The sequence below is a fragment of the Pristiophorus japonicus genome, chromosome 12, assembly GCF_044704955.1.
Source record: "Pristiophorus japonicus isolate sPriJap1 chromosome 12, sPriJap1.hap1, whole genome shotgun sequence".
Taxonomy (NCBI): Eukaryota; Metazoa; Chordata; class Chondrichthyes; family Pristiophoridae; genus Pristiophorus; species Pristiophorus japonicus.
In genome coordinates, this window is record NC_091988.1 from 42,201,085 (window position 1) to 42,345,263 (window position 144,179).

General features: G+C 44.9%; 1 protein-coding gene across 1 annotated transcript; it reads left to right on the forward strand.

The window, feature by feature from the left end:
- The first annotated feature begins 17,483 nt into the window (after window positions 1–17,483).
- On the forward strand, window positions 17,484–115,835 carry efcc1 (EF-hand and coiled-coil domain containing 1). Its single transcript, XM_070894710.1, has 7 exons — window positions 17,484–18,794; window positions 85,742–85,887; window positions 88,897–89,032; window positions 91,259–91,424; window positions 102,195–102,353; window positions 102,631–102,700; window positions 115,414–115,835. Exons 1-7 carry the CDS (start codon window positions 17,680–17,682, stop codon window positions 115,545–115,547), a joined length of 1,926 nt encoding a protein of 641 aa, XP_070750811.1. The 5' UTR covers window positions 17,484–17,679; the 3' UTR covers window positions 115,548–115,835.
- The last annotated feature ends 28,344 nt before the right edge of the window (window positions 115,836–144,179 follow it).

The window sequence follows — 144,179 nt, forward strand, 5'->3', positions numbered from 1 at the left end:
CCCATCATCAGCCCCAGACATCATAGCTGAGCCCTCTACTTCAAGCACAACCTCCAGCCAATTGTAACTGTACCTGTTTATTTTCACTCTGTTTAACAAATTTAAAGCCTTCATTTACTATTTTATACTGTATTTCATAACTTAGCTGTTTACAAATAAAAACCGTTATTAAATTTCATGCTTTGAGTACTGTACATTCCTTTTCAAATTTGAAGAAGGTAGCAAAAGATACAGGCCGGGAAACTCACATTAAGTACAGTTACAGAATACAGGCGTACTGTGTTGCAAAAACAAGAGAGGGAGGCTTACCATGCGTTGCGAAGAAGCGAGGACTACAAGGTCTGCGAGGAGAAGAACTACAAGATGATGTCCAAAAACCGGAAATATCGCAACCTAGGCCCAGGCATTTCCGGACTCGGGATGTGCTTCTGACGTTCCGAAATCCGGAAATACCCAAACCTGGGCTCGGGCATTTCCGGACTTCGGAATGTCACAAACACGTTCTGAAGTCCGGAAAAACCCCAAAACCAGCTCGGCCTTGGTCCCAAAGTTGTCGGATTCTGGAGGTCGAACCTGTATAATATTGGAAAGTGTGAGGTTATGCACTTTAGAAGAAAAAATTGAAGAGCAAGTTATTATTTAAATGGAAAAAAATTGCAAAGTGCTGCAGTATAGCGGGAGCTAGAGGTCCTGGTGCATGAAAACCAAAAGGTTAGTATGCAGGTACAACAAGTGATCAGGAAGACCAATGGAATCTTGGCATTTATTGCAAAGAGGATGGAGTATAAAAGCAGGGAAGTCTTGATACAGTTATACAGGGTATTGGCGTATGAGGAAAGGTTGAGTAGGTTGGGCTTCTACTCATTGGAATTCAGAAGAATGAGAGGTGATCTTATTGAAACGTATAGAATTATGAGGGGGCTTGACAAGGTGGATGCAGAGAGGCTGTTTCCACTGATAGGGGAGACTAGAACTAGGGTGCATAATCTTAGAATAAGGGGCCGCCCATTTAAAACTGAGATGAGGAGAAATTTCTTCTCTCAGAGGGTTGTGAATCTGTGGAATCCGCTGCCTCAGAGAGCTGTGGAAGCTGGATCATTGAATAAATTTATGACGGAGATAGACAGTTTCTTAACTGATAAGGAAATAAGGAGTGATGGGGAGCGGGCAGGGAAGTGGACCTGAGTCCATGATCGGATCAGCCATGATCGTATTAAATGGCGGAGCAGGCTCGAAGGGCCATATGGCCTACTCCTGCTCCTATTTCTTGTGTTCTTATGTTTTTATGGTCTTCCCTTAACAAATCCGTGCTGACTGTCCCTAATTAATCCTTGCCTTTCCAAATGTAGATTTATTCTGTCTTTCAGGATTTTTTCCAATAATTTTCCTACCACTGAGGTTAGGCTGACAGGCCTGTAATTGCTTGGCCTATTCCTTTCTCCCTTCTTAAACAAGGGTACACCGTTAGCAGTCCTCCAGTCCTCCGGCACCATGCCCAAATCCAAAGAGAACTGGAAAATGATAGTCGAGGCCTCTTCTATTTCCTCTTTTACTTCGCTCAACAGCCTGGGATGCATTTCATCCGAGCTTGGGGTCTTATCTACTTTCATAGCTGCTAAAACCCTTAATACCTCCTCTCTCACTATGTTTATTTCATCCAGAATTTCACACTCCTCCTCGATAGCAGTATTTGCATTGTCTCTTTCCTTTGTGAAAACAGATGCAAAGTATTAATTAAGAACCATACCAGCATCTTCCGCCGCCACACAAAGATTACCCTCATGGTCTCTAATAGGCCCTACCCTTTCTTTAGTTACCCTCTTGCTCTTAATATATTTATAGAACATCTTTGGGTTTTCCTTAATTTTACGAGCCAAGAATTTTTCATGCTCTCTCTTAGCATTCCTAATATCGTTTTTAATTTTACCTCTTAACTTTCCATATTTTTCCAAAGATTCTTTAGTATTTAACTGTCGGTATATGACATAAGCTTCCCTTTTTTCTTTATCCTCCCCTGTAAGTCCCTAGATATCCAGGGGGCTCTAGAATTGTTATTCCCGCCTTTTTTCTTTAAGGGCACATGTTTGACCTGAGTCTTCCGGATCTCCTCCTTGAATGCCTCCCACTGTTCCGACACTGATTAATCCTAAAGTAGCTGTTTCCAGTCCACTGTGGTCAAATCACTCCTCAACTTAGCAAAGTTAGCTTTTCCCCAATTTGGGACTTTTATTCCAGGTCTATCCTTGTCCTTATCCATAACTAACTTGAATTTTACTGAATTATGGTAACTGGCACCCAAATGTTCCCCCACGAATACTCCTTCAACCTGCCCAGCTTCATTCCCCAAAACTAAATCCAAAACCGCCCCCTCTCGCATTAGGTTTGTTACATACTGACTAAAAAAGTTCTCGTGAATGCATTTTAAGAATTCTGCGCCCTCTATATTCTTCGCACTATATTTGTCCCAATCAATATTGGGAGAGTTAAAATCCTCTATTATTACTACCCTATGGTTTTTGAACTTCACAGCAATTTGCCTACATATTTGCTCCTCTATCTCCCTCCCATTGTTTGTGGGTCTATAATACACGCCCAGCAGTGTGATCACCCCTTTTTTATTTTTCAATTCGACTCATATGGTCTCATTTGATGATCCCTCTAACATATCATCCCTCCTCACCGCTGTAATAATTTCTTTAATCAATACCGTGACCCCGCCCCCCTTTTTACACCCTTCTCAGTCTTGTCTAGATATCCTGCAATCGGGAATATTGATGTGCCAAACCAGCCCCTCATTCAGCCATGTCTCTGCAATGGCTATAATGTCATACTCCCAAGTATCCCCGCGAGGATATTGGATCGGCTCTGCTGAGGTGCAACCTGTCCGGTTTATACAGGTCCCATGTCCCCCAGAAGCGGTCCCAATGCCTCAAGAATTTAAAACCCTCCCTCCTACACCAACTCTCCAACCACATGTCCATCCTCTCTATCCTTCTATTCTTGTATTCATTAGCACGTGGCACCGGTAGTAACATGGAGATTACTACCTTTGAGGTCCTACCCTTTCATTTTCTTCCAGCTGCCTAAATTCTGCCTGTAGGACCTCATCCCTCTTTCCACCTATGTCGTTGGTCCCGATATGGACCATGACCTCTAGCTGTTTACCCTCTCCCCCAGAATGCCCTGCATCCGCTCTGTGACATCCTTCACCCTGGCACCAGGGAGGCACCATACCATTCTGAAGTCACGTCTGCGGCCGCAGAAATGTCTCTCTGTTCCACAACTATAGAATCTCCTCATCACTAGAGCTCTTTTATTCTTCATCCCTCCCCTCCTGTGCAGCTGAGCCACCCGTGGTGCCTTGGAATTGGCTCTGGCTGCATTCCCCAGAGGCACCATCGCCCCCACCGATACTCAGAAGTGAATATCGGTTTGAAAGCGAGATGGACTCATGGGGGGACTCCTGCACTACCTGCCGAGCGTTCTTACTTCATCTGGTGGTCACCCACGCTTTTAAGCTGTGGGGTGATCACCTCCTGAAACATGCTATCCATGGAGCTCTCAGCCTCGCGGATGCATTGTATTGACTCCAGCTGCCGCTCAAGCTCCAAAATGCAGAGCTCAAGTAGTTGAAGCTGGAGACACCTCCTACACACCTGATTGTCTAGGCTGCACGAAGCATCCAGGATTTCCCACATGCTGCAGGATGTGAACTCCACATGACTGAGCACCCTTGTCATCTGTCTAATTAGACTTATCTAATTAAAATCTAATTAAAAAGAAAAAGAGAAAAAGAGAGATACTTACCAATCAAACAGCCAACCACTTACCTGCCCGGATGAAGGGCTGTGAGATCCTTGTCAGAAGTGAGTTCCTTGCCTACCTCTAGCCCTCCTGCTCCTCGGATTCCTGGCCTCCCGAACTCACGGATCTCCCGCTCTCGGACTCTCCCGAACTCAGACTCTCCCACTCTCGGATTCTCCCGAGCTCTCGGACCCTCCCGCTCTCGGACTCTCCAGATCTCACAGACTCTCACGGATATCCCGAATTCATGGACTTCCCGCTCTAGGACTCTCCAGATCTCACAGACTCTCCTGAACTCACGGACCTCCCGAACTCGGACTTTCCCGCTCTCAGACTCTCCCGCTCTCGGACTCTCAGGAACTCACGGACTCTCACGAACTCACTGTTAGATCTCTTAATTTCCAATGAAATACGAACTCCAATTGTAGTTTTAATGTAACTTTATTCTGGCAGCAGCAACAAGCTTCTGGCTTTAAGCTAGGCCTTTGTCCTTCTGAGACCACATGGCCAAAATGGCTGTTTATATACCTGATCAGTTTACAGAAAATAACTCGCCTTCTTTGATCTTATTGGCTCAATTGATAGTCTTTTAACCTTCAATTGGCTCGCTAACCAAGGTCCTAAAATGTCAAGTTGATTGATGATTTAATGCAACATGCTGAGTTGCACGTAGCAGCTTTGACTTGGGGTCTGTGAATTTTCACAGCCTGTCTGAATGCAGCCTGTTTGAATTCTCTATCAATCGCCCCTTTGATTCTTTGACAAACTGAATCATAAAACATCAGCTATCACTGGTTAAACATTCTACAAAATAATTTCATTCATGTTAATAGAGTTTCCTTCTAAAATTTGTTGATGTGTTTCGCCACATGTCCGGACTAGTAACTTCCACACAAATTTACACCAACCCGAGTTCCATCGTGGCCACAATGGAAGTCTGGTTTTAGTAGGTTACTTAACCTTATTTCAATTTAATCCAAATCAATATCTTAGTTCAACCAATAAGCAACCTTCCCGTAAGCATAACATACCCCTGTGCCACTTAAAGATGGTCTACTGGGACCTGCTAGGCGTCTCACCTGCGGGACAGCAGCTACAGCCGCCTGGTTGCAACAACATTTAATCAACATGAACAAACAATATAAAAGTAAAATAATTACAACGAATAGAATTAAACCTTCCACCAATGAAGTTCTTATTGAACCTAGCCATTCAGTGGCTCCGCTCCACAAAGTGAATGATGGGGGTTGCTTAAGTTTTTCTACCTCCTTTTGGATATGCTCCGCTAAGTGGGTAATTTCTTCGGAGCTATCTGGGATATATGTGCAACACTCAGTTCCGAGTAGGGCGCAAGTACCTCCCTTTTCAGAATTCCGGGAGCAGTTACTATAATTCCCTTGTTACCCTACTATTTCCCTTTGGTGCAGAGGGTCGGCTAGTAAGAAATAGGCCTATGCCTAGAATACCTACAGTCAGTAATACAGTAAATTTATACATTTTTGCAAAAAGTAATTGTCCTTATTAGATTTCAGCTTCAGTTATGGGTGCTCATTTAACGTGTGAAGCATGGATCCAGGCTTTCTTTCCTTGGACTTTAACAGCTGCCTGGGTGGTCAATAACACTTGATAAGGTCCCTCCCACTTGGCACCCAAAGGTTCTTTATGCAACTTTTTCACATACACCCAGACTCCCGGGATGATGTTGTGTCCTCCTTTGGGTGGATTACCCCAAGCTGCCGATACCTGTCGGGAAACAGAACTAATAGCATTGGTTAGGTTCTGACAGTATGATAACAAAGTGTCACTCATTAAATGAACATCAGCTTTCCTTAAATCAATAGTTCCTCGCAGCGACATGGGTCTTCCTGTAATAATTTCAAATGGGCTTAGACCTGTAGTTCTGTTCGGGGTTGCCCTAATGCTACATAGCACTATTGGTAGTGCCTGGGGCCATGGTGTTGCTTCTTGGTGATATTTGGCAAGCCATTGTTTTAGAGTTCGATTCATTCTCTCTACTTGTCCTGATGATTGTGGATGATAAGGACAGTGTAAATCCCATGTAATGTTCAGTAACCTACAGACTTCTTGGCAGACAGCATCTGTGAAGTGTGTTCCCTGATCTGAGTCAATGCTACTCGGGACTCCCCATCGGGGAATGTAATCCTTACACAAGACCTTTGCAGTGTGATTGGCTGTGGCTCTTTTAGTTGGGACAGCTTCTATCCATCTAGAGAATCTGTTGACCATGACAAGAATGTTAGTGTATCCTTGGCATGAAGAAAGAGATATATAATCAACCTGCAGATGATGGAATGGTCCGACAGGGGCAGGGGGCCTCAGTTGGGGCATTACCGTGATGGGTCCAGAATTATTTTTCTGGCCGACCACACAGCGGTCTGCTACCAGCTGGGCATGTTTTTTAAATCCCCGACCCCACCAGCTTTTCTGGAACCGTGCCATCATCTGTTGTGAGGCCAAGTGTCCCCACGAGTGGATCTGTTGGGCTAAAAAAGGCATAAGCATTTTTGGCGCGACTGGCTTGTTGCTAACTCTTTGTCTCCAGACACCATCTTCACATAGCTTAATTCCTGCCTCAATCCATGTCCATTTTTCCTCTCGGGAGCACTCGCCTTGCATTGTTTGAAGGTCTCGTGTCAGAGTCCTGAGTGCTTTCAATCTGCACACCTGTGTTGGTTCTTCTGGGGGAATGCCCTATGAGGTGGCATCTTTTGCTAGCTGGTCGGCTAGGGAATTTCCCTGTGCTTCCGTGGTATTTTCCTTGGTATGGCCTTACACTTCAGGATGGACACTTCCTGAGGTAATTGTATGGCCTCTAGTAAATCTCGGACTTCTTTTCCATTTCAGATAGGTGTACCAGCAGCAGTGAAGAATCCCCTTTTCCGCCATAACAGACCAAAGTCGTGAGCGACTCCAAAAGCATAACGTGAATCAGTGTAGACATTAGCTGTCCATCCTTCTGCTATTCGACATGCTTCTGACAATGCCCGTAACTCGGCCTGTTGTGCTGATGTTCCTGAGGGTAAACATCCTTTTGCCACGACCTCATATAAGGTTGTAATTGCCCATCCTGCTTTTCTGGTACCATTGTCAACAAAGGAGGAACCATCTGTAAACAGGATGAGGTCTGGGTTGTGCAGAGGCTCTTCTGCTGCTAAGGCTGCTTCTTCTGTTTCTTTTAAAATCTCCACGCAGTCATGCTCTTCACATTCTTCCCTTTCTTGCTCCCTTGATTCTGACATCGGGAGCATAGTTGCGGGATTAACCGGGCTGGCCCGGACGATATGGAGATTAGGAGCTTCCAAAACTGCTGTCCAGCGGGTCTATCTAGCTGCCGTCACCTGAGACATTCTATTCATAGACAGCAAAGCATGTACGGTGTGGGGACACTTGACAATCAGCTTTTGGTCGAGGACTAGACCCACAGTGATCATTACCGCTTGACATGTAGCTTCCATTGCTCTTAGGCAACTTCCCCATCCGAGGGCTACCGCACCCAGTTGTGCCGAATAATAGCCAATAGGTCTTTGCCGATCCCCATGTTCTTGTGTCAGTATAGCTGTCATATATCCTTCTTTCTCATGGACAAACAGGGTAAATGGCTTACCACTGTCGGGGATTCCCAGAGCCGGTGCCGAACACAAAGCCTTTTTCAAACTCAGGAAGGCCTCTTGCTGTTCCTTAGTGAGGGTGATGGCTTCTTTAGAGGCACGTTTCCCCTTTAAGATGTCATTCAGTGGCTGAGCAAGCTGTATGAAGGAGTCAATCCAATTTCTGTTAAAGTTACACAATCCCAAAAAAGACCTTAGTTCCTGAATAGTGGTGGGTTTTTTAGCAGCCCGAATGGCTGCAGTTCTATCCTGGGTAAGTTCTCTCTTTCCTTGTGAAATCTTTTGTCCCAGGTATACAACCTCTTCTTGGGATATTTGTGCTTTGTTGATGCTGGCTATATGTCCTTTCAGCCAAAGGTGGTCCAGCAAAGTTCGTAAATCTTGTTCATGTTGTTCTTCCGTGTTTGAAGCTAGCAGGATATCGTCTACATATTGGATGACTGGATGACAGGGGAGGTAATTCTCGCAAATGGCTTTGTAAAGCCATGTGGAATACCGTAGGGCTGTTGTGGAAATCCTGCGGTAACCGGGTCCAAGTATACTGTTGTCCTTGGACAGTGAAAGCAAACCACTATCGAACCTCCGGTGCCAGAGGCACCGACCAAAATCCGTTGGCCATATCTATAACCGAGAAATATTTATGTTCCGGTTTGAGGGCATTAAAAATGGTGGAGGGATCTGCGACCAAAGGAGCTTTTTGATCAATACACTGGTTAGCTTTCCTATAATCGACAGTCTAACACCAAGTCTCATTAGATTTCTGTACCGGCCACACGGGGCTATTGGAGGAGCTATGCGTTTTAATAAGCACCCCTTGTTTCTCCAATTACTGAATAACCGGTAAGATTCCCGCGATGGTAGTTGGACTGATGGGATACTGTTTAGTGATGGAGGCTTGGTCCCGGTAAATGACGCAGGCTCCATCTGGAGTAGGCCACAATTGTTCTTATCTTTAGCCCATACCGGGTGTTCCTTCAATTTTTCTTTCTTCAAAGTTCTAATTGACCATGTCACCCGACCATCCTCGAAATGCAATGATAAATCTACTTGGATTAGAACGTCCATTCCCAAAAGGGGTTGATCTACTGGGCCTATCCAGACCGGCGTGGTTAGTTCATGTGGACCCAGCCCTATAAGTACTGGTGTTGTCCTTTTAGTTTCCATTTTATGGCCCCCAACTCCATAGGCTGTACGTGCCCTACCATTCAACAGCAAAAAGTCTCCATATTGTAGGGGTAAGCATGTTAATTCCACCCCTGTGTCTAAAAGACAGTCCACATCCTTATCGCCCACCCTCACAGTTATATATAGCCCAACTCCCCTTTGTTGTATTAGTGCGAGGAGGTGGACCAGGGTGGGCTCTAATCGTTTTTTGCTATCCCAAGTAACTCCTTCTGTTGTTATATTGTCAATCGCTTAAATGCTTCTATGAGGTCATTATCTTGTGACAAGCTTGGTTTGTTGGCTGAATTGTATCCCTGGCTGTGTCCTCTTCCCCGGCCGCGACCTTGCTGTTTTGCCCTGCACGTATTGGCCCAGTGACCTTCTTTCCCACAATAATGACATTTTCCGGGTAATTTTCCTAATAACTGTTTATCAGAATCCTGGGATTTCCATCCCATAGCCTGTACAGCTCGGACTTTAGCTCCCATATCCCGATCTAATTGGTTACATCGATCCACCAATGCTGCAAAGGTAGTTCCTCTACCTTCCCAGTCCAGTAACACTAACTTAAGCATTTTGGACAGTTCTGGCTTTAGACCTGCCACGAAAGCTGCTTTCAGTGGTTCAAACACTTGTTCATCCATTTCCTCATCCATATTATTCATACCCGAATGTTCTAGCCAAGTGCATCTAAACCACTCGTCATACTCCAGGACCTCCTCTGTTCCTTTCTGTTGGCAGGCTGCAATTTTTCCCCAGTCTGTCTTAGCTGGACTGAAGGCTTGCAGCCAGTGTTTAATCGCCTCCCACCCTGCGTTTCATTCTTGCTCATCCTGCCCCAAAGCTTCTTCTACCTTGTCGTGCAATTTTCTTCCCTGTGTTTTTGGCACCATTATGGTCAAAATTTGCACTCCGTCCCAGGGATGAAGTTGATATATATTTCTTAAGCGGTCGAATTGTTCCCACGTTCTTACTCCCACTTTCTTTGGATTGGGCAATTCCTTGGACCATTTATCAATTTTCTCTGGGTCTGCCGGATCATGAACTAAATATTTTGCATACACCATTTTCCTCGTGTTTTTGGTTCCGCCCTCATCCGCAGTCTCTTCTGATTTGACTACAACTCGTCTTTTTTTAAATGGGGCAAATCGCTCCCCTAATTCTTCATCCTCCGACCCTGTATTGTCAGAGGATTCAGAATCCGTATTTATTCCTCGACCGTGTCTTCGAGTTTGCGCTTTTAATTTATTCAAACATGGGTACCCTGGGAATTGACCGATACATTTTCCTTTTCCTATTACTTTCTCTTGACCTAATGATTTTTTCCATTCTTTAAGTTCATCTTTAAGATCTTTAACTTCCGCTTCCGACTTTTCAAGTTCAAATCTTTTCTGTCGCAGCTGTGCAAAAACAGCTTGCAGTTGGTCCTTTGTACTGGTCAGTTCTCGATCATGTTGGGAAAACATTATCATTTCATTCCGCTTTTGGATCTGTCCCATAACGGCTAGGGACCATCTAGTTCGCTCTTTATTTTTCATACAGGTCGTTTTTCCCCAGACCCTTTTAATCTCGTCCAAGGACCATTGTCCTTTGGAGTTTCCATACTTTTGTTCAATCTTAATACAGGTTTTAGATAAGTTGAATTGTTGCTCTATGTATTCTTTCAACTGTTCAAGGATTTCATCTATCGAAACCTCAGGTGATGCCTGCCCGCTTTTAACAGTTGTAAGCAATTCTTTGCTCTTATCTCCTGCTGCCATAATACTGATTTCTTTACTGGGGTCTCGAGTCGTAGGCTTTCCAGCCGATCAGTGGGTCGGTGATTAATTAACTAACACACCGCCGAAATTAGACGTCTATGGGACCTCGAGCCGACTACCAACCGGAGGGTTCACAAACCGGAGGCTTTCGGAATCGCATAGAAGGAGAGGCGAATTTAGACTTTTGACCCAAGACTTTTATAAAGAGGAGTCCTTACCTCAGTATGTAGGTCCGATGTCCAAAATTCAGTTTCTTCCCTCAGTGATCGTGTTCGTGACGCCAAAATTGTTAGATCTCTTAATTTCCAATGAAATACGAACTCCGATGGTAGTTTTAATGTAACTTTATTCTGGCAGCAGCAACAAGCTTCTGGCTTTAAGCCAGGCCTTTGTCCTTCTGAGACCACATGGCCAAAATGGCTGTACTTATACCTGGTTCAATTTACAGAAAAGAACTCGCCTTCTTTGACCTTATTGGCTCAATTGATATTATTTTAACCTTTAATTGGCTCGCTACACAAGGTCCTAAAATGTCAAGTTGATTGATGACTTAATGTAACATGCTGAGTTGCACGTAGCAGCTTTGACTTGGGGTCTGTGAATTTTCACAGCCTGTCTGAATGCAGCCTGTTTTAATTCTCTATCACTCACGGACCTCCTGAGCTCACGGACTTCCCGCTCTCAGACTCTCCCGAGCTCTCCGACTCTCCCGCTCTTGGACTCTCCCGTTCTCGGACTCTCCTGAACTCACGGACCTCCCGAACTCACGGACTCTCCCGAGCTCTCGGACTCTCCTGCTCTCAGACTCTGCTGAGCTCTCGGAATCTCCTGCTCTCAGACCCTCCCGAGCTCTCGGACTCTCCAGAACTCACGGACTCTCATGAACTCACGGACCTCCCGAACTCACGGACTTCCCGCGCTCAGACTCTCCCGAGCTCTCGGACTCTCACAAACTCACCGACTCTCCAGCTCTCGGACTCTCCCGAACTCACGGAACTCACGAACTCACGGAACTCACGAACTCACGGACTTCCCGCTCTCAGACTCACCTGCTCTCGGATTCTCCCGAGCTCTCGGACTCTCCCGCTCTTGGATTCTCCCAAGCTCTCGGACTCTCCCGCTCTTGGACTCTCCCGAACTCACGGAACTCCAGAACTCACGGACTCTCCCGAACTCACGGACCTCCCACTCTCAGAATCTCCTGAACTCACGGACTCTCTTGAACTCTCAGACTCTCCCGAACTCACAGATCTCCTGAGCTCTCGGACTCTCCCATTTTCAGACTCTCCCGAATCACGGACCTCCCAAGACATGAGTTCAAATCCCACCATGGCAGCTGGGTAAATTAAATTGAGTTAATTAAATAAATCTGGAATAACATTAACAGAAAATTTACATAAACATTGGATAAAACACCCAAGTGGCTATCCTTGTGTGTTGTTAGTTGGTATGATTGCACTAGCATGAGGGTGAGTGTGAGGGGTGGCTGGTGACATGAGGATGTGATAATGTAGAGAGGGATGGTTGGAGGTGCAAGATATGTTGGTGTGAGTAAGGATGTGCAGTAGGGTAGAGAAGGCAGGGTGATGTGATGAGTGGCACAGCAGGATGAGTGTGGCTTTGTACTAATGTTTCCTGATCTACTGAGATAATTGAAACATTTACGGCACTGAACCCAGGTCCTCCTCACCCCATCCCTGCTTGTGCCCTCCTCTGTAATCTGCACCCATGCTGTCTTGGTCTCCTGGGGAGGTCTCTTCCACGCATCGGAAGGGAAGAGAACCTTGCTGGAAACACGCAGCCTATAGAATAAGCATAGCCTATGGAGGGAGTTATGGGAGAACCTGGGTGCAGCCCTCTGTGCTCTCATTGTCAGTGTTTGCAGCATTCTAATGTTGTTCTGCACTGTGTTAGATTAAACTTCAAATGTAATGTGGCCAATGTCCCTTTAAAGATCCCAGCTGGAAACGCGCATGAATGACATCACCAGACCTGCTCCATCTCAATGGGCCAGGTTACGCACTGGGTGGGCTTAATTGGCCTGATTAAGATAAGTTCACTTTCAACAGTGGGATGGAGCCAGCTGCAGGGTCATGACCCAATATGTCCAGTCCCGCCCAGGTAGGCAAAATTCTGGCCAATGTCTCAGGTTGATGACCTTTCTTCAGAACTGAAAAAAGCTAGAGATATAAAAGGTTTTAAGCAGGTGCAGAGGCAGGGAAAGGGGGGAAGGGAGAAAAGAACAAAAGGAAAGGTCTGTGATAGGGTGGAAGGCAGGTTAGATTAATTGACAAAAGGGATGATGATGTGAGACAAAATGAGGTGGTAATGGAGCAAGTAATGGAACAAAAGATGGGTCTCGAAGAGGTGTAAATGGGAAGAATAGAATAATAAACAGCTGCCATTTGAAAAAATGGGGGCAGGGGATATGATCTGAAATTGTTGAGTCCAGAAGGCTGTAAAGTGCCTCATCAAAAGATGAGGTGCCATTCCTCGAGCTTATGTTGAGTTTCATTGGAACAGTGTAGGAGACCAAAGACAAAGTGGTAAAAGTGGGAATGGAATGGACAATTAAAGTGACAGGCAACCGGAAGCTCGAGGTCAAGCTTGTCGACTGAATGGAGGTGTTCCGCACAGCGGTCACCCAATCTGCATTTGGTTTCTCCAATATAAACTGCTGTTTCACCTGAAAAGATTGTTTGGGATCTTGGATGGTGGGAAGGGAGGAAGTAAAAGGGCAGGTATTTCATCTCCTGTGTTTGCACAGGAAGGTGCTATGGGAAGGGTAAGATGTGTTGGGGCTGATTGAGGAATGGACCATGGTGTCGCAGAGGGAACGGTCCCTTTGGAATGCAGAAAGGAGGGGAAGATGTGTTTGGTGGTGGGCTCACCCATGAGATGTCGGAAATGGCAGAGGATGATCCGTTGAATGTGGCCACTGGTGGGGTGGATGGTGAGGACAAGAGGAACCCTATTGTGGTTGTGGGAAGATGGGGAAGGGATGAGGGCAGAAGTACAGGAAATGGAACAGACATGGTCGAGGGCCCTGTCAACCACGGAGGAGGAAGAAGGAAAGCATATCGGAAGCACTGGTGTGGAAGGTGGCATCGTCAGAACAGATGTGACGGAGATGGAGAAACTGGGAGAATGGAGTAGAGTCCTTACAGGAAGCAGGCTGGGAGGAAGTGTTGTCAAGGTAGCTGTAGGAGTCAGTGGGCTTATTGTGAATATTGATCGAGCAGTGCAATATCAGTGGCCCAGAGGCCTTCGGGCAGGCAGCAGAATAATTCAGGAGAGAATTTGTGATAGCGGAGTAGGGAAGCCCAGGTGTCAGTAAACCAGACTATTTTTGTGGGGCCCGGGCCTAGCCCCACTAAAATAATTGAAAACCACCTTTCGGGAGCCTCTTGGCTCAATTGCTAGTAATACTGGTCGAAGAGCGTGTGTGGACCAGTTCTGTGCTAAAATGGCAATAAAGTCCAATGTACGTTATAGAGTCCTATTTGCATATTAAAAGGGGCCTGCCGCCCTAAACAGGCAGGCGCTTCGCCCGCCCAGAGCTCCAGTAAAAGTGACAGCAGGCGGAGTGTCATCGTGAACGGAATGGTAAGTCTACTAAGGCTCATGTTAACACCGATGTCAGCAAGTTAGAATCGACCCCTAGAGGCCGCAACCAATTTCTCCCCTCAAGTCGCCACTTAGTGCAGTATGTGCACAAAATTGGCTTTAGGTCTTCCCGTGGTCCGTGCTGATGGATATATTGCACCATTTATTTAACTTAACAATGTTTAGAAAAAAAAACAGATGGCCAATGAAGCAGCTCTACAAAGGGCCAAATGTTCTCTAAAATTTCTTGCTGCTTTATTGCAATGCAGCTCAAGTGGAAATTGCAGGTGCTACTGAGAAATGTATGCTGACGTGCTTATTGCCACTGCACTGCACCCTGCTCTGTTCTGTGTGTGTGTGTGTGTATGTGTGTGTGTGGGGTGGGGGACTCTCCCAGTATTGCAGCTCACTGTTCCAGCTGCTCCACTGACTAACTTTTTTTTCATCGTAAAATTAAAAATATTTTCTTTGTTGATCGGAATGAATTACAAAAAATAAATCTCTACTAGAATCCCTTTGATAGTCTTACAAATTTCTAGATATTGTAAGATATATTTTTAAAAGTTTAAACGCTGCTGGGCCTACCGAACAATGTATGTGGGTATAAGAGTTTCATGGGAGTACTTTAATACGAGCTTATTAATGAAAGCTGCAATGTTGGCCAACCGTGAAAGGGGGTTAGCGTGCAGGCTACATTTAGTCACAAAGCACATCCACGGCTTTCAACTAATGCTAGAAAAATCGTCAATTACTGAGCTTGAAAGCAGTTGATCACATTGATCTTCACCGCTCGTGTCCGGTCTTTACTTGTAGCTTTTAGACCTTATTTGTTTACTATTTGGTATATTGTCTGTTTTCAACATATGCCTTAGAAATGAATTACAGAAATGGATCTATCAAGCTGAGAGCTGTGCCCGACCTGCGGGAGGGTAGTCTGCTAGTCACAATATGCCCGTAAAGCGGCAGGTGCAGGACTTTCTTTCAGATGATTTTAATTGAAATCGAAAAATTGACAAATCTGTAGCCACTGAGGAACAGATGTTGGGTTTACCAGTGTTATTGCTATTCATATGCGGTACGTTAGGGATTTTAATCAGATTAAACTGTTAGTTTGTTCATATTAATTTAATTCTAAAGTATTACATTATCATCCATCCTTTGTTTCCACTGGAGCAAGTCTGGGTATTCTGCAGCCTTTGGCTCACCTCTTCATTTCCCAGAGCCTCTCTACCACCTACAAGGCACAAGCCTCCTTCTTAGGAGGTCCCTTGTATCGAGGATGACTTGCTTCCACACCAAAATGGATGAGTTCACAGATGTTTCGATAAAGTACCTGATATTCTCCACTGAACTGCATGTTGAAGGGGGAAGATGCCTGTGTGTGGATTTTTTTAACGTGTGGTGGCCGTTGCACACCAGCCACCACACGGGCTTGACAGAGCTAGGTCTTGGTCCAGTGGCAAGGATTAATCAAGACGACTGGAGATCAGCTCTGCTGTACAGACCTAGTGCGCGCACATATCGCAGTGTAGGCTAGTCCATACTACCCCTGGGCCCTCGCCTCTTCACACTCCACAAGCCAGGAGTGTGCTGGAATACTTACCACTTGAGTGGATGGATGCAGCTCCAGCAACACTCAAGAAGCTCAACGCTATCCAGGACAAAGCAGTCCATTTGATGGGCACCCCATCCACCATGGCTGCAGTGTGTACTATCTACAGGATGCACTCTAGCAACTCGGCAAGGTTTCTTCGGCATCACCTTCCAAACTCCACTAAAAAAAACTTGTATTTATATAGCGCCTTTCACGACCTCAGGAAGTACCAAAGGACTGTGCTGCCAATGAAGTGTAGTCACTGTTGTAATGTAGGAAACGCAACAGCAAATTTGCGCACAGCGAGCTCCCAAAAACAGTAATGTGATAATGACCAGATAATCTGTTTTTGTTATGTTGATTGAGGGATAAATATTGTCTAGGCACCGGAGATAACTCCCCTGATCTTCTTCAAAATAGTGCCATGGGATCTTTTACGCCCGCCTGTGAGTGCAGACGGAGGCCTGGATTAATGTCTCATCCAAAAGACTGCACCTTCAACAGTGTCAGCCTATATTTCTGTGCTCAGTCTCTGGAGTGGGACTTGAATCCATAATCTTCTGTCTCAGAAACAAAAGTGGCACCAACTGAGCCACAGCTGACACTACCTAGAAGGACAATGGCAAGGTGTGTGAGAACACCAACACCTCAAAGTTCTCCTTCAAGTCACACTCCATTCTAACTTCGTCATATATTACCATTTTTCCATCCTCCCTGGGTCAAAATCCTGGAACTCCCAAACTGGGGTTTGTAGAACAAGAATGAAATATAATAACTAGAGTACACTGACATTATTACTATAATTCTTATTTGTGTAGCACATTACTATAGCTGATGTCCTTTTTGATGTGATTTACAGTAGATTTTGGCACCACAATCCTCCACCATGTAAGTGCTGGAACCCCTTCCTCCATTCCCGACAAGTATACAGTAAAGACTTCTAAACTCACTGACATAATAATTAAATAGAGGAATAATATTGGGCTGGGAAGGAACATAAAACCACTTTAAATATTTCAGACGTGCTTTGTTTACGAACTGAGTTTTAGGGAGATTATCAAACCGGCTGCACCGAACCGCCCGCTCCTTACCCCGGAACTTCCCCTGTATGTTAACAGTTAAAATCGGTCTGGGATAATTATAGCCGAATTTCACTCCCCTTTTATAATTATCATGAACATAAGGCTACAGATCCAATCCCCACATATGGCACATTTTGTACATTTAATAAAGTGTGATATTTTGGGCATCTTAAATCATATTATGAGAACAGCTATACATATCAAGACTCGTCAAAAATCGATTCGAATCGTGAAAAAAAATCGATTAGACGCATTCTGTCTATCAGAGTAGTTTTATTCAAAATGAAGGCTAAAATTGGCAGGCGACCACTTGCGACGGACTCTCTTTCTATGTAAAAAGATAATTCCCGTCATCTGTATTCGAAGTACAGTAAAATGAGCAGGTAGTTCCACTGAAAGCTTAGACTAAGTCTATGCTGTATCTTGGAGCGGGTCTGTTTCTGATAACTGTCTATCCCCCCCCCCCCCCCCCCAATACTTCATTCAAACTGTAACATTTCTTCAACCATGTTCAGGCAGAGAATAAGAGACGGGTTATCTGCAAGCCCACTTGAAAAGAATTTGGAATGAAACGATTGCAGGTAAATCTAGAGACGAGTCTGTGCTCCGAGGGCATAGGTTTGAACATTGAGACACAAATGTTAGGTAGGGTTCTGGCAAAAGAAGTGCAAAGTGCTGTTTTGTTTTCTGTGTGTGAACGAGAAACTGACATCTTGAATCGTTTTGTGAAGTATTGAGACATCCCACCCTCTCCCTCGCCCCCTCCCCCGGTGGCGTCACGTACGCGTGTACTTTTATTTTGATAATCGCTTCCCAATTGCGGCAGTGACTGTTGCAAATTCTCAGCATCGGGCAAAGTGACAGCCCCGGGAGAGTTGCGCTCTCAGTCTCAGCCCCCCCGCCCCCCCCTGCACCGTGCGCGATGGAAGCGGATTTAAGGTGCAGCGGGGTCCCGGCTGCGGGCAACGATCAGGGCTTGTGATTTTTTTTTTGCGGGGTGGTGAGGTGGTGAGGAGGGTGCCACTGAGAGAGAGAGAGCGATGGAGCGATCAGCAGATCCTTGCGATCCCTACAGGTGTCCCGCTCGCCGGACCCAGTGGATCGTCAGCGCCTTGGCTTATCACTACGGGCTGGACCGGGGGGTGGAGAACGAGATCATTGTCCTGGCCACGGGCCTGGACCAGTACCTGCAGGAAATCTTCCACCACTTGGACTGCGAGGGCCAGGGCAGGATCCCGGGGGAGGACTTCCGCACGCTGTGCGAGATCCTGGGGCTGGGCAGCGGCGCCGACGAGGCGGACGAGTGCGCCGGAGTGTTGGAGCAAGTGCCCGAGGAGCTGAGCTTCAGGCAGTTCCACGCCAAGTTGTGCGGCCACTTCAGCACCAGGGCCGGCTGCCCGTACGAGACGGGCCGGTTGCTGGTCGGCAAGGAGAGCCAGCACATCGAGACGCAGATCCGACTGAGGAGCCCGCTGAGACGCAGGAAGAAAGCCGCCGGCCAGCCCGCTGCGCCCCTGCCTCCGGCGGACGGGTCTCGGCCGGAGAGACAGCGCCGGGGGCTGCCCTGGAAGCAGCACGATGCCTGCGGACAGGAGTGCTACGAGGACATCGTGGCGCTGGAAGAAGCGGAGGATAAGATCGCGAAGCTGGAGCTGGAGAACGAAAGCCTGCGGGAGCTGGTGGAGGACATGCGGGCTGCCCTGCAGAGCAGCGATGCCCGCTCCCTCGCTCTCCAAGTGGGGCTGTGGAAGAGCCACGCCAAGCACGGGTCCCAGAGCTGCTTCCTCGCCTGGGCCAGGTCAGCCACTTTCCGAAACCTGCAGAGCGCTGCCAACCACAGCGCCGGCCTGCACAGCGTGCTGAAGGAGATCCAGCTGATCCGCAGCTCCCGGGACGGGCAGATCCAAGAGGCCATCAGGTTCAACCAGGAGATGGAGCGGGAGCTGAGCAGGTCGCAGGACGCTCTGCTCAAGCTGGAAGAGTGCAACAGGAGTCTGAAGATGGAGCAGTTGCAGATGAGGAAACGAGTGGAAGATGCGCGCCGAGCGTTGTTGGGAAGCCTGGAGAAAGTGAAAGAGCTGGAAACTCGAGCCAAACAAGTTCCATTCTTACAGAGGAATGTGGTACAACTAGAATCAGAGCTGCAATATTACAGGTAGGACACTCAGTACACAGTAACGCACAATGGCCATTTGAATTCATCCGGTGAGGATTGTTGACACAAAGCAAGCACCCAAGTATAAGTTGGCCTAAAACTCATTAGTGACCGATTTGATCCAATCTGTATTTGAAGGGCAAGTTGCCGACAACGGGTTATATATATTATGTTAAATGATTTCGTAAAAAATAAATAAAAATCGGTTCATTACAACAGTGACTTCGCTTCAAAAGTACTTCAGTGGCTGGTGGTCGTGAAAGACACTATATAAATCCAAGTGTTTCTTTCTGAAATGTTCTAATTTGTGTTTTAAGTTGAAAGACGTTGAAACTTTTGGAGACATTGAAAAAAATGGAACCAATTCTGCAATCTCCCTCAGGCAAATACACTTCCTACTTTTTAAAGATCTTAAGCAATACTACAGGTTGTGTTGTTTGCAAACTTCAATGTAAACATCTTGTCTCCATTACCAACCATCTCCATCAATGCCACTACCCTCCCCCTCCACCATTACCTCCAATAACAAGTATGAGGAGCTCATGGACGTTTTTGTCACTAAGATTTAAACCATCTGTTCAGCTGCTCTGCTCCATCCCTCACATCCCGTTGCCCACCAAGCCAAGGCTTCCCCTACCTTAACGCTGAATTTGTGTCTTTCTCTAGATTCTCTCCTATCTTTCCTCATGTCCTCTCCGAACTCCTCTTATCCATGAGACCCACCTCCACCCTCCTCATAAACCCCCTTGACCGTTTTGTCTTTGCAAACTACCAATCCACCTCCAGCCTCCCTTTCCTCTCCAAAGTTCTTGAACGTCTTGTCGCCTTCCAAATCCATGCCTCTTTCCTGCAACTCCATGTTTGAACCTCTGCAATCAGGTTTTTGCCCTGCCACAACACTGAAATGGCCCTAATCAAAGTCCTCTATAACTGTGATCGTGGTGTGCTATCCCTCCTGATCCTTCTCAACCTCTCTGCAGCCTTTGATACAATTGACTACACTATTTTCCTCCAATGCCTCTCCTCCATTGTACATTTAAATGGGACTGCCCTTGCCTGGTCCCAGTCTTACCTATCCAGTCACAGCCAGTGAATCTCCTGCAGTGGCTTCTCTTCCCACTCTGCCCTGTTACCTCTGGAGTCGCCCAAGATCTATCATTGGCCCACTCCTATTTCTCATTTATGTGCTATAGGTAGAACTTCTGTGGGGATTCTACTGATCTTTTTCCATACCTTTGACTGAAGACCAGCGAAAACCCAGGCAAAATAACATTAATAGCCATTTATACTATTTTGCCGGGATTTAACAAAATACAGTAGGAGATCAGTAGAACTCCTGTGGAAATTCCACATAGTGAGGTGTTGGCAATAAGCATTGATGTTTAATTGGATTTTGTTCCTTCCATTAGTTTCTGTTGCTGTGAGGGTACCATTTGTACATATGACCATTTTGTCCCAGCATGTTAATGATTGTTGCAATTGATGTGGCAGGAAGCAAAATGCTGAGGATTTGTGGGGTTCCCCCGGTTTGCCATGACTTACAACAACAATAACAACAATTTGGATTTATATAGCACCTTCAACACAGTAAAATATCCCAAGGCTCTTCACAGGAGCATTATCAAACAAAATTTGACACTGAGCCACATAAGGAGATATTAGGGCAGATGATCAAAAACTTGGTCAAAGAGGTAGATGTTAAGGAGCGTCTTAAAGAAGGAAAGAGAGGTGGGGAGGTTTTGGGAGGGAATTTGAGAGCTTAGGGCCTGGGAAGCTGAAGGCAAGTGGAAAAATTAAAATTGGAGATGTTCAAGAGGCCAGAATTGGGAGGAGCGCGGATATCTCGGGGGGTTCTGGGGCTGGACAAGGTTACAGATATAGAGAGAGGCGAGGCCAGGGAGGGATTTGAAAACAAGAATGAGAATTTTAAGATTGAGGCATTGCTTAACCAGGAGCCATTGTGGGTCAGCAAGCACAGGGATGGTAGGTGAATGGGACTTGGTGCGAGTTAGGACATGGGCAGGAGAGTTTTAGAAATGGAATTCAAGTTTTTGAGTTGAAATTAAATGCAGACATGGCAACACCTAATGCATTATTTTGACATCTGTCAGTCACTTATAAGCCCTGGCATGTTAGAGGACACCTATCTTCACTGCCTCTACTTCAGTATGGAGAGGCTATCATCCTCTCCAGCAGGCCTGCTGACAACATCTACCACAGTGCTAGATCTTCCCCTAGGTATGAAGGTTACTCAGCATTAACCTTTAATACCTCTGGATCCTTACAGGCCACTGCAGGGGTCATCTACTAAATCAGCCATTCTGTAGTCCATAGATGCACCAAGCAGCTGACAGGTGTGATATTTACAATGCTTGCCACCTTAATTATTTCCTCTGTGGAACAGAGATATCTGCTGAACTGAGGCAGAACTTTTACTGGGTGCAGGGTTACCAAGAGCTCAGGCTATAGTAGAATACACTTACATCATCATTGGGGCTCCTCACATCAACCCCATTGCCTACATGAAAAGAAACATCTTGCAACATTCTGCGCCTGCGCTACGGGTGCCACCATATTGGTAAAGATGGCTTTTCAGGTATCCAGGGTGACAGAGTTAAATAGCCATTAGGCCTCTTGAACATGCTAATGAGGGGTTAGGGGTCAATGGAAAATAAAATGAGTCGAGGTGTAAAACGGGATGCTGATTTGCTAATACCCATTTTTCGCCGACCTAGTGACACGAACAAATATTTTCCCCTAACGGTCTACAAAACCCACTATAGAAATGACTTGAGAATCCCTTAAACCAAAGAGAAATTTGTTTCATTTTAAGCCAGTGATCATTTGCTTCTTGCTCCTTTTTCTCCCCACGTCACGTCAACTGCTGCTGTTAGTGAGCCAAGCCAGTGCTGATAGCCCCAAACAGATGTGTCAAGCTATAATTTGCAGCTGTTTTTATAAATTGTCCTAATTGAGATTTGAAACTTGAAGTATCAATTTAGTTGATCCTTTTACCTGGTTCACTCATGTGAAGAAACACCTGTGGATACAACAAATATATTTAATATCACAACAAAGTGACATCGCCAGGCAATTTCCTCTTCTGTGTAAGAAAACCGACAAAAATACTAATTTAAACATTTTCCGTGTACAGTGTTATAAATAATCCACGTCATCCGTACCAGTGAAATATGAGGAAAAACAGCCTTACACAGACTTACAATTGTAAAGACTGATCTATTAAAATTCTGCTGCTGCCATGTATCCTCTCCAAGTCATCTTTCCATAATGGTAGCCAGGAAAACCTTGAGGTCTTCAGTGATTCAGACTGCCCAGTGAGGGTTGGGAGAACATACAGCATCATTCAACACCATAGGAAATATTATGGTGTACCTTGGAAAGCAGGATAAAGTGACATCATTAACTTAAAAAAAATGTATGGTTATAGATAGAAAATGCCAATGAGGATCAGAAAAACACCTAATCTAGTTACGAGAAGTAACACAATAACTCATTTCTCAAGCATGTTGTAAATTGGCAGTCCACTGTGCCCTATGTACAATATTAAGAAAACTGAGGATACACAATAGATGAAAAATAATTATTCTGACAAAGTTTAATTATTCCTTCTTTGTACAGGATATTTAATTTTTCTTCAAGTCCAGTGTTTGTGGTGTTTGGAAGGCTTAAGATAATATCTTATTAAATGACGGTCTTTCTCCTGCCTGGATCCATTCACTGTGTTCAGGGTAATTCACAGGAACACAATAGCTGTGACACATTGCAGGATCTTTCCATTCAGTGCAGAGGACCAGATTCTATACTGAATGTGAAATACCATCAATCACCAGACACTTTCTTTATCTGTAATTATACGGTGCATCCACTAGATAAGAACTTTTCTGCTGTCTCATGGCAACCTGCATCCAAAATAAGTCATTGTATATTTCCATTTACTTTACATCACTAAAAGCTAGCTAGTTGAATAATTCTCAACCTAACATTAATATATTGCTTAATGTGCTTCAAAATATTAGATTTTCTATGCTGGTTATCTTTGAACATTGCTTCTTATACTGTTAGTTCCTGATAACACTTGACAATTTTGCTAAAACATGCCTCAAGTTACATCTGCTTTATATCAACTGGATTCACAGAAAGTCATCAAAGTGTTATTGTGTAAAACCCAAAGCAATGTTCACAGTACAAAGGGACTTGTTGGAATCTAGAATGCAGTTCCTTCAAACTTAAGTCAGCTAAAAGAGTAAACAAACCAGCGAAGGGTTAGAAGAACAGGACAATTGGAAACACTGGACTTCCTCATCCATAACTTCTGCAGACCAATTGCAGAGTAGAAAGAATGGTGGTTATGGTGGGGGGTGACCAAAATCCAGACAGCTCAACATTGGTCTAGGATCCTAATGAGGAAATCCTAAAATATAAACATAAAATCATGTCATTATTAAATGACATGATTGAGAACCATGAGTTATGTGGAGAATAACTAGTACTAGAAATAATAGTGTCGGTGTTCTCATAAACTGTGAACATTATAATCATCATCTGAGCTCAAGATTAGATTACAAATTTAAGATTATTCCTTACTCTCTCATTTTTATAACTTAAAAATTTATTTTATTTGGGGGCTTTAGTCACATTTAGGTATGATTTTTACTGACAGGAGCCATGAGTGCAGGTGGTGAATCCAGCACCCTCTGTGCCTTTGAGGCATGAGGGTCTTTAAACTAAGTATAACAGTAAATTACATTATTACTGTAAACTTATTGAGAAGTAACTTATAGTTGAATACTAGGAAATTCTGTTGCTTGTATATATTTTACTTGTACTAATGAATCCTTTTTAAAGTTATTTTTCTCCATACTGCGGTCCTTTGGTACATTTTCTTTCCCAAATGACACCAGTGGGAAACTTTTTAGACCCAAGTTTTACTTTGTGCATTAATAATGTTGGTTACTTGTTGCTTTCATGTTTTTTGTGGTGCTTAGTTACTTGTGGCCCTACATGGGCTCAGACTGATAGATTTTTGTTAACCAAAGGTATTGATGACTATGGGTCAAAGGCGGGGATATGGAGTTAGGTCACAGATCAGACATTATCTGATTGGTTCGAGTGGCTCCTGTTCCTATGGGCCCAAGTTTCGGGACGCGCCTAGAACGGCGCAGCCCGGACCTGGACGCCTGTTTTTCGTGCCAGAAAGTGCGCCTAAAAAAAAGCTGGGCGCAGCGCAGCACGAGCTGTTGGGGGCGGAGCCAGGTCCCTGCGCCGAAAACAGTGCCGAGACCTCTGCACATGCGCGCATGTGCAGTAGCTCCAGGCGCCCAAAACTGTGTGGGATGGGCCCGAAGCACACAGCTCCTAGCCCTGGCCCAATGGCCTCACTGGGGCTGCGTGAATAAGGCTGCCTCCCACGCCCAGCTCCTGCTTCCTCCCGACCCGACTCGACTCCCGCTCCCCCCACCCCGGCGACCCGACCTCGGCGACTCTCTCTCACCCCCCCCCCGGACCTCCGCGACTCCCCCCCCCCCCCTAACCCGGACCTCCGCGACTCTCTCTCACCCCCCCTCCTCGGACCTCCGCGACTCTCTCTCTCCCCCCTCCCCCCCCCCCCACGAACCTCCGCGACCCCCCCCCCCCCATGAGACCCGACGCCACCTACCTGTAAATCTAGCCCGAGGTTTTGGGCCCGGCCGTTCAGCCTCCTTCTCTCCCTCCCCCCCCCTCTCCCTCCCCCCTCTCCTTCCTCCCTCTCTCCTTCCCTCCCTCTCTCCTTCCCTCCCTCCTCTCTCCTTCCCTCCCTCCTTCCCTCTCTCCTCTCTCCTTCCCTCCCTCCTCTCTCCCTCCCTCCCTCCTCTCTCCTTCCCTCCCTCCCTCCTCTCTCCTTCCCTCCCTCCCTACATCCTCTCTCCTTCTCCCCCTCTCCCCCCCTTCCCCCCCCCCACCTCCCTTCTCCTCCCGCCCACCTCCCTTCTCCCCCTCCCCCCCCTCCCCCTTCCCCTCCCCTTGCTGTCAGAAACACAGACATCGACAGACAGAGAGTGAGAGACAGATAGAGACACTGACAGAGACACACTGGGGGGATCGTCCCAGCACGCTGTTGAAGGACTCCCGGTGCTGTAGTCGGTAAGTAGAAAATGTTTTGTTTTATTGATTTTTTAAATTTTTTTTATTTTTTATTAATTTTTTTGATTGATTTATTGGTTGATTTATTGATGTATTTATCATTTATTATTGATGATGGCTCTTTATTTGTAAAACTGAAGTGTTTAATATTTGTAAACTTCCCTTTAACCCCCCCCCATTCCCTACGCCTGATTTGTAACCTACGCCTGATTTTCTAAAGTGTAGACAAGGTTTTTTCGAACGTACAAAAATCTTCACTTACTCCATTCTAAGTTAGTATGGAGTAAGTTTTCACTGCCGAAACTTTGAAAACAGGCGTAAGTGGCCGGACACGCCCCCTTTTGAAAAAAAAGTTCTGTTCCAAAGTGAAACTGTTTTAACTGACGAGAACTGGAGCAAACTAAATGCCGAGAATTTGAATTTCTAAGATACTCCGTTCTACACCAGTTGCTCCAAAAAATCAGGAGCAACTGAGGCCGAAACTTGGGCCCAATGTTCCTATGTTTATGTACTGGCATGAGGCTTCAGTCATTTACTGTCAGCAATGCTTTAAGAGTTTCCTTAACATATTTACACTTGAATGATTAATTTCGACAAACTTTTCAAATGCCATATTTTTACAACTGAACCAGTAGACTCAGACACTGCTCAATTCACCAGCCCCACTTCATTCACCTCCCAACAATCTCTATCAATCACGACTCATAACTCACTTCATGGCTTCACCTCATGCTCACACATTTAGCAATGCTGCAAGTCTCACTCCCACATCTTACAGCTTGCACACATTGCCAGCTATTCAGCCTTGACAGGCACATCACCCAAACACATTGCACCAACTCACTGACATACTTCCTTGCTGGACAAGATGGCTTATAAACAGAGGCAGCAGGGGCTACCCGCAGGGAGACAGGTGCCCTTGCATGACCTGACCCCCATGGAGGAGAAGGCACTGGAGATTATTGAAATGGCCACTGCTGAGCCCGTGGCCAGTGGTGGGGCTGAAACAGTTAAAGGTGACAGTACCTCATACCTAATCCTCCTTCTCACATTCCACTTCCCCCTCATCGCACAATCTCTTCAGATTTATAAGCTACAGATGGTGTAAGCATGCACCTCGTTTTCCTACCCTTCCCCTCACCGCGCCCCTGCCCTTGTGCCTTTTTCCCTTCAAATAGCTAAGAACTGCATCCTGGCCAGGCAGTGGTGGAGGAGCAAGAAGTGGCAGAGGAAGAAGGCAGTGAAGCTGAAGATACAGCAACAGCACTCGATTTCACACTCGCAGCCACCACCGCATATTTTAGAGGATAGGTTAGACGCGGGATTTGCATGTCGTGAGACTCCGGGAACGAGTGGCCTTCAGCCAAGGCAGGGGGCAAAGATCGCATAGGTGCCAGCTCTCCGGAGGGCAAGGTCACACAGGAGTTCTGCTGCAGAGGACTCAGATGAGGACTTCGATGGGGCGGCCTACAGAAGAAAACTGATGGATATACACAATGAAATGCTTGGTGCATTGGCAGGTCTGCCAGAAAGCCTGCGTGCAATGTCAAGGGGCATGGAGGAGTCCAGCACCAAGCTTGCACAGGGCCCACCCTTGATGCAGCGTCTGATGGCCGATGTCACAGCTTCTATTGCAGCAAAAGTGGCAGCCACCCAACGTCTGAGTGTTGCAGTGGAAGCTCAGACTTCTGTCATGCAATCTCAGACTGCTGCCATTGTGGCTGTGATGATGATGATGATGATGATGTGGTTACCCGTATTAAAAGGGACTTGAAGGATGGCACAGCAATCTGTCCTCCGACTGTTCTCCAACTTATTACTAGGTTTACCCCGGGGGAGTGGCAGTCAATCCGTGAAGTATGAACCTCCTGTCCTCTCTCAGGGAGAGCATTCGTCCTCCCACTACTGACACTCCGCCACTGCCCTTGCTTTTGCCTGTCAGTAAGTCAGCCCAGGCTGCTGTCACCCATGCCGAGGTGATGCAGTCTACAGCCGAGCGTTCTAGGGCCAGAACTGCTTGAGGTCATCCTTCAAGACCATTTGCAGTTTCCCCCGCTAAAAGTCAGTAGCCTTCCACCAGCCATGCTGCAGCCACTGGGGTAGCTCTTCGTAGAAGCACTAGGACAAGCAAATGCACATGGAAGACTGGCACTAAGGGAATGCACATGGGTGATTAGTTGACTTTGGTAAGTAATATTGGATGGTGTGATTTATAAATTTGCCTGCAACAGGTGGCAGATTTCAGTGAGCACCTCCTTAGTGAAGCAGAAACATCGCATACACATCGTTGAGGTTGAGGTCGGAGAATTGCTCCCTGAAGTCCCTGGGTGGATATGGCCTCCTGCTGAGAGCCCTTCTCCCCCTCTCTCTTCGAGCCACTTGTCCTGCTCTGCGGCCCCTCTGTTTATTCTCCCTGTCAGTCTGCAGGCCAAGGGGGATACAAACTACTCCATCTATGTCTGGGAGCAACTGGTCTGAGCAGAAGCCTTGAAGTAACCTACCACACCACTCCCTGGATTTTCAGTAACTTCAAATAAGATAACAAAGCATCAAATGCATCTACAAACTCACCACGAGCCAGTAGAAATAAATCAGCAACTAACCTGAAAGCAGTTGATGAGCCCTTTAAATAGCACAGATTATGGGGTCCTTGCTGCTGCTGAACTCATGCTCAGTTGTACGTGTTTAAGAGAGAGTGTTAGCTGGAGCATTGAGATTGAAAATGGCAGCGCAAGCTTTAAATCATCATCATCATAGGCAGTCCCTTGGAATCGAGGAAGACTTGCTTCCACTCCTGAAGTGAGTTCTTTGGTGGCTGAACAGTCCAATACGAGAGTCACAGACTCTGTCACAGGTGGGACAGATAATCATTGAGGGAGGAGGTGGGTGGGGCTGGTTTGCCACCCGCTCTTTCCGCCGCCTGCGCTTGATTTCTGCATGCTCTCGGCATTGAGACTCGAATTGCTCAGCGTCCTCCCGGATGCACTTTCTCCACTTAGGGCGGTCATTGGCTAGGGACTCCCAGGTGTCAGTGGGGATGTCGCACTTTATCAGGGACGTTAGCGTTAAATCAGTTACATGCTGACTAGCATCATGATCTGCATACTTGCGGCACACACTGTGAGTGCTTACGTTAATGACCTCACCAATATGGTGTCCAGCATGGCCCTCACCAAAAGTGCACGCGTGCGGCACGGACGCCATTTTGGATCTATAACTGCACCCGTATTGGCGAAAGACCGGGCGCTACGGAGCCGAATTTCACGCCCATTGATTCCCTGTGCTGTTGTTCGCAAGAAGTTGGGAACATATTGGTGTAATGGAGAATGTATTATCGTGGTATATTTTAGACATTATTGGAAATGAAGGGTATATTGGTTAGAAAATAAATTAATGTAAAACAAAATAAATGATAGAGAGATATTACATAGAAATTGAAATTAATGTAATTAATTGAAAAAACTGGTGAAGTTATATATTGGAAGGTTTTCATATAATTTTAGAGGTTTAGGAATAATGAAAATGGAAGCAAAATAAATTGATGTGAACTATATTAAATTGTATGTTAAAATGCAAAAATTTATATGCAGTGTATATATATGGTAGGGTATTCTCTGGAACCCACAATAGTCTCTGGTACCCTACTCCAATGGCTTTTCATAAGATGCGACGCTAGATATTGGATGCTGATAGTCCGTTCAACAGTGAAGGGCATAACAACAATGCATGATTCCATCTTCACTTCACTTCACATGTGCAATGTTGTCCAGATTGAGATAATTTAATTCAGCACAGAACAGGAATTGAACCTGTTCTGGTTTATGTGGGTGTGTTACATGATCCTGTTACCAATTGTGCCATTTGAGGAGCTAATGACATTACAGCATAAAATAATGATGCAATATCTACATAAAAGGCATCAAACATATACAAAATATATTTTTGCCACTAGTGGTTCTATTTAATTGCAGTCTCAATGTAAGGAAGTTTCTAAGTTAAGCATTTTTTTGATAGTGTCTCACTTTGAACGGCAGATTGTGCACAGGGAGATGGCAGTTTTAATGAGATCGTCAGTTCCACAGAACCACAGAATATCAAATATTTGTGTTTAATGAGCTTAACAAGCACTGGGGATAGGAGGGTTATTTAAAACATGTACAGAGTTCACCGTTTCAGGAACACCCAGTGATACCCTACCCAGAATCACAAATTTAACACATGCCATGTTATAACCATTATTTCTAGCTATAACAACTTTCTTTATCATTACTTTAGTGAATTTGCATCATTTAAATGTTTTCCTCCTTCTTGAGGAAAGACCTATATAATGGATAAATATTTAAATATTGTGGAATAGAGATTCCACTTTGAGCACAATCAGGAAATTGCACCCAAAATACGCTTGAAATTGCGCTAGTTAGGCTACAGTTCAAGTAGCCACTAAAATTCATTTGTATAATCACAAATGTAAAATCTTCTATGAATATAAGCGCACTTGGGCAGCATAATAGAACATCATTGTTCCTTTTTTCTTTCCATTAAGATGTTTTCTTGATGTACTTAAGAGTAGTAACCTGCTGCAGTTTTATTAATTTAGATATAGTCCTTACTACTAGGGGGATCAAGGGGTATGGCGAGAAAGCAGGAATGGGCTACTGAGGTTGCATGTTTAGCCATGAACTCATTGAATGGCGGTGCAGGCTTGAAGGGCCGAATGGCCTACTCCTGCACCTATTTTCTATGTTTCTATGTTTCTATCACCAAAAATAAAAAGTCTTACCTGTGAGTAACCTGATTTAAAATCACTGAAAATGACTTTAGAAAACTGCACTGAACAAGTTAATAGTTTAATTTGTATCAGTTTCTTATCAAATTAAATATTTTGTAATCTGAGAATTAAAAACAATGTGCCTCCTAGTGCCTATCCACCCAAGAAAATGAACGGAATTTGAAGAGCCTCCCCAAACCAGCGCAATCAGCGGAATCTTGTAATTTTGACCTGGGGGCTTGGCCAGTCTTGTGGGCGGGGGCTGATTTGGGTGAATTGAATCTTGAAAAATTCCCCAATCTACAGCGCTGGTTTGCCCGATTCCACCCAGATCGCACTGAGATAACTAGCAGAAACAAGCGGAACTCAACCCCGACATTTATTTAAGATTGCAATTTTGTGCAATCATTAAAAGGGCGCTGATGCATTTTGTTTGGCCTGTTGCTCCTCCTTTCTGTCATATTTAAATGTTTTACGATCACTGAGTAAAATTACTGGAGCGAGGCACCATTGGAACCTCACGTAGTTTTCTGAAGTTAGTTGATGCTTTTTGTTTCTTGTATTGGGCTCAATCTTATTTCCATTGTGTCACCAATAAATGTTGTTAATGCCATGATATATGTAATGCTGATACTTTTAAGCCATCTGAAATAGTGATGTATTTAACACTTACCCCCTTCCCATTAGCAGTGGCCAGGATTTTTGTCCAATATTGATGGGCAGGAACTAGGAATTATTTTCCAACAGCGTTCAGCCTGGAACTTGACAGAACCAACATTGTCACCAGGAGGTAGGGCAGTGATAGTGTGACTCTTCTGTTTCCATGTTTTGCTGTTTGTTGTCTAAATTTGCAGATGACACCAAGTTTGTAGGGGGGAGGGGGGGGATAGTTCATACTGAGGAGGACTGCAAGAAATTACAAGCAAACATTAATAAACTTGAAGAATGGGCATATGATAGCAGAGCCCAGCACGGGAGTGCAAAAGGCAAGGCTGAAGCGTTTGCAACCATTTTCAGCCAGAAGTGCCGAGTGGATGATCCATATTGGTCTCCTCCTGAGGTCCCCACCATCACAGAAGCCAGTTTTCAGCCAATTCGATTCATTCCACATGATATTAAGAAACGGCTGAGCGCACTGGATACAGCAAACATCCCGGCTGTCATGCTGAAGACTTGTGCTCCAGAACTAGCTACACCTCTAACCAAGTTGTTCCAGTGCAGCTGCAACATTGGCATCTATCCGACAATGTGGAAAACTGCTCAAGTATGTCCTGTCCACAAAAAGCAGGACAAATCCAATCCAGCCAATTACCATCCCATCAGTCTACTCTCAATCATCAGCAAAGTGATGGAAGGTGTCACATCACTACTAAGTTAGATTTTTAGTGCCACAACACTGTAACTGTCTTCTAGTGATGGAGTTAGTGATGGTGCAAATAGCATAAACAGAATCTTGCCCATTAATTCTGTCATTAGTATATCTATTGGATCACTTCCTGTAGTAAGTAGAAAATTTGGTTACAACCCATTCCATATGTGGCTTATTCTGATAAATTTGATACATTTATAACAGAATATAATCCAACTATTTCACCAATTCCATCACAAGTTCAGTGATTTTCTTAGATGGAAAACTTTGCTGTGGTACTTAAAGGGTTGACGGTGGATAGGCAATGGCAAACATTTAAAGATCACATGGATGAGCATGAACAATTGTACATCCCTGTCTGGAGTAAAAATAAAATGGGGAAGGTGGCTCAATCGTGGCTAACAAGGGAAATTAAGGATAGTGTTAAATCCAAGGAAGAGGCATATAAATTAGCCAGAAAAAACAGCAAACCTGGGGACTGGGAGAAATTTAGAATTCAGCAGAGGAGGGCAAAGGGTTGCATCAGGAGGGGGAAAATAGAGTATGAGAGGAAGCTTTTTGGGAACATAAAAACTGACTGCAAAAGCTTCTATAGAGATGTGAAGAGTAAAAGATTAGTGAAAACAAACGTAGGTCTCTTGCAGTCAGATTCAGGTGAATTTATAATGGGGAACAAAGAAATGGCGGACCAGTTAAATAAATACTTTGGTTCTGTTTTCACGAAGGAAGACACAAATAACCTTCCGGAAATAGTAGGCGACCGAGGGTCTAGTGAGAAGGAGGAACGGAAGGATATCCTTATAAAGCGAGAAATTGTGTTAGGGAAATTGATAGGATTGAAGGCCGATAAATCCCCGGGGCCTTATAGTCTGCATCCCAGAGTACTTAAGAAAGTGGCCCTAGAAATAGTGGATGCATTGGTGATCATTTTCCAACTGTCTATCAACTCTGGATCAGTTCTTATGGACTGGAGGGTAGCTAATGTAACACCACTGTTTAAAAAAGGAGGGAGAGAGAAAACGGGGAATTATAGACCGGTTAGCCTGACATCAGTAGTGGGGAAAATGTTGGAATCAATTACTAAAGATGAAATAGCAGCGCATTTGGAAAGCAGTGACAGGATCGGTCCAAGTCAGTATGGATTTATGAAAGGGAAATCATGCTTGACAAATCTTCTGGAATCTTTTGAGGATGTATATCGTAGAGTGGACAAGGGAGAACCACTGTTCATGGTGTATTTGGACTTTCGGCTTTTGACAAGGTCCCACACAAGAGATTGGTGTGCAAAATCAAAGCACATGGTATCGGGGGTAATGTACTGACGTGGATAGAGAACTGGTTGGGAGACAGGAAGCAGAGAAACGGGTCCTTTTCAGAATGGCAGGCAGTGACTAGTGGAATGCCTCAGGGCTCAGTGCTGGGACCCCAGCTATTTACAATATATATTAATGATTTAGCTGAAGGAATTGAGTGTAATATCTCCAAGTTTGCAGATGACACTAAACTGGGTGGTGGTGTGAGCTGTGAGGAGGATGCTAAAAGGCTGCAGGGTGACTTGGACAGGTTAGGTGAGTGGGCAAATGCATGACAGATGCAGTATAATGTGGATAAATGTGAAGTTATCCACTTTGGTGGCAAAAACACGAAGGCAGAATATTATCTGAATGGTGGCAGATTAGGAAAGGGGAAGGTGCAACGAGACCTGGGTGTCATGGTTCATCAGTCATTGAAAGTTGGCATGCAGGTACAGCAGGTGGTGAAGAAGGCAAATGGTATGTTGGCCTTCATAGCTAGGGGATTTGAGTATAGGAGCAGGGAGGTCTTACTGCAGTTGTACAGGGCCTTTATGAGGCCTTACCTGGAATATTGTGTTCAGTTTTGTTCTCCTAATCTGAGGAAGAACGTTCTTGCTATTGAGGGAGTGCAGCGAAGGTTCACCAGACTGATTCCCGGGATGGCGTGTCTGACATATGAGGAGAGACTGGATCAACTGGGCTTGTATTCACTGGAGTTTAGAAGGATGAGAGGGGATCTCATAGAAACATATAAAATTCTGATGGGACTGGACAGGTTTGATGAAGGAAGAATGTTGCTGATGTTAGGGATGTCCAGAACCAGGGGACATAGTCTAAGGATAAGGGGTAAGCCATTTAGGACAGAGATGAGGAGAAACTTCTTCACTCAGAGAGTTGTTAACCTGTGGAATACCCTACCGCAGAGAGATGTTGATGCCAGTTCATTCGATATATTCAAGAGGGAGTTAGATATGGCCCTTACGGCTAAAGGGATCAAGGAATATGGAAAGAAAGCAGGAAAGGAGTACTGAGGGAATGATCAGCCATGATCTTATTGAATGGTGGTGCAGGCTCGAAAGGCCGAATGGTGTACTCCTGCACCTATTTTCTATGTATGTTATCTAGAAAGTTGAATAAGCATGATTAAAAATCAGATTGAGGTTGATCGAAATTCCAGTTGAAGCTTCAATGCAGATAGTGCAGTGCTCCACCAGTAAACTTGAGGGTGGTTTGTCCAATTGCAACCATTTGAAACCTATTAAAGCTAGTGTTACAATTATTGACACAGTATTATATCATCAACTTAGGTATTAAAGTGTGTAAAATTACAGATAGTCTCAATTGCCACAATAGGGACTGATTTGTCAAGCTATCTTTTGCCCTAGTTGTAAAGGATGTAATTGTACCGATATAATTGCACTTGCATTATGTGTTTCTAATGTCACCCAATGGGATATTGTTCTCCTTTCTGATAGCACACGTTTCTACAGATTGAAAGAAATTGCATTTGTACTTAGAGTTATGTAATGCCTTTTACATAAAAATAGTTCAAATTTCCTTCACAACTTGAAATAGAAAGGGAGCCAACACAAAACCATAGAGGGAGAAATGAGAAGGGGTGACCTAAAGTTTGGTCACAAAGATAAAGTTTGAAAAAGGTTTTAGGGAAGGAGAGAGACATGAAAAGGCCAAGGAATTTTGAGATAGACTTCCAGAGAGCTGGGCCCAGGTGACTGAAGACTTTGCCACCAAATGTAGTCCAAAGATAGGTAGGGATGCATAAAAGATCAGAGTTTGAAGACTGAAGGGTACAGGAGGATATATATGGCTGAAGGGTCTGAAAGGATCTGATGATGAGGACAACGATTTCAAATTTAACATGTTAGGGGATGGGAAGCCAATCAGCAAGAACAGAGGTGGTGGGTAAGTGTGACAGGACACACGCAGCTGCGTTTTGGGAAAGTTGGAGGTTATGGAGGATTGGAGGCCAGCAACCAGAGAGTTGAAGTAATCAAGTCTAAAGATTGTGAAAGCATGGATAACGATTTCAGTTCCAGTGGGGGCTGAAGTAGGAGGACAGCAATATTGTGGAGGTGGAAGTAAGTCATCTTTGGAATGGATAGCACTTTGGATTTGAAGTTCAGCTCTGGCTTGAACAGTACACCAAGGTTTTGCATGGCCTGGTTCAGCTGAGTAAATGGCTGGGGAGGGGGTTGTAATCAGTGGTAATGGAGTAGAGTTTATGACAGAGACCAAAAAAAAATGTTCAGTTGTACAGGACCTTATCACATCCACAAAATGTTCCAAAGTGCTTTACATCCAACAAATTACTTTTGAAGTGTAATCACTGTTGTCACATAAGCAAACATAAAGTGGTTAAATTCCTACTTCAAACACATAAATTACGCAGTGACACCTGTATCCACACTTCTTCTCATAACCAACAGTCTCTCAAGAAGGGACTGAGTGTAACGTAGCCAAGTTTGCTGACGATACAAAGATGGGAGGAAAAGCAATGTGTTGAGGAGGACACAAAAAATCTGCAAAAGGACATAGACAGACTAAGTGAGTGGGCAAAAATTTGGCAGATGGAGTATAATGTTGGAAAGTGTGAGGTCATGCACCTTGGCAGAAAAAAATCAAAGAGCAACTTATTATTTAAATGGAGAACGATTGCAAAGTTCCGCAGTACAGCGGGACCTGGGGGTACTTGTGCATGAAACACAAAAGGATAGTGTGCAGGTACAGCAAGTGATCAGGAAGGCCAATGGTATCTTGGCCTTTATTGCAAAGGGGATGGAGTATAAAAGCAGGGAAGTCTTGCTACAGCTACATAAGGTATTGGTGAGGCCACACCTGCAATACTGCGTGCAGTTTTGGTTTCCATATTTACGAAAGGATATTCTTGCTTTGGAGGCAGTTCAGAGAAGGTTCACTAGGTTGATTCCGGGGATGAGGGGGTTGACTTATGAGGAAAGGTTGAGCAAGTTGAGCCTCTACTCATTGGAATTCAGAAGAATGAGAGGTGATCTTATCGAAACGTATAAGATTATGAGGGGGCTTGACAAGGTGGATGCAAAGAGGATGTTTCCACTGATGGAGGAGACTAGAACTAGATGGCATGATCTTAGAATAAGGGGCCGCCCATTTAAAACAGAAATGAGGAGAAATTTCTTCTCAGAGGGTTGTAAATCTGTGGAATTCGCTGCCTCAGAGAGCTGTGGAAGCTGGGACATTGAATAAATTTAAGACAGATATCGACAGTTTCTTAAACGATATGGGGATAAGGGGTTATGGGGAGCGGGCGGGGAAGTGGAGCTGAGTCCATGATAAGATCAACCATGATCTTATTGAATGGCGGAGCAGGCTCGAGGGGCCGTATGGCCTACTCCTGTTCCTACCTGTTATGTTCTTATGTTCTTAATTCAGCTTCCTCAACTGGTCTTACTAATTTCTGTGTAGTAGCTATGGTGCAGAAGATCCAAATTTGTTTTTGTGTGAAGATTATATTGTCTCTGTGCCATTGATTAGAATATGAGCTTTTGGCACAGATGTTACTGTTGGTGGAGATGTAAAGTTAGTAAAGTATCAGTCCACCTTCATAACCTTCACATGAAGAGATACCGACAACTGCAAAATAAATGGCAAATAATTGTGTATGTTTGTACAGTGTCAATTTCATTAAAAAATATAACATTGTTTTTCAATATCATTAATCAATAGTTCTTCCATCGTAATTTCAGTGGGAGGCTGGTAGTACTAGTAGAATAGTGCAGACAGGGAGAACCCTATTGAATTTCAGAACCTTTGTCCATTATATGCAGAGATTCGAGTGCAGACTGGACCATCACTTGCTGAACCAAAGTTGGTGAAACATGCATTAAGCTATGGCAAGTCTGCTTGCAGATCTGTAATTTTCAATGACTATTCTAGTACAATTTCTCTGTACAAGTTTTTCGGTGGTCCTCAAATACCGAGGTCAAATTTGAGAGGCAACACTCCTTGTTACAGTTTTATTCTTGCTGTACTCTTAAACCACCTATTAAAAGAAAATAAAAAGTTGATGGTACAAAAATCTTAAAAGTAGCTGTCGGTGAATTAAAACATGAACAACAGACTGATAGCTGGATTTTAATGAAAGTTTTGATACCCTTCAGCTGAGAAGAAAAATGCCCCTTTAGCATTCGGAAGGTTTAATAATCACTGTGTGAAAAACCTTGACAAGCTGGGTTGCTAGGAATGAATGTGAAAGCACCAGAGTTCCAAACAAATTCCGCTCATTTTCCTAATTTGGAATTCTCTCACAGACCAATGCTGCGTGTCATTGTAAAGCCATGGTACCTCACAAGAGTTTGCCAGAATACCATCTGCGAACGCTAAGAAATGCTAATGTGCATTGTCTGTTAGAAAATGACCAAACCCAATAACTTCTGAGATTTATTGCACTTTGGAGAAAGAATTATCATGAGAATGTCCCGAGAGCAGCAAAATAGCCTGAAATAATGTTGAGATAGTGCTATAGCGGCTTCAGCCTAACAGAGATTATAACACAGCTGTTCGGTGATAAATGTAGTGCTCAATGTATCCTTACGGCGCTGAGAAAAAAGTATCTGTTTAAGCATGAAGTAATTGTTTGCAGAAAATGTAAACTAAAGCTGGAACTTTAACCTATCAGTCTTTCAGTGCTTACATTTTTTGAACTCATTTTATTTATTACATCATGCCAGCAGTTTGTGAGCTAGTGACAGATGGATTTGATCATTTCTAGATCTTTTTCATTATTGGTACATTTTTTCTCACTGCTGTTCCAGCACACGCTCCAGGTTACCTTAATTGTCATCCACCATTCCCCTGTTGATGGCGTGGGCAGCTAACTTATAAGTGAGTCGAGAAGTGAGCAAGCCATTCATTTTCCTAGGAACGATTTTCAACAAGTGCTGCCTTGCAAAGATATGTATGAAACTAATTCTGCAGCATATCTGGAAGAATGTTTATCCAGGAATGAGATCAGTTAAAGTAACATCTGTGCACATGTGTGCATGTTTGTTGAGAAAAACCTTTGCAGCAATGCTTGCAACTCTAATCAAATCACAGCAAAGTCATGGATTTATGGGCCCAAGTTTCCACATGATTTGCGCCTGATTTTTAGGAGCAACTGGTGGAGAATGGACTATCTTAGAAATCGCAATTCTCCACATTTTTCAGGTAGAACAGTTCTACTTTGGAACAGAATTTTTTCTTCAAAAGGGGGCGTGTCCGGCCACTGACGCCTGATTTCAAAGTTTCCACAGTGAAAACGTACTCCAAACTAACTTAGAATGGAGCAAGTGAAGATTTTTGTAGAACTGAAAAAAACTGTTCTACACATTAAAAAATCAGGCGCAGGTTACAAATTAGACGTAGGGAACGAGGTGGTGGGGGGGGAGGGGGGGGAAGGGAAGTCATTAAATTCTACAATAAATCCTTATTTATACTTCTACAAATATTATACAAATAAATCCAACCTGAATAAACATTTATAAGCAAAGAAAAGATTAAATAAACCATCTTCCTACCTGTGTGAAAGTGCTTCAGCCAGCCTCACAAGTTCGTTCGTTCGTTCCCGACGGCAGGGAGGGAGGAGGAAGCCGTTCCCGACGGCGGGAGGGAGGGAGTGCGGGCCCGCCCGAACGCAGCGGGGGGGGGGGAGAGGAAGACATTCCCAACGGCGGGAGGGAGGGAGTGCGGGCCCGCCCGAACGCAGCGGGGGGGGGGGAGAGGAAGACATTCCCAACGGCGGGAGGGAGGGAGTGCGGGCCCGCCCGAACGCAGCGGGGGGGGGGGAGAGGAAGACATTCCCAACGGCGGGAGGGAGGGAGTGCGGGCCCGCCCGAACGCAGCGGGGGGGGGGGGGAGAGGAAGACATTCCCAACGGCGGGAGGGAGGGAGTGCGGGCCCACCCGCCCGAACGCAGCGGGGGGGGGAGGGAGGAAGACGTTCCAGACAGCGGGCGGGAAGGAGACAGTGAGAAGGCTGCAGGAAGCCTCAGTGCTGATGTGCTGATGGCAATGTGCTTTTATTAAAAAATGTTCAAAAATTAAACAGCTACAAAGAACTACAAAAATGGCCGAGTGCCAATGTTTTCCTTCACACTGCGCGTGCGCGAACGCTCCAACGCGCACGCGCAGGGTTGCCGGCAGGAAAAAAACTAATTTAAATAGTACCCGCCCCCTCCCACTTACAAAATTGGCGCGAGTGTAGGCTCCGCCCCCCTGGGCGCCACGCCAAACAGACAAGGAGCTGCAGGGCTCTCCAGAATCGCGAGTTTTTTTTCCGGCGCCGTTTTAGGCGTGAAAAACGGGCGTCCAGTTTGGAAGGGCGCCCGTTTTTTATCGTGTGGAAACTTGGGCCCTATAAGAGGGAAAGTCTGCCTATTTTACAGAAAAAGGGGATTCAATGAATAAGTGGCAACTATGCCAGAAAAATAGAAAAAAACAAAAGATAGGATCCTGAAACTCCTTGATCTAAAGGGGCAGAAGGAATTCTTAAATCTGTCGGGAGAGGGGGTTGGGGTGGCGGCTGGAATTTGGGGAATTCTCTGAGTCTCTGCCTCCATTTTTTTAGATGGGAAATTACAAAGGGAGGGCATTTCTACCACCCAACCCCTTCCATCGTGACTGGCCAGAAATCCCACCAGTTATGCTTTTACTCAACCAAGGGAAAGAGGTATACTTAGTGGGGGCCTAACGTCAGTTTTGCCGAGTGATTGGTTGCCATCAGGAAAAAACCAGTGGAACATGGCAATGGAACATTTTCAGCAGCATTTAAAAAAAAATCTTTAACTAAAAGCCCCCCTCCCATACTGGAGTAGCAAGGTGTTCCTCTGATTTTCCTGACCCCCAGCGGGGCGGAATTGGCTGCAGTGCCATAAATGGTATAGACATTTGTTGCTCTTTTAGGCTAATGCCCTTGTCCCTGCAATTTGGGATAGGGACACTGATGGGTCAGCATGCCCCAGAAGTCTCGCCCCAGTGGTGCATTGAGGGTTCAGGAATTTCAGCTCAGAGAGATGAAAATGGAAGTTATTAGAGAGTGGGAAACGAGCGACCAATTATAGAATGAGAAAGGTATAACTTAAAAAAATTTCTGTCTATAAGCCGAACTAGTGTATATAAAAAATGTTTTTTCTGGCGTGTGTTCTGTTCATCACACTTTCGGCGTCACACTTTGGGTACATATAAACTGCTTGCACTTGATTCAATCAAATTTTGGATTCATAAAACAGAAACAAATTACAACTGAACAGGTAGGAAACGTACCAATTAGCAAGTAGCAAGCAGGAATGAAAACCACTAATCATAATGTTCAAAAAAAGCAACTGCTGAATTGAGGTGTTGCTGCATGAGGTGCTTGTGAGGAGAGTTGCCATCTGTGGCACACCATAGCCCTGTTCCATGGGGAGCACTGCAACATCTCTGCAAAAAGGGGCAGCCAAGTTTCAAGCCACAGCTGATGGTTTAATTCCCTGCACATGTGCAAGCTCTACGCTGCATGATCGCTGCAGGCTTTCTTACAGTAGGTGGCAGTGCTGGCCCAAACCCTGAGTAGGCACAGTCATTCCCAGGTGGATTTTTCAGGGCCTGCAGAAATGGTTGGTGGCATCTTGGCATTTGTGGCAAAACAGGCAACGTTGGCTCTTGATCATCCTGCCATGCCTTCTTTCATTCAGTGCCGCGTAGAGCATGACGTGCTGTGATTGAGGCGCTTCTGAAGCAGCTTCCAGCATAATGGTTAGTCGGGTATTCACACCTCATTAATTTTAATGGGATGAAAATCAGGTGGGTTCTATAATGGGTGAGTGATCCACTCTGCCAGATTACCACCCAAGCAGTGACGGTAAAAATGTCCCTATTATTTTCTATGAAGGGAAACAGTGAGTTACAAATCTTACATAATAAAAATCGTTTTATCAATCCTGTGCAAAAAAGAGTGACTATAGAATTGGGCAAGAAACCACTCACATTTGATCATTTCTTGCCTGAAACGTTTTTTTGCCTGGTAATCCCGAGGAAGCAAAATACATTACTGAGGAACAACAAAACAAGGATCAACAAGCAAATAAACCTAGACTTTGCAATCCTCTTTACACATCACCTTTCACATCTCAGTATCTGGCTCTCAGTCAAATTCTTTGTATCTGCGCTAATCTTGGATCTGCCAAAGCAAACAAACTCATTATAATACGAATTTCTTGGTGGTCGATTTTCAGGCCAGACTCTAGCAAAGCTTCATGAAAAAGGCCCTGTTTTTCTCTGCACTAATCCAAAAAGCTTCAGAAGTAATCATCTGCTGCTTAATAATGTAGAACTTCAAAGTTCTTTCTAAGTGGAGGCTAGGAATTTTTCCTGGAACGGGGAGAAACAGAGTAATTGATGAATAAGTCACCCGAGGTAATGCTTATGCACCTGAAAACCAATAGTGTCAGCTGTGTAGGCATAGGGCTGGGACCAGGTTGTCTGCTCAACATGTCCTCTGAAGTAGTCTGTCACACAAGAATCGCTAACCAAAGTGGATGGGGGAGAATCAAATAACGCAAGAGTGTAAATGCATCAATCCTGCGCTTCCGATGGGGAGCTGGGCTGGAAGTGATCATGGATTAGAGAATCTGCACTACCATCTTGTAGCCCTACCTCCAACCTGTAGTCCCTTCAAGCATAGCTCCTATTAGGAATGAGGGATCGGTAAATGTACTCTTATGTGAGAACAGTATCATCTTTCCAATACCACTTATGTATGTTTGAAGCTGCTTTTTTTTTTACAGTTCTTGTTCAATTATCCTGCCTCCTTTTTTAGGTTCCCTACTGCTGCATCCTGTAATTCCATCTTCGCTGGGTAGTGAAGCAATCTGGAACACAGATGCCTTCATGGCCAGCATTAATGTGATCACAAGATGCAGTTCCCTCCTTAATATAGAGCTCTAATACAACCCAGGACTCCGTCAACCCCACTGTGAATTGGAAAAAACTTGTCTGATGAGAACAAGCCTTCAAAGCTGGGATCTGAACTCACAGCATTTTGGTTTGGGAAAGTTTACTGCAACAGCTGTCAGACCATCCCATTACTTGCCAACAATTTTTAAAGAGCTGCCCCCAATTTACAAGTTATTTTCTAGTTCTCCTCCATGCCATAGACATTCCATGACTGCTAGCACATGATTTTTCTCAGGTCTATTCCTGCGCTACTCTGTAACCAACTATCAGGAAAGGAACTGAGAAGCCCATGGTAACTTGCCTACTAAAGCCTCCCTGGGAGAAAGGATGAATACTTTTTTTATTACTTGTTCTGAGGATATGGGGGAGAGAAATCCAGCCTCTAACTAAGACAGAGGCCGGGATTTTCCTTTCTTGGGCGGGTCCGGTGCGGGCGATGTCGATGGTGGGTCGCGGCCCTGCTCCATCCCGTTGTCCAAAATGAACTTACATTAATAGAGCTTGTTAAGCCCACCCAGTGCATTTCCCGGCCCAATTAGAGGAAGCGGGTCTGGTGATGTCATCAGTCAGCTTCCTTAAAGGGACCGTGACCACCTTACTTTTGACATTTGTGCTGTCAGTGTTCTACAGTATTGAAGTGCTGCCAATACTGACAATGACTGTACAGAGGCAGAGGGCTGCACCCAGGTTCTCCCATGCTTATGGAGGGAGTCAGGCTACGCAGGGAGATCCTCTTCCCTTCTGATGAGCGGAAGACACCTCCCCAGGAGGCCAAAACAGCCTTGTTGCATAGGAGGGCATAAGTAGGGATATGGTCAGGCGGACCTGTGTGCAGTGGCGCAAACGTTTCAATTATCTTATTAGATCAAGAAATGTTAGTACAAAGCCAAACTCAACCTCATCCTGCTGTGCCGCTCATCAAATCCCTATCACTCTGCCTTCCCTACCCTACTCCTGCACATCAAACTAACTTACCTTACACTTTAACCATTCCTCTCTATCTACGTTATCACTTCCCCATCTCACTAGCCACCCCTCACACTCATCCTAAAGCAGTCATACCAATGAACAACATGCAAGGATAGCCACTTGGATGTTTTATCCAATGTTTATGTAAAGTTTGTATTAATGTGCAGTCAAACATTGAAATCTTTATTTTCAACACTTTCGGGTCTTGGACAGACTCGTGTGCACCTTTGGAAATGGTTTAGTGAGTTTCAGTGCATGGTGAGACATAACAGTACCCCCTCCCCCCCCCACAATGGTGATGAATATGAAAGGAACGGGATGAATGCTTTATGGTGTCGGTGTGGCGTGGTGCTAACCTGGCACATCATGTGGCAGCCAGGGTGTAAAGCATAAAGTGAAGTAAATGTGGCCACGATGAAGCCATCCCTTGCCTCCCGGGCAGCAATGTGCTCGGGTGCTGATGCTCTGTGTCCTGTGTAGCATCAGGTGATTGCAGAGAAGGTTGGTGTTGTTGTTGGAGCTGCTGGTGCACCTGGTGCTACTGGTGTTGGGGTTCATTGTGGTCCGATTCTGAGGACTAAGGTCAGAGAGTATAAAGGGCACTCATGCTGATGGAATATATGGCACGTGAAGTACAGATGACAGCAGCAATCTGTCAATGGTGAGAGAGGTAATGAGGTGAGATTGAATGGAGACTTGTGGAAAGACATGCAGCCTGCTGAATCTGTTGTGGAAATGCAGTGAGGAGCGGCTTCTGGCTAAGGAAAGTGATCTCTGTCAGGTGGGAGCTTTTACTTTACATTTGAAGCCGTCAAGTAATCAGCTGGAGCAATGGCCACTAAACTTTCACCTCAGGTTGACAGACATGGTCACCAAACAGCGTGGTTCTCGTGGCCATGAAGTTAAAGTTAAAAGATAAGGTGAAAAAGCCTGTTAAGGGTCTGGTAAGTACATTATAATTAGTTTAATTAGGTCGCCCGCCGCTGTTTGTCAGGTCTGTTCAGCACTGACAGACTTGACTTTGGGAATGGCGCATTGCGGCGGGTTGACATCGGGTTCCCAATCCGCTGTCAAAATAAAACCACTTTCCCACCCAACCCGCCACTGATCCCGCCCACTGACACCCCGGAAAATTCCAGTTTAAATGTTTAGGGCTGACTGGAGGGAGAGAAGGCTGCTACAAGGACCTTCCATCCATTGGGAGAGCATAGGACCTTTACCATTGGTTACTGGGCCTACCACCACCTTCTACTGGGACAGAAAAGAAATAAATTTGCATTGTGTCCCAGCTGCCATTTGCATGCGGCAGGCAGGGAAGGAGTGGTTGGTGGAGAAGGAGTGGCCAGTGGAAGTCTCAGTTGGAAGCAGGGCAGTTTGAGGCTAGGTTGGAAGGACTCATAAATATGCCTGGGATGGGGAAGGAAGAGATGGACTGGGATGATAGGGCTCAAGCTGGAATGGAGTGAGCCTGGAATTACTTGGAGAGTAGTGCACTTTAGTACAACTAAACTTGGGGGAGTGAGGGGGAGAGTGAGTCATTTCAGCAAGCCTGAACTTGTGTGGGAGCCTGAGTCTCAGTTTTGATACTGGAGAGAGGCCCAATTCTAAGAGCAACACCTAGATGGGAATCTGTCACTTTCTCTTGGAGTGAGTGAATGAGAAGAGCAAGGACTCAATGCTAGGCCTGGTGAATTTAGGACCTATAGACCTGCATCAGGTATGGGTAGTGGCTGGTACCACATGAAGAGGCTGAAGAATGGGGCCCGGTTTCAGGCAAGAAGCAAGTGCATGGTTGGGCTGCTTGAGATCTTTAGGGATAGAGATCGCTATTGAGAGCACTATAGAAGTGGTCTATGGAGCTGAAGTGTGTCCATGTGGTGGTAATCATACGACTGACAATACTAACAGTCATGTGGTTTCCATGACCCGATCAAATTGTTTATAGAACAACTGAGGAATGGATCACATGATTCCCACAAAACAATTAAAAGGCAACACATTTTTGGGGGCCAGAAGAAGATTTCAATTCAAGATAGATAGACGAATGGACAAATGGATGAAAGTTAATAGCAAACCTTAGAACTAAGCAAAATGGTTTACAAAAACAAGTTAAATAGCATAAATGAAAAATATTTTTCAAAAGGTTTAAGGAATGAGGAAAGGAAGAGGTTGTAAAATATGAAAATAAACTAATAGCTGCTAGAATTTTATTTTTAAAAGCTGGAAAAGCCAATGATGTATCTCAGATGTTGTATCTGTCTTTGGATGACTGCTATCAGGCTGAGTGAGGATAGACAGTCGATTCTGGTGCTGAAAAACAAAAAGCTGTGTCCATTTCAATAGCATATTTGTGGAAACGTGTTTCCAATATTATCAAAGTTTCTCAATCATCTTCGCAGAGTACTCCTTTGGGATTTATCCGTTAAAATCTGTAAATATGGGCTTATTCATAATTAGTTAATCTGTAACTCCATGCACTGAATTCAGCATGATATAAACAAACTGCTGTAATAAAGTTAAAATAACTTCCAACGGTTACCAGGAAATCTCTGTATGGTTACTCCATCCGGGAAGAATAGCAAAAGGACTGTAAGCTCTTCTGTGACTTCTGCTGCCTGTAGGTAACAGAAACAAAGACATCATAGGACGATCCCAACAACTGTGTACCAAGGGAGAGGTTCAGTCATGGAGAACTTGCTGATTAAGAGAAGAGGAAAAATGGATGTTTTAATTCACATCCTACATCGTTCGGAAGGTTGCGAGGAGATTTGATAGCGCGTGTTCAAAATCATGAACGGTTTTGATAGAGCAAACAGGAGAAACTGTTTCCAGTGATAGAAGGGTCGGTAATCAGAGGAAACAGATTTAAGGCGATTGGCAAAAGAACCAGAGGCAACACAAGGAAACATTTTTTTACACAGCGAGTTGTTGTGATCTCGACTGCACTACCTGAAAGGGTGGTGGAAGCAGATTCAATAGTAACTTTCAAAAGGGAATTGGATAAATACTTGAAGGGATACATATGCAACGCTGTGGGGAAAAAGCAGGGGAGTGGATAGCTCTACCAAAGAGCCGACACTGGCATGATGGGCCGAATGGCCTCCTTCCGTGCTGTATGATTCTATGATTGTTGAGTGGCTTTATAAGTAAACAGACATTTTAAAATATGTGATAGCGGCTTGAAATTCACAAGTCTTTTGACTAACGTGTGAGACTTGAAAGATGTGCAGAGGCACAGAATGAGGATTAAGTTTAGTCTGCAGTAAGTTTTTTTACATTTGTTCTAGGGCATCCCATCAAGGAGAGTGACTGAGAACTATCAAAGCACAGGGGATAGTGAATTTTATTGTTAGCCTGAATAGGACTCAAAATCGTGATTACAAACATGTGAAGTCAATATATAAACCCCCCATGCTACTGATCTGAACATCTAAAGGCTCCTATTTAACATTTTAGTGTATTTGATCTCAGAGTTGTAAGCTCTGCCTTCTACTTGGGAGCATATAATACCTGCCCATTTCAATATGTGTCTGGAGCACAGATGGAAATATAAACTTTTGCAGGAAACCCAGGACTGAAAGCTTGCCAAACATTTAGATGTGACACATTGTTGAAGGTGAATCTTCAAAATAAACCTTTTCAGCCTTTGCAACTGTGCTTAGATGACAGTGAGGTACTTTATGAGATTGGAATGGCGTGAATGTTCAGTGATCATCATATATACTTTCAGTGGCTTCTGCAGCAAGTCTCAACCTTAATTGAGATTCATGCTTGACTTCTCTCAGAGGCTGGGATTTTTGCTAGCTCTGTATCAGGCTTTTAGGTGGATTAGCGGTCGAGAAGTAACGGGAGAAAATTGGCTGCATGTAAATCTAAAAATAATAGACACTTCAATCTAGGTTCTAGATTTTTATATTGAGTACTGCACAGTTCACTGGGCTGGAGAAATTCTATGAGCTGCATTTTCCTGAGCCCACTCCTATAGGGTTGGGATGGGACTTCCCCCCACCGCCCTGATCCCAGACCCATTTTCTGGGTTGGTGGTGTCATGACAGATTCCTGGCCGGCTCCCAGCAGGATTCCTGCCAGCAAACAGGGAGCCCATCAATGTCCCTCAGGAAAATGAAGGCGTTGCTGCACTGGGAGCTCTGCCGCAGTACCAGAGAAGGGACAAGATACCTTAAAGGGACCAAAAGCCCCAAAGCCAATTTCGAATCATCCATTGAAAGCCTCGGTTCAGCCCGACCCGAACCCTTTAGCACATAAGGCATGGCAGAGTGTTAGAGCGAGAGAGACGAAGTCACTGCAAAACTCTTGCCCTCCAATCGGTGCCTTTGGGGCCCAATTATGCAGCAACCCTAGGCTTACTGCCATAATTCAGGTGACGCTCCCAGGAGTAGCAGGAACAATGGTGGATGGAGGAAAATGGATTGGGAATTTGGGCCATTTGCCTTCTTCACCGCCTGCTGCACCTGCATGCCAACCTTCAATGACTGATGTACCATGATAGCCACGTCTCGTTGCACCTCCCCTTTTCCTAATCTGCCGCCATTCAGATAATATTCTGTCTTCCTGTTTTTGCAACCAAAGTGGATAACCTCACATTTATCCACATTATACTGCATCTGCCATGCATTTGCCCACTCACCTAACCTGTCCAAGTCACCCTGCAGCCTCTTAGCATCCTCCTCACAGCTCACACCGCCACCCAGCTTAGTATCATCTGCAAACTTGGAGATATTACTCTCAATTCCTTCATCTAAATCATTGATGTATATTGTAAATAGCTGGGGTCCCAGCACTGAGCCCTGCGGCACCCCACTAGTCACTGCCTGCCATTCTGAAAAGGACCCATTTATCCCGACTCTCTGCTTCCTGTCTGCCAACCAGTTCTCTATCCACGTGAAGCACAGCCTGAAAGTAACAAATATTTAAATTCAACCAAAATGTATAAAGCAAATACCTAAGTAACCCTACTTTTGGAGAAAGTTTATGATTCTACATGTTTCAGTGCTTAAACTGCACTCTCTTAGTTTAAGTTTATAGAGTGAAGGGCAAACTGAGGGTACTCTTATAAATAAACATTTGGCAGAGATCTCACAGTCCTTATAGTAACCTCTCCTCATACTGAGTGAGCCAAACATAACTGTTAACTTCATTCCGATTCCAATTTACAATTGTGTACTCTTATTAAAGACATACGTAAGCTCACATATGTAGGCATTAATAGTCATGTTATCAAAACAATCTCTTTGCTATTACACAGTAAGACATTACTCTAGTAATAAGTGTAAAAACACAGCTTAGGAAACTAAAGCTAGTATTCAGAATGCCCTAATGCATTGGAAAAAATGATAGCTGACAATTGTAGCAGCAAATGACAAAACTTTGATTCGGTTATGTTAGAAGTCAAAAACAATTAAACATTGCATTTAACCCTTGAGGTATTTATCAGTGTGGTGAGAAATGAAAATAAAGATATGGAGGATCAGCTAAATAGATATATTGCAATAGTTTTCACTTTTGAAGATAATGCTACAGTCCAGTAATACTAGCGATCTCTGCGCTCCTCCAATTCTGGCCCCATGCACGTCTCCTATTTTAATCACTCCGGCAGTAGTGGCCGTGCTTTCAGCCGTTTAGGCCCAAAACTCTGGAATTCCCTCCAAAACCTCTCTGCCTCTCCTCCTTTAAGACACATCTTAAAACCTATGGGGGGAGAATTCGGCTGCTTTGCGCCTCCCGTTAGTGCCTGTGGAGGGCTGTAACGGAGCGCTAAGGAATTACCAATTGGGTGCGGCGAATTCAGCGACGCCCGCGAACTTCACCACTGGTTTTGCACTGGCGCTAACACTTACCGCCTCGGTCTCTAGCGCCCTGTAGATCATGATGCCATCAAGTGCGCAGCGCCCCGTTACCACCCCAGATGTGAAATTCGCTCCCGGCCCTCGCTGCATCGCCGGGCATCAACAATGGCAGCAAGAGGAGGCATTGACACCTCGGCTGGCCGCTTGGGGAGCGATAATTAAAGGCAGTGGTGGTCAGGTCGGCCAAACTCAATTCTTCACACCAGTTTGGTGCCTGCTGAACGTTTTTGAAGCCTCACTGCCGCGAGATGTCCGAGCCCTCCACTCTGTGAGAGTAATTGGGGCCATAATGGCAGTCGCACAGGTCCCCTGGCCACACACAACTGACTACAAGAATGTTGCAAATCATCATTGGCCCTTCCCTTTAAGCGAGGGAAGGAGCCTCTGATGCCGGTAGCATTGCACTGCAAATTGTTCAGCGCTCTGTCGCTATCGCTCCTCTCACACACTTTAGCGCCTTAAGAGAAGTGGTTAGCGCTTGATTTAGCACTCCAATTCCCTCTTGGAGTGCTAAAACTGAATTTCCCGGGAGCAAAGAAAGGATTATCGCTTAGCGCTACATTTCAAAGATTTCAAAAGTTATCGCCCCAAGCGGGGCTCAATGGAATTTCGAGCCCTACATATTTGATGCATCTGCCCTAATATTTCCTTATGTGGCTCGGTGTCAAATTGTATTTGATAACACTCCTGTGAAGCGCCTTGAGACATTTTGCTATGTTAAAGGTGTCATAGAATTGCAAGTTGTTGTTGTTATAGAAAGGTATGGAGCTACTGCAGAAATGGTCTTAGCTAAGATCAAGACACTTGAAGCTGATTATGCTTCTAAATATTTATTCTACAAGGCTTAAGGAAGTGGAGGCGGTATTGGCTCAATACTTCAATACTTCAATTCAATACTTCATTGAGATCTGGGATGATTCCAGTGGATTGCAGAAAGATTCATGTGCTCTCATTATTCGAGAAGGGAAAGAAATCGGACAGTGGGAATTGTAAGCCCATTAGTTTGACATCAGTTGCAGGGACGTTGCAGGTGGGCATTATACAGGATGTGATTCATGATCATTTATGGAGTTCAGTTGTTTCTCGGGATTTCCAGCATGTCTTCAGAAGGTGGAGGTCATACTTCACTAACCTGATTGAGTTTTCTGAAGAAGTGGCCCAAATAAGGGAATATGGTAGTCCTACTGACTTTGTATATCTAAGGGGTCATTTTAACCTAGCCTAACCATCATTTGCAGCAGTGAGGCTTCAAAAACGTTTAGTGGAAAATGGGCTGGTTCGGCTCAGACTTCTGTTTTACACCCTGCTCGATTTTACACTCCATTGACTTCAATAGAGAGTAAAGTCGGGCAAGTGTAAAACGGGTGGCCAATCCCCAATATTTAAATTACAGCATTTTCCAGGTCTGTAATTGTATCCGTTTAGATGCTCACTTTAAATCACCTTGTGAGTTTGAATACTAGGATTGAGATACACCCAAATGTAACAGCTGCACATAATTCGTTTCTTCGCCTTGGTTACGGGGTGGGGTGCCTCGTGGTTAAAGGCACTATATAAATGCAAGTTGCTGTTGTTGAGAAAGGCGACTTGATTCACTTCAATCCATAGTAAGGTGGAACTCCTGTTGGTTATAAAAGGAACAGAATTGGCATGGGCAAATGTGGAGCACCTGTCCTTTGAGCTCAAAGAGAATGTGCACGTATGAGTGAGAGTAAACGGCAATTATCGGAATGGTACAGGTGTGTGGTTATCTAAATAAGTTAATGTAATATTTATTTTACAATATTGACTAAACCCTGGGTCACCCAGCGAAAGTATGCCTTTGATAACTTATACTTTCTGATAGCTTTATAATTACTGGAACAACAGTGGTTCAAAGAGAAGAGGAACTACAATAACAATTCATTAGTTTGATGATATGTGCTCACAAAAAAAAGCCTCTGGAATCTGGAGGCCCTCCCATCAACTGACAGCTGATTTTCTCCCAGAGTTTGTGAGTTTATAGAAATAAAGGGATGAAGGGGCAGCCCTGCTGAAGTGGAGGAGGCTGGGGGAGGGACGCTGGCAAGAAAAAAACTGTTTGGTTCATTACCGTGAAAGAACAGAGGCCATCGAACTGTCCCCTTCTTTCATCCTTTCATTCCTGCAGCCTTTCTTGACCTAGGAAAGCAGTGTTTAAATCAAACAGTCAGAGTGACTGATGAAAAACTTGGTCTCTTTCCAAAACAATAGAGGTCGTTTGGAGAGGTAAAAGGGGAATGCCATCTGGAGGGTGCAGAAAACACTTGGCCGTTTGTTTCTAGTTTTTATTAGCCAGAGCCTCGCGTTTGAAGGGCTGCAGAGGAGGGCAGAGCCTTTCTATTCCTGATAATGGGGGAGAGTTTATACAAAGCTCCTACTGCTTTCTAGCAGGGATCCTGAGCCTGTGGTAAAGAAGTAAATGCGAATAAAGGGCCTGGCAATCACGGCAGACTCTGAAAGACGCTACGTAATCGATTGAATACTTCTTTTAAATTTTGTTCTTCTGGCTTACAAAAGTATAATGAGCTTCTCATGCTGGAGTGAAAAGTGGTAGATAGCAGGGATTCTTTTAATTTTTTTGCACTGTCTGGAGATTTGATGCCACCCAAAATTAAGCATACGATATCTAGCTGTCTATTGTCTGCTGTCTTTGACGTGAATTTATTCTAAAGAATGCCTTTGATGGGCTCAGGAAGAGGATTTTAAACACTTTTTTAAAGTTTATTTGCCAGTCACATGAACTGCGCTTCTGTTATCCAACTTATCCATCTGCTTATGGAATTAAAATCAAAGTACACGGTAGCTACATAAACCAACATTACGTTTCAACCACCCACACAGGTGAAATTCAAACTGGGCCTGGTTGAATAAGGGGTTGTAGTAAATTAAATAATACACTGCACGGGTCAATTATTAGAGCTGACACTTTGCTCAGGATCCCGCTGAGCTTTGTCATGGCCCTGTTCCATATTATAACGTGTTGTTTATTGTACTTGGTTTTGTCAAGTTTGACAGGACTGCAGTTAAAGAAGTCTGTGATTCAAAAGTTTCAATAAAAACGTTCTCCAGCTCAGATGCTTCAAAAGTTTAAGATCTCTCGAAAACATTTCATTCTGATTGGAAGGAGAATGTAAACACACAGTTCTTATATAAATAAACATATCACTGCAAGCTCTGCAAATCCCAGGCCTCCTAAAGCCTTTGAAAACAATTCTTCCATTGTAATACCTTTTGCTTAAAGGACTGATAATTTTATTTTCTGAGCTCCCGGGCATTTGTGAAACTTTAGGAGATAGTGCAAATACATGTTGATCTTTCTCCCTCAAATATTCTCGACTAAAGCTGCAACTACATCGGACAAATGCATGGCATTACAGCTCAGAGCAATGGCATTGACCTATAACATGCCACTTTAGCTAACTATTTCCTTTAATTATGTTTACCATTGAATTTTTAAGACAGAGTTACATCCCAAACAGGTAGATCACCACACTGCTATTCCTTCACCATACTATGGGCTCAAGTTTCGGACCCCCGCTAGAACGCCGCACATCGGAGAGGCCCGCCTAATTTGTAGAACAGAAGTTGCGCCGAATACTTACCTCGCGATTCTCCGATATCTGTAGGCCCGTTTCCAGCGCGGTGCAGCGCAGCAGGAGCTGCTGGGGGCGAAGCTATAGCCCTGCGCCAAAAACAGTGCCGGCAGCTGCGTGCGTGCGCGGTAGCTCCTGGCCCTCCCAGCGCGTCCTGTCTCCGGGCGATGACCCTATCCCTGGCCGATGGGACGTCGTCCCTATCCCGGGCCGAGTGGCCTGACTGCCCTTACCTCTTTCGCGGAGGCCCGCCCGGCATCTGCTGGGGGCGCCCCCCGCCCGAAGTCCCCGGCGTCCTCGGCAGCGGAGGGGCCCATCCGACTGGCATCTCCTGGGGGGGCCCCGTCCCAGCAGGCTGTAGGAGGGCTCCCAGTGCTGCAGTAGGTCAGTAGAAACTTTTAATTTTTTATTTATTAATTGATTTTTTATTATTTTTTTTATTTTACTATTTTTAATTTTTTTTGGATTGATTTATTGATTGATTTATTGATTTCTTTATCATTTATTATTGATGATGGCTCTTTATTTGTAAAAGTAAAGTGTTTAATGCTTGTAAACTTCCCTCCCCCGCCCCCCCCCCCCCCACCATCTCTCGCTCCCTACGCCTAATTTATAAAGCGTTTGAAAGGTTTTTCTGAGCGTACTAAAATCTACACTTACTCCATTCTAAGTTAGTTTGGAGTAAGTTTTCGCTGCCTAAACTTGAAAAACAGGCGTAAGTGGCTGGTAACGCCCCCTTTTGAAAAAAAACCCTGTTCTAAAACAAAACTATTCTAACTCACTAGAATTGGAGCAAACTACATGCCGAGAATTGCAATTTCTAAGATACTCCATTCTAAACTAGTTGCTCCAAAAAAATAGGAGCAACTCAGGCCGAAACGTGAGCCTTATATGTTCCCATTTATATACATTAACACAAGCCTGAAATTATAATGCTATTTTCTTGGGTCCACAACCCAGGTTACAAGACCCAGAACATCCAAAACTTGGAGCAAAATCGCATCCTTCTTCACTTGCAGGAAAATAAACATATGCTTAGATACTTTGATCATGATGACATTCTATCTAGAATGGCGAGGAATGAGTTGGTTTGAAGTATAGGGGTCGATTTTAACTTGCCAAAATTGCCGTTAACAGTTGGTAACAGTCTCAAAATGGGGTTGGTAGGCTTACTGCCCCATTAACACCGACGATCAGCCTGCTGTCACTTTCAGGGAGGCCTACTGCCAGGCAGCCAAAGTGCCAGCCTGTTTCAGGTGGTAGGCCGTGCACTTTCCAACCAATTTCACCGGCGATAGAGCCGATGAAGCCCTACAGGGATGGGTTTTAAAATTATTTTTGTGGGACATGGAGAAGCAGGAGAACTCTTGCGGACACATCAAAAATAATCTGGGCCCCTGTCGCCCCAAGTTCCCTCTCTCCTCTCGGCCATCACAACAACCTCCCCTGGATTTACATTGGGTCCAATATGATCCAGTGTGAAGGCATTAAATGGTGACTGCGGGTGAATGATGGCGCAACCAACGCCAATACCTCATTCCTTGTTTAATAGCTGGTGAAGTGCTGCATGACATGGTTGCAAGGTGGGTGGTTCCAATTGCCACTGCAAAAAGCACTCTCCCTATAAGCCAGCCTAGGAAGTGGAAGTTATGGAGATGAAATTGAGAGTGCCGCTGACTGTTGCTGCCACTGGCAGTATTAACCTATTCTGCATTTTAACTGCAGTGCACATGGATTTTGGTACTCCCCTGACACAGAGGCTTTAAAGCAGGTTCCCCATAGTCATTGCTAAGTAGCTGCTCAGGGTCTGCAGATATAGTTGATCACATTCAGGCCACAGGTCAACAACCTCCCTTGAAAAACAGAGCTACCACATGCACTAATCCTTTGACAAAACAAGGGTTGTGCTCCTCTATCTCTAGATGTGGCTGTGAGGCATCCCACTTCTGTTACAGCATCATCTGCCAGGAATCCCTCTGCGGGTCTGCCTACCAGACTGATTCCCGGGATGGCGGAACTGACATATCAAGAAAGACTGGATCAACTGGGCTTGTATTCACTGGAGTTCAGAAGAATGAGAGGGGATCTCATAGAAAAGTTTAAAATTCTGACGCGTTTACACAGGTTAGATGCAGGAAGAATGTTCCCAATGTTGGGGAAGTCCAGAACCAGGGATCACAGTCTAAGGATAAGGGGTAAGCCATTTAGGACCAAGATGAGGAGAAAATTCTTCACCCAGAGAGTGGTGAACCTGTGGAATTCTCTACCACAGAAAGTTGTTGAGGCCAATTCACTAAATATATTCAAAAAGGAGTTAGATGTAGTCCTTACTACTAGGGGGATCAAGGGGTATGGCGAGAAAGCAGGAATGGGGTACTGAAGTTGCATGTTCAGACATGAACTCATTGAATGGCGGTGCAGGCTCGAAGGGCTGAATGGCCTACTCCTGCACCTATTTTCTATGTTTCTATGTTTTCCTCCAGAATACACAAGTATAAGGGGATTCCCATGAAGAATTATTGTTGTATCAGAGGGGAGCTTTGTGCGCCCCCTCTACCTTGGAAGTGAAAATGTGTGTAATGCATAATGGATCTTCACTCTCTATTCCAATTATATTTGCCCAAGTTACTCTTGTTTATCACACGAACCCAGTCAGAAAATCTAGGCTATAGAATGCAATTATATTCTCATTGGCTTTCCTACCAGAGGCTGTGCCTGAAGATGGAAGTTAGTCTGACAATAATACATTTACAGAGAAGCTACTCTGATGCTTTGCACTTTCTCCAACTGTTTGCATTTCCAAACTACTTTACTATGGTTACCACTTTCAGCAGTGGAACCATTTCAAGGAATATCCAAGCAACTTGGTCAAATGTCATTAGGCTTTCACTTGAGAAAACAGAAAGATGCTTGCTTCATTCTCTTCCCGCTTACCCAAGCAGTTTCCCTTAGTTCCTAACTGCACATATTCCAGATATATTTGCTAGCCTGTCTCAGAGACGAGTGATTAGTCTGTCTGAGACTTAACTTTACCTTTTCCAGATGTTACAGAAATATTGCAGGGTACACAATTTGGAATCTACAATTAGCAGGCTGAATCCACATTTGGGGTAAATTGAACACTCCATGGGGGCGAAATTGATCTGCGCCCTGTTTAGCGAGCACAATTTAAATTAAATGAATATTTAGCGCCCGGCGTAATGGGCTGCTAAATGTTGCTGAATTGGGGTCTTTATCTGAAAAAAATGTGTGGGGTGGTATCGCGGCCGTGATTCACCTCTGCGGGGTGTTAAGAGGGGCAGAAACGGGCCGCGAGGCTCAGTGCGGTGCTAATGACATCTGCGCAACGCGGATGTGCCGTGCTGAGGCGTCACAATGTCCCATCCCTTCTTTGAAAGGGGAGGGCCGCTGCGAACTCTGCAGCCGCTTTCCTGGTGCCCAAATGGGCCACGAGGGAGGGTTTTGCAGCAGCAATCAAGAGGGGTGCCAGGCTGCATGTTGCCGGCCCGGCTGAACTAGTGGCCTCCATTGTCGGGCCAACTGCAAGAAATAGCGGCTCTGGCGCAAGACCCTCCCCTTTAAGGGTGGCCGGGATGCCCCAACCACGACAGCTAGCTGTCGTTGGCATCGCCCCACGCCAGTCTCGTGTCCCGCGGGGCAATTTCCCCCGCGGGGCGCAGAGGGGTCAGCGCAAGGCGATAAGGGGTCGGCGCGCACGGTGATAATATCATCGCCATGTGCGCCCCTGCTCGGGGCGAAAAGTAAGGAGCGCGCCCGTGGCATCCCAGGGGCAATTCTGGGCGGGTGGCTTCCGGCAGCCGCCCCCGAATGATACGGGCTATAAAAACGGGCAATTTCAACCCCATGTACCGTAACATTTTTAAATATTAGGCTTGTTACAATTTAATACACACAATCATGGAGCACACAATTCCAATTCCAATAAAATGTGGCAATCAAACCCATGGGGTAGAGTTTTGTCTTCACCACCTGGTGGAGCAAATCGCAAGCCCATTGTGAAACCTGCAAAATTTTCCTTTCATTCAAATTAGTTCAGTGTAAATCGGGCAGATTTTATAAAGGATGGGCGATCCACTCCACCAGATCAAAGACTTTCTGAAAATCCATGTACACCACATTCACTGAATTTCCCCCATCCACTATATTTGTCATCTCCTCAAAGAAATCTATCAGGTTTGTCAAACACAATCTTTGTGAAATTCCATTTTGAGTGCTATCTAATTTCTAAGGCTGTTAAGCCTAGTTTCTGTAGCAAAATATTTTATTTCTGATTAGTATAATAAATACCACATCTAAACATATGAAAATCTTTGGACTATGCTTTTGAAGAATTTTAAAGTTAATAATAATAATTTGATAGCTACATTCTAATTAACTAGCTTCTGGTTTCATTGGGGTTGAATATAAATACGTAGATTTAATAATAGTAGATTCAGTACCTAATGATACAATATACCGTACCATAATTTCCTCATAAATATTCAATTGCTTTTCATCATTGCTCATACACTAAAAGTAATTTTTTTTTTTTTGCCTTGCCACTGAATGAAATTAGTATATTCAATATTAGAACTTGGTATGGAAAGTAGGAGCCCTTGTGACAGGAGGCCCATAGTTCGGTGCCAGTGACTACTTCTGGAAGCGGATAAGAACAACTTTAATTGGGGGCAAACAAAGCAATGAGACTGATTCTTAATTGTATAAGTACCCTGAAGGAAGAATGACTTTTCCTGGAAAAATAAACAGACAGACCTCTGGTTAATCTTCATTTACTGTCCTTACACTGGTTTGCAGTAGAGCTGTTTAAAAATGTCCTGCTGTAACCAGGTTACCTAAGGATTATTCAACCATTAAACGCGAAGCAAATGCTCAAAAATGTATTGATTGTCCTAAAGGATGTTACACTGAAAAATGTTAACATTAAATAACTAACATGGCTGTCGCTGAACTTTGCAATGAATGGTTTCTGTTTTGGAGCAATTCTTTGCAGCATCAGCTAAGCTTAATCTAAATAAAATCATGACAATTGGCCCGGTGACTCCTTTGCCAGATCATTGCCTTTAGCAGTATAGGCCCTAACCTTTGGAATCATAGAAATCTACGGATCAGAAGTAGGCCATTGGGCCCATCGTGTCTGTGCCTGCCAAAAACGAGCTATCCAGCCTAATCCTACTTTCCAGCTCTTGATCCGTAGCCTTATAGGTTTCAGCACTTCTAGTTCATATCCAAGTACTTTTTAAATGTGATTCATGCAGTGAATTCCAGACCCCCACCACCCTCTGGATGTCAACTTCCCTCTAATCCTTCTACCAATTACTTTAAATCTATGCCCCCTGGTTGACCTTTCTGCTAAGGAAAATAGGTCCTTCCTATCCACTCTAACTCGGACCCTCACAATTTTATACACTTTAATGAAGTCTCCCCTCAGCCTCCTCTGCTCCAAAGAAAACAACCCCAGCCTATCCAATCTTTACTCAGCTAAAATTCTCTAGTCCTGGCAAATCCTCGTAAAGTTTTTTGTACCTTCTCTAGTGCAATCACATCTTTCCTGTAGCTGTGGCCTAACTAGTGATTTATACAGTTCAAACTTAACCACCCTGCTCTTATATTCTGTGTCTTGGCTAATAAAGGAAAGTATCCCATATGCCTTCTTAACCACCTTATCTACCTATCCTGTTACCTTCAGGGATCTGTGGACATGCACTCCTAGGTCCCTCTGTTCCTCTACACTTCTCAGTATCCTACCATTTATTGTGTATTCCCTTGCCTTGATAGTCCTCCCTAAACCTCTCACCCTCTCCACCTCTCTCATCCTTTAACACCTCTTTAACCAAGATTTTGATTATCCATCCAAATATCTTCTTTTGCTCGTGTTAATTTTTGTCTGATTACACTTCTGTGAAGCACCTTGGGACATTTTCCTATGTTAAAGGTGTTATATAAATACAAGTTGTCATTTTTGTGTTGTTGATTAAAGATGCAGTATTGTTACCTCCATAGGCAAAAACTAATTTAGTCCATCCATTAATCTAAAAAAAGAACTTCTAATTCATTTTACTGCAGTCTATCCCATGTCCATGAGGGTCCTGATGTTCCAGGTCCAGAACTTCATTTTGAAGGGTGGAAGATGCCTGTGCGTGAGTTCTTTTAACGCGGGGTGGCCGTTGCACACTGGCTACCACACGGGCTTAGCAGTGCAAGATCTTGGTCCAGTGGCAAGGGGGTCCAAGACGACTGGAGACCAGGCCCTGCTGCATGAGCCTAGTTGCCTATGGCGGGATGCGAGCCGTGAGTTCGGCACTGAGCAGCGCCCTTCGGTTAGATGGTGAGAAAACCGAGGTCTGGCTGAGGGCAGGCATTGGGATTGTCAAAGGTCCACTTCGTGGAAGGAGGAGAGGTCAGAGTGACCACAGCCATTGTGCACACCACGTGCTCGATAGAGACTCCACCATTGAGTGGGGCCAGCGGGCAAGGGGGAGGCCAGAACGTCACTGAAGAGGTGAAGGCCCGAACGTCGGCGGAGGATTGAAGGCCCAAACATCGGCGGAGCACTGAAGGCCTGAACGGCACCGGATGATTGAAGGCCCAACCGTCGCCTGTGGGAAGGCTTGTGCGTGAGGGTGAGGAGTGAAGGTAAGACCCAAACCTGTGGTTGGAGCCAGTTGGAGGCTTACCGCTGTTGAGATCGCCGGGGGTCGGTTGGAGCAGCTGAGTAGGCCAGTGGAGAGCGAGAAGTGAGGGTCCAGTTGGAGGGCCCTTGGTAGTAGGAAGGCCGACCTGGAAGGTAAGTCGAGATTGGGGGATGGGAGTGGGCATTGTGCCCTAGCAGCACGGGTTTTAGGGATAGGAAAGTACTTTGGGGGGTCGAAGTTAGGGCCACAAGGGGCTTAGACAGTGGGAGGGGAAGGTTGAGGGAGAGAGAGTTGAATGATGGAAGCAGATGGCCAGAGGAAGGTTTGTTTGGGGGGTAGATCCCTAGCGAGCTGCTATCCCATCTACCACCTTGGCCAATTCAGTCAGCCAGTAAAACTACAAAAAATGCAACTAATCTGATGTCCACTTGTCACCCAGTGTACAAAATTAAATAACTAAACACGTGATAACCACTTTAAAAACTGCTGTGTCAAACAATTAAATAATCGTAAGGAAAGGGATCACAGCATCAAGAACTTCAAAACCAGCCCTTACTTTATTTGAACTAGTAACAAGAGTCGAATGGTGTCCGAAATGATACTAATCCCCTTTTCATGTTCTACTTCTCAACAGCAGATCAATCTTATTCAGAATTAAACTGTGACAGGATACTAGCTTGTGTGAACTGATTTAAAACTGAGGTGAAATATAGAGGAAGTCTGTCTATTAGAGGTTTCCATGTGAGATTATAAAAGCATCAGGAAGGGCAATGTTGCTGTTTGAAACATTGGCTGGAATATTCCGGATCAGTGGTCAGGTGGGAAAGTTGTTATTTTTGACAGCGGGTCAGGTACATAAGAAAATAAGATCATAAGAAATAGGAGCAGGAGTAGGCCATTTGGCCCCTCGAGCCTGCTCCGCCATTTAATATGATCATGGCTGATCTGATCATGGAGTCAGCTCCACTTCTCTGCCTGCTCCCCATAACCCTTTATTCCCTTATCGCTCAAAGATCTGTCTATCTCCTCCTTAAATATATTCAGTCACCAGCCACCACAGCTCTCTGCGGAAGAGAATTCCACAGATTTACAACACTCTGAGAGAAGAAATTCCTCCTCATCTCAGTTTTAAATGGGTGGCCCCTTATTCTGGGACCATGGGCTCAATTTTCCCCAGTGATTTGCGCCGTCTTTTGGAGTAGGCTGCTTTTTTTGGCGTATTGAGTCAAATTTTTGGCATATTTATTTTTTTCAAACTGCGATCTGTACCGGCATAACTGATTTAGTTACGATTTTTCTGGGCCCGTTTTTTTTTTTACGTCATAAGGAGCGTCCCTCATGTCTGTGCCGGTTTTTTCAATTGTTTGCAGTTTGGCCAACATTTTTTTCTATTAGGTCGGTGTATCTGGCCACTCCCGAAAAACCTTCTGGTGATTTAAGAAACCAGCACACATTCACAAATCTGCACTGAGGGAGTCAAGAACACTGTCAAAATCAATAATAAAGTTCAACTTTTTTTTATCTGTCAACATAGAAGTGTAAATTTGTTGGATTTCACAAGTTTTCTCAATTTTATACTCCCTCACACGCCACCAGCGCACGTCTTGAAGAAGGCCTGGAGGGTTGTAGGTTTGGCTGGCAGAATCGGCCTCGCGTCCGGACACAGCGGCTTGGGGTTCGGCTACAAAACAAGCCATGGAGGGGTGGGGTGGGGGGGGGGGGGGGGGGGGGGGAGGGGAGAGAGAGAGAGAGAGGAGGGAGAGAGAGAGCTGATCTTACGGCTTGTAGCCCGGGGAGGGAGAGAGATAGCCGATCTTACGGCTTGTAGCCTGGGGAGGAAGAGAGATAGCCAATCTTATGACTTGTAGCCCAGGGAGGGGGAGGGAGAGACAGGTCACAAGACTCAAGGGGTGGTGGGGGAGGTGGGGGGGAGAGAAGAGAGGTCACAAGTCCTTTGGGTGTGGTCCATCCATACAGACCTTGGGGGGAGAGAAATCTGTGAACCTGTGCTGCCTGCTTTCCTGCCGTTTTGAGCTTCTTTGAAAGTTTAACTTTAAGTATGGGGGCAATATTGACAATGCCATATCTTGTGCAAGCCTTCTGCATCATGGTGCTATATAGGAGACAATTGATTAGAGCTCATCGCATCAGGAACATCAGAGCCCATAGGATGCTGGGCAGTAGGTCTTACCCATCTCGGGTATATCAAGACAGGCATTCGTACCTGCACCTGAGTGATGCAGACTGTGTCAGAAGGCTGCATTTCCGCAAAGAAGTCTGTGAGATCTGTGAGTTGGTGAAAGCAGACCTGCAGCCGAGAAGCGTCAGGAGGTCTGCTTTGTCAGTTGAAGTGAAGGTTACAGCTGCACTTTCATTCTATGCCTCCGGATCATTTCAAGCTACAACTGGAGATGTGTGCGCCATCTCTCAGTATGTAACACATGTCTCCATTCGCCAGGTCACGGCTGCACTGTATGCGCAGAGGAATGACTTCATCAAGTTCCCAGTGACCGCCCAAGCAATCCATGACAAGGCTGTGGGCTTCTCCAGGCTTGCTGGCTTCCCAAAGGTACAGTGCTACATCGATTGTACCCACATCGCCTTGCGAGCACCTTTGCAGGATTCCGAGATGTACAGGAATAGAAAAGGTTTCCATTCCATTAATGTGCGACGACATGCATCGCATCATGTCAGTCGATGCAAGATACCCAGGCAGCACCCATGATGTGTTCATCCTACGCGACAGCGTTATATCTGCCATGTTTGAGCAGCAGCCAGAAGGGCAGAGCTGGCTACTGGGAGTCAAAGGGTACGACCTTGCCACTTGGCTCATGATGCCCCTATGCGTAACCCGTCAATACAACATGTCGCACAGTGCGACGCGCAGCATCATTGAGAGGATCATTGGCATATTGAAACAGTCTATCCGATGCTTGGACCATTCCGGAGGCTATTGCTGTACTCCCCTGAGATTATCGGTCAGTTCACTGCATGCTGCATGCTGCATAACTTAGCCGTCATGAGGCAGCAGCACCTGATAGTAGAAGACCCACCTGCGGTGAGAGTGGCTGAGGATAATGATGTGGAAGATGCAGGTGACAAGCAGGAGGAGGAGGAGGAGGAGGAGAAGGACGAGGAAGCCATGCAAGTGCCTGAGGTTGGAGCACGACGGCGGAGGAGGGCAGGCCATTGTGCTCCTTTAACGATTGCTCGAGCCTTGCGCCAGCAGCTATCCCGTGAACGCTTTACTGAAGCCTGAGGGCTCAGCGACAACTATTTCACATGGACATGTTTATTGTTTGGAGCTGTTCCGTAATGTTGTGCTGTGTTAACGGAACATGATTCATTTTTAATGTAAAATATATTTTATTCAAAAGTTTACAATGTACTTAACTTTAATAAAATTATTCTCGTATCAAACTTTACTTCAATATCACTCTTTAAGATCATTTAAAAACTTTAAGATCACTTATAAACTTGTAAATTTACATAACTTAGAAAAAACTTTTAATTTGAGAACAGTTATAACAGTAACAATAATAATAACAACAACAGCAGCAAAGAAAGGCTGCACCCATCTCTCCTCCCCCTTATTCGTTTGTGATTGGTCTTGGACTCTCTAAGTGTTTCTGGGCTTGGTACCAAGCTTATTCTTTCTAACATCTCGGGTGCTGCGCACCTCTTGAGGGTGGGGGACCTCAGCGTCAGGCGGCAAGTTGGAGGGCCCGGCTTTGGGCTCTTCAGAGGCTGTTGTGGGGATTACAATGGGAGTGGCAGTTGATTCTGTCAAAGGGCGCGGGGTCTGGGTGTGTTCTCTTATTGCAGCAGCTAAGTCCAACATGCTGTCTGTCATGCACCCTGACAGTGTCTCAGCGGCCTGCAACTTCCCTCCCTAATGGCCAGTGACATGGTTTGCACGCCCTCTGACATTCTCTCCCTCATGGCCACTATTCCCTCACTGATGGTCCCAGATATCGTTCCCATTTCTCGTAAGAGTGTTGTTACTTCTCCTGACAGTCCCGCTACCTCATCACTCACCCCACTGATGGTGTGCAGGAGTGATCGGGTAAGGTCAGTGCTCTCCGCACTCAATGACATCATCTGAATCACATCTGTTACATCCTGCATCTCAGGAGAGCGTGGTCGAGCTCTCCTTCCCCTCCTCCCCATGGGTGTGGCTCGCACCACACCACTGGGACCCGCAACCTGGGACGGTGGGGCCCTGGGTGTGCCTCGCTTCACCATACCACTGGGACCTGCAACCTCAGAAGGTGGAAAACCATGGAATGTCCCACCAACACACAAACCACTAGTCACAGAAGGGGCTGGCACCTCCATGAGCAGCACCTCCTCCATATTCAGTACAACAGTGGGAGCTTCATCCAGCTCCATCCCCTCCCCAACCCCCCTCCATGTTCATGGTCTGGAGGGTTGGATTGGAAGATGTTCTCCTCTTCAGGCTCATCCTCATCTGAATCATCTTCTGCATTGTCAGGGTTGGTCTCAAGTTCTGCAAAATATAACAGAACAGTCAAATGGTTAGCAGCAGAGAAGGGGGCAGGATGGGTGGCATGAGTAGGCTCACACATCGCAGGCCAGGCAGCGGGTTGATTTGAAGGGCCACGATGAATTTGCAGGACTTACCCTCTCCCTTGAGTGTGGGCCCAGCTTGTGCAGTACTGATTATTTTTTTCCAGGCAGGACCCATCAAAGCAGCGACCCTCTCTTCCAGGGATGTCAGTGGGTGCAGATTTGCCAGGCCTCCTCCTGTTCGAGTTCTTTCTCTTTCATTGTGTGACATCTTCCTCTGCAAAGATGAAAATGCGACTTTTTAGAGAGGGTGTCTTTCTGCTGGGTGGGACATATACAGCTGATGACATTTACAATTATATTGAATAAATAACAATATTACTTACACTAAGTACTTGACCAAGGTCCTGCCATTTATTTTTACACTGGCCTTCAGATCTCATGGTGTTCACCATTGCGCTGCAATCTTCTGCAACTTGGTTCCTGAGTTTCTTCATTTCTTTTGGTGGAACTTTTATGTCAATCACAGTAACTAGTGCCTCCACTTCTTTCTGTAAGAAATTCTTGGTTCTTGCACTGCGTTGCATCTTGTGTTGCTCCAGCTGTGATTTTTCCAATGCTCTCACAACACTCCTTCACACACACACAACTGGCTCTTTAAAAATGGCCGATTGCCAAATCCGAGCTGTACTGCGCATGCGCGTCCATTGGAACGATGTCAAAAACGTAACTCTTTTTTCCGCGCATGCGCAAAAGGTACGACATTGTTTTTTGGCGCAGACAGCAAGCTCCACCCTCCCCACCGAGGTGATTGACACGTTGCGCAGCGCCAAATTTGAATTATAGATCGGGGAAACTTTGGCAAAATATTTCTAGCGCATTTCTGGCCTAGAAAACCTAGCGTAACTCTGGCAATACGCCAGAAAACGGGCTTGGGGAAAATTGAGCCCATTGTCCCCTAGTTGTAGTTTCCCCTATGAGTGGAAATATCCTCTCTGCATCTACCTTGTTGAGCCTCCTCATTATCTTATATGTTTCGATAAGATCACCTCTCATTCTTCTGAACGCCAATGTGTATAGGCCCAACCTACTCAACCTATCTTCATAAGTCAACCCCCTCATCTCTGGACTCAACCTAGTGAACCTTCTCTGAACAGCCTCCAATGCAAGTATATCCTTCCTTAAATATGGAGACCAAAACTGTACGCAGTACTCTCGGTATGGATTCACCAATACGCTGTACAGTTGTAGCAGGACTTCCCTACTTTCATACTCTATCCCCCTTGCAATAAAGGCCAACATTCCATTTGCCTTCCTGATTAATTGCTGTACCTGCATATTAACTTTTTGTGTTACATGCACAAGGTCCCCCAGGTCCCTGTGTACTGCAGCACTTCGCAATTTTTCTCCATTTAAATTATAGTTTTTTCTGCCAAAATGGATAAACTCACATTTTCCCACATTATACTCCATCTGCCAAATTTTTTCCCACTCACTTGTTGTGTCCTCCTCACAACTTGCTTTCCCACCCATCTTTGTATCATCAGCAAACTTGGCTACATTACGCTCGGTCCCTTCATCCAAGGTATTAATATAGTTTGTAAATAGTTGACGACCCAGCACCGATCCCTGCGGCACCCCATTAGTCACTGTTTGCCAACTGGAAAATGACACATTTATCCCGACTCTCTGGTTTCTGTTAGTTAGCCAATGCTCTATCCATGCTAATATATTACCCCCAACCCCGTGAACTTTTGTGCAGTAACCTTTTATGTGGCACCTTATCGAATGCCTTCTGGAAATCCAAATACACCACATCCACTGGTTCCCCCTTATCCACCCTGCTCGTTACATCCTCAAAGAACTCCAGCAAATTTGTCAAACATGATTTCCCTTTCATAAAACCATGCTGACACTGCTTGTATGAATTATGCTTTTCCAAATGTCCTGCTACTGCTTCCTTAATAATGGACTCCAGCATTTTCCCAATGACAGACGTTAGGCTAACTGGAATCTAGTTTTCTGCTTTTTGTCTGTCTCCTTTTTTAAATAGGGGGCATTACATTTGCGGTTTTCTAATCTGCTGGGACCGCCCCAGAATCCAGGGAATTTTGGTAGATTACAACCAATGCATCCACTATCTCTGCAGCCACTTCTTTTAAGACCCTAGGATGTAAGCCATCAGGTCCAGGGGACGTGTCCGCCTTTAGTCCCATTATTTTACCGAGTACTACTTCATTAGTGATAATGATTGTATTAAGTTCCTCCCTCCCTATAGCCCCTTGATTATCTATTATTGGGATGTTTTTAGTGTCTTCTACCGTGAAGACCGATACAAAATATTTGTTCAACGTCCCTGCCATTTCCCTGTTTTGCATTATTAATTCCCTAGCCTCATCCTCTAGGGGATCATCATTTACTTTCACCAGTCTTTTCCTTTTTATGTACCTGTAGAAACTCTTACTATCTGTTTTTATATTTCGTGTTAGTTTACTTTCATAATCTATCTTCCCTCTCGTTAAAATTTTTTTAGTCGTTCTTTGCAGTCTTTTAAAAGTTTACCAATCATCTGGCCTCCCACTAATCTTGGCCACATTTGATACCATCCCTTATTTCCTTAGTTAGCCATGGATGGTTATCCCTTCTCTTACAGTCTTTCCTTCTCATTGGGATATATTTTTGTTGCGAGTTATGAAATATTTCCTTAAGTGTCTGCCACTGCTCATCAACCGTCTCATACTTTAATCTATTTTCCCAGTCCACTTTAGCCAACTCTGCCCTCATACCTTTGTAGTCTCCTTTATTTAAGCTTAGGACACTGCTTTGAGAACCAACTTTCTCACCCTCCAAATGAATTTGAAATTCAACCATGTTATGGTCACTCATTCCTAGAGGATCCTTTACTATGAGATACTTTATTAATCCTGTCTGATTACACAGTACCAGATCTAAGATAGTCTGCTCCCTGGTTGGTTCCATACCATACTGGTACCTGCTGTCATCTCGCTCCCACGCAACTTTCCCTCAGACGCAACTTTCCCTCAGACGCACCTTTCCCTCAGGCGCGTCTGTCATTGCGGACTTGACCCGACTGGCAGAGACGGTTGACGCAGTTTAAACAATGATTAGCTTGTTGTCAGACCCTTAATAGTGTTTTTAAACTTGACTGGATGCTATGGGGAATACGCTGCTCAGGAGGCGGGAATTGAGTGACCATTACTCCAGCTGATTAGTTGACAATGAAATGTTTTATAAAAGCTCCCACCTGACAGCTGATCACTTTCCTCAGGCAGAAGCTATTTCTCGCTGCATTTGTGACACAGATTGAGTTTTCTGCAGGCTTCAAGTCTTTTAAGCAAAGCCTCCATCCAGTGTCACCTCATTGTGAGAACCTCTCTCACCATTGACAGACTACTTTTGTCATCTCTACTTCAACTGTCATCAATTCTATCAACATGAGTACTGTTCATACTGTCTCACCTTAGTCCTCAGAATCTGACCACGATGAGCCCCAACACCAGCAGCAGCAACAACACCAACCTTCTCCGCAATCACCTGGTGCTGCACAGGACAGAGGGTATCAGCACGCGGGCACACTCCTGCCCGGGAGGCCAGGGATGGCCTCACCATGGCCAGATTTAGTTAACTTGATGCTTGTACACTCATATGGCTGCCACATGATGTGCCAGGTTGGCACCACTCCACACCAATACCATAAAGCATCCCTATAATGACCAAGCCATTCCATTCACACTCATCACCATTGCGGGAGGTACCGTTATGTCTCACCATTCATTGCAACTCATTAAGCCACTTCCAAATATTCTCTCAAATCTATCCAAGACCAGAAAGTGTTGAAAATAAATATTTTTATGTTTCACATAGAAACATAGAAAATAGGTACCGGAGTAGGCCATTCGGCCCTTCGAGCCTGCATCACCATTCAATAAGATCATGGCTGATCATTTACCTCAGTACCCCTTTCCTGCTTTCGCTCCATACCCCTTGATCCCTTTAGCCGTAAGGGCCATATCAAACTCCCTCTTGAATATATCCAATGAACTGGCATCAACAACTCTCTGCGGTAGGGAATTCCACAGGTTAACAACTCTCTGAGTGAAGAATTTCTTCTCATCTCAGTCCTAAATGGCTTACCACTTATCCTTAGACTGTGTACCCTGGTTCTGGACTTCCCCATCATCGGGAACATTCTTCCTGCATCTAACCTGTCCAATCTCGTCAGAATTTTATATGTTTCTATGAGATCCCCTCTCATCTTTCTAAACTCCAGTGAATACAGGCCCAGTTGATCCAGTCTTTCCTCATATGTCAGTCCTGCCATCCCGGGAATCAGTCTGGTGAACCTTCGCTGCATTCCCTCAATAGTAAGAACGTCCTTCCTCGGATTAGCAGACCAAAACTGAACACAATATTCCAGGTGAGGCCTCACCAAGGCCCTGTACAACTGCAGTAAGACCTCCCTGTTCCTATACTCAAATCCTCTAGCTATGATTGCCAACATACCATTTGCCATCTTCACCGCCTGCCCTGCCTGCATGCCAACTTTCAATGATTGATGTACCATGACACCCAGGTTTCGTTGCACCTCCCCTTTTCCTAATCTGCTGCCATTCAGATAATATTCTGCCTTCGTGTTTTTGCCACCAAAGTGGATAAACTCACATTTATCCACACTATACTGCATCTGCTATGCATTTGCCCACTCACCTAACCTGTCCAAGTCACCCTACAGTCTCTTAGCGTCCTCCTCACAGCTCATACTGCCACCCAGCTTAGTGTCATCTGCAAACTTGGAGATATTACACTCAATTCCTTCATTTAAATCATTAATGTATATTGTAAATAACTGGGGTCCCAGCACTGAGCCCTGCGGCACCCCACTAGTCACTGCCTGCCATTCTGAAAAGGACCCGTTTATCCCGACTCTCTGCTTCCTATCTGCCAACCAGTTCTCTATCCACGTCAGTACATTATCCCCAGTACCATGTGCTTTAATTTTGCACATCAATTTCTTGTGTGGGACCTTGTCAAAAGCCTTTTGAAAGCCCAAATACACCACATCCACTGGTTCTCCCTTGTCCACTCTACTAGTTACATCTTCAAAAAATTCCAGAAGATTTGTCAAATATGATTTCCCCTTCATAAATCCATGCTGACTTGGACTGATCCTGTCACTGCTTTCCAAATGCGCTGCTATTTCATCTTTAATAATTGATTCAAACATTTTCCCCATTACTGATGTCAGGCTAACTGGTCTATAATTCGCCGTTTTCTCTCTCCCTCCTTTTTTAAAAAGTGGTGTTACATTAGCCAACCTCCAGCCCATAAGAACTGATCCAGAGAAGATAGACTGTTGGAAAATGATCACCGATGCATCCACTATTTCTAGGGCCACTTCCTTAAGCACTCTGGGATGCAGACTATCAGGCCCCGGGGATTTATCGGCCTTCAATTCCATCAATTTCCCTAACACAATTTCCCGCCTAATAAGGATTTCCTTCAGTTCCTCCTTCTCACTAGACCCTCGGTCCTCTAGTATTTCCGGAAGGTTATTTGTGTCTTCCTTCGTGAAGACAGACCCAAAGTATTTGTTCAACTGGTCTGCCATTTCTTTGTTCCCCATTATAAATTCACCTGAATCTGACTGCAAGGGACCTACATTTGTCTTCACTAATCTTTTTCTCTTCACATATCTATAGAAGCTTTTGCAGTCAGTTTTTATGTTCCCGGCAAGTTTCCTCTCATACTCTATTTCCCCCTCCTAATTAAACCCTTTGTTCTCCTCTGCTGAATTCTAAATTTCTCCCAGTCCTCAGGTTTGCTGTTTTTTCTGGCCAATTTATATGCCTCTTCCTTGGATTTAACACTATCCTTAATTTTCCTTGTTAACCACGGTTCAGCCACCTTTCCCATTTTATTTTTACTCCAGACAGCGATGTACAATTGTTGAAGTTCATCCATGTGATCGTTAAGTGTTTGCTATTGCCTATCCACCGTCAACCCTTTAAGTAAGAACAAAATCATCTTTGTGTTTTGATCCAATATTAGATGTGATGATTTAAAAATAGAACTAAATTAAGAGAAAAACAAGACAGATTTTTGAGCGATAAGGGAATAAAGGGTTATGGGGAGTGGGCAGGGAAGTGGAGTTGAGTCCATGTTCAGATCAGCCATGATCTTATTAAATGGCGGAGCAGGCTCGAGGGACCAAGTGGCCTACTCCTGCTCCTATTTCTTATAGTATCATTTGCCAGTCAATTCTAGCCAATTCACATCTCATACCATCGAAGTTACCTTTCCTTAAGTTCAGGACCCTAGTCTCTGAATTAACTGTATCACTCTCCATCTTAATAAAGAATTTTACCATAGTATGGTCACCCTTCCCCAAGGAGCCTCGCACAACAAGATTGCTAACATCACATTAACAGAAACTTTACATAAACATTGGATAAAACACTCAAGTAGCTACCCTTTTGTGTTGTTAGTTGGTATGATTGCACTAGGATCAGGGTGAGTGTGAGGGGTGTCTCGTGAGATGGGGATGTGATAATGTAGAGAGAGAGAGGGGGATGGGTGGAGGTGCAAGGTAAGTTGGTGTGAGTAAGGATGTGCAGAAGTAGGGTAGGGAAGACAGAGTGATGGGGATGTGAAGAGAAGGCACATCAGGATGCAGTTGAGTGTGGCTTTGCAGTCACGTTTCCTGATCTAATGAGATCCTCCTGACTACATCCCTGCTTGTGCCCACCTCTGCAATCTACAACCAGGTTGTCTTGGTCTCCTGGAGAATTCTCTTCCGTCAATAGGAAGCATATGGAGGGAGTCACCGGAGAACCGGGTGCAGCCCGCTGATTGAGTGCAGTCATTGTCAGTGTTTGCAGCACTGCAATGCTGTAGAACACTGACTGCACTACGTTGGAGTAAACTTCAAATCCCTTTAAAGATCCCGGCTGAAAAAGTGTCATGAATGATCTCACCTGACCCGCTCCATCTAATTGGGCCGGATAATGCGCTAGGTGGTTTTAATAGGTCCCATTAAGGTAAGTTCTTTTCTAACAGCAGGATGGCGTCAGCAGCGGGGTCGTGACCCACCACCGACACCACCCGCACCAGACCTGCTGAGGTAGGCAAAATTTCGGCCTTTGTATTAAAATGCCACATTGTAAGAACCTGTCACAGATTCCAAACCTGTTAGATTTTAACATTTTAACAGTTTTGTTACTGAATTTTCTTTCCTGATTCCAAAATATACTTGAAATAGTCTGGAAAAAATAATAATGTGGCACAAATTTTGAATGCTAAATATTATAGAGTGGAATTAAAAAGTTATACTCAGTCATGTCCGAACTGGGATTAGCAAGCCAGTGGAGGTTCACAGGCCTGGCTCATTTGGAGAGGTACAACATGGAAAGGGGGTTATTACAATTCAGACAACATTACCATTCCATTTAGACTTTTGTTTCTTAATTAGAGCTTCCTCAATTCAGTTGAACCTGAACTGAGCCAGCCACATCATGTTTTAAAAAACAATGACCTGTACACGTCCCCCTGCACCTTTCAGGACAATATTGCCTGTGTATATCGCTACTGTTTTTCAATTTTGTGTTAATTTCACTAGTGCATTGGTGCATGCACAATAGCTCACACATGCTGAGATACATGTTTTCTTAGGTGTGTAAGCCCCTCAAGCAGAACCGGTGTTTGCTTGATTCATTAAAAACTCTTCCCCCAAAGTAAAGGCAACCTCAGATTTTGTGTTCAGGTTCATACTGAAATAAACTGCACCATTGTCATCTGATTTTCAATCTTGCTCTTGATGCAGAAATGCCACTGCAGACCCCAAAGAGGTACCATTGCTTCTGCTGTGAGACAGTATACTTCACGGGTTCATGGAGGCAGCAGGATTAATCAGTGCTTTGAAATAAAATGTATTTTTTCTCCTTGATGTAGCTGGAGGTTTTTCCTCGGTCGCGTTTTATCTGCTAACCCAGTTCAGTTTTCAGGAAACACAGGAAACAGCTCAACGAACTGATTACTGTCAGCTCCAGAATGAACTACATGGAATTTGACTCAGAATAACATTTAAAGCTGAATTAAACACCAATAGTGAAATCACTCCTTTTGATACAGAACTCATGATTTGGACAATCTAATTGCGAAGAGTTTTTCTCAGGTTTTGTGCCACTCCTCAGTTCAGAACACGTCGTGCTCATTGCTTTAGGTCAACTGGATTGCAAGGACTTCCTGTGCGCTTTTTCCTGGTAAAAATTATAGAGAAGAGAAAGAATGTTGGCCTTTGTGACATAATTCTCATGTAATGAAATTGTTATAGGATTGAGCTTTACAAAAAACTGGGTGGTGTGACTTTTTTTTACCCACATTTTTAGCCTGAAAAAGAGATGGTGCCTTAAGTGGAAAAAACAACTAAGCAGAGTTTTTTTTTATTGGGGGTTAAACAATAGCTAATCACCATAGAAATACAATCGAGAAAATGATTGGGTGGAGTAGCCTAGGGATCAGTGATGGGCTCCTACTGTTTCTAATCTAAATAAATGACTAGATTCAGATATGCAATGCAGGTGGCCAATTTTGACAGATGATAATAAAGAATTATTTTGACAGATCTACCCTAGAGAGCTGTGGAGGCTCAGTCATTGAGTATATTGAAGACAGAGATTAATAGATTTTTTGGATATGAAGGGAATCAAGGGATATGGGGATAGTGCAGGAAAGTGGAGTTGAGGTAAAAAAATCAGCCATGATCTTATTGAATGGCCGAATGGCCTATTCCAAGGATTCTTATGTTTTTAAATGCGGGAGCAGGATCAAGTATGAACAGCCAAGGATCTACAGATGAACCTATAGCTACAACCAGAATGGGAGACAATGCCTGGTTTAGGGAATGATGTATCCTGGATGAAATGAAATCAGTGTTGGTGGCGGAGTTGGTGGAGCCCATCAATAATTGTCACACCTATAGCCCAGGGGGAGAGAGAGCAGGAGCTCGTGAAACACGATGAAAAACTCCCTGCTGAGGCTTTATCCAACGGATGTTTGCTTTATTCCACAAAGCAGACTCATAACCTAAATTTATTAATAGAACTGCTCAATCAAAATCCAAATTCCAAATATCCCATCACTTTTGATAAATAATAAATCAGTAATTAAAAAAAAACGTTTTTGGAATGTGCCGATGGAACATTTTTCACAGATTCCTGCCCCTGGCTGAAGGCGGTTATATCTGCTGCTGGTCTACACAGGACATTATATAATGAAAACAAATTAAAATAAATTGAGAACATACATGAAGTGATGAGAAAGGCAACTTTGTTTTTAAAGTGCGTTGAACTTCCCTTCAGATTCTTGGAATTACATTGGTGCAGTCCGGTTTACAAAATGTGTGTAATGTTGAGCGGCAGATGTTTTTGCTGATTTCTAAATCTTTTCTATTATTTAAAATAAAGATTTATTTTTGCTCTCAGTAAATGGACGTCTATGAAGCCAGCTCTTCTTTTGCTAAATCACTCCCAGGTTGCTTTTTATTTATTTTTTGTCATAAAATGTATATTTTTCTCTCTGATGTGGCTTCCCCATTCGCAGTGAGATATCGGCCCAGATCATGCAAAGAAACATCAAAAGAAATCACTATTTTTGAACATGACAATTCTGCCTAAACACTAGATCTCATGATTAAACATTTTAATCTCATTTAATCTTTAATTGCACATTTAATTGATAGGTCTTACTATTAAACAGTTCGAGCTGAAAAAAATGGTCAAGAAGAAAATAATGAAGAAGGCGATTGTACCTTGGGATACTCAAAGCAAGCACCAAGGGCCCTTGCCTTTTTCTCACTATGATGTTACAGGGACCTCTCCACCTACAACATTTGCTATAAACTACAAAACAAAATAGCATCAGGCTGTTGGCAGCAAGGAATGAAACTTCTGTAAAATGAGGCCAGGCCAGTGGAACTCTCTCTAATGTAAATTAAAATGTAAGTTCCCTTTGAGTCCATTAACAATTAATTACATATTTATATAAATTAAGGCTGTCAATTCATCGCAGTCAATTTATTTGATTACTGTGTGTTAAAAAATTATTCTCCCAAAAAATTAACGAGTTATTCATAGAAGTTAACTGTGATTAATTGACAGTCCTACTCCAAATGCTACCACTTTGCATTGGGTTTCTGAATTCAGGTGTTTGATCTAAATTGGAAACAGCAGTGGTCCTAATACCGATCCCTAGGGCACCCCATTCACAACTTCCTCTTTACTCTGACATAACCCCTCCGAGGAGTACTTCTTTTCGACCCTTCAGCAACTTCTGCCGACATTTTATGTGAAAATATCTCAAAAACCTTAGTCCCACCAAAGGAAGTGATTTTAATTATCCATGAGAATTTTATTGTATAATATTTTCGCAACACTGAGTTTTGTGTCCAGTCCTGACTTAAAATTATACTAATTTACAAGTTCTTAAACTTTTAGGCTTTTAACCTTTAACTATAAAGTAATGCTTTTCTTTTCTGGCGCAGTCCCGGCATGCAAGACCATCAGTAGGCCGGGGCCATTAGAGGGAGCAGCGTATGTCGGCCCGGCCCAGAAATCGGCATGGTCCCGGCCTGCAAGACCATCAGTAGGCCGGGGCCATTAGAGAGAGCAGCGTATGGCGGCCCGGCCCAGAAATCGGCATGGTCCCGGCCTGCAAGACCATCAGCAGGTCGGGGCCATTAGAGAGAGCAGCGTATGGCGGCCCGGCCCAGAAATCGGCATGGTCCCGGCCTGCAAGACCATCAGCAGGTCGGGGCCATTGGAGGGAGCAGTATGCGGCGGCATACCACTGCAGGGAGCAGCGTGTGCTACTGCAGGAAGGCGACGGCTGATTGCAGTATGGTCAGGTACAGCAGGAGCGGCGAGGTCGGGGCGAAGGAGCGGCAAGAGTTCGTAGAGGGATGCGATCGGGGCTCAGGAGAGGCGAAAGTTCGGGGCCCAGAAGAGGCAAGGGCCCAGGGGCAGCACCGTCCAGCCCACACTGCTCCATGCAGCAGGGCTGGTCTCCAGTCGTCTTGGTTAATCCTTGCCACTGGACCAAGACCTAGCTCTGTCAAGCCCGTGTGGTGGCTGGGGTTCAACAGCCACCACACGCTAAAAAAAAATCCACGCACTGGCATCTTCCACCCTTCAGGATGTAGTTTGGGATCCTGAATATCATTGATACACCTGTGAACTCATCCGTTCTCGGCGTGGAAGCAAGTCATCCTCGTTTTGAGGGACTGCCGATGATGATGATGATAAGATAATACTTTTAGAAATGCATCCTTTTGTGAATACTTAAAACAATGGCATTTTATTGAATTTAAAACCTTATTAAAGCCTCACATTGACATTTAGCAGCTTGTCATTTATTACCTATATAATAAAAATATTGCTTTTTAACAGAAAAAACTTAATGTTTGAATTTGTAAATCACAGGTCTCTAGTTGAACTCGATGTACACCACCACATTACTCATCTTAGTGATATTGTGTCAATCTCCCTATAAACTCAACAATCTCTTCATCTAATTAAAATGTGCCCCGTTATTGCCCATCCAGCATATGTTGTGTAGATCTACCTCATGCTTCATTAAGTTATGTGAGCTGGGTCGGAGAAACACAATGATCTCAGTTTTACCTTTCCATTTAAGTTCTGCGGCTGGAGTCAGAGTGCTCCTCTCCTCCTCCCCCGTCTCTCTGTCCATAAGAACAGTGCACTTTGAAAGGTGTTCCCAAGTGGAATGCTATGGACTAGAACCTCCACTTTTGAGCTTATCGTCCAAAAATGGGCTTTATTTCCAGCATGGGCGTTAAAAAAGGGTTTTCAAATCTTCGGCTTCTCGCCCATTCTCAAAACATCTGGTTTACATTTTTGAAAATGGGCGTTACCGCGAGCGCTATCAAATGGGCGGTAGCGTTAAATTTTTCTGACCTTCTGCCGTAAAGTGTGGCCGTCCTTAGCAACGGCATGGCAATGCTTGATTCCTGCGATTCAGAAGGTCAAGGGTCATCATGACACGTGCAGAAGAGGAGACAGAGAGAGAGGGAGCTCAGAGGCACTGAAAGCGTGTGTGGCTGTGATGTGTGCTTGGTTTGGCTGTTGTGGGAGGCATGATGGAGATTCACTAGTAGCAAAAAGCCTACAAAGTACCAAGGACATACTTGGCACCGAGTTTTTGCCCAACAAATAAGATATAACATGGAAGGGATGGAGGAGGCCCTGGAGCTGGTAGCCAGGAACACTGGTGGCAGAGGACTCCCAGTGGTCCCCGATCGCGGCACTCCACCCCTAAGTTCCACACCATCACTGCGAACGACAGATGAGAGCAAGGACCAAGATCCTGCTTCTGCATCAGAAAATGTTACCCCCTTGGCACCCTCTGCTCCCGTACCCATGCGACGACCGCAACTGCCTTCATCGTCCCCAATGAGGCACCGCCTGAGGAGCTCTTTGGCCAGGTGCCGTGGAACGAGGAGAAGGGGTAGAGGTGGGGAGAAGAAGGGGAGGGGGGAAGGAAAGTGAGATGCATGTGCGCAGGTGATGGCTGTATTATATCTCCATCTGGGTGTATGCAATTTGTTGCAATGTATGGGGGCTGGGGACCGCGCTCCTGCTTTGCCTTTGTATTCTGTGTTGCTGGACATGTTGAACATGTGATTTATGTCAATGGAAAAAGTGGGGAGTGGGCAGTGGTTGGGTGTTATTGGCTGTGATAGTTATGATTTCAGACCAATGTTGTATTATTCTTTTATTATTGAACATAACCTTGTTGCGCATTGTCTCAGATAGCTGGACCGTTACACACTGGTGATTCCTTACCATGAAAGGGTTAAATACAACTTAACTTCAATCAACGTAAACTTTAACTGGCACCAAGGTGATGGGCACCATTGATGTCTGAGCTGCACACACAGCAGTGTGTCAACATTGTCACTCACATCAGCGCTCTTTCAAGCAAATCTTTCCGATATCAGCTCCTCACGTAAGAGTGGGATTTAACAAATGCCAGCCACACCGCTGGCATTCATTCCAGTTAGTTCCACTTTTGATGGCGTTTTTTTTGGGCGAGCAGTATTGTGGGCGATATGTGCGCGAAATTGACGATGGGCGATCTCCATGGCCGCTAGTTTGGGTAAATATGCTCTTTACGACAAAAAACAGTGAGCGGGCGTTCGTATTGAATCTTGGCGTTAATTCCGTGCGGAAAGTAACGCTGGGCGATATTATGGTAATTGATTTCACCCATTCTGCTGATTCCGCCCCAAAAAAGTGGGCATGCGGTAATATTTTTTCCCGGCGTTAATCACATGGGGAAAGTAACGCTCAGCGATAAGTTTCCTAAAAAAGCCCGTCAGTTTCCATTTTGTGCCAAAATGGGCGATATATGGGCGTTATACGTCATTTCAGCGGTAAAATGGGCGTTAAGCATGCAAAAAAAGTGGAGGTTCTAGCCCTATGTACTTTCCCAAGGCAAAAAGAGATGTGTGGATAACATAAAACTAAACATCATCTTTTTAAAAAGGGCACATTTAGCAATAGGAAAATACTTTGCGGCCGTCAGTTTTACCTCAGTTAGTTCAGTTAACCATAGAATCTTTATCAAGCTTGCTCAGAAATCTTGTTTGTTACATGATTGAAAACGTACATTGAAGGAGTCTGAATTCTTTGTCCAAAGTGGTTCATTTTTCACCACGCGCATTTTAGTTCATGTGCTATTTGTGTTTTCTGTTTCGCTTTCAGTGAATTTTTCCTTCCCCCACCCCTCCAGAAGGCAGTGATGTTTTGCTGGCTGCAGATCATCGGATGCTGTAGGGGCCACTGCTCCTTCAGTCTGGCAGCTATTATTAATGTGTGAACCGAGAGAGCAAGGCTTGACCGCAGGGCATCACAGCTGAGCCTAATACCAACCAGGGATTTAATCTAGGTCCTTGCTCATTTCTATGGCTTAAAAAAAGAAGCATTTATATAGCGCCTTTCACAACCACCAGACGTCCCAAAGCACTTTACAGCCAATGAAGTACTTTTGGAGTGTAGTCACTGTTGTAATGTGGGAAACATGGCACCCAACTTGCACACCGTAAACTCCCACAAACAGCAGTGTGATAATGAACAGCTGTTCATTGTGTTAACCAGCTGTGGCATCCGTTCTTTTGTTCAAAAGTATTTTTTCTCTCTTCAATCTCTCTTAGTACGACTCATTCTTTCTGCTTGGAAATGTGCTTATGTTCATCCTATCGTAAAGAAAAATAATCCATCTAACGGTGTGAGCAATATGTGTACATGGTCATAGGACCTGTAAAATCCGGGTCAATATTGCCTTTATATTGGTACTTTAAAAAGTTATGGAAACTGCTGCTGTTAACTCTCAATTTCAGAGAATCATAGAAATTACAACACAGCAAAAGTGCAATTGGCCCATTGTGGCCATGGCATTATTAGCTCTTCAACTGGAGTTACCTACGCTCATCTAATTTCTCTACCCTTGCCGCGTATCCTTTTACATTGTTCTTTTTTATACTTATCCAATTCCCTTTTGCATGATGGTTTATTTTCCCTGCCTCAATAGCCACTTTTGATAAAAGATTCCGGCTTTTCCGCCCGGGGGCAGGCGAAGGGTGTGACCTGACTACAATTGCCCCCGAGCCGGGGGCAGCAGAAACATGTTTCCGCAGTGCGCCATCTTTCCCACTCCGCCCGGCCAGCTGGCCCCAACCCCTTTTGCGGCCCGTGGGGGGGAATTGCCCCGCGGGAGCGCGGTTGGCGCCAGTTGTATCCCCGACATCTTCGCAGGGTACTGCCGCGGCCGGCATTTTGTTTTAATTGACGGCCGACTCCTGAGTCGGCCTGACAATGACGGCCGCAGGTTCACCTGGGCCACCAACAGGCAGCTCAGTGGGCACCACGGAGGACTCATGACGCCTCGCAGCATCTCTCCCCTTTAAGTGAAGGGGAGGCTGACGTGCTCAGCACAGTGCTAAATGATACCACCCGCCTTCCGCCCCGCTCCTGACTCTGTTCTGCCCCGCTCCCAACTCTGTTCTGCCCCGCTCCCACCTCCAACAGCACCCGAGAGCGCTGGGAGGCTCCTCAAAAAACGAAGTCCTGAATAATGCTCCATTCTTCGTCCCATCTCGACGGCACTAAATCTTCAGTTGATTCAAATTATCCGAAGACGGACTGCAATTTCGGCCCCTCCATGTTCTAATCACCCTCTGCTCGCTAGAGAAATTATGTAACCTACAAATTTAAATCTTATTCAAACAGAGGTTTAGAAAAAAAAGTCTAGGATCATTTTTCATTATTTTTACTAGTTAATTAAAGATGCATCTATTTGTACTAACTGAAATGCAGTCGTTTCTCTGATTGGCTCTCCAGAACTATTGCCCCTTGGAAGATAAGCCACACCCTGAAGTTCCTCTGGAATTTCCAATTTGTAATTCGATCCATCTTGACTTCAGAAACCACAGAAGATAGATCTCCTCAAAAGCCACCAAGTTCCAGCCGAAGTCCATTACCCCAGCATAAGTGCATCCCTCCGCCAGCTGAAGACCCTTACTCAAGCAGAAGATCTCACCCCCCCCCCCACCGCCCTTCCCCCACCATAGATGGGGCATTGTGTGCGGATTGTGAACATGTTTATTGGATATGAAGTGAATAGTGACAGTGTTGTGACTTCTGGATTTCATCCATCCCAACGATGTCCCTTGTAACACACGGACCGAGCTTGCACGCACCACGGGGTAGGAACAATGTGATCCGTCTTCTAAGTTCCTTCTCTTCTCTCCGATTCGGCCCCCACCACCTGTGTCTCTCTCTTCCTCCACCACCCCCCCAAGCTCTCTCTTCCCCCGCCCCCCCTCCCAAGCTTGCTCTCTCCCCCCAAGCGCTCTCTCTCTCTCCCCTCCCCAAGCTCTCTCTCTCCGGCCCAAGCTCTCTCTTCCCCCCCCTCAAGTTCTCTCTCCCCCCCCAAGCTTTCTCTCCCCCCTCAAGCTCTCTATCTCCCCCCCCCACCCCCAAGCTCTCTCTCTCTGCCCCAAGGTCTCTCCGCCCGCCCCAAGCGCTCTCTTCCCCCCCAAGCTCTCTCTTCCCTCCCCCAAGCTCTCTCACCTCCCCAAGCTCTCTCTCCCCCCCTCAAGCTCTCTTTCCCCCCCCAAGCTCTCTCTTCCCCCCCCAAGCTCTCTCTTCCCCCCCCAAGCTCTCTCTTCCCCCCTCCCAAGCTCTCTCTTCCCCCCCCAAGCTCTCTCTCCCCCCCCAAACTCTATCTCTCCTCCAAAACTCTCTCTCTCCCCTTCAAGCTCTCTCTCTCCCCCCCCCAAAGCTCTCTCTCCCCCCTCCCCAAGCTCTCTATCTCCACCCCAAGCTCTCTCTCTCCACCCCCCCCCCCAAGCTCTCTCTTCCCCCCCCCCTCCCAAGCTTGCTCTCTCCCCCCAAGCGCTCTCTCTCTCTCCCCCCCCAAGCTCTCTCTCTCCGGCCCAAGCTCTCTCTTCCCCCCCCCTCAAGCTCTCTCTTGCCCCCCAAGCTTTCTCTCCCCCCCCCAAGCTCTCTATCTCCCCCCTCCCCCTAAGCTCTCTCTCTCTGCCCCAAGGTCTCTCCGTCCCAAGGTCTCTCTCTCCGCCCCAAGCGCTCTCTTTCCCCCCCCAAGCTCTCTCTCCCCCCCAAGCTCTCTCTTCCCCCCCCCCAAGCTCTCTCTACCCCCCCTAAGCTCTATCTCTCCTCCCAAACTCTCTCCCCCCCCCCCCCCCCAGCTCGCTCTCTCCTGCCAAGCTTTCTCTCTCTGCACCTCCCCCCCCCCCAAGCTCTCTCTCCCCTTTTCTCACTCTCCCCGCCTGCCTCTCGCTTTCCCCGGCGCTGTGGGAGGCTCGGGGCTCGGCGCTATGGGAAACCCATGCGCAGAAGGGAGACTTTGTACAAATAGTTACTCCGTTAATTAAAATGTGAAGACTTTACAGTTTCTCATGTTACAATGTTTAAGAAAAGATGGGTAAAAGACAATTCTTTTAAATGAAGTTATTTCTAACAGTGATCATTTACTTAAGCTGCATTGGAGAAATAATGCCTTTGCCGCATATGTACTCATTACTGTGATGGTCGAGGTAAAACATAATACATTCTATTTACACTTTAGAAAATCTTATTCCATATTTTCTGTTGATGTATGTTAGATTTTGCTATATTATGGTTAAAAGCAAACAATTACTAAATAGTTTAATTGATTTTTTTTAATGCATGTAGAGGTTATTTTGAGTGTAGCTTCAACAGAAAAACCTGGTTTGAAAGTAAACCTGATGAAACAATTTCTGCCATCTGCTTTCCTCATTGACTGCTCTCGTCCTTATGATGCTGCCAGAATCTGTTAACTTATGGATCTCTAAGCAATAGCTCTGATGCTTCAGCATTTATTGCCACTACATTAGAATTCTGTCTCACATTAAATCTTTTGAGAGAGAAATAGCTGTCTCTGCTGGAATGTCTGACTATTTCCATCTAGCTGAGATTACCTTCATCCCCAGTGGCAAAAGCTATAAATTGTCAAGCTGTAGGTTGCTCAGTTGTTGGGTTCATCCTCAACAGTGAATGCCCTTGTTACAGAGAATTTGAAATCATGATTCAATTATCTTTAACGCAGGTAGATTGTTAGGAAATGAATTGGACTTAAGTACTTGGCAGTGTTGAATGAAGAGGGTGACTGGAGGAAAGGTAGATTTTCCAAGTCCTCGCCCATGAGCAAACATCTTGCAGATATTGGAAAATAACAAATGTCCAATCTGCACAAGTGTCAGATGAAGTACCTCTGCAAGATGGAAGTAACATTGGCAGAAGCAATCAGGAAAGAATGAGTTGGAATAGAAGTTTGAGATGATTATTGATCGTAATATAATGGATATGTAGCAAGGTAGAAGAGAGTGTATAACAAGGGAAAAGAGGTTAGAATTGAGAGAGTGATCGACAATCAGCCAAGCTTTTTCTTTGCCCATATATGTTTGAGTCAGCTACTCATTTCTGGGTGCATCACAATCTCATTGAGAAAAGAGCAAGCTGTGTAAAATATCACCTCCTTGTAAATCCAATAAAATGAGGCAAATTTACTTCATTCATTTCATTCATGAGTGCTGCATCTCAAGGGAGAAGATCTAAATCCAAATGGTTCTGATTTGATTAAAAGATTTAAAGATTTTTCCAAATTCATCCTGTCTCGATCTAATGTGGAGTTGAGATAAGAATTGTTTACAGTTTTAGGGGCATAGGTCAAAAAACCTAAAACTCCAAAGCAAGATGTTGGTTTAAAAAAAAATCTGGTTTCAAAAAAATCCAAGTTAGACATTAAGATTCATATATTGCATGATCAGATGCAGACCAAGATCCCTCTACCCTATTTTGGCAATGCAACTTAGCCCCAGATTGGGAGAATACTGGAAGAACTCCTATATTTTACACACAAGCTATCCTTATGACCTACTTGAGATCTACACCCAATAGAAATTGGATTGAGACATCCAAACCTTGATAACCAGAGCCAGCTTTGTGACGGTGACTGTTTTAGCTGTAATTCTCTAAGGGAGCCCATGAGATTTAATGGATAACTTTTTTTTAAAGAGTTTCGACAAACATGAATTTCTATATCCCTTCACATAGACCTCAGCTGAATTTTGAAGCATTTGAATCTGTAGAATTTATTTGAACTTTCGACTGAGGGAAATAACTCTCCAAATTCAAGGAGTATCTTTGTTTTAGACTCATTTCATCCAGTGAAGTTAAATTATCATGGATTCAACCTGAGGTATCAGAGGTGAAAGGGCAGCATACTAATTCATTATGCTACCCAGTTGCCATAGATTTACTTTTTATTACCATGCCAAAATTGTTTCCTAAGACCAAGATCACATTTGTGCACGAGAGTTTTATAGGTTTCAATAAAGAATAGTATTACTGTTACGATAAATTGCTCAGAGGTTCTTGTTAATTACTGAAAGTAATTTCAAGTTTTCAATAACCAAAAACAGAGCTGCTTATAACAGAAGAATATTGGTTAACTCTTAACACCTTTTGGCTGCTGTTTCAAACCCTCGTACAGTCAGAAGCGCATTAATTAAAATGCAATTAGTCATGGGTAATATTTCAGGACCTATCACTTTACACTCTTTCACTCTATGACATTTTGTTTCAAGGCCTAAAGCAGCTTATTTCTACTGCACAAAGGAACAAGAGAGATGTTTGTCTCTCACTATGGTGACCTCGCTCGACTCTGCTTGAGTACTGATACATTATCAGCATCTCTAATGGTTCTGAATGTCATCAAAATGAGTTCTGGATATTGCCACATGGATTTTATACTTAGTACTACCACTGAGTTTGTTAACATTTGAACAGGATTGCTTGTGAAAGGCCGAGTGGAAGATATTATCTGCTATTTTTGACAAGTTTAGGTTTTCTCTGTGGCTCATCTAAGCAAACAGTAGAAATGTACAATTGATACTAGCTGTGCTCTGCTCAACAACGGGATTTGTGTCAAAAGGTGGAATGCTTGGACAATTTAAATGTTTGACATTTCAAAAAAATGTAATGACATAATGAAAATACAAAATTAAGCAACAATTTGAAGCATAGATGAATTTTAGATCCATGTGTAATTTCAGTGTTTTTTCCCACCTTTTTTTTAACTTGTCAAAGTCCTTGGTCATTTCCCTGTTCACAAGTATCCACAAATAAGTGAACATGCATCAAGAAAGTCTGGACACTATAAAACTGCTATGACTTTTTGCTAAACAGTAAAGAAGTTGAATCCTTTGAGTGTGTTTCAGAGTGGAACTAGTTCACCATAGTGTGAGACAAACATCTCTCTTGTTCTTTTGTGCAGTAGAAATATTTGCGTTATACGTTTAGTGATACACAACTGATTTTGGAATCCATTCTTATTTGGCAGTTTTGAAGTTCTTATATCTAGCTCAGTAAAATACAGGCAGTAATGTTGATATTGGTTCATTATAAATGCCATCGCTTTGACAAAACTGTAACAGGCACACTGAGGGAGGGCTCAATGTGACAAATAGAGTGCATTAGTGATCAGTTTGTATGATTTTATTATACTTTCTCATTTTAATTTTAACTGCTGAGCAGTGATGCTTCTCCACAATATTTATCATGTTTCTCTACGTGAACAAGACTGTCTGCAGCATTCTTTTTCTTTGCATTTTGATGCACCATTTTCTTGTTTTGCTTTGTGCTTTAAGAAAAATTCAGCATTGAGCCTCAAAAGGCAAATATCAAACAGATGGAATGGGCTTCCATTTAAAGTTCAATCTGAAGGAGCTGGAACATTTTTAATTTATTTTAGATCACGATGTGGTTTGTCATTAAAATGTAAGCTTTCAAACTACATCATTGAACCTTCCAATTAGTTCCAAATCAGTGTGAAATCTTCATAATTTTCCACTGACTAGTTTCTAACACTAGTTTATTGATGCTACTATTTTTTCAGCTCAATTGTTTGTCTCTCATCTTTAACAATCTTTAATGGGCTGACAGCCGTGGCAAGGGATGATCAGTGAAAGCACTCCATGACACTCTTTTTCATTTTTGTTTTGTTTCCACACCACACATTCCACTATCTTTGTCTTATTACTGAAGGATTACCTCTTTAGACAATTCCCTTGAGCGATTCTCACTGCCGGAAGGATTTGGCAACTGTTTTTCCTGTTTTCTACACATTAGAACATTAGATTGAAAGTTTGACTTGTATTACAAAGTATTGTATATTAAAAATTCTTTTGGTATAAAATCCAACAACAGAAAGATTGCACGAGACATCACTTTTTATTAATTTATACTGATAAACCAGTAACAAACAAAAAGTTAAGTGGTTAATATTGGGTTTAGTTAACAAACAAAATAGTTCAGGCATGTGGCCAATTTGGATGTTTATATACAGTTGGTGGGATCAACCCAATGTATGACTTTGATAAATAACCTGGAACTTCACTATGTGGCCATGCAGATTGTTAACTTTGACATATCATGCAGCACAATGACATGACCTTGTGTCAGTGATCCTCTGCATACTCACCACTAAAAAGAATTGTGCTTTTTTTCCAATTTTATATTTTTATTTTAATACAAAACAAGTTACAGATGTTTTGTTGAGTTGAGGGTTTGGAATAGATGATATTTAAAAGGTTGCATCAGTTTGACAGTTGATCTGAATTAAGATTATTATCTAAATTTGCTGGCTGTAATGTCACACACAAAATTCTTGTCAACAGAAAGTGGCACTTTTTTCATGAAACATCCTTTTGCAAATTCTTTGTATATGGAGGAGAAAACATGTAATTTTGTCACAGAGAAGCATTTGACAATTTACTTCATCGCACCATGAGCCTATAAACTAATAAAAAGGGTTTGCAAACACTTTCATTTTTAAATACAGATGGTGGTCCTTTAACAAGGAACAACTTCTTATCAACACTCTGGTTTTAACAGCTGTCAACAAGAAGACACATTTACCCTATCTCTTTTGGAATCCAGTCACAAAGGTGAAAGGGTTAATTACTGATCCAATACACCATCCAGTGCCCTATTGAACAGCTCATATGTTTATTCGATGTTGCATATTGCATGATAAGGATATCAGCATTGCTGTAAATAATTAAGATCCCAAAACATTATATAATCTGCACCTCCTATACAACTCCAGAAGCTGCCTAAGTTGCTTCACTAGAAGTCTATTTATATGCTGCGATTCTTGGCAAGATGTCTTGTCTTGTGTGAAAATGATTGCCTTTTCATAAACGCAGTGCGAGTTTCAACAAGCAATATCTCACCAACAAAAGCTGATGCTCAGTAAACAATTTATTTTTAACTAAATCATGGGAGAGAAGTTTTTGTCTCACCAAGCTTCACTGATTATGTCTTTAGATGGGAAAGAACAAATTTCCCTATAATTAAACCAATCAATAATAAGTGAACAATTCTGGGCAAGTCACCAGGGTGCACCAGAAAGTGTAGGGTTATTTTTACTTACGACATTTGTCAAAAAAACTACAACTCCCACAGCTAGTAAAGCACGTAAGTTTGATAAGACCAGCATCTATCGACTTGGATTTTAGCAGAAATATTGTGCAGACAGCTATGAAGTAGCGATTCCAAATATTTAGTGTCCAATAAGGTACTGTTTCTCTCTACCATTATTGCATTCTCAGTGGCTTTTATTTTTTAAATTTCACAGCCAGTGTTTTGCTGGTTATAATTCATAAGGTGATACTTAGGCCATTAGGTGCATTGTAGCAAACAAGTTCCAATGAGAAGTTAAAACTGTACCTATTGAAGCTGCTGAAGAGGGACTTTGCGATGTGCTGCTATTGCCATGGTACCTGGGAATGTAACTAGTGACAAAAGCAGCCAGATAGTAATGCTAGAGAGCAGGTTTTTGCACAAAAGTTAAAATCTATAAAAAAAGGGCAGTTTAATAAAGCTACATTATATTGAATGATAATAAAAATGACAATATTTTGGATTAAGCAGTGTTTTTGGCTCAATGCTGTTTTCCAATTCTTCTTTGACATATTTAGAATTTAAGTTACTGGTGTTAGATGGTCAGGCAAATAAGTGTATTTTCAAAGCAACAAAAGCAGTTATGGTCAGAAAAGCTAAAGAAAAATGATCAAAGTGATTTTAAAAGGATTTGCTTCTTTTTCATTTACATTTTTCTTTTTCTTACAGGTCAGAGGTCATGAAGCTTCAATTCCTGCAGCCAAACACTCCAGAGCGGAGGCCTTCTCTTGCATTGTATGAGTGGAAGGGTTGTTTACCTGTGCACCAGGAACGTAGATCCCCAACAGGAGATACAGAAACATCAGCTTATAATAGTAAGAACATTTGGAGATTGTGATATTCAGATCGGAACCTCTAACATGCATTATATTATACAGCTTCATTTTTATTTCATCCCATCTGCTTTTCATATTTATTTTATTTCACTACAGTATTTCAGTTTTACTTTAGTTCTTCTACTTGCTATATTTTTGTGATCATTTAAAAAGATGTTCCTCATTCACACATATGGATGGAAAAGACTTTCATCCTCCCAGTCTGGACCAGAATCAAACCCAGGGCTGAAGATTAAATATCATTGTTGACCCTGTTGCACCACCTGAAAAGTATTGTAAAGCAAGTACAAGGCAGGCTGCCCGATAAACTGTTGGGCAAGTTTCAAGAGTCAGTTGGTAGTTTGATAAGGTATTTATCCAGAGTTGGTTTGTTTTAAAATGTTGCTCCAAGTACATACCTCCGAGGGGATGGTTTATCTCCTTATTCTATTTGATCTATTTGTTTGTTCTACCTTGGCTGTACCCTCTCTATTACACTAGAGAGAGTACAGAGGAGATTTACGAAAGATGTTGCCTGGACTGGAGAATTTTAGCTATGAGGAAAGATTGGAGATGCTGGGTCTGTTTTCTTTGGAAAAGAGGAGGCTGAGGGGAGACCTTATTGAGGTGTATAAAATTATGAGGGGCCTAGATATAGTGGATAGAAAGGACCTATTTCCCTTAGCAGAGGGGTCAACAACCAGGGGGCATAGATTTAAAATAACTGGTAGGAGGTTCAGAGGAGATATGAGGGGAAATTTCTTCACCCAGAGGGGGGTCTGCAACTCACTGCCTGAAAGAGTGGTAGAGTCAGAAACCCTCACCACATTTAAAAGGTATTTGGATGTGCACTTGGTGCCGTAACCTATAGGGCTACGGACCAAGAGCTGGAAAGTGGAATTAGGCTGGATAGCTCATTGTCGGCTGGCACAGACACGATGGGCCGAAATGGCTTCCTTCGGTGCTGTAAATTGCTATGATTCTATTCTGTTGTTGGTCTTCTCAAATTAGGGTATTATCCTGCATTTGTACTTTGAGTGGGCACCGCTGAATGGCAATGGAGCAGTGATGCTGCTTGGCCAATTTCCAAAACACTATTGATAGGCCCACCAAGCTCTGCCATCCTCATTTCAATGCAAGAACTGGTTGGCAGTGCAGTATGTTAGGAGCTAAATATTTGCAGTCTGGTCTTATTTGCCTTGTCTGTGCAATTTCTCTCTGCATTCATGCACCCAAGCCTAACCTGCAGAATCTGCAAATCCAGTTACCATGGCAACAGAATCACACCACAAAGTTCCACTCCAACAGATTCAACAGGTTATCGGCAGCTTACTGTTGTTGTGCTGCTGCTTTCATCATTACAACTTATAATACCATACCTGGCACCTAACAGCCTGAGTACTACCTTGTGAAGTATTTCCTGTGCATGCGCACTCCCTACTGACAGTATTTTGCACTTACAAAATAGACAGAAGCATCTGACACTAGGGTCTCATGGGTGAGACTCCAGCCAATGGTGGGAGCTTTCGTACACCTGATTTTGAGGTCTTATCTCCACTGGTTTGATTAGCACCAGAGAGATTGCATACCTCAACACGTGAAGCGGGGAAGAGAAAAAAATAAATTTGGGAACAAAAACTTTGCATGAACTTTGGATGCAAATCTCCTCTGTGATGGCAGAAGAATGGACAATAGAGATAAAAACATCCAAACAAAGAAACATTATCAAAATCCAGTGAGACAGCAAATGAACCTGTGCACAAGTCGGTACAGGAATCATGGTACAATGGGAAATATTTCCTTTTTTAAGAAGGAGAAATGTTTCAAATTACAGTTGGGGTGGACATTGCACCTGTTTATTAAGGGTAGACTGCATCTAATCAATTCACACATATGGATTTTAAAAAGTCAGTGCCTGCTCTGCATACCATTGTAATCGAATTAATATTTTGCATGGTTAAAATACCTAGGAGGAAATAATGGACTTTGTAGTCAATTCAAAAGGAGTGAGTGTCAACATTCATTCTTGGGAAAATTGGGAATAAGGAGCTCAGGATTGTCTGAAACTAATAACTGAACAACAAATGTTCAAGACAAGAGCCAACTAAGTTTAATTTATTACTCTGGTGATTTGAAGGTTCACACCATTAAGATTGGTTGTTTTTATTGACTGGAGAAATGCTACGAGTACTGGAAGCTGCCTGTAGTCTGCCCTTTGGACAAAGAAAACTAGGTTGCTGTTACTATGTCATTATATTCAGAGGCAATGGTGCAACAGAGATCAGAAGATTTCAGTTGCGAGCACTTCCATAGTAGACTTTAAGGTTTAGAACAATTCAATTTGTTTTTTTATTTGTATTAATCCAGCCAAAAACCTTTGCAAATACACAGCGGAAATGCATGTGTAGCAGATTAATGATTAACAATCCGTATTTATGTGGCTATGCTAAAGTTTTAAAGTGCTGGAAGTGTGAGAAACAGTCATAACCATTGAAATTGATCCGGTTTAAAAAATGAAAACCCACAGACCTGTGTTAAATATGATCAATGCAGAGTTTTACTCACAATTGAAATAGACAGGGCTAGGTCCTAATACATTAAGTTATTAGATTGCAAAATGCACAGACTGTTTCATCATATAAAATCTGTTAAAACAACAGTGTGTAAAGCTGGGTTGAATTATCATTGAGTCCTGCCTTTGCTTTTCTCCTGGTAACTATCAGTCAGATTATAAGGAATATTATTCACTTACATATCTTAAATAAGTTTAGATATTTTTGACACGTGCGATATCATATAATGAGCAATCATCACGTTATTGTAATGTATTTAACACATGAACAAAGTCTGATTAGTTTATGTTTATCAATAGTTTATATTCTTGCTTGTAATTAATTGTGAAAGAATAGTGCAAGAGCATTTCCAGAGAATCACTCCCTGGTACTGAAATGTTACTGCACTTCTAAAAGATTAAATGGCATAAAACTTTTGCTTCTCTGCGTCAACTAGTTGAAGAACAACTGTTCCGTTCAGTCGAAGGACAGGCTGCCTCAGATGAGGAGGATGAAAAGTGGACTGAAGATCAGAAGAGTCAGGTGAAGGAAGTGAAGAAACTTCTAACCAGGCTTTGTTGCTGTGGGAATGGGTGAGCAGAGATTTTAAGTAGTTGAACTTTCAGGGGGCGTAATTGCTCCCTTTTATAATCCCGTTAGCGCCTCCAGGGAACGCTAACAGGGCACAAGACACTTTTTGCCAGGGGGAGGGGGGCGCTACCGCCTCCTGGGAAATTGCCCGGGAGTTTGCGGAGGCGTGCCCCGGGCCGCCACACAACTGACGACGACATGATCGCCATGTGCAGCGACCCTTTACCACCCTGCGGAGGAAATTGCGGGTCGCGAAGCTGGCCGACATCTGCTCTCGGGACGCTCCTTAAAGGGAGCCCACCAGTGCCCTGGGCTGCCAACTTTTTTTGTCGGCCAACTCTGGGGTCGCTCAACGATGGCTGCTCTATTGTGGTCCGGGCCGCCATTGTGCAGCTCAGCACACCATCTTAGGCACCGGGCTGCTGGCCCGGTCGCATGCTGCCTTGGTAGCCTAGTGGAGGCCATCAGAGGCCTTGCAGTATTTGCAATAGACCTCCCCTTTAATCAAAGGGAAGGGGCGTTGAAGTGCACCAGCGCTACCCAGAGCATCCACATAGCGCTTCCTTCAATGCCCCAGTAGCGCCCTGGTTACCGCCCCCAAATGAAGTGGAGCTTTCGAGATTGCGCTCCACTTACTTTCAGGGGCGGTAAGGCCAATTCCGTGGCGGGGGCGGGACTTTGCCCCAGAAGGTTACCGCCCCCAATCGGGGCACAGAGCAATTTCGCCCCCTGAGTAACTCAGGCACGTTAAGTATCACATTACCAACCAGTTGTCAAAATCTAACTGAAGAGACAAACTTCTCAGTTTCTGAGCAATCAGCTATCTCTCATATCCTCCAATCCCATTGATTAGGCGATTTCAAATCTCCCTAATTTTTTCAAATGGATTACAGGTAAATTATGCATACCTGCACAATGTAGCTTGTGATTCTGAAACAGCTATTTAAGATGAGGACAGTTTCATTTCTTGATGTAATATATGCAAAGTAGTGAGTAAAACTTTCTGAGGAGTGCAAAATCCACACTGTGATCCCACTACTACGAGGAGATCTAATGGAATATTTTTCACCAAATGTCAAGATGAACAATAAATATATCAGATGAATGTAAAGAGTATAATATTTAACCTGAAGCTGGAGACTAATATGATTAAAAACAATAGATTCTTTCTTACAAAATAACAACTATTTGGCTCTGTTGTTGATACCTTCTCAGGTTCAATGTCAACTGTCAGTCCTGTAAGCAGTGTGAGAGTCTTACTTTTATGAAAGGCGAGGTAGTTGTGGTACGTTCCATTCCTGAAGAACATTAATGAATCAGTTAGGTTTTTAACAACAACCTGACAGTTTTCATGGTTATTTTTCCTGAATACTACCCCACAAACTACCAATTTCAATATTTGCCATGGTGGGATTTAAACTATTGGTTGCTAGTCCAGTATTATAACCACGAGACCACTGGGCCCCGCAGGTCACAGCTGGGAAGAGAGGAAACTTTAATCTGCTTTTTTCAGACCTTTCTCTCAGAAATTGGAGCAGTGCTTCAGTTAGATTAGTATATTGTGTCACTTATTCCCCATATGCAATATTGGGCCATAATTTGCTGTGGCAGGGCAGTGAATAGAGTGGGTGAATTCAATACCAAATCATGCACAGAAAGAGAAGTAGGGAGATCAAAAGAAAGATTGGATTAAGAGAGAGAGAAAAGAGAAACAAAAAAGGAAAAATTTTTTTAAAATTATTTAAAATATTACATTTTTAAAATCTGAAGGAATGAGACTCTACACTTGTAATAGTTAATTTTTTAATGCCAGAGAGGTTGCTTGGCAATAATTAACATTTATCAAGTCGTTAAAAGGATACTTAGACTGAAATAGATAAGACCTAACTTTCTGTGGCGACTTTAGTTTGTATCTACCGCGCAAATACATCAGCTTCACGCCATTCAGTGTCAGGCAGCGAGATGCAGTTTTCGCAAAGCTAATGGCATCTTGGACAACAACGTTTGGATTTCCACATTTAACCGCACATGTGACCTCGCCTGAAATTGCTGTAGCATTTGCGTATAGATAACGGCAAATGCCAATAGCTTCATCGTTATTTTGACATCACATTATGGCCCACTGCATAACTTCACTTTTAAATGAACAGGTTTTATTTTTAAACTGTGTACATACACAACACGTTTTGCCTGATAATAGTCTGTTGGTACATGTTATATTTTCACAGTTGCGATGATAAAACTGTTAGAAAGTTACTGTCAGAATTCGGGAACATAAGGAGTGATGAGAGCAACAGCGCAATTCTGGAGCTGGTTGAGAAAGTGGCAAAATTGAAGGAGCAACTGGAGTTAAAGGAATATGAAACCCAGCAAATGGAGAGTGACATGGATCAGGTGATCTGATGCATTTCTTTCATGTCCACAAAAAGCACATTAGTGACAAAAAATTAAAGGAGTGCTCTCTTCATTAAAAAGTCTTTGGTAAACTTTTCTGTGTTTGTACCAACACATGATGCATGTAAATCGTGTCAAGCACATCATTTTCATGTGAAGAGGGGGCATCCATATTTGTCATTGTCATAGAAAGAATTTAGGGCCCAAGTTTCGGGCTGCGCCTAGAACGGCGCAGCCCCGACCTGGACGCTTATTTTTCACGCCACAAAGTGCGCCTAAAAAAAACTTACAGATTCTCCGGCTCCCTGCTGGTCCTCTGGAGTCGGGCGCGGCGCAGCACGAGCTGTGGGGGGCGGAGCTAGGTCCCTGCGCTGAAAACAGAGCCGGGACCTCTGCACATGCGCGCTACAGCGGGCGCGCATGTGCAGTAGCTCCAGGCGCCCAAAACTGTGTGGGAGGGGCCCAAAGCATGCAGCCCCTAGCCCTGGCCGAATGGCCTCATTGGGGCTGCGTGCATAAAGCTGCCTCCCACGTCCAGCTCCTGCTTCCTCCCGAACCGACTCGACTCCCGCTTCACCCCCCCCACCCCTCCGCCCCCCGCCCCCGGACCGGACCCGACCCCGACCCCGAACCCGACTCCCGCTCCCCCCCCTCCCCGCCGCCCCCGGACCATACTGGACCTGACCCCCCGGCCTGGACCCGACCCGCGCTCCCCCCCCCCACCCGACCTGACCTCCCTCTCCCTCCCTCCCTCCCCCCCACCCCGTCGACCTGAACTGAACCGACCTCCCTCCCCCGCCCCCGACACGAACCGACCCGACCTCCCTCTGCCCCCACCGCCCCCCCCCGACCCAAACCGAACCGACCCGACCCGCGCTCCCTCCCTACCCGAACCAACCCGACCTCCCTCCTCCCCCCCCCCCCCGATCCGACCCGTGCACCCGACCGCCCCCCCACCCCGGACCGGACTCGCCCCGACCTCTCTCCGCCCCCCCACCCAACCCGCGCTTCTGACCCCGACCCGTGCTCCCCCCGACCCCGGACCCGACCCGACCCAACGCCACCTACCTGTAAATCTGGTGCTTGGGGAAATTGATGGGATTGAAGGCCGATAAATCCCCAGGGCCTGATGGACTGCATCCCAGAGTACTTAAGGAGGTGGCCTTGGAAATAGTGGATGCATTGACAGTCATTTTCCAACATTCCATTGACTCTGGATCAGTTCCTATCGAGTGGAGGGTAGCCAATGTAACCCCACTTTTTAAAAAAGGAGGGAGAGAGAAAACAGGGAATTACAGACCGGTCAGCCTGACCTCAGTAGTGGGTAAAATGATGGAATCAATTATTAAGGATGTCATAGCAGTGCATTTGGAAAGAGGTGACATGATAGGTCCAAGTCAGCATGGATTTGTGAAAGGAAAATCATGCTTGACAAATCTTCTGGAATTTTTTGAGGATGTTTCCAGTAGAGTGGACAAGGGAGAACCAGTTGATGTGGTATATTTGGACTTTCAGAAGGCGTTCGACAAGGTCCCACACAAGAGATTGATGTGCAAAGTTAGAGCACATGGGATTGGGGGTAGTGTGCTGACATGGATTGAGAACTGGTTGTCAGACAGGAAGCAAAGAGTAGGAGTAAATGGGTACTTTTCAGAATGGCAGGCAGTGACTAGGCAGTGACTAGTGGGGTACCGCAAGGTTCTGTGCTGGGGCCCCAGCTGTTTACACTGTACATTAATGATTTAGATGAGGGGATTAAATGTAGTATCTCCAAATTTGCGGATGACACTAAGTTGGGTGGCAGTGTGAGCTGCGAGGAGGATGCTGTGAGGCTGCAGAGCGACTTGGATAGGTTAGGTGAGTGGGCAAATGCATGGCAGATGAAGTATAATGTGGATAAATGTGAGGTTATCCACTTTGGTGGTAAAAACAGAGAGACAGACTATTATCTGAATGGTGACAGATTAGGAAAAGGGGAGGTGCAAAGAGACCTGGGTGTCGTGGTACATCAGTCATTGAAGGTTGGCATGCAGGTGCAGCAGGTGGTTAAGAAAGCAAATGGCATGTTGGCCTTCATAGCAAGGGGATTTGAGTACAGGGGCAGGGAGGTGTTGCTACAGTTGTACAGGGCATTGGTGAGGCCACACCTGGAGTATTGTGTACAGTTTTGGTCTCCTAACTTGAGGAAGGACATTCTTGCTATTGAGGGAGCGCAGCGAAGATTCACCAGACTGATTCCCGGGATGGTGGGACTGACCTATCAAGAAAGACTGGATCAACTGGGCTTGTATTCACTGGAGTTCAGAAGAATGAGAGGGGACCTCATAGAAACATTTAAAATTCTGACTGGGTTAGACAGGTTAGATGCAGGAAGAATGTTCCCAATGTTGGGGAAGTCCAGAACTAGAGGTCACAGTCTAAGGATAAGGGGTAAGCCATTTAGGACCGAGATGCGGAGGAACTTCTTCACCCAGAGAGTGGTGAACCTGTGGAATTCTCTACCACAGAAAGTTGTTGAGGCCAATTCACTAAATATATTCAAAAAGGAGTTAGATGAGGTCCTTACTACTAGGGGGATCAAGGGGTATGGCGAGAAAGCAGGAATGGGGTACTGAAGTTGAATGTTCAGCCATGAACTCATTGAATGGCGGTGCAGGCTAGAAGGGCCGAATGGCCTACTCCTGCACCTATTTTCTATGTTTCTATGTTTCAATGGGGATGGGCCCTGCCCGAAGTCTTGGGCCCAGCCGGGCCCGGCCCGGCCCGGCCCGTTCAGTCTCCCCCCCCCCCCTTTCTCCTTCCCCTCCCTTTTCTCCTTTCCCCCCTTTCTCCTTTCCCCCTTCTCCTTTCCCCCCCTTCTCCTTTCCCTCCTTTCCCCCCTTCTCCTTTCCCCCCTTCTCCTTTCCCCCCTTCTCCTTTCCCCAACTTCTCCTTTCCCCAACTTCTCCTTTCCCCCCTTCTCCTTTCCCCCCACTTCTCCTCCCCCCCTTTCCCCTTCTCCTCCCCCCTTCCCCTTCTCCTCCTCCCCCCCTTCCCCTTCTCCTCCTCCCCTTCTCCTACTCCTCCCCCCTTCCCCTTCTCCTCCCCCCCTTCCCCTTCTCCCCCCCTTTCCCCTTCTCCTCCCCCCCTCCCCCCCTTCTCTCCCCTCCCCCTCTGCCTCCCTCCCTCCCCTCCCCCTGCCCCCCTCTCTCTCCCTCTACCCCGCTCCTCCCCCTCCCCTCACTGTCAGAAACACAGACACTGACAGACAGAGAGAGAGAGACACAGACAGACAGACAGACAGAGAGATAGAGACACTGACAGAGACACACTGGGGGGGGGGTGGGGGCATCCCAGCACGCTATTGGAGGGCTCCCGGTGCTGCAGTCGGTAAGTAGAAAATGTTTTATTTATTGATTTTTAAAAAAATTATTTCTTATAAAATTTTTTTGATTGATTTATTGGTTGATTTATTGATGTTTTTATCATTTATTATTGATGATGGCTCTTTATTTGTAAAACTGAAGTGTTTGATGTTTATAAACTTCCCTTTAAACCCCCCCCCCCACCATTCCCTACATCTGATTTTCTAAAGTGTAGACAAGGTTTTTTCGAGCGTACAAAAATCTTCACTTACTCCATTCTAAGTTAGTTTGGAGTAAGTTTTCACTGCCGAAAGTTTGAAAACAGGCGTAAGTGGCCGGACACGCCCCCTTTTGAAAAAAAAATTCTGTTCCAAAGTGAAACTGTTCTAACTGACTCGAACTGGAGTAAACTAAATGCCGAGAATTAAAATTTCTAAGATACTCCGTTCTACACCAGTTGCTCCAAAAAATCAGGAGCAACTGAGGCCGAAACTTGGGCCCATAAAGTGGAGCAGGATTATAGCTCCTGGATATTTATATACAGGACCAATTTTAATGATTTTAGTACACTTTTGGTGAGTTAGAATTCTATGCAGTCTTGTGAAAGACATTAGAAATACAGATAATCTCTAAGTTAATAAAAGTAACTGCAGAATTCTACATGGGATTTGCATCCAAATTACTACGACAGTGTACTGATTTCCAGCAAGCCCAGGGCATGATTATCTGTATAACATTTCAGAAGATTGATATGTACTGAGCTACGAAATCTCTCTGAACACCAAATCATCCTGTTCAAGTTAAACATTAATAATACAGAAAACTCAAACTTACCCTCAGGCATGGAACAGTAACTGTTTCAAGTGGTTATTTTAATAGATTCTCATCCTGGTTAGCTTATATTCTTTTAAAAATCAGAAGTCATGCCAAAAGACATATTCAGCACCAGGTTATGTTAGGATATTATCACTACCAGAAAACCAATTTTCAGAGATCAGACAGATCTATCATTACTTTGAGAAAATGTACCTCCCTCCACCTTAGACTTATTTGACTGAATACTTAAACAGTTTAAAAATAGCCATACCTTGGCTGCTGTGGCTCCAGCCACAGACTGAAACTGCTTGCCAACAATGATCATGGTTCTGGTGAAAGACAGAGCCACCTGTATTAATTATTTTAATTATTTATTTAAAAAAGACAACTCTACACCTGAATCTAAATGCCTTGAAGTAGTGACTGTGTAAAACACATCTTAGCCCAGTTGTATGAAATTCTTTGGTCACAATTTTAAATGGATTAGAAATTTCAAGCAAATATGTTAGTTTTTAATGTTGCAAAGTGTGATTTTATGCATGCCAGTTATCAGTTTGACACTGACGGTCCCATTTTGACCCTGCTCTCCTGCAGGTACCACTGCCAAGCTCCTTCCTGCATGCATTTCTGCTGTGATTGATAGCGTTATGTATGCAATAAAGGTACAAACTGAGTACAGTTAAACTGAACAAGGTACAACCTTGGCTCTGCTTTATTATGGCCCAAAGTGCCTGACTCACAAAATGGCTGGCCGTTTATACCAGAGCAGCACCATGTGCGTGCTACTCAGTGGCCTCCAACAATGACACCATCTGGTGGCTACAAACAGCATGTACATACATGACAAAAGCCCCCTCTGAGATCTTATCGCAGGTTGAGACGGTCCGGTGCTTTACGCTCCCAGGTTGACCGTCTCAGTTCGATTCCGGCTGTGGGTGGACTGTGCGGAGTCTGTTGTGGCTGGTGGTTGGATGGCTGACTTATTGGGGTGGCAGTGGCCATGTCAGGAATTGCAAGTCCATTTTTATTGAACAAGTCCGTGATGGAAATTCCGGGTTCACTGATGACCCTTGAGTCCACTGAAGACTGCTGGTAGGTTGGTTGGTCGTCGACGGTTTCTTCATCCGACTGCTCTGACTCGTCTGTGTGCCTCAGCTTTGTTTGATCCATGTGTTTCCTGCAAGTTTACCCATTCTTGAGCTTAATAACAAATACTCTGTTGCCCTCCTTGGCCATGACCGTACCAGCGATCCATTTGGGACCTTGACCATAATTCAACACATATACAGGATCATTAACAGAAATCTCCCGTGACACAGTTGCGCGATCGTGATACCCTTGTTGACTCTGTCTTCTGTATTCAACATGATCACTTAAATCTGGGTGTACAAGAGATAACTTGGTCTTAAGACCTCTTTTTATCATGAGTTCAGCAGGCAAGACCCCTGTGAGTGTGTGGGGTCTTGTCCTGTAACTCAGCCGTATGCAAGACAAGCGGGTCTGCAGTGACCCTTGGGTTACTCTCCTCATGCTTTGCTTGATAATTTGTATTGCACGTTGTGCTTGCCCGTTGGACGCAGGCTTGAACGGTGCTGACCTTACATGTTTTATGCCGTTAAGTTTTACAAACTCCTGAAACTCCTGACTGGTGAAGCACGACCTATTGTCGCTTACCAATATGTCAGGCAGACCATGTGTCGCAAACATGACATTGAAATTCTCTATGGTTACCATGGACGTACTGCATGACATGGTTATGCATTCTATCCACTTCGAATAAGCATCCACCACCACTAAAAACATCTTGCCCAGGAAGGGACCTGCAAAATCTACACGGATTCTGGACCAAGGTTTGGATGGCCAGGACCACAGACTCAGCGGTGATTCCACTGGTGTTTTGCTGAGCTGCATGCAGGTGTTGCACTGATGCACACATGCTTCCAGCTCAGAATCAATTCCTGGCCACCATACATGGGACCTGGCGATGGCCTTCATCATCACTATACCAAGATGTGTGCTGTAACTCACGCACAAAGTTCTCGCTCCCTTTCTTAGGCATTACAACTCGATTGCCCCACAATATGCAATCTGTTTGAATAGACAGTTCGTCCTTGCGACGAATGTATGGTTTGGCCTCCTCGCACATTTGCTTAAGTATGACAGACCAATCCCCTTTGAGGATGCAAACCTTTACCACCGATAATTTCGGGTCCTGGCTGGTCCAGGTCTTAACTTGTTGAGCCGTGACAGGGGTACCTTCACTCTCAAAAGCATCCATGATTAACATTAGATCCACCGGTTGTGGCGTTTCCACCTCCGGTGTGGGCAATGGCAACCAGCTCAAAGCATCAGCACAATTCTCTGTGCCAGATCTGTGGCGAATGGCATAACCATAGGCAGATAATGTCAGCGCCCACCTTTGGATGCGGGATGAACCTTTGCTCTCGGAAAACAACAAAATGAGCGGCTTGTGATCTCTAATTCAAACCGCAGACCGAACAGGTATTGATGCATCTTTTTAACACTGTATACACACACTAAAGCTTCTTTTCCTACCGTACTGTAGGCTCTTTCTGCTTTAGACAAACTTTTGGATGCATACGTGACAGGTTGAAGCTTCCCCAATTCATTGGCTTGTTGTAACACGCAACCAATTCCATATGACGATGCGTCACAGGCCAAAACTAAACGTTTACATGGGTCATAATGTACCAGCAGCTTGTTCGAGCAAAGCAGATTGGTGGCTTTCTCAAAAGCTCTGTCTTGCACTGCGCCCCACACCAAGTTGTTGCCTTTTCTCAATAGCATGTGCAGTGATTCAAGTAAGGTGCTCAATTTAGGTAGGAAGTTACCAAAGTAGTTGAGTAGACCCAGGAACAAATGCAGCTCCATCACGTTCTGCGGCTTGGGTGCATTCTTGATGGCCTTGGTTTTCACGTGATGCCATCAGCGGCGATTTTCCTCCCGAGGAATTCGATCTCCGGTGCCATGAAGACACACTTCGAGCGTTTAAGTCTGAGTCCCACTCTGTCCAAACGCAATGGAACCTCTTCCAGATGTTCCTTGGAGTCACGACCGGTGATCAGGATGTCATCTTGGAACACGACGGTTCTGGGAACGGACTTCAGTAGACTTTCCATATTCCTCTGGAATATCGCTGCAGTCGAGCGAATTCCAAACGGGCACCTGTGATAAATAAACAGTCCTTTGTGCGTGTTAATGCACGTATGTCTCTTCAACGTCTCGACCAACTCCTGCGTTATACAGGCCGATTTCAAGTCCAGTTTTGTGAACGACTTCCCTCGGGCTAGCATCGCAAACAAGTTATCAGCCTTCGGTAACGGGTACTGATCTTGTTTCGAAATCCTGTTGATCGTAGCCTTGTAGTCTCCACAGATTCTGACCGTGCCATCACTTTTCAGCACAGGAACAATGGGGCTGGCCCATTCATTAAAATCGACCGCTGATATGATCCCTTCACGCTGGAGTTTGTCCAGTTCAATTTCGACCATCTCCCTCATCATATACAGCACTGTCCGAGCTTTATGATGGACGGGTCTTGGATCTGAGTCCACGTGGCTCTGCACCTTGGCTCCTGTGAAGTTGCCGATACCGAACAGTGAGGGGAACTTGCTCAAAACTTGAGCACATGTATCTTCCTCCTCCGACAGCGCCTTTATGTCGTTCCAGTCGCATCTGATTTTCTCCAACCAGCTCCCGCCGAGCAGCGTTGGGCCATCGCCTGGAACAATCCACAGCGGTAACTCGTGAACCGCATTATTATACGACACATTAATTCGTGCACTGCAAATCACCTTTATCAGTTCTTTGGTGTACGTGTGCAGCTTGGCGTTAACAGGGCTCAGCCTGGGCCTCACAGCTTATTAAATGCCCTCTCATTCATGATTGATTGACTCGCCCCTGTGTCCAGTTCCATCGATACCGGTATCTCGTTAAACTTCACATTAATCAAAATTGGTTTACTCTTGGTTATGAAAGAGTACAGTCCATACACTTCCTCCTCTGGCATCTCGGATTGCATATCCGGATCTGCGCTAGTCTGACTCTCATCCTCCACGTGGTGTGTCGCAGCTCGCTTGCTCGTCTGCGGACACTTGCGCTGGAGATGCCCCACTCTCAGGTAGCCTTTGTGACTATATTGCTTAAATCGGCACTGCTGGTGCCGATGATTTCCCCCACAACGCCAACACGGAGAAGTCGGGTACATTCCCGCTGGTGGACTTTGGGCAGCCACAGATTTCGCGAACGCAGCCGGATAGGCCCTGCCATGTGCCGCTCTGCCGAACGACGAATCAGTCGCATTTGCAGTACTTGCCGAGGTTCGGTTCTTCACCGATATTTGCTTTAGTCTCCTGTCCATCATCATACATGATTGAGCGATCTGGATGGCCCTTTTTAAATCCAATTCTTCCACCGCCAGAAGTTTGCACAGGATCACCTCGTGGTTGATACCGATAACAATGAAGTCCCACAGCATGTCTGCCAACACCGTCCCGAACTTGCACGGTCCCGCTAGACGTCTCAGGTCGGCAATGAATTCCGCCGCGCTCTGGCCCTCCGATTAAACATGTGTATAAAGCCTGTATCTCGAGATGATGATGCCGTCGTCTGGCTTAAGGTGCTCCCGTACCAATATTCACAACTCCTTGTACGTTTTCTCTGTTGGATCACTAGGCATGAGTAGATTCTTTATCAGACCGTAGATCTTTGAACCGCACACAGTGAGGAACACGGCCCGGCGCCGATCTGCATCGTCGACCCCCTTCATTTTGTTGGCCACGAAGTACTGGTTCAAACGGCTCACAAAGTCTGCCCAATCTTCTCCCTCCACGAATCGCTTTAAAAGTCCAATCGTGTTCATTTTGCAAACAAAGGTTCTCATATTCTTGCCGCCAAATGTTATGTATGCAATAAAGGTTCAAACTGAGTACTGTTTAACTGAACAAGGTACAACCTTGGCTCTGCTTTATTACGGCCCACAATGCCTGACTCACAAAATGGCTGGCCTTTTATACTCGAGCAGCACCATGTGCATGCTGCTCAGTGGCCTCCAACAATGACACCATCTGGTGGCTACAAACAGCATGTACATACATGACAGATAGTGCTATAAATTGTTGCTGGGAGTTCTGACAGGTTGGAATTTCTGTTCATAGTATATAGCACCGCCAACCGTAGCAACAGTGCGAGCAGGTAGGAGCTGTGAAGCAACATTCAAGGGATGGGGAAGCAGTGGTACTTGAGGGGTGGAGGAAGACAAGAGCAATGCTTTAGGGGAGAAGAAAGAAAAATAAGCCAGAATTACTTGAGGAAAAGGGAAGAGAGATATCAGCAGCACTGGAAGGAGAGAGGGAAACCAACAGCACTAGGGAAGGGGAGACAGGATAACAGAGAAACTAACAGCACTTGAGGGGAGAGAGAGAGCGAAGACAACAGCAGCGGAGGAGAGAGAGAAAAAGGAGCAGCACCGGAGGGAGAAGCCTGCAACATTTTCTGCCCCCATCTACACAACTTACCGTGCCTCCTAACTTAACGTAATCTGCAAACTTGGATATACAATTCTCTATTTTTCATCCAAATCATTAATATATATGGTGAAAAGCAAAGGCCCAAGAATAGATCCATGGGGAACATCACTTATCACATCCCTCCAAACACAGAATGTTCATTTTATCTCTACTCTCTGTCTCCTACCTCCCAACCAATTACCAACCCATGTCAGGAGGTTACTCCAATTCTGTGCATTTTCATTTCTGCTAATAATCTCTTGTGATCAAATGTCTCTGTAAGCCCATATAGACAATATCTATAGACACTTCCCTATTTACTATGCTAGTGACCTCCTCAAAAAATTCAACTAGATTAGTCAGACATGAACTACCCTTCACAAATGCATGCTTTCTTTGATCAGGTTATACTTGTCCAAGTGCTCAGTTACCCAATCTCTGATGATAGATTTTAGTATCTTCCTTAAAGCTGATGTTAAGCTGACAGGTCTGCAGTTATCTCGTTTCTCCTTCTCTCCCTCCTTAAATAATGGAATTTTCAAATCCAAAGAGACAATTTCTGAATCTAGAGAGCTTTGGAAAATGATGCCTAATGCATCTTCATTTTCTTAAATCCCATTTTTTTCCTCGGTTACAATTTTGTAAATATTAAATCCACTAAGTTCCTCCCCTTAGCTTATTTTTAGGATCCCTTGTACCACTGGTATTGTATCCCGTTCCCCCACTGAAAAAACACATACAAAGTACTGATTTTACAAGGCAGTGATTTTCTTATAGTCTGAACTGCCTCCAATGAGTCTTTAATGAGCCTTTTCCAATAAAAATTAAATATATATATATCACTCACTTACAGTTACAAAATTCAATCCCCAAAGCACAAAGTAAAAATCCAATAATACCAGTTAATAAAAATGGAATTCCTGTTATTGAATCCTGTAACTGCTGTTGTGTCCTAAAAGACATAAACACCCCTATGTTTTAAAACAGTGAATCCTCTGACTCACCATGGGGCATGCCATGGGAGATCTACTGTGCAATTTTTAAATTTATAATGGCAGTATTTTCCCATTTGTGCTTTTCAGCTGAAGGGGTCCTTGCTGTGTGAGCTACAGCGCAAAGTGGATGAGACAGAACTGCTTCAGATGGAGCTGCAGATGTTAGAGACAGAGAGAGTACGACTGTCACTGATTGAAGAAAAACTGATGGATGTACTACAGCTCCTGCAGCAACTACGTGACCTTGTAAGTGAATGATGCTCTGACAGCTTTCAATAATTTAATGCAATGGGCTCTTATGATAAGGAAAAGCTCATTTCCAATTGTACATTAGCAGCGATTGATGTTTTTTAATATGTCACACTTCAGAAAAGAGATAGGAGTTTCAGCCTGCGTAGAAATAAATGCACGGCAAGGTTAATAAGAGTGACTAGCAAGGTATTTAAGTGCCAAATTGTTAATTAAAGTAAACACATTTTCATTTTACAGTGTAATCAATAAGAAGTTTGTTTATTTTATCTAGAATGTGTCTAGGAGATCGCTAGGAAAAATCTTGCTCAGCACTTTGGAGTCCTGCAATAATCCTCAGCATGGTGAGTAAGAAAATTAAAAAATATATTTCCAGTTCTCCGCTGTCCTGGTGGCACGTACAAACAAGTACAAGAATACTCAGTTGATTTATTGGTCAATAAGACATAAAGAACAAAAAAAGTCAGTGTATCATTCTGTGTGGTGGAGGAGAGAAGGGACATGTAGCACATCTGATTAAATGGGGAGGACTCAGTCAAGACAGATAGGACAAGAATATTTTTGGCAAATAATGGAATGAGGGAACACCACACAAATGTTAAAGTCTGAAGGGTGTTCTGTCTACACTGGTAATACCAGTGGTGTCAGGCCAGACCCAAGAGAACATAACAATAAACTATGGGGTGGAAATTGGGTCTTCTGCTGCCCCTCTTAGCGCCCCAGAGGGGCGGCAATGGCGGCGGAAAGCAGTTGCGCCCGGGCGGCCAGCTCCCAGCGCCCCTCCGGGACATTCTGTGCCGGTGTCAACAGGGGACGGAGCAATACCGCCCGGGAGAGGCGAGCCAGTGTGCAACGTCCCTGGTTGCGACACCAGCTCGATTTTTGGATCATGCTCGACCTGTAGCGCACCCTGGTGGGAATGCCTGTGAAAGTTCCAAGCTGTTGCGGCTGCAGTGAGGTAAGTAATGCTGACCTGAGGTAAGTGTGATTATTTATTTATTGTGATTTATGTTGTGGTGGCGTGAGCTATGTATTGGGAATGTTTTTGGTGTTTTTTTTTCCCCCCAGCCTTTATTACGGCGCTCCGAGGCTCGTTCTTTAGCTCGGGATTTACCCTTGCTCAGCCAGCCTAGAACCCTAAAAGAGACGTGCAACGCCTCCCTTAGCGCCCCGCTCCAAACTCCAGGCGCAGCTGATGAATTTTGCAGCGGCAGACGCAAACCATTTGGCGCTGTAAGACTTACCGCTCCACCCGGGACACCACCCCAGCTGAGGCACGATCAAATTTTCACCCCTATATACTTAAAAGTCCAATGTTAGGACACATGTGCAGTGCATGGGAAAATTGTTTGTCACAGTCCAAAATATCATACATGCAAAGTCCCTGCCAAGTTTCATCAAAGAGGTTATATAGTCACTATATGCTGATAGCCAGGATTGTTATGATCTGGAATGCACTGCCTGAAAGAGTGTTAGAAGCAGATTTAATAGTAACATTCAAAAGGGATTCGGATAAATACTTGATGGGAAAGAATTTACAAGGCTATAGGGAAAGAACAGGGAAGTGGGTAGCTCTACCAAAGAGCCAGCACAGGCATGATGGGCCGAATGGCTTCCTTCTGTGCTGTGTCATTCTATGATTCTATGCAGTTAATATGCCAGTACACAGAAAAAATACTTTTCTGCAGCATAACGTCTCTGGAAGATTAATGGATGTTATGTCTTGCATTCCAGGATTATTTCAAGTATATAAACAGCCATTGTACTATTCAGCCAGACAGGATGTTATGTAATGACATTTTTTTTTTAAGTATTCAGGTTAACATAAAACAGATTTTGGTGATATTGTCATCTTTGATTTTGGCTAGTATGTAACCCTCCTTTCAATTCTTTGTCCTCCATTCCTGGTTTATCCCATTTATTTGGAAAGCAGTAAAGTATTAAAAATCAACTCTGGTATGTTGTTATCTTCTTTAAGTTTCCTTCTAATTCCTTTCACTGTCTTTTTTTCATTATTTTTTTTTTTGGCAGTGTACTTCCCCCATCTGTACCCTATTTAGGCCTTCGTAGGCCTTGCACCATCCCCGACCCTTGAGAACATAGTCTGCTTCTAGGCTTCTGCCAATATTTCTCTTGAAACAGTCACTAAAAAGTGCATAAGATTGTCAACACAGGAGAGCTGAGTTTCTCGGCATGTGGGGAATTCCAGATCCAAGCTCGAAAGACTAATCTTTAGTTTCCTTTTCATTACTTTATCCTTTCATTTGGTCACTTTACTCTTTCATTCTCCACCTTCCTTTCCGAGTCTTGTATTTTTCATAATTTACTGTCAATCTGTGCTAATTGTAAAAAAGTATTGTGACATCCAGATGCTGTAGCCAGCATTTAATACCCAATAAAGAATATCTTCTGGACTATGGAAGGGGGAAAGAGAGAATATTTGGAACAGAGTATGGGGAAGAGAAAATGTCAGGTAGTCCAAAGCAGTAAAGAGCCCTGAGCCAGTGACTGAATAAACAGAAAACAGATTATAAAATAAAGACTGTTTATGACCAAAATAAGAGCATCACTGATAGACAGATATAGTATAATGTTGACCTTTCCTATTAGCCCCAGGCCATCAGACTATACTTGCAATGGTGTCAACTTGACTCAGCATCATTCTTGCCTCTGAGTCAGGAGGTTGTACTTTTAAATCCCACTGAAAAGATTGAGTTTTATAATCTAGACTAGCATGCCTGACCAGTACAGAAGGAATGCTACATTGCTGGAGAGAGCCATCTTTCGAATGAGATGTTAAACCAAGGTCCTGTCTGACCTGATGGTTCAGCTGGGCATAAAGATCCCACTGTACTCTTTAAAGATGAATAAGGTTATGTTCCCAGTGTTCTGGTCAAAATACAAATGACAAAAGCAGATTACAACAAGGACAACAACTTGCATTTATATAGTACCTTTAACATCGAAAAATATCCCAGCATCAAAATAGTCATTAAGAGAGATGATAAAAAGCTTGGTCAAATAAATAAGTTTTGAGGAGGTTCTTATAAGAGTAGAGGGAGGTGGAGAAGTAGAGGAGTTTAGTAAGGGAATTCCAGAGCATGGGGATTAGGCGGCTGAAAGTATGGCCACCAATGGTGGGGCAAAGGGGGGAGGGAATACACAAGAGGTCAGAGTCAGAAGGGGAGAAATTCCTTCTGCCTCTGCTGCTGCCTTGTCACGGGCAGAGTGATTAATTTTGCACGGGCAAATGGATTGCGTCTGTTACCGCAAAATTCATCAGCTGGGCCCGGAATTTGGAACGGAGCTCGAAGGGAGGCGTTGCACACCGCTTTCAGGGCGTTAGGCCGGCTCAACAAGTGAAAATCCCAAGGTAAGCAGCCGGCTTCGGAGCGCTCTAAGTGAGGAAAACCGCAAATGTAACACCCCTATTTAGGAAAGGTGGGAGACAGAAAGCACGAAACTGTAGACCAGTTAGCCAACATCTGTCATTGGGAAATGCTGGAGTCCATCATTAAGGAATTAGTAGCAGGACATGTAGAAAATCATAATGCAGTCAAGCAGAGTCAGCATGGTTTTATGTAAGGGAAATCATGTTTGACAAATTTTCTTGAGTTCTTTGAGGATGTAACAAGCCGGGTGGATAAAGGGGAACCAGTAGATGTCATGTATTTGGATTTCCATAAAGCATTCGATAAGGTGCCACATAAAAGGTTACTGCACAAGATAAGAGCTCACGGGGTTGGGGATAATATATTAGCATGGATAGAGAATTGGCTAACTAACAGAAAACAGAGAGTCAGGATAAATGGGTCATTTTCAGGTTGACTAACTGTAACAAGTGGGGTGTCACAGAGATCAGTGCTGGGGCTTCAACTATTTACAATCTATATTAATGAATTGGATGAAGGGACTGAGTGTAAAGTAGCTAAGTTTGCTGATGATACAAAGATAGGTGAGAAAGCAAATTGTGAAGAGGATGCAAAGAATCTACAAAGGGATAGGCTAAGTGAGTGGGCAAAAATTTGGCAGATGGAGTATAATGTTAGAAACTATGAGGTTATCTACTTTGGTAGGAAAAATAAAAAAGCAAATTATTATTTAAATGGGGAGAGATTATAAAATGCGGTGGTACAGAGGGATCTGGGGGTCCTTGTACATGAAACACAAAAAGTTAGCATGCAAGTACAGCAAGTAATTAGGAAGGCAATTGGAATGTTGGCTTTTATTGCAAGGGGGATGGAGTATAAAAGTAGGGAAGTCCTGCTACAACCGTACAGGGCGTTGGTAAGACCACACATAGAGTACTGCATACAGTTTTGGTCTCCTTATTTAAGGAAGGATATACTTGCTCTGAGGCAGTTCAGAGGAGGTTCACTAGGTTGATTCCTGAGATGAAGGGGTTGTCATATGAAGAAAGGTTGAGCAGGTTAGGCCTATATTCATTGGAGTTTAAAAGACTTAGAGGTGATTTTATTGAAACGTATAAGATTCTGAGGGGCTTGATAGGGTAGATGCAGAGAGGATGTTTCCCCTCGGAGAATTTAGAACTAGGGGACATAGTTTCAGAATAAGGAGTCGCCCAATTTAAAACAGAAATGAGGAGGAATTTCTTCTCTCAGAGTGTCGTGAATCTTTGGAATTCTCTACCTCAGAGAGCTGTGGAGGTGGGGTCATTGAATATATTTCAGGTGGAGATAGACAGATTTTAGAAAGAGATGGGAGTGAAGGGTTATGGGGAGCGGCCGGGTAGTGGAGTTGAGGCCAGGATCAGATCAGGCATGATCTTATTGAATGGCGGAGCAGGCTCGAGGGGCCAAATGGCCTTCTCCTGCTCCTATTTCTTATGTTCTTATGTAAGCCTCGGGGGAAAAATAACCTGAAAAAAATCCACCAGAAATATTCCCAATAAATAACTCAGGCCACCACAACATAAATTGCAAAAGAAATAAAATAAAAAACAATCACACTTATCTGAGGTTGACATTACTTACCTCACTGTAGCCACTACAGCTTGGAACGCCAGCTTCCACAGGCGTTCCCACCAGGGCGCTACGGAGTGTTACGGATCGGGCGGCAGCCAAAAATTGAGCCGGTGTCGCAACCAGGGGCGTTGCACACCGGTTCGCCTCTTCCAGGTGTTAATACTCCATGCCCCCTCAAGACCGGCACCGAATGTTCCGGCAGGGCGCTGGAAGCTGGCTGCCCGCCCAAAAGTGATAACCGTCGCTATTGCCGCCCTTCCGGGGCACTAAGAGGGACGGCAAAAGACCGAAAATCCAGCCCAGAGAGTTTGGGCTGGAGGAGTTTTCAGTGATAAGGAACATGGCCATGGATATGGGTATCGAGAGGTTTAGAGAGGACTGGATGGCAGCAAACTCTGAGCAGAGGGCAAAGGGAACCGCCACAGAGATTGAAATCACCGAGGATTAATTGATCATTCATATCATTGTTACTTATAGGCTTTTGCATGCTCAAAATGTCTGCTGCATTTACCTACTTAATTACTCAATAAATTAAGTATGTAAAAAGATTGAGAGTAGCAAAAGTAAACGTTGGTCCCTTAGAGGCCGAGACAGGAGAAATTATTATGGGGAACAAGGAAATGTCAGGAACGTTAACCAAATATTTTGTATCTGTCGTCACAGTAGAAGACGCAAAAAGCATACCAAAATGGTGGGGAACCAATCATCTAATGAGGATGAGGAACTTAACGTAATTAATATAAGTAGAGAAAAAGTACGAGAGAAACTATTGGGACTAAAATCATTGCACCCGATAGCCTACAACCTAGGGTTCTAAAAGAGGTGGTTGCAGAGATAGTGGATGCATTGATTTTGATCTTCCAAAATTCCCGAGATTCTAGAAGATCCCAGCGGTTTGGAAGATAGAAAATGTAACACCGCTATTCAAGGAAGGTGGGAGAGAAAAATCAGGGAACTACAGGCCAGTTAACCTGACATCAATCATCAGGAAAATGCTGGAATCAATTGTTAAGGAAGTGGTATCAAGGCACTTAGAAAATCATAACATAATTAGGCAGAGTCAACATGGTATTATGAAAGGGAAATAGTGTTGGCAAATTTATTAATGTTTTTGAGGATGTTACTAGCAGGGTAGATAAAGGGTAACCAGTGGATGTAGTATATTTGGATTTCCAAAAGACATTCAATAAGGTGCCACATAAAAGATTATTACACAAGATAAGGGCTCATGAGATTAGCGGTAATGTATTAACATGGATAGAGATTGGTTAACGGACAGAAAATAGAGTAGGAATAAATGGGTCATTTTCAGGTTGGCAGGCTGTAATTAGTGGGTGCCGCAAGGTTCAACGCAGGGGCCTCAGCTATTTACAATCTTTATTAATGACCTAGATGAAGGGACCGAGTGTAATGTATCCAAGTTTGCTGACGATACAAAGCTAAATGGGACAGTAAGCTGTGAGGAGAACACAAATCTGCAAAGGGATATAGATAGACTACGGAAATGGGCAGTAAGGTGGCAGATGGAGTATAATGTAGGGAAATTTGAGGTTATTTCACTTTGGTAGGAAGAATAGAACAGAATATTTTTTTATATGGTGAGAAACTTTTAAATGTTGGTGTTCAGAGAGATTTGGGTGTCCTCGTGCTTTCTTGCAGAATGTTGAATGTACGTACAGCTGGCATACAGGTACAGCAAGCAATAATGATATGTTGGCCTGTACTGCAAGGGGATTGGAGTATAAGAGTCTGAAATTGCCCACCACTGGAAACGGGACGCACACACCCCATTTCTGTTGTTTTCACCGCCGCGGTGGATTAGCTGGCCTCTTGAGCGAAATTCCGCTCTTTGGCTTCTTTTTCCGGTGGTTCGGAAGTCGCTCATAATGGGGGCAGGTATGCGGCAGTGAGCACACTAGAGGGGCAGAAGTTGAGGCAGGGTGTAGTGTCCACCGCTGATGACGTCATCACAGTGCGCGTCACCACAGCTCTCCTTCATTTAAAGGGGAGAGCCTTCGCCATTTTTAAAGTTTGGTTCATTTTGCTACTAGGAAGGGTTTTGGCCAGGCCAGCGGCCTGGCACCCAAGAGGGAGTGCCAGGCTACCTATTGGTAACCCGGCCGAACCCGGGGGCATAATTGTCGGCCCGACATGCCAGTCGGCCGACAAAAAAAAAACATGGCGGCAGTGGCAGTGCATCCTCCCCTTTAATGGGAGCCGCACCACCATTTTAGAAGGCCACAGCCTCACTGGACCACCTTAGAAAAGCAGCTTTTGGCACCACCCGGCGGGAGGAAGATTTTCTCAGCGGAATTTCGGCATCAGGGGGAACATCGGCGGTGTGCACTCTGTTGACGCACTTAGGACAGTCAGCAGTAGCGGAGCGGTGGGGGGAAGCAGGTCACCGCTGGGATACCGCAGGAGTGGCATTTTAATAATGGCGGCATTACACGAAAAATCGGCGGCCATTGCACTCGGCAGCATGGCCGCCAATTTCCAGTGGTAACAGGAAAGGGGCAATTTCGGCCCCTAAGAGTAAGGACGTCCTGCTACAATTGTACAGGGCCTTGGTGAGACCACACCTGCAGTACTGTGTACAGTTTTGGTCTCCTTATATAAGGAAGGATATACTTATCGTGGAGGCCGTGCAACGAAGGTTTACTAGATTGATTCCTGGGATGAGAGGGCTGTCCTATGATGAGAGATTGGCCTGTACTCTCTGGAGTTTAGAAGAATGAAAGGTGATCTCATTGAAACATACAAGATTCTGAGGGAATTGACAGGTTAGATGTTGAAAGATTGTTTCCCCTAGCTGGAGTATCTAAAACTTGGGGGCATAGTGTATATCTGTAAAGCATGCACTCCCATGTTCTGCCATCAGGGAGCGCATCCCCTGAAGTCCCAGCATCCCTTGAGGAACAACCAAAGGCCTGTTCCTCACTCTGGAGTGTCTTAATAAAGACTGAGGTCACTGTTACTTTAACCTCCCTGTGTGCAGTCTCATCTGTGTTAGGAACACAATAATTGGCGACGAGAATACGAATCTAACGCAAAGATGCAGCAAACTGTGGGCATCCTGGAGAAGTTCCGGAGGGTGAGGACTGGGAAGCCTATGTCGAACGGCTAGACCAGTACTTTGTGGCCAACGAGCTGGACGGAGAAGGAAGTGCTGCAAAAAGGAGAGCGGTCCTCCTCACAGTCTGCGGGGCATCGACCTACAGCCTCATGAAGAATCATCTGGCTCCAGTGTAACCCACAGATAAGTCGTATGAAGAGCTGTGTACACTGGTTCGGGAGCATCTTAACCCGACGGAGAGCGTGCTGATGGCGAGGTATCGGTTCTACACGTGCCAGCGATCTGAAAGTCAGGAAGTGGCGAGCTACGTCGCCGAGCTAAGGCGACTTGCAGGACAATGTGAGTTTGATGGCTACCTGGAGCAAATGCTCAGAGACTTTTTTGTACTGGGCAATTGGCCACGAGACCATCCTACGAAAACTTTTGACTGTAGAGATACCGACCCTCAGTAAGGCCATTGCGATAGCACAGGCGTTTATGTCCACCAGTGATAACACCAAACAAATCTCTCAGCACACAAGTGCTAGCAATGTTCCTAAATTAACTGGAACTGTGTTTGCGAGCAGAAGTGTACAGGGCAGAAACCACGAGTCTGCAACTGCCAGCAGGCCTCAGGTGACCCAGATGACTCAGAGTCCCCAACAAAGGATGAATGCAAGGCAATTCACACCTTGTTGGCGTTGTGGAGGCTTCCATTCAGCCTATTCATGCCGCTTCAAAGCGTATGTTTACAAGAGCTGTGGAACAATGGAGCACTTCCAACGAGCTTGCAGATGAACTGCAAGCTCTGCAAAACCTGCTAACCACCACGTGGCAGAGAAAGATCAGTCCATGGTGGATCAAAGCAATTTCGAGCCTCAGAGAGAGGAGGTAGATGCTGAAGTACACGGGGTGCACACATTTTTGACGAAATGTCCACCTATAATGCTAAACGTAAAATTGAATGGCTTACCCGTAGCCATGGAACTGGACACTGGCGCTAGCCAATCCATCATGAGTAAAAAGATGTTTGAGAGACTGTGGTGCAACAAGCCACTCAGACCAGCCCTGAGCCCCATCCACACAAAACTGAGAACGTACACCAAAGAGCTCATCACTGTCCTGGGCAGCGCCATGGTCAAGGTCACCTACGAGGGCACTATGCACGAACTGCCACTCTGGATTGTCCCGGGCGATGGCCCCACACTGCTTGGAAGGAGCTGGCTGGGCAAAATCCGCTGGAACTGGGATGACATCCGAGCACTATTACATGTTGATGAGGCCTTATGTACCCAGGTTCTTAACAAATTTCCTTCCCTTTTTGAGCCAGGTATTGGAAATTTTTCCGGGGCGATCCACTTGGTCCCAGAGACACGACCCATTCACCACAAGGCACGAGCGGTACCGCACATGATGAGGGAGAGAGTGGAAATCGAGCTGGACAGGCTGCAACGCGAGGGCATCATCTCCCCAGAGGAATTCAGCAAGTGGGCCAGCCCGATTGTTCCAGTACTCAAAAATGATGGCACGGTCAGGATTTGCAGTGATTATAAAGTAACTATTAATCGTTTCTCGCTGCAGGACCAATACCAGCTACCTAAGGCAGATGACCTATTTGCGACACTGGCAGGAGGCAAGACATTCACCAAGCTTGACCTGACTTCGGCCTACATGACGCAGGAGCTGGAGGAGTCTTCAAAGGGCCTCACCTGCATCAACACGCACAAGGGACTGTTCATCGACAACAGATGCCAGATTAGAATTTGGTCGGCTGCAGTGATCTTCCAGAGAAACATGGAGAGCCTACTTAAGTCGGTATCACGCACGGTAGTTTTTCAGGACGACATATTGGTCACGGGTCGGGACTCCGTCGAGTACCTACAAAACCTGGAGGAGGTCCTCCAGCGACTGGATCACGTAGGGCTGTGGCTGAAGAGGTCGAAATGCGTCTTCACGTCAACAGAAGTGGAGTTTTTGGGGAAAAAGATCGCGGCGGACAGCATTCGGCCCACAGACGCCAAGCCAGAGGCTATCAGGAACGCGCCCAGGCCACAGAACATCACGGAACTGCGGTCGTTCCTGGGACTTCTCAACTATTTTGGTAACTTCCTACCAGGGTTAAGCACCCTCTTAGAGCCCCTACATGTGTTATTGTGTAAAGGTGAGAACTAGGTATGGGGAAAAAAACAAGTAATTTCTTTTGAGAAAGCCAGAAACATTTTATGCTCCAACAAGCTGCTTGTATTGTATAACCCGTGTAAAAGACTTGTGCTAGCATGTGATGCATCGTCGTACGGAGTCGGGTGTGTATTACAACAAGCTAACGTTGCGGGGAAGTTGCAACCTGTCGCCTATGCCTCCAGGATCTTGTCTAAGGACGAGAGGGCCTACAGCATGATTGAGAAAGAGGCATTAGCGTGTGTGTTCGGGGTAAAGAAAATGCATCAGTACATGTTTGGCCTCAAATTTGAGCTGGAAACCGATCACAAGCCCCTCACATCCCTGTTCGCTGAAAACAAGGGGATAAATACTAATGCCTCAGCCTGCATACAAAGGTAGGCACTCGCGCTATCAGCGTATAACTATACCATCCGCCACAGGCCAGGCACCGAGAACTGTGCGGATGCTCTCAGTCGGCTACCATTGCCCACCACGGGGTTGGAAATGGCGCAGCCTGCAAACTTGTTGATGGTGGCGCAGCCCGCAGACCTGTTGATGGTCATGGAAGCATTTGAAAATGATAAATCAGCTGTCACGGCCGGCCAGATAGGACTTGGACCAGCCAAGATCCTCTGCTTCCCCTAGTAAAAAAACTGTGTACTGCATGGGAGCTGGGCCAGCATCCCCGTTGAAATGCAAGAGCTAATCAAGCCGTTCCAGCGGTGAAAGGACGAGCTGTCCATTCAGGCAGACTGCCTGTTGTGGGGTAACCGCGTAGTGCTACCCAAAAAGGGCAGGGAGACATTCATCTCGGATCTCCACAGCACACACCTGGGTATAGTAATGATGAAAGTGATAGCCAGATCCCACGTGTGGTGGCCCGGTATTGACTCTGACTTAGAATCCTGTGTACTGCAATGCAGCGTGTGTGCTCAGTTGAACAACGTGCCCATAGAGGCACCACGAAGTTTGTGGTCCTGGCCCTCCAGACCATGGTCGAGGATCCATGTCGACTTTGCGGGCCCTTTTCTCGGTAAAATGTTCCTGGTGGTGGTGGATGCTTTTTCAAAATGGATTGAATGTGAAATAATGTCGGGAAGTACTGTCAATGCCACCATTGAAAGCCTGAGAGCCATGTTTGTCACCCACAGCCTGCCTGACATACTGGTCAGTGACAACGGGCCATGTTTCACCAGTGCCGAATTTAAAGAATTCATGACCCGCAATGGGATCAAACATATCACCTCGGCCCCGTTTAAACCAGCCTCCAATGGGCAGGCAGAGCGGGCAGTACAAACAATCAAACAGAGCCTTAAACCAGTCATAGAAGGGTCACTCCAAACCCGCCTGTCCCGAGTACTGCTCAGCTATCGCACGAGACCCCACTCGCTCACAGGGCTGCCCCCGGCTGAGCTACTCATGAAAAGGACAGTTAAAACCAGACTCTCGCTGGTTCACCCCAACCTGCATGATCAGGTAGAGAGCAGGCGGCAGCAACAAAATGTAAACGATGGTCGCACCACTGTGTCACGGGAAATTGATCTGAATGACCCTGTGTATGTGCTAAACTATGGACATGGTCTCAAGTGGATCGCGGGCATTGTGATAGCTAAAGAAGGGAGTAGGGTGTTTGTAGTCAAACTAGACAATAGACAAATTTGCAGAAAGCACCTGGACCAAACCAGGCTGCGGTTCACAGACTGCCCTGAACAACCCACAACAGATGCCACCTTTTTCGAGCCCACAACACACACCCAAAGGTTCAACGAAACCACCCCGGACCAGGAAATCGAACCCATCATACCCAACAGCCCAGCAAGGCCAGGCTCACCCAGCAGTCCTGCAGGGCCAACAAAATGCCAGCCCAGCGAGGGCACAGCCAACACACCAGAACAGACATTTGTACTGAGGCGGTCCACCAGGGAAAGAAAGGCTCCAGACCTCCTCACCTTGTAAATAGTTTTCACTTTGACTTTGGGGGGGAGTGATGTTGTGTATCTATAAAGCATGCACTCCCATGTTCCGCCACCAGGGAGCGCATCCCCTGAAGTCCCAAGGGATCCCAGCATCTCTTGGGAGCACTATATAAGCCTGTTCCTCACTCTGGAGTGTCTTAATAAAGACTGAGGTCATTGTTACTTTAACCTCCCTGTGTGCAGTCTCATCTGTGATAGGAACACAGTACATAGTATCAGGATAAGGGCTCGGCCATTTAAGACCGAAATGAGGAGGAATTTCTTCACTCAGAGGGTTGTGAATCTTTGGAATTCTCTGCCCCAGAGGGCTGTAGTTGCTGAGTGAGTATATTCAAGGTTGCGATAGATAGATTTTTGGACGCTTGGGGAATCAAGGAATATGGAGATCGAGTGGGAAAATGGAGTTGAGGCCGATGATCAATCATGATCTTATTGAGTGGCAAAGCAGGCTTGAGAGGCCGTTTGGCCTACTCCTGTTCCTATTTCTTATGTTCTCATGTTCTCATCTCAAAGTAATTCATGTAATTGGATTCAGATGCATTATAATATATAGAAGAGCTGGTTTTAAAACAGCTCCAGAACTTTGATTTTCAGTCCTAGTTTTGAGTAAAATTGGCTCTCAGGCTTCTTCCCCACTGTGGGATTTTTGGGGGTTTTGGTTATGTCATCACAGCTGACAGGTTCTTTCTCCGTTGTTCAAACATTTGTGGGTCAACTAAGAAGCACTTTTATTGTGTCTATGAATATGTGGATAGGAATGACCTTCTCATCCTCCTCATGCAAAGAGAATAGAACTAGTGTTGGGCAAACTCGAGAAGTGGTGACAAAAAGAGAAAACTGTTTCAACAAAAAATATTTTAATAATTGGTTCTTTCTTACAGGAAAGGCTCACATTCTGGAGGTATTGAATGCCTTGTATCACGAACTTGCTGCCTGTGAGCTTCTATCTGGCAAGCCTTTGGAAAAGGCTCAGAGTCATCAGTCCCTGGTTAATCCACTACTGATCTCGTGTTGAGGAGCTGCAGACTGGCTTTGCCTATTTGTTCACCAAGCACTTCAAAAGTTTCCTGTATATCTACGACTCCAGTATTCTGAGCGAGTTTGTAAAAATGTCATATGGCACCTTACTTAACACAAACCTGTCAGCTAGAACGATTTGCTGTAGTGGACAGAGGCTTAACTGTATAGTTTTAGTTCCTAATTGTTAATCTTTGTTATTTGAGGAAGCAAATACTTGAGATTTATTCACTAAACGGTGGTTAACAAATGCAGTTTGTATTAAATGAACAATAGAAGTATTAATATTAGTAAGTCCTCAAAATGTTTGCGAGATTTAATCAGAAAACATACCACGTTGGCTCAAATTGTATATTGTTTGAGAACAACAGATACAAAATGAAACGTTTATTTTATTCATGAACAGAGACACAACAAAATTGGCCAAAATGGCAAAAAAATTGACACATTTTCCATTGGCTCAGTACCACTAAGTGTACTAAAATATTTATTGGGTCAGGCCATGTGACATAATTAAGTGCAGTAGGAGCATCTAAATAGCTACAGATAGCAATGCAGTTCATAATTAAAATGAAATGCTGCAGCCATGATCCAAACACATTATGACATGTATCAGTCAGAACCGAGGGGAGGATTCTTTTTAAGTATCGGTGTAAATGCTGATACTACAATGGATATTATTACAGCATTGTATATATGTATTTATTCCTATGCCATATTATACAAGGAAACATATCTGACAAATTTAAAGGATGGCACAGCTTCAATATAGTAGTACTGCAACTTATTCAGGAGCTCGTAAATAGCTGAGTGTAACATTTGCAGTTTGTAACCTGAATTAAGCAAACGCAGTGCCATGGAGCCAATTTTGATTCCAACAAGTATTTCCATTGGCCCTGGGAGCCAAACAAAGGTTAAATTCATTGGCATCACATCAGTAAAATATAATCTCTGGAGTTGAAGCAAACCTGCACTGATGCTCCTGACATTTTTCCTGCTCCCTGGGAACTCATCAAAAGAATGAAGGGAGCTTTGTGACTGATGGTCCCAGCATCAAATCACAGCCACAACCTCCAGCTCCAAACAGTGCAGTGAATGGGCACACTGCCCACACAGTATTATTTTGGCAACAAACAGTGACTGTGACCGGCTCCAGAGTGGCTGCAAGGTTCCATCAAAAGCGAAAGCGTGTGGGTGCTTGGCTCCATTTGTGGTTTAAATCCCCAAACTAACCAGCGAATGATCCGTCAGACAGCTTAAGAAGACGTGCTCAGACACCCATAAACTGCACCATTTACAAAGTAAATTAACTAACAATTAGTGGGCTTATTCTGAACTTGGGCCAGTGAATTTCACTGTATTCTTTCAGAAGTGTTGTGGAAGGCCGTATAATAAAAGATTGTGCAAACAAAAGGAAGTGCTCTGTCTGAAATAGAAGGTCCACGATTGAAAGCATAGACAAGGCTTGGGAATGTTGAAGTGGGTAGTCTGTATGTGCAAAGTGGCAGATGTTCTGTGTGCATTACCAACCAAATCTCAAGGTACACTTCCAAAATGAAGTCTGTTACATATTTTTACATTGGAGAGGGCAGAGGCTAATACATTGCCAGCTGCATAATCTGCCTTGAACTTTGAGAGTGAGGCAAACGTATAATGTTCTTTATTTTATATATCTGTGACTCACTTTTTAAAAATAAAAGCAAAACCTTTTTCTCTGTCGTGTTATATTCTTGTTTGTAATAGTTACTGGCTACTATGGCAGGATGGTGAGCATATCTACCCTCCACAGAAAGCATAAGATTGATAACAGCACACATCTTTTGAATAAGACGTTAAACCGAGGTCCCATCTGCTCTCTCAGGTGGATGGGCAGAAGCAAAAGATAGAAAGAAGAAAAGTAAAAGTGGAGGGCAGAGAAACCCAAGGCAAAAAGCAAAAAGGGCCATATTACAGCAAAATTCTAAAAGGGCAAAGTGTATTAAAAAGACAAGCCTGAAGGCTCTGTGCCTCAATGCAAGGAGTATTCGTAATAAGGTGGACAAATTAACTGCGCAGATAGCAGTTAATGGATATGATGTAATTGGCATCACAGAGATATGGCTCCAGGGTGACCAAGGCTGGGAACTCAACATCCAGGGGTATTCAACATTCAGGAAGGATAGACAGAAAGGAAAAGGAGGTGGCGTGGCGTTGCTGGTTAAAGAGGAAATTAACACAATAGTAAGGAAGGACATTAGCTTGGATGATGTGGAATCAGTATGGTGGAGCTACGGAATACCAATGGGCAGAAAGCGCTAGTGGGAGTTGTGTACAGACCACCAAACAGTAGTAGTGAGGTTGGGGACAGCATCATACAAGAAATTAGGGATGCGTGCAATAAAGGTACAGCAGTTATCATGGGCGACTTTAATCTACATGTTGATTGGGCTAACCAAACTGGTAGCAATGCGGTGGAGGAGGATTTCCTGGAGTGTATTAGGGATGGTTTTCTAGACCAATATGTCGAGGAACCAACTAGAGGGCTGGCCATCCTAGACTGGGTGATGTGTAATGAGAAAGGACTAATTAGCAATCTTGTTGTGCGAAGCCCCTTGGGGAAGAGTGACCATAATATGGTAGAATTCTTTATTAAGATGGAGAGTGACACAATTAATTAGAGATTAGGGTTGTGAACTTAAGGAGAGGTAACTTCGATGATATGAAACCTGAATTGGCTAGAATAGACTGGCGAGTGATACTTAAAGGGTTGACGGTGGATAGGCAATGGCAAACATTTAAAGATCACATGGATGAACTTCAACAATTGTACATCCCTGTCTGGAATAAAAAATCGGGGAAGGTGGCTCAACCGTGGCTAACAAGGGAAATTAAGGATAGTGTTAAATCCAAGGAAGAGGCATATAAATTGGCCAAAAAAAGCAGCAGACCTGAGGACTGAGAATTTTATAATACAGCAGAGGAGGACAAAGGGTTTAATTAGGAGGGGGAAAATATAGTATGAGACGAAACTTGCCGGGAACATAAAAACTGACTGCAAAAGCTTCTATAGATATGTGAAGAGAAAAAGATTAGTGAAGACAAACGTGGAGTCAGATTCAGGTGAATTTATAATGGGGACAAAGAAATGGCGCACCAGTTAAACAAATACTTTGGTTCTGTCTTCACGAAGGAAGACACAAATAAACTTTATGAAATACTAGGGGACCGAGGGTCTAGTGAGAAGGAGGAACTGAAGGAAATCCTTATTAGGTGAGAAATTATGTTAGGGAAATTGATGCGATTGAAGGCCGATAAATCCCCGGGGCCTGACAGTATGCATCCCAGAGTACTTAAAGAAGTGGCCCTAGAAATACTGGATGCATTGATGATCATTTCCAACAGTCTATCGACTCTGGATCAGTTCCTATGGACTGGAGGGTAGCTAATGTAACACCACTTTTTAAGAAAGGAGGGAGAGAGCAAATGGATAATTATAGACCAGTTAGCCTGACATCAGTAGTGGGGAAAATGTTGGAATCAATTATTAAAGATGAAATAGCAGCGCATTTGGAAAGCAGTGACAGGATCAGTCCAAGTCAGCATGGATTTATGAAAGGGAAATCATGCTTGACAAATCTTCTAGAATTTTTTTTGAGGATGTAACTGGTAGAGTGGACAAGGGAGAACCAGTGGATGTGGTGTATTTGGACTTTCAAAAGACTTTTGACAAGGTCCCACACAAGGGATTGGTGTGCAAAATTAAAGCACATAGTATTGGGGGTAATGTACCGACGTGGATAGAGAACTGAATGGCAGACAGGAAGCAGAGAGTCGGGATAAACCGGTCCATTTCAGAATGGCAGGCAGTGACTAGTGGGGTGCCGCAGGGCTCAGTGCTGGGACCCCATCTATTTACAATATACATTAATGATTTCGATGAAGGAATTGAGTGCAATATCTCCAAGTTTGCAGATGACACTAAGCTGGGTGGCGGTGTGAGCTGTGAGAAGAACGCTAAGATGCTGCAGGGTGATTTGGATAGGTTACGTGAGTGGGCAAACGCATGGCAGATGCACTATAATGAGGATAAATGTGAGGTTATCCACTTTGGTGGCAAAAACACGAAGGCAGAATATTATCTGAATGGCGGCAGATTAGGAAAAGGGGAGGTGCAATGAGACCTGAGTGTCATGGTACATCAATCATTGAAAGTTGACATGCAGGTACAGCAGACGGTGAAGAAGGCAAATGGTATGTTGGCCTTCATAGCTAGGGGATTTGAGTATAGGAGCAGGGAGGCCTTACTGCAGTTGTACAGGGCCTTAGTGAGGCCTTACCTGGAATATTGTGTTCAGTTTTGGTCTCCTAATCTGAGGAAGGACATTCTTGCTATTGAAGGAGTGCAGCGAAGGTTCACCAGACTGATTCCCGGGATGGTTGGACTGACATATGAGGTGAGACTGGATCGACTAGGCCTGTATTCACTGGAGTTTAGAAGGAAGAGAGGGGATCTCATAGAAACATATAAAATTCTGACGAGACTGGACAGGTTAGATGCAGGAAAAATTTTCCCGATGTTGGGGAAGTCCAGAACCAGGGGACACAGGCTTAGGATAAGGGGCAAGCCATTTAGGACTGAGATGAGGAGAAACTTCTTCACTCAGAGAGTTGTTAACCTGTGGAATTCCCTACCACAGAGAGTTGTTGATGCCAGTTCATTGGATATATTCAAGAGAGAGTTAGATATGGCCCTTACGGCTAAAGGGATCAAGGGGTATGGAGCGAAAGCAGGAAAGGGGTACTGATGTGAATGATCAGCCATGATCTTATTGAATGGTGGTGCAGGCTCGAAGGGCCGAATGGCCTACTCCTGCACCTATTTTTTATGTATCTATGTTCCTATGTTTCTATGTAAAAGATCCCATGGCATTACTTCGAAGAAGAGCGAGGGAATTATCCCTGGCCAATATTTATCACTCAATCAACATCACTAAAACACAGATTATCAGGTCATTATCACATTGCTGTTTGTGGGAGCTTGCTGTGTGCAAATTGGCTGCCGCATTTCCTAATTACAAGTGACCAGACTTCAAAAGTACTTCATTACCTGTAAAGCACTTTGGAATGTCCTGAGGTGGTGAAAGGCGCTATAGAAATGCAAGTCTTTTTCACATGGTAGATATGTCAGATCTCACTGATGTCACTGTCACAAGGGCAGAATAAACGGATTTATTTTGTATGGATTCAATTCAGGCAATTTCATGAAAGGCATTGCAGTCTGTCATTGTGACTGTTCCCAATAAATTGACTGTCAAAATTCAGCATGCTGTCAATGGCATTACGTAGAGCAAAAATTAAAAAGACAAAATAAATAGCAACTTTTCCCAACACGAGGGTAGTTACTATTCTTTTGTCTTTCATTTTCTGTGTTTTATTGCTATGTTTTTTGTTTTCTTACACCCACTCCTATGCCTTCCTTCATCTAAATGTTTTTTCACATCCCCACTATTTTTTTTCCTCTTTGCACTCTGCAGGAGAAAATTGCTAAAGATTATGTAATGGGGTAGAAGATGGATTTTGAGCGACCATTTTACAGGCGCCCCAAAGATGCTTGAGATATTCCATCCAATTTTGCTTCAGCCCATTTTTCAGGTGTATGGGGCAGCCACCTAAAACAGGCATTAGGCTCCATACTTATGCTAATGAGGAACCTAATAGTGTTTTAAAACCCCTCTGGGAAATTGGGCTCCTTGAGCACAGTAATTTTTTTTAAGTTTAATGTGGAGCCAGGAATAGAAAGAGTGCTCCTACCAGCTCCACAGCACTCCCAAGAACTGCTGCCAGCCCAATATCAGCCCCCTTTCCATTGTCCTTCTCCTCCCTGCCTCGCTCCTGTTATTTATCTGAAAGCTACTGCTGGCAAGGCAAGTGGCCCAAAATTAATCCATTGGTAATGGGCAAGCTGCCTCTGAGGTGCAACAGGCACCAACAACTCCCAATAATGTTAATGAGTCTGAGGCCCAATTTCAGGTTGGCCTCAGGCCTACTGTTTAGGATGTATGCTCTGTGCACATTGCCCATTTCAGGCTTGAAAATAGGCCAAAGAAGAAATGAGTTTCTTCATGCTATCCCTAGCATTTGGCTCCTATTTGACACTTATGTGAGTGTGGCCTGGATTTTGCTGTTGAATGTTGTTTTTTTTTTCTCATATCAAGAACCACGCTGTCTGAATATTTTGGTTTCCATTTAGTGGGCTTCTGATGGTACAGTGGTTATTTGCTGTGCCCACCACTGACAGAGTGGAGACATCAAGAAGTCTGGCTGCCTAAGCAATACATTGGTTTCAACTTCAATGTGATTTATTTTGTTGCTCCTTGTGATGTGAACACAGAAACTGAGTCCTTCTTTACAGGGGATGCATCATCTGCTGTGCCTAACAAGAAAACGGCCTCTTAAAAAAAGCAGCATGGAAGTAATACATCCTGCAATTAGCTTAAGAATAATGCTGCCATTTTGGAAGTGAAAAAATATAAACTGTGGCCGCAAAATTCCTAGGCTGCAGTTGCAATTTGTGCCTTTGCGGAGGTTGGAGTGTGGGCTGCATCTGCTGGATTTTTGCCCCAAAAGTGTCCCCTCCTAAATTCCATCAAGTTTCAGGCTGTGCTGAAGAAGTGCCAACCCTCTCATAATTAAGTCATGGAGTTAGAACGAGATGATGGTACCCATTCTAAATTCCATCATTTTCCATGCACCCTTGTGAATGAGTGCCACTATTTAAAAGGCGCAGTTTGCCAGGACTTTCTCGGAAGTATTTGTTTGAAGGGAAACTGCTGAAGTGAGGTTGCTCGTGGAGTACTTTAGTCATATCAGTATTGTACTCAGGAAGTCTTCACCAAGATTAAACATTATCCTTGGGGAGCATGGTATTTAAAGAGAATTAGAGAATTAGAGAAGTGGTATCTGTAGGTTGCAAAATGGGCTTCTCAATGCAAGCCCACATACGTGGGAGGGTAGGACTGGAGAGGATCCTCAACTATTATAAGCAGCCCCAGATGTGCTGGGGGATTGGGCCTATAATTGGTAAATCATATTTAATTTAGAAAAGTGTAGAGTTGTGCACATGGGCAGGTCAAATGCTAAGTAGACATATACCCTACAGGGAAAATAATTAAAGCCAGTGGTGAAAGAAAGAGATCTGGGTATTTTAGTACATCAATCGCTTATGGCTGATGACCAATACTATGAAGCTATAGCTGAAGTGAATAGGGCTCTAGGTAATGTTCCCTTTAATTTTTAGTGGATGCATGGCCCCTTTAAGGGGCTGCAATGCCCATTCAAAATAACACGCATGTGTGGTTTTTCCCATTTAAAAGCCAGTGAACCGGCTGTGTGGGAACTCCAGAGCACTGCGTGGCAATTTAAAGGGAACATTGATTCTAGGATATATTCACAGGACAATTCACGATAAAACCAGGCTTGTGATTTTACTTTTTCTCTGCTGCTTTGATCTACGGTGACCTCCAACTTGCATCAACTTTGCCATCATCTTTCTGCACTGCTACCAACTATCCTTCCTATGCCAACAACCTCCATCCTCGAACTCTCCACACTTCAAATAGCTTCTGGACTTCACTTGCCTGCTTTGGACAGCGGTTCATCGATGCTCCATTCTGGCCCCATCCTGCTTATGTCAGCTTTGTCCTTCCAGGGGACCTCTGACTTTGACCCTAGTCTCCCTACTATTGTATCCCATTAATTACCACATTTAAACAGATCTACGTAACCTGATCTTTTCCCTGTGTCCATTCGCGTGCACACTTTGGCTGTCGCTCTGGACCCGAACCATTCAATACTTTTCCACCTTTTCCCCCTCTTTTCCTTCTCTCTCTATCCCTCCCTGATTGCTCTCTCCTGTCATCAGAGGCTGAGAGAGGAAAGCAGTGAAGATATATCGGTAATAAAATTTTATGGTACTCGGGTACTCTGCCTTCCCAAAACCCTACCCTAATCCTTCATTACTCTTCGACCTTCCTACTCTCCTGCTAGTGTCCCAGGTTTAACTCCCTCTTAGAGCCTACATCTTCCCTCTTTGCCTCGCTGTCTCCTTACAAACAGCAACCCCAACTATCCCATCCTACTCTCTTGACAACCTTCCTGCCCAGCGCGCCCACTAGGGGCTGATCCTGCCAATCTCCTCCCCATCCAACTCATCCACGCCCCACCCCCCCCCAGTGGACGCTGGCAGTGGGGCACCCATTACCGACCCTTTCCGCATCTCCCTCCAGAACGTCCATTGGCTTGCGAACAAGGCCCTTGCCTTCCATGTGCCTATGGTCGATGATTGCATTGACATCATGGCCGTGACGGAAACCTGGTTGAGGGGCGATGACATCTTACCCTTAAATGAAGTCTCCCCGCCTGGCTATACCTTCCACCACTTGCCCCGCTCAGACCGCCGTGGTGGCGGTGTGGCTCTCATCAGCAAATCAGTCCTTTGTCGTCCTCTTACTCCTCCGGCACTTTCTTCTCCTTTGAGCATCTCACCTTATTCCACACCCCTTACCTCTCATTTAAAATTCTCATTCTCTACCGTCCACCTGAGTACTATAAAATTTTATTACCGATATTTCTTCACTGCTTTCCTCCCTCTGCCTCTGTACCAAACAACTTCTCATCCTCGGTGATTTCAACCTCCATCTCAATTCATCATGCTCTCTCTCCTCTGAGTTCACTAGCCTCCTATCCTCCCTTAATCTCTCCCTCCATGTAAACTCCCCAACCCATATTCAAAACCACCCTCTCGACCTTGCCATCTCTGGTGGTCTCGCTACTCCCATCGTGGCAATCGCAGATAAGGCCATCTCTGACCACTTCCTTGTATCGCTCTCCGCTCACATCCCCCTTCCATCCCACACTAGCCCACCCCCAGCCCTACCTCCTTCTGTGTCCACCCCTGGAAAAACTCTCCCAACTCTCTTACAACTGCACTTATCAACTCCCAACTGTCCAGCCTTTGGCCTTCCATTCATCATGACATTTCTGCAGCTACTGATCTGCTCAACCACACCCTTAACACCACATTTGATGTCCTAGTCCCTATTAAAACAATTACTCTCTCTCACCCTGGCTGTTCCCCCATGGTATGGCCCTCATCTTTGCTCCCTTAAGTCCAATGAACGCAGACTTGAACGGAAGTGGCGGACAACTGGTTTAGCTATTCACCGCCAAATCTGGTTGGACCACATAAAGCATTATCGGGTCCTGTTCTCGTCTGCCAAAATTGCTCAATATAGATAAACCCGGCTTCTATTCCCCACTGCTAACCGTCTTCTTAAACTGCACTCACCTGTCTCCAGCCTCACCTCCGACAATAACTGTGAGGAGCTCATGGACTTCTTTGTTTCTAAGCTTGAGACCATCCATTCAGCTGCCTCTGCCACTTCCCTAACTTCTCCTAGCCCATCAGGCCAAACTTCCTCTAAGGATCCCCCCTGCCCTAGCCATGACTTCATATCTTTCTCCAGTTTCTCTCCAATCTCCCTTCATCACCTTTCCGAGCTCATCTTGTCGATGAGACCCACTTCCTGCCCCCTTGACCCTACTCCCACCAAACTGCTGACCATCCAACTTATTTTTCCAGCTCCCATGTTAGCTGACATTGTTAGCGGTTCTCTCTCCTCAGGTACCGTCTCCCTCTCCCTCAAATCTTCCATTAGCACTCCTCTCCTCAAAAAACAACCCTTGACCCATCAATCCTCCATTTCCTCTCCAAAGTTCGTGAATGTGTTGTCACCTGCCAAATCTGTGCCCATCATTCCTGCAATTCCATGTTTGAATCTCTCCAATCAAGTTTCTACCCTTCCCACAGTACTGAAACAACTCTCATCAAAGTCACAAATAATATCCTTTGTGACTGTGACAAAGGCAAACTATCCCTCCTAGTCCTTCTTGACTTGTCTTCAGCCTTTGACACAGTTGACCACTCCATCCTCCTCCAACGCCTCTCCACCATTGTCCAGCTGGGTGGTACTCACCTGGTTCCATTCTATCTATCTAATCGTAGCCAGAGAATCACCTGAAACGGCTTCTCTTCCTGCTCCCAGATCATTATCTCTGGTATCCCACAAAGATCTATCGCTGGCCCCTTCCTATTTCTCATCTACATGTTGCCCCTTGGTGGAAAACATAGCGTCAGTTTCCATGCTGATGACACCCAGCTGTACCTCATTATCACTTCTCTTGATCCCTCCACGGTCTCTAAATTGTCAGACTGCTTCTCTGACATTCAGTTCTGGATGAACAGAAATGTTATCCAATTAAATATTGGGAAGACCGAAGCCATTGTTTTCGGTTCCCGCCACAAACTCCGTTCCCTAGTCACCGACTCCATCCCTCTCCCCAACATCAGTCTGAGGCTGAACTACACTGTTTGCAACCTTGGTGTCATATTTGATCCTGAAATGAGCTATCAACCATATATCCACGGCATAACTAAGACTGCCTATTTCCACCTTCCTAACATCACCCATCTTCGCCCTTGCCACAGCTCATCTGCTTCTGAAACCCTCATCCATACCTTTGTTAGCTCTAGACTCAACTATTGCAACACACTCCTGGCTGGCCTCCCACATTTTACCCTACGTAAACTTGAGGTCATCCAAAACTCGGCTGCCCGTGTCCTAACTTGCACCAAGTCCTGTTCACCCATCACCCTTGTGCTCGCAGACCTACAATTTCTCCCGGTTAAGCAATGCCTCAATTTCAAAATTCTCATCCTTGTTTTCAAATCCCTCCTTGGCCTCGCCCCCTCCTTATCTCTATAATCTCCTTCAGCTCCACAATCCCCCGAGATATCTGCGCTCCTCTAATCCTGCTCTCTTGAGCATCAGTGATTATAATTGCTCAACCATTGGTGTTCGTGCCTTCTGTTGCTTGGGTCCTAAGCTCTGGAATTCCCTGCCTAAACCTCACTGCCTCTCTACTTCTCTTTCCTCCTTTTAGATGCTCTTTAAAACCTACCTCTTTGACCAAGCTTTTGGTCACCTGCCCTAATTTCTCTTTATGTGGTTCGGTGTCAAATATTTCGCCTCATAATACTCATGCACCTTGGGACGTTTTATTATGTTAAAAGCGCTATATAAATATAAATTGTTGTCGTCATTGCTTACCATTTTTTCCAGATACAAAACCTTGGTTAGGTCTCAGTTAGAATACTGTGTCCAGTTTTTGGTCTCCTCACATGATGGGTAATATTGAGGCTTTGGGAAAAGTGTAGAGGAGAAGATTAACTCCCACTTTAGAATACATTAGTTACCCAGATAGGCTCAACAAGCTGGGTCTCCATACTCTAGAAAAGCATAGACTTAAGGCTGATATGATTCAGGTTTATGAAATAATGAAGGGGCTGGACTGTATAGGTTATGGAGGACCAGGGGTCATGCATACAAGTTATGTAAGGGCAGAACTAAGTTGAACGCTAGGGACCTTCTTTCCTAGAGAATAGTAGACGTATGGAACAAGTTGACAGTTTGTGCGGTGAACGCAGAAACGCTGTATTCCTTCAAGAGAGAGCTGGACATGTTTCTGACTGAGGCAGAGATCACCTCGTACAAGAGGTAGGTATCCTTTATGTAAATCAGGACCAATGTGATCTCCCAGACTAGTTTTGATCACCTAAGGGGGTCAGAGAGGAATTCTTCATTTTTTTTTCCCTAATTGGCTCTGGGTGGGTAGGGATTGTACATATTGTGATGCATGAATGTATTAGAACAAGTTGGACAGGCGAGTCGGTCTTTTTCTGTCTTTTATTTCCGTACGCATGTTATACACATGTTGGAGGAAAAGGAGCAGAAGGAGACGATTAGGAAAGCCAAATTACTAAAGCAGCACCAGAAAAAAGGCAGACTATCCCAGCATTATCCATCCAGCCAGATGTATATCAATCGAGGTGCACTTTCTGGGACCTTTCACAAGCTGTGTTTCAGTAGGTTGTATGTCAGTCATAACGCTTTGGTGGAGCTCCATTAGTTACTGCAGTCTGACCTGCAACCAAGGTTCATAGCATGGACAGTTGCGACTGTGGCAGAGAAAATAACCACAGCTCTGAACTTTCATGATATAGGCTTATGCCAGAGAGTCACAAGGAACTTTTGCCACATTGGCCAATTTGCAGTACTTTCCACCAGTGCCCTCTTTGCCAGACTGCTCAGTTTATACAAAACGATTCTGGCTCTTTGTGCCTGAGAGGGCCATACATTTTTTTCAGAATTGACTAATTCCCCAGAGTTCCGGGGACTAATGATTTCACTCATGTGGCACTGCATACCTCAAATGTAAACACCTATTTTTATATGAAATGCAAAGGCATCCCTTCCCTAAATATGCAGATCATTTGTGACAATAGGCATTGCTACTTGCACGGAAATTCACAATATGCTGGGAGCTGGCTTGATCCTTTTATACGTCACCAGTCCAGCGTCCCAGCTCTATTTCAGCAGCAGGGACAAGGGACAGTAATGGTTTCTGGATGGCAAGGCCCATGACACCCCTTCATAGGACCACCAGTGCTGCAGAAGAGTGCTACAATGAAGCACACATGCAGATAAGGATAGGAATTGAGCAAGCCAGAGGGAAGCTGAAAGGAAGGTTGCAGTGTCTGAATAGGTGCAGAGATGCCTTGCAGAATGGGTCCAGCACTATCTACGTGAATTGTAGTAAAGTGTTCTGTGCATCATAAGTTTGCAATCAGGAAACGACCGATGGTCAATATCACAGCGGATGCCAGATTCAGATGGGGCGGATAATGCTGTTAGACAGCTGACAACCAGACTGATTCAGGACAGTTTCGTAGATACTTAGAGCAATGTTTTTTTTGAGGGCTCAGCTCATCAAATAGCAGCCTCTTTTCACTAACCACTCTACGGTCTAAGTAAAATCCTTTCCCTCATAGCTGGCAATCACATCATAATATTGAGCCTCAAGATTAGCGCATTTCCTGTTCCCCATTATCCTACAAGTGAACCAAACACCAATTGGTCCAGTGATTTATTGCAATTGTTTACAAAAACATTACTTGGTTTTCTCACCATTCATACCCCTTGTGAATACAAAAGCTTTTTTCTGCCCTATTCTAATACTTCTGCATGCCACCTGAAGGCCTGGAAGTTGAGATGTAGATTATTGCTGCAAATATTATGAACCTCTTGGGATGCGGGTGACTCTTCTCACTGGCTCCCCAAATCCTTGGATGAACAGGGGGAAGGCTAACTCTTTGTCATAGACTCCTTGACAGACTGGTCCTTCAAAGTTGAAGGCATCTGTAGAAAGCTGATGGGCTTTCCCTCTGTGCTGCTACAAAGAGGGAAAGCAGCCTCTTCAACATGCACATGAGTTGTTCCAATCATACTGGGAAAAGGATTACGGTTACCAGCAGTCAGCAGGAGAACAGACCTCACAGAATCAGAAAGATCCTTAAATCCCTGCGAGAGAGAGCCCACCAAATATCCTCTAGTCCCTCTGAGATGCTGCCATGTATACTTAGCAATCTGGCTGACACGAACCTCTCCAAATGGTTCTCCCAAACCTACAGTCCTTCATTCAGTACCTTCACATTGAATTGTCTGAATTGCCCTGATCTCTCATGAAGTGGGGTAATGTTTGAAGCTGCCACATTCTCCAGGATTACTGCAATGAAGTGAAACCCTCTCAGATGTTTGCACACAGCAGGGCCATGGATTCCACCATTACCAAGCCATCTGCCACACATCTTTTGAGAAGCCGCACAGAATCTTCCTATTTGTTTGATGCTCTGCTACTATCCTTCATTTAATGGCACGATCCCTCAGATCATCATCTGTAGCCAGTGGCTGATAGGTCTTAAGCCTCTGCTCAGCTATATCAGGTTGCATTGACACATCTATATCCTTGTGCTCTGTATCTCATTACATATCAATTCCTCAACTACACTACCTGTACCTCCTCAAGCTGAGTGCAAGGAAAGGATGAATGACGGGGTGGGTGAGTGGTTACCAGTTTTGCTGGAGACCTTGCTCATCATCATAAAGCTGGCAGTGAAGCTTTGAACAGCTTTGGTTTCAGTATCATTAAATGGGAACATTTGTTTCATTTGCTTTTTGCACAACATTGTAAACATGTTCTATATACACATGCTTGTGATATTGCGGCAAATAATAAACAAAATAAATCAAAATTCCTATTTTGCTTTTTAAAATTGTCTCTTTATAAAATTGTCCTTGAAGAGTTAAAATAATATTTTTGCTCACCTACAGATACATTTTAGAAATCTATGAAATTTGAATGCAAGCATTCAAGCTGACACCAAAACTTAACAAGTTATATCAGATGTTAGCTTTTAAAGATCCTCGATCAGATTCTGTGCATTGTTTATCCTACGTTCCTCAGAAATAAGATTTTAAAAGGAGAAGAAACAAATTCACCAACAATTTATCATTCCCCACAGCATGTTTTTTTGGTGACAGTGCCGTCTCTATCACTACAGCGACTGAAGTGGAACCTTTCACATTTGTATGGCTCAGTACACACCATAAGGAATATCTATCCAGTCAACCATTGGGAAGCTCATAAAGAGCTCTTTATTACTACGTCAGTTATATGAAGTAATGCACCAAATAAAACAAAATGCACTGTAGTAACAAAGTGAATGTGGACAGACATCTTCAGAAAGTTTTATTCAGCATTAGCTGAGAGTTTTCCTGAAGTAATGGCCCAGAATTTGCTGTAACATGTCTACAAATGGCACCTGCCATTAGTTACATAAGAACATAAGAAATAGGAGCAGAAATAGGCCATTTGGCCCCTCGAGCCTGCTCCGCCATATAATAAGATCATGGCTGATCTGATCATGGATTCAGCTCCAATTCTCTGCCTGCTCCCCATAACCCTTTATTCCCTTATGGCTCAAACAGCTGTCTATTTCCGCCTTAAATATATTCAATGACCCAGCCTTCACAGCTCTCTGAGGCAAGAAATTCCACAGATTGACAACCCTCTGAGAGAAGAAATTCCTCCTCATCTCAGTTTTAAATGGGCGGCCCCTTATTTTGAGACTATGTCCCCTAGTTTTAGTTTCCCCTGTGAGTGGAAATATCCTCTCGGCATCCACCTTGTCGAGCCCATCCACTGTCTTATATGTTTTGATAAGATCACCTCTCATTCTTCTGAACTCCAATGAGTATAGGCCCAACCTACTCAATCTATCTTCATAAGTTAACCCCCTCATCTCCGGAGTCAACCTAATGAACCTTTTCTGAACAGCCTCCAATGCAAGTATATCCTTCCTTAAATACAGAGACCAAAACTGTATTCAGTACTCTGTGTGGCCTCACCAATAACCTGTACAGTTGTAGCAGGACTTTTCTGCTTTTATACTCCATCCCCCTTGCAATAAAGGCCAACATTCCATTTGCCTTCCTGATTACTTGCTGTACCTGCATACTAAATTTTTGTGTTTCATGCACAAGGACACCCAGGTCTCTCTATACTGCAGCACTTTGCAATTTTTCTCCATTTAAATTATAATTTGCTTTTCTATTTTTTCTGCCAAAGTGGATAACCTCACATTTTCCCACATTATACTCCATCTGCCAGATTTTTGCCCACTCACTTAGCCTGTCTATATCCCTTTGCAGATTTGTGTCCTCCTCACAATTTGCTTTTCCATCCATCTTTGTATTATCAGCAAACTTGGCTACATTACACTCGGTCCCTTCATCAAAAACTTGTTCTTGCCGGTTTAATCGCTATGATATTTTGCCCTGCAAGTTGCTGGAAGTGTGAGATGGAAATGGCATGGTGCCCTCTACAGGGCATCTGGGACCTGAGTGAACAGAGCAAGCAACTGTGTATCTCCTTAACCAATCAGATTGAAGGATTGGGAAATGAACAGCTCAAGAAATGAGAAGGAAATATAAATTAGAGTGGGTGAATTCAATGTCAAATCACATAAAGAGAAATAAAGAGAGGGGAAAAATGATTGAATTAAGAGAGAAAAAGAGACAGAAAGAAAAAGTAAAAAAAACTAATTTGAAACTTGTTTTTTTAAAACTCTCCAACAATTAAAACCTCAAAGAATGAATTTACTTTCAGTGCCAGACAGTTTTGACTGAGAGTTTGATGAGTAATTAACACTTATCACACCATTAAAAGGATTCTTAGATTGAAATGGACAAGACCTAATTTTCTGTGGTGTGTTTATTTTGTATCTACCACGCAAGTACAGAAACTTTATGGCGTTCAATGCATTTGAATGGTGGGTCAGATGGCGAGATGCCGTTTTCGCAAAACTAATGGTAGAGTGAAGCATCTCAAACAACAACTTTCTGACTTTCACTACGCAACTGCCCTCACCTGAAATTGCTGTGCGATTTGCACATAGATAACGGCGAGTGCCATTAGTCTCACTGTTACTTTGACAGCAAATTCTGGGCCAATATCTAAATTCAGCAATACATCATTCAATATTAGCAAAGCTCTGCATTCTGAGTGAATTTTTGCAATACATTTTGAGAAGTGTTTAGCTTGCCAACGCCTCTTTGTACGGTAATGTTTTGACCTTGGAATTGCTCGGTGTTATATAAAGACTGGATATAAATAACTTCTATAAACCTCAGGGTGAAATGTGCCCTCCATTCAGACACCATTGACCTGATTTCCCAAGTCTGGCAGAATCAAGGCTGCACTCGCCTGTGACCCAGACGAGGGGAGGATTGTCCTCACAGAAATTTTAATAAGCTCCCAGTAAATCAAAGGACTGCATGCTGTTTTTTTGGGCAGGGAAATCAGACGAGCCAGCAGCTCTTAATGGGCTCTTGTTTGCTATTAACAGGGAGTTCACAAGTGCAGTAGCAGGGTGGAGATTAAGTCATGTTTTGAAAATGCGTGCAATGGTGGCTGTTGGGCAGATGCCAGCATTTAGCCCCGCTGCATTAGCCCTGCTGCATTAAGGTCCTGCTGCATTGAGATCCGGCTGCATTTAGCCTTGCTGCATTTAGCCCTGCTCATTTAGCCCTGCTGCATTGAGGTCCTGCTGCATTGAGATTCTACTGCATTTAGCCCTGCTGCATTGAGGCCCTGCTGGTCCTGCTGCATCGAAGTCCTGCTGCATCAAAGCCCTGCTGGTCCTGCTGCATTTAGCTCTGCTGCATTGAGGCCCTGATGGTCCTGCTGCATTGAGGTCCTGCTGCATTGATGCCCCGCTGGTCTTGCTGCATTGAGGCCCTGCTGCATCGAGGTCCTGCTGCACCTGCTGCATTGAGACCCTGCTGGTCCTGCTGCATTGAGGTCCTGCTGCATTGATGCCCTGCTGGTCCTGCTGCATTGAGGTCCTGTTGCATTGATGCCCTGCTGGTCCTGCTGCATTGAGGTCCTGTTGCATTGATGCCCTGCTGGTCCTGCTGCATTGAGGTCCTGCTGCATTGATGCCCCGCTGGTCTTGCTGCATTGAGGCCCTGCTGCATCGAGGTCCTGCTACACCTGCTGCATTGAGACCCTGCTGGTCCTGCTGCATTGAGGTCCTGCTGCATTGATGCACTGCTGGTCCTGCTGCATCGAGGTCCTGCTGCACCTGCTGCTTTGAGGCCCTGCTGGTCCTGCTGCATCGAGGTCCTGCTGCACCTGCTGCATTGAGACCCTGCTGGTCCTGCTGCATCGAGGCCCTGCTGCACCTGCTGCATTGAGGTCCTGCTGTTCCTGCTGCATTGAGACCGTGCTGCATCGAGGTCCTGCTGCAGGGAGTGAAGTGAAGTAGGATGTTCCTTTTTGGAGCGGAAGATGATCCACATCTTAAAGAGAGACCCAGGCTGTCTGGGAGGGCATTGTCGAGCAAGTCAATGCAGTCTCCAGGGTCAGTAGCACCGAGGAGCAAATGAGCATGAAGTTTTCTGCTGTTAGGAAAAGGCCATTTAAAAAAAATGTTTATTATTTGTTCTGGGATGTGGGCGTCACTGGCAAGGCCAACATTTATTGCCCATCCCTAATTGTCCTTGAGAAGGTGGTGGTGAGCCGCCTTCTTGAACCGCTGCAGTCCTTGTGGTGAAGGAACTCCCACAGTGCTGTTAGGGAGGGAGTTCCAGGATTTGACCCAGCGACGATGAAGGACTGGCGATATTTTTCCAGTCAGGATGGTGTGTAACTTGAGGGGAACCTGCAGGTGATGGTATTCCCATGTGCCTATTGCCCTTGTGGAAGGTGCTGCCAAAGAAGCCTACTCACCTTAGTAGATATGCATTGTATTCCCCTGTATAATGCATAGCATAGCACCAATGGCAAAGTTTCTGCCCTATACCCTCAAGTCGATAGCATGCAGAAATTATTTAAAAGTACAGATGAACAGTGGGAGGTGTTCAAATTTTTTTTTAGCTTAATACAGGACCAGTATATGCCCCTAAAAAACAAGAGCAATATGTAGTGTCTCTGCACCTTGTTACAAGCTCACACGAGGCATGTATACATCAGACACGGTCACTCTGTGACCTTCACTTTATTCCCAGGACCAAGGAGTGCTGACCCTGGGTGGGACCTCCCCTTTTATACCTGGAAACCCAGATGAGAAGTGTCTCCCGCAAGCTCACCCCCTGTGGTCAGAGTGTGCATTTCAAGGGTACAGGTACAGTGTGCATGAGTTACAGTTACATAACTATTGTCATTGCAGGATGGTGAAATACATGACATCACCTCCCCCCTTAAGTTTTTTAGTTTCAGAGGTTAAGTCTATTGGGTGGTTGACGCTCTCTCGTGGAGCGCCGCAGTTGTGGCTCTGGTGGCTAAGCCTCAGCACGCGTCTCTGTCACTGAGGTGATTCCGGCCTGTCCGGGCTGGCCGCCGGGACTGTGCATGCTGAGGGCTGTCTTTGTTGCTCGTACACTGGCAATGGTGTGGGTGCTATCTCATCATGCTTTTCTTCCGGTTCCTCCGTGTCTATGCTGAAGCTTGTCTTTACTTGGTCCAAGCGTTTGCGGCATATCTGCCCATTGTTTAGTCTGACCGCCATGACCCTGTTTCCTTCTTTGCCGATTACAGTGCCCTCAACCCATTTGGGTCCCAAAGCATGGTTAAGAACAAATACCGGGTCATCTATTTCTATACACCTCCCCCTTGAGCCTTGATCATGGAGCTCGGTTTGGGACTGGCGCTTGCCCTCAACAACGTCTGCCAGGTCTGGATGAATGAGGAACAGCCGCGTCTTGAGCGTGCGTTTCATGAGGAGTTCCGCCGGCAGGACTCCCGTGAGCGAGTGCGGCCGGGACCTGTAGGCCAGCAGGAGGCCCGATAGGCAGTACTGAAGGGAGGGTCCTTGGATGCGTAGCATGCCCTGCTTTATGAATTGGACCGCCCGTTCCGCCTGGCCATTGGAAGCCGGCTTGAACGGCGCTGTCCGGACGTGCTTGATCCCATTGCCCGACATAAACTCCTGGAATTCATGGCTGGTAAAACACGGGCCATTGTCGCTGACCAGGATGTCCGGCAAGTCGTGGGTCGTGAAAACCGTACACAGACTCTCCACAGTGATGGATGTCATGCACGAGTTCAATATGATAGGCTAGGATTGGCTAGGATAGATTGGCGAATGATACTTAAGCGGTTGACAGTGGATGGGCAATGGCAGACATTTAGAGACCACATGGATGAACTACAACAATTGTACATCCCTGTCTGGCGTAAAAATAAAAAAGGGAAGGTGGCTCAACCGTGGCTATCAAGGGAAATCAGGGATAGTATTAAAGCCAAGGAAGTGGCATACAAATTGGTCAGAAATAGCAGCGAACCCGGGGACTGGGAGAAATTTAGAACTCAGCAGAGGAGGACAAAGGGTTTGATTAGGGCAGGGAAAATAGAGTACGAGAGGAAGCTTGCAGGGAACATTAAGACGGACTGCAAAAGTTTCTATAGATATGTAAAGAGAAAAAGATTAGTAAAGACAAACGTAGGTCCCCTGCAGTCAGAATCAGGGGAAGTCATAATGCGGAACAAAGAAATGGCAGACCAGTTGAACAAGTACTTTGGTTCGGTAGTCACTAAGGAGGACACAAACAATCTTCCGGTATAAAAGGGGTCAGAGGGTCTAGTAAGAAGGAGGAACTGAGGGAAATCCTTATTAGTCGGGAAATTGTGTTGGGGAAATTGATGGGATTGAAGGCTGATAAATCCCCAGGGCCTGATGGACTGCATCCCAGAGTACTTAAGGAGGTGGCCTTGGAAATAGCTGATGCATTGACAGTCATTTTCCAACATTCCATAGACTCTGGATCAGTTCCTATCGAGTGGAGGGTAGCCAATGTAACCCCACTTTTTAAAAAAGGAGGGAGAGAGAAAACAGGGAATTATAGACACGGTCAGCCTGACATCAGTAGTGGGTAAAATGATGGAATCAATTATTAAGGATGTCATAGCAGCACATTTGGAAAATGGTGACATGATAGGTCCAAGTCAGCATGGATTTGTGAAAGGGAAATCATGCTTGACAAATCTTCTGGAATTTTTTGAGGATGTTTCCAGTAGAGTGGACAAGGGAGAACCAGTTGATGTGGTATATTTGGACTTTCAGAAGGCTTTCGACAAGGTCCCACACAAGAGATTAATGTGCAAAGTTAAAGCACATGGGATTGGGGGTAGTGTGCTGACATGGATTGAGAACTGGTTGTCAGACAGGAAGCAAAGAGTGGGAGTGAATGGGTACTTTTCAGAATGGCAGGCAGTGACTAATGGGGTACCGCAAGGTTCTGTGCTGGGGCCCCAGCTGTTTACATTGTACATTAATGATTTGGATGAGGGGATTAAATGTAGTATCTCCAAATTTGCGGATGACACTAAGTTGGGTGGCAGTGTGAGCTGTGAGGAGGATGCTATGAGGCTGCAGAGTGACTTGGATAGGTTAGGTGAGTAGGCAAATGCATGGCAGATGAAGTATAATGTGGATAAATGTGAGGTTATCCACTTTGGTGGTAAAAACAGAGAGACAGACTATTATCTGAATGGTGACAGATTAGGAAAAGGGGAGCTGCAACGAGACCTGGGTGTCATGGTACAGCAGTCATTGAAGGTTGGCATGCAGGTGCAGCAGGCGGTTAAGAAAGCAAATGGCATGTTGGCCTTCATAGCAAGGGGATTTGAGTACAGGGGCAGGGAGGTGTTGTTACAGTTGTACAGGGCCTTGGTGAGGCCACACCTGGAGTATTGTGTACAGTTTTGGTCTCCTAACTTGAGGAAGGACATTCTTGCTATTGAGGGAGTGCAGCGAAGGTTCACCAGACTGATTCCCGGGATGGCGGGACTGACATATCAAGAAAGACTGGATCAACTGGGCTTGTATTCACTGGAGTTCAGAAGAATGAGAGGGAATCTCATAGAAACGTTTAAAATTCTGACAGGTTTAGACAGGTTAGATGCAGGAAGAATGTTCCCAATGTTGTGGAAGTCCAGAACCAGGGGTCACAGTCTAAGGATAAGGGGTAAGCCATTTAGGGCCGAGATGAGGAGAAACTTCTTCACCCAGAGAGTGGTGAACCTGTGGAATTCTCTACCACAGAAAGTTGTTGAGGCCAATTCACTAAATATATTCAAAAAGGAGTTAGATGTAGTCCTTACTACTCGGGGGATCAAGAGGTATGGCGAGAAAGCAGGAATAGGGTACTGAGGTTGCGTTTTCAGCCATGAACTCATTGAATGGCGGTGCAGGCTCAAAGGGCCGAATGGCCTACTCCTGCACCTATTTTCTATGTTTCTATGTTTCTATGATGCACTCGATCCATTTTGTGTATGCATCAACAACGATCAGGAACATTTTCCCCATGAACGGGCCCGCATTGTCTACGTGAATGGCCTGGTGGGCCAGGGCCACGGGCTGAGTGGAGCCTCCCTGGGGGCATTGCCCAGCTGGGCACACGTCGTGCACCTGCGAACCCAGTGTTCCAGGTCTGAGTCAATCCCCGGCCACCATACATGTGACCGGGCAATGGCCTTCATTAACACGGTACCAGAGTGCTCGCTGTGGAGTTCCCTGATGAACGCTTCCCTTCCTTTCTGGGGCATGACTATCCAGCTGCCCCATAAGAGGCAGTCGGCTTGGATGGAGAGTTCATCCATCCGTCTCTGAAACGGCCTGACTTCCTCGGGGCACGCCCTGTGTGCGGGCGCCCAGTTCCCAGTCAGGACACATTTCTTTATCATGGATAGGAGGAGATCCCTGTTGGTCCAGAGTTTGATCTGTCGGGCTGTGATGGGGGAGCCCGCAGTGTCAAAAGCCTCAACGGCCATGACCATCTCGGCGCTCTGCTCCGACGCTCCCTCGGCGGTGGCCAGTGGGAGCCTGCTGAGATTGTCAGCGCAATTTTCGGTGCCTGGCCGGTACCGTATGGTGTAGTCATACGCAGCCAGCGTGAAGGCCCAGTGCTGTATGTGAGGAGACGCGTTAGCGTTGACAGCCTTGCTGTCGGACAACAGGGATGTTAACGGCTTGTGGTCCGTCTCTAGCTCGAACTGTCTACCGAAAAGGTACTAGTGCATCTTTTTCACACCGTACACACACGCGAGTGCCTCCTTCTCGACCATGCCATATCCACGCTCTGCCTGGGAGAGCGACCTGGAGGCGTAAGCCACCGGTTCGAGTCGGCTGTCATCGTTACCCTGCTGCATCACACACCCAACCCCGTAGGATGACGCATCGCATGTTAAAACCAGTTTTTTACAGGGGTCATACAAAGTCAACAGTTTGTTGGAACACAGCAGGTTCCTTGCCTTATTGAAAGCCCGTTCTTGACAATCCCCCCAAAACCATTCACACCCTTTACGGAGGAGCATGTGTAATGGCTCCAACAATGAGCTTAAATGCGGCAGAAAGTTCCCAAAATAGTTCAAAAGTCCCAGGAATGATTGTAATTCCGACGTGTTGCCGGGCCTTGGTGCCCGGCGAATTGCATCAGTTTTTGATTCATTTGCCCGGATCCCGTCTGCGGCAACCCTTCTGCCCAGGAACTCGACTCTGGGGCCAAAAACATGCACTTGGCCTTTTTCAGCCACAAGCCTACTTGATCCAATCGGCATAGCACCTCCTCCAGGTTGCGGAGGTGTTCCTCAGTGTCTCGACCCGTTATGAGGATGTCGTCTTGGAATACGACCGTTCCAGGGATGGACTTGAGCAAGCTTTCCATGTTTCGCTGAAAGATAGCCACTGCCGAACGAATGCCAAACGGGCACCTGTTGTCGACAAATAATCCTTCGTGCGTCGTGATGGTGGTCAGAAGCTTGGAATCTTCAGCCAGTTCCTGAGTCATGTAGGCCGAAGTGAGGTCCAGCTTCGTGAACAGCTTTCCACCTGCCAGCGTGGCAAAGAGGTCCTCCACTCTTGGAAGCCAGTATTGGTCTTGCAGCGACACTCGGTTGATGGTGGCTTTATAGTCGCCACAAATCCTAACCGAGCCATCTGCTTTGTGGATGGGAACGATGGGACTTGCCCAGTCACTGAATTCAACGGCCGAAATTATGCCCTCTCTGAGCAGCCTGTCCAGTTCACTTTCAATTTTCTCATGCATCACGTACAGCACCGCTCTGGCTTTGTGGTGCACTGGTCTGGCGATCGGAGTGATGCGTATCACTACTTTAGTGCCCTTGAACATTCCAACACCGGGTTGAAAGGGTGACTCGAATTTTTGCAATACCTGAGAGCATGAACTTCGCTCCACAGATGAAATGGCGTGCACATCCCCCCATTTCCAATTCATCTCAGCTAGCCAACTCCTCCCCAAAAGCGTGGACCCATTTCCCGGAACAATCCAGAGTGGCAGCCGGTTCTGTAATCCATTATGCGTTACCACCAAGTTTGCACTGCCCAGCACTGGGATGATCTCTTTGGTGTATGTACGTAGCTGCGTCTCAATGCGTTCCAGTTTGGGCCTGCTAGTTCTGTGTGGCCATAGTTTCTCAAATTGTTGGGCGCTCATGAGTGACTGGCTAGCTCCCGTATCCAACTCCATGTGCACCAGGATGCCATTCAGTAAGACTTTCATCATCATGGGTGGCGTTTTAGTGTATGAGCTGTGGACGTCAGCCACATGAACTCTCTGAAGTTCAGCATCCATGGTTGTTCCCCAAGCCTCATCCTGCATTGCAGACCCCTCGTCTGGTTCCTCTGTCTCGCAGACTAGCCTCACTACTGCCTTTTTGCACATCCTGGCCAAGTGTCCACTGACATTACAAATCCTACAGGTATAAAGCTGGAACCTGCAGCTTTTGGCAGTGTGTCTACCCCCACACCTCCAGCATGAGCTGAGATTGCTGTTAACAAAAGGACTATTCCCAGGCATTCCTTTCTGATGGCCCATTTGGCTGTTTCTAAGCACTCTGATGGAGGGTGTTATTGGTCCCATCACGGGATGCATTGTTCCTAGTGATGGCGTGAATTGCCGATTCCCTTTCCATTGTCCCTGTTGCGGGCCCACCCTGGAGCTTGTTGCTGCCTGGGCGGTGTCGAATTGCCCTTGCCTGCCTGCCTGGGCAGTGTCGAATTGCCCTTGCCTGCCTGCGGGGTTCTGTATCACTTTTACAACATTAACTCCCTGGTTCATCGCAACGTTAAAACCAAGGCTGCGTGCATAAATTAGCTTGGTCTCCTTGTCCCCTGCCATAAAGGTCTGAGCTATCAACTAAAGTCAAGCCCCTTCTAAAATCAAGCCCTTAGTCTTTATGAGCTTCCTGAAAATGCCGGCATGCTTAATGCCCTCGATGAAAAAGTCCCTTAACATCTCCCCCCTGCAGGCATCGGAGAACTTACAGAGACTGGCCAAACGCCGCAGTTCAGCCACGAAGTCTGAGACGTTTTGACCCTCCCGACGCCGGTGAGAGTAGAACCGGTGCCGGGCCATGTGTACGCTACTTGCCAGCTTGAGATGCTCACTGATCAGCTGGCTAAGCTCTTCGAAAGACTTGTGCGTTGGCTTTTGAGGTGCGAGCTGGTCTTTCATCAGCGCATACGTCTGTGGACCACAGCTGGTCAGTAGATGCGCCCTCCGCTTGTCAGCCTCTGTCTCTTCCAGCCAGTTCTTTGTGACGAAGCTCTGCTAGTGTCTTTCCACAAAGTTGTCCCAGTCCTCACCCACACAGTAACGTTCCTCTGTGCCACCGGTGGCCATCCTCGCGGTTCGGTGATTCCCGTTTCTCGTCGCCAAATGTAGTGTCTCTGCACCTTGTTACAAACTCACACGAGGCATGTATACATCAGACATGGTCACTCTATGACCTTCACTTTATTCCCAGAACCAAGGATGCTGACCCTGGATGGGACCTCCCCTTTTCTACCTGGAAACCCAGGTGAGGAGTGTCTTCTGCAAGCTCACCCCCTGTGGTCAGGGTGTGCATTTCAAGGGTACAGGTACAGTGTGCATGAGATACAGTTACATAACTATTGTCATTGCAAGATGGTGAAATACATGACACTATACTTACCAAATAAAACCGCCATGGTCGACAAAAGACTTGAGATAACATAAAACTAAAGGGAAGAGCATACAAAAGTGCAAACAATTTCTGTAGACCCAGGAGACTGGGAGAGATATAAAGAACAGCAAACAAAGACAAAAAATATAGTAAGAGCTACAAAAAGGAATATGAAAAGAAACTTGCGAGGGATATCAAGATTAACACAAAAAGTTTTTACAATTATATTAGGAGAAAATTGGTAGTCAAGAGTAAAAAGAGATGTGGGTAATATTACAAATGAAAATAAGAAAATGGTAGACTTGTTGAAGAATTACTTTTTGTCGATCTTCACAGTAGAGGAAGAGAATAATATACCTGACATTCCAGGGAAACTAATAATGAATCAAGGAATGGAACTCACTAAAGTTAACGTAGCAAGAAAACGGAATTTAAAAATATAATGGCACTAAACACTGACAAATCCCCACGATCTGATGGTTTCCACCCCAGGGTTTTAAGGGAAGTAGGTGAGGAAATAGTAGATGCTTTAGCCATAATCGTCCAAACCTCTCTCGATTCAGGAATTGTCCCCTGAGGTTGGAAAATTGCAAATGTAACTCCATTATTTAAGAAAGGTGACAGAGAGAAACCAGGAAAGTATAGATCTGTTAGTCTAACATCTATTGTGGGGAAGTTATTGGAATTTATAATTAAGGACAGAGTGACTAAGCACTTAGAGAAATTTGCATTGATTAGAGCCAAAATGGATTTGTAAAGGGTAGATCATATCTAACGAACCTTCGCGCATTCACTTTCCTTCAAAGTGTACCAGGTAAGCAAGAAAGAAGGACTTGTATTTATATAGCACCTTTCACGACCACCGCTTTACAGCCAATGAAGTACTTTTGGAGTGCAGTCACTGTTATAATGTGGGAAACACGGCAGCCAATTTGTGCACAGATAGCTCCCACAAACAGCAATGTGATAATGACCAGATAATCTGTTTTTCTGTTGCGTGATTGAGGGATAAATATTGGCCAGGACACCAGGGATACCTCCCTTGCTCTTCTTCAAAATAGTGCCACGGGATCTTTTGCATCCACCTGCGAGAGCAAACGGTGCCTTCATTTAATGCCTCATCTGAAAGATGGCACCTCCGACAGTGTAGCACTCCCTCAGCATTGCACTGTAGTGTCAGCCTAGATTTATGTGCTTAAGTATCTGGAGTGAGGCTTGAACTCACAGCCTTCTGACTCAGAGGTGAGTGTGCTACCCACCAAGCTATAGCTGATACTTGGAAGCTGCACAAGATATCTATATTACTTCCCCTCCCTCACCTCTTTTTCCAGCACATTGATGACTGTATCGGTGCCCTCTCCTGCTCTCGCCCTGAACTAGAAAATTTCATTCACTTTGCACCCAATTTCCACCCTTCCCTCATCTTCACAAGGTCCATCTCCGACTCTTCCTTTCCCGTCCTCGACTTCTCTAACTCCATTTCTGGAGATAGACTATTGACAAACATTCACTATAAGCCCACTGACTCCCACAGCTACCTGGATTACATTTCCTCCCACCACACATCCTGTAAAGGCTCCATTCCATTCTCCCAGTTTCTCCGTCTCCGTCGCATCTGCACTGACAACGCCACCTTCCTCTAGTGCCTCTGATATGTCTTCCTTTTTCCTCAACCAAGGATTCCCCTCCACGGTGTCAGTTCTATTTCCCGCGCCTCTGCTCTCACCCCTTCACCTCCCTCTCAGAACCACGACAGGGTTCCCAACAGCCTCCACATTGAATGGATCACCCTCCGCCATTTCCGTCACCTGCAGCGTGATCCCACCGCCAATCACATCTTCCCATTCCCCACCCCCTCCCTTTCAGCATTCCATAGGGACCGCTCCCTCCCTGACACCCTGGTCTATTCCGCGGTCATCCGTAGCATCCGCTCCCCTTTCCATGGCACCTTCCCATGAAAGTGCAGGAGATGCAACACGTGCCCTTTTGCCTCCTCCCCTCGCACTATCCAGGGCCCTAAATACCCCTTCCAGGTGAAACAGCAATTTACTTGTACTTCTTTCAATTTAGTATACTGTATTCGCTGCTCATGGTGTGGTCTCGTCTACATTGGGGAGACAAAATGTAGATTGGGTGATCACTTTGTGGAACGCTTTCGTTCAGTCAGTCAGTGTGACCCCGAGCTTCCAGTCGCGTGTCACTATGGGGCCAAGTTTCGGCCTGAGTTGCTCCTGTTTTTTTGGAGCAACTGGTTTAGAATGGAGTATCTTAGAAATTGCAATTCTCGGCATATAGTTTGCTCCAGTTCTAGTCAGTTAGAACAGTTTCAGTTTGGAACAGATTTTTTTTTTTCAAAAGGGGGCGCGCCCGGCCACTTACACCCATTTTGAAAGTTTAGGCAGTGAAAACCTACTCCAGACTAACTTAGAATGGAGTACGTGTAGATTTTTGTACACTCAGAAAAACCTTGTCTACACTTAAAAAATCAGGCGTAGGTTACAAATCAGGCGTAGGGAATGGGGGCGGGGGGGGGGTTTAAAGGGAAGTTTACAAACATTAAACACTTCAGTTTTACAAATAAAGAGCCGTCATCAATAATAAATGATAAATACACATCAATAAATCAACCAATAAATCAATCAAAAAAAATTAATAAAAAATAAAAAAAATTTAAAAATCAATAAATAAAACATTTTCTACTTACCGACTGCAGCACCGGGAGTCCTCCAACAGCGTGCTGGGACGACCCCCCCAGTGTGTCTCTGTCAGTGTCTCTATCTCTCTGTCTGTGTGTGTGTCTATCACTCTCTGTCTGTCAGTGTCTGTGTTTCTGACAGCGAGAGGAGGGGGTGGAGGAGGGGGAGGGGGGGGAGGAGGAGGGGGAGGAGGAGGGGTGGAGGAAGGGGGGGAGGGGGGTGGAGGAAGGGGGGGAGGGGGGTGGAGGGAGAGAGGGGGAGGGGGTGGAGGGAGGGGGGAAGGGGGTGGAGGGAGGGGGGGAGGGGGGTGGAGGGAGAGAGGGGGGAGAGAGGGGGGCAGGGGGAGGGAGGGGTCAGGGGGAAGGGAGGGAGGGAGAGAAGGGGAAGGAGGGAGGGAGGGGGAGAAGGGAGGGAGGGAGGGGGGAGAAGGGAGGGAGGAAGGGGGGGAGAAGGGAAGGAGGGAGAAGGGAGGGGGGGAGAAGGGAGGGGGG

Coding starts and splice junctions, on each gene's coding strand:
- efcc1 (XM_070894710.1), top strand. CDS start 17,680: ATGGAGCGATCAGCAGATCCTTGCGATCCCTACAGGTGTCCCGCTCGC. Junction 18,795..85,741: donor TCAGAGCTGCAATATTACAG/GTAGGACACTCA, acceptor TTTTTCTTACAG/GTCAGAGGTCATGAAGCTTC. Junction 85,888..88,896: donor AGAAACATCAGCTTATAATA/GTAAGAACATTT, acceptor TGCGTCAACTAG/TTGAAGAACAACTGTTCCGT.